The sequence below is a fragment of the Pagrus pagrus genome (assembly GCF_965226575.1).
Source record: "Pagrus pagrus genome assembly, chromosome: 13".
Taxonomy (NCBI): domain Eukaryota; kingdom Metazoa; phylum Chordata; class Actinopteri; order Spariformes; family Sparidae; genus Pagrus; species Pagrus pagrus.
The window spans coordinates 14,338,187-14,482,365 of NC_140197.1; the positions used below are offsets into that span (position 1 = coordinate 14,338,187).

General features: G+C 41.6%; 4 protein-coding genes across 5 annotated transcripts; 2 read left to right on the plus strand and 2 right to left on the minus strand.

Moving 5' to 3' along the window:
- Window positions 1–2,178: 2,178 nt before the first annotated feature.
- Window positions 2,179–3,828, minus strand: LOC311267505 (ras-related protein Rap-1b-like). The gene has a single exon (XM_084370598.1). It carries the CDS (start codon window positions 3,602–3,604, stop codon window positions 2,978–2,980), a length of 627 nt encoding a protein of 208 aa, XP_084226724.1. The 5' UTR covers window positions 3,605–3,828; the 3' UTR covers window positions 2,179–2,977.
- A 20,909-nt stretch (window positions 3,829–24,737) lies between these two features.
- Window positions 24,738–28,882, minus strand: LOC311268170 (uncharacterized protein). Its single transcript, XM_084371639.1, has 6 exons — window positions 28,828–28,882; window positions 28,597–28,739; window positions 27,390–27,465; window positions 27,208–27,301; window positions 25,748–26,065; window positions 24,738–25,666 (listed from the first exon to the last, which is right to left on the minus strand). The coding sequence occupies exons 3-6, from the start codon at window positions 27,390–27,392 to the stop codon at window positions 25,308–25,310; spliced, it is 774 nt and encodes a 257-aa protein (XP_084227765.1). The 5' UTR covers window positions 27,393–27,465; window positions 28,597–28,739; window positions 28,828–28,882; the 3' UTR covers window positions 24,738–25,307.
- Window positions 28,883–31,094: 2,212 nt separating this feature from the next.
- mgat5b (alpha-1,6-mannosylglycoprotein 6-beta-N-acetylglucosaminyltransferase B) lies at window positions 31,095–99,153 on the plus strand. 2 transcript variants are annotated; one of them, XM_084371637.1, is made up of 18 exons: window positions 31,095–31,180; window positions 36,912–37,163; window positions 38,212–38,324; window positions 51,403–51,547; window positions 55,793–55,902; window positions 58,248–58,321; window positions 59,585–59,752; window positions 61,939–62,103; window positions 68,611–68,780; window positions 78,574–78,705; window positions 80,533–80,666; window positions 82,458–82,588; window positions 87,140–87,295; window positions 87,455–87,601; window positions 88,692–88,808; window positions 91,856–91,930; window positions 97,175–97,446; window positions 98,438–99,153. In XM_084371637.1, the coding sequence occupies exons 2-18, from the start codon at window positions 37,096–37,098 to the stop codon at window positions 98,634–98,636; spliced, it is 2,376 nt and encodes a 791-aa protein (XP_084227763.1). In that variant the 5' UTR covers window positions 31,095–31,180; window positions 36,912–37,095; the 3' UTR covers window positions 98,637–99,153. The 2 variants fall into 2 exon arrangements, with proteins under 2 accessions (XP_084227763.1, XP_084227764.1); XM_084371638.1 differs by lacking the exon at window positions 31,095–31,180 and having other exon boundaries at window positions 36,787–37,163.
- Window positions 99,154–121,449: 22,296 nt separating this feature from the next.
- Window positions 121,450–134,136, plus strand: sec14l1 (SEC14-like lipid binding 1). The gene is made up of 16 exons (XM_084372494.1): window positions 121,450–121,590; window positions 121,951–122,039; window positions 125,861–126,010; window positions 126,162–126,293; window positions 126,400–126,528; window positions 126,634–126,805; window positions 127,242–127,351; window positions 127,515–127,704; window positions 129,108–129,196; window positions 129,285–129,355; window positions 129,440–129,611; window positions 130,159–130,293; window positions 130,445–130,579; window positions 132,325–132,576; window positions 132,668–132,846; window positions 133,056–134,136. The coding sequence occupies exons 2-16, from the start codon at window positions 121,977–121,979 to the stop codon at window positions 133,159–133,161; spliced, it is 2,085 nt and encodes a 694-aa protein (XP_084228620.1). The 5' UTR covers window positions 121,450–121,590; window positions 121,951–121,976; the 3' UTR covers window positions 133,162–134,136.
- The last annotated feature ends 10,043 nt before the right edge of the window (window positions 134,137–144,179 follow it).

The following is a 144,179-nucleotide window of genomic DNA, read 5'->3' on the forward strand; positions in this document are numbered from 1 at the left end:
TTTATTATTGAAAAATCTGATTTTATTAGGTTTTGGTTTGGAATAGGGATCTCTTTCTTCTAACTGTATTGTAACACAGTATCCCTTTTTAAAGAGCCTCTCGTCGATGAGTAGATGCCACTTCCTTCTGCGTGGTCGTACGTTTGGCAGGTGTAGTTCGGTTGAAAGAAAATAGTTCCCGCATGAAACCGCTCACAACAAGGTTTGTGGATTGTCTTGAGTAGCCGGGTTACGCTTTCTTAAAATAAACATTGGCGGTTGAGCTTTCAAATGTAAGCCGATTGTCATCTAGTTCAACATTGGAGAGAAGGCAGACGTCTCCAGCTCACATGAAAACTATCTAGTTGGATAAATAGCACTACACCTAAAAAAACATGGAGTTTTGAGTGAACTGTCCCTTTTAAATCTTAACCTACCCAATTCATATTTGTATTGATGGTTAAGATGCTAATTTTTATATATATTTTCCTCTTCACGGTGGCTGCACTGAATCAAAAAGGTCAATCTTTAGCAGTGGTTTTGTTGACTAATGCCTGCAGATATTTGATGAATGTAGCTGAATAGTTAGTAAGTAGCAAAGTAAAAGGATATGCAAACATTAAAATATTGTGTGGGTGTCTGAGAAGGCTTACCTTTAGAACAGTAAACTTTGTTTTTAAGTTCTTTGGTAATTGACCTGATGCAGTGACAGTCAGAGATCCTATACTTGTTCACAACTTCTCAGGTATCTGTGCAACACTGAGGAGCTTTGACCAAGTCTAGGAGCAGAGACAAACACACACAGACACACAAGAATCGAACGACTACGTTTCTTACTTGCACAGCCTGAATGGAAAGTTCAGTGAGCACTCGAGCGTTTTAAAAAGGTTGGCCCGGCTCTCCGTGTCCGTCCATGTGCTGAAAAAGACGGCTTTGCGTGCAGCTGTGAGTTTAAACACGACACAAAGAGGAACCAGAGGTTTGAAAATCATAGTTCACTTCCTTGTCTGATTCTGGGGAAACAATGCACCTTGTCTCTGAACTTTGTTTTGGAAAGAGGAAGCATACCTTTTTCTCTGTCAGAGCATGTGTGGCCTTTATAACAGTCAGGGGAGTGTGCTTACTGTATTAAACTGTATGTCAGGCTATTAATGTCCAGAACAAATAGTCTGATCCATTTAACCAGTCATCGTGTTTCAAAACACATTTTCGAATCGCTAATCTGCCAAAGTGATTGTTCAGAGTTGAACATGTCTTTTATATGCTTTTTGTTTCCTTTATAATCTTTCTCTTGAGGATATCCTGACATAGTTTGAACAAAACCTTTCCTCTCACACTGACCTACAGAAAGAAAATAAGGTGCATGATGACCACCAGAGGGCAGTACAAGACAGAACAGAGCACATTGATTTTGTGTGTGCAAGAAGTCCATAATTAACTTTATTTCAATCAACAGGGAGTTTTTTTGCACATACTGTACATGAACACCAGTCACTTCAAATACAGACAGGAGTTTTTTAGTTTCTTAGACTATTTGTCAACACAATTCAACTTGGTCATTTAAAGGGGCACTATGTAGTTTTGGAGAAGAGATTCAAACTCAATTTTAATATTTTCAATATTAATGAGGTAATAATACAAACTTAGAAATATTTATCTTTTCCATAAGTGAATAAACAAGTTGTTCTCAGGGGAAAATAAGGTCCCCAGAACACTGTTTGAAACTAGAAAGGTGGCAGGGTCCGCCAAATACAAACAAAGTAAAACAAACTGTGTTGTCCTTTAAGTTCGGTTTGTTTATTCAGTATATTCAGTCATGAAAACAAAGAGAGTTTGTTTATTTAATTTGTTTCGGCATAAAAAAAAATCAGTCAGTGAAGATTTCTCTTCCCCAAAACTACACACTGCACCTTTAAAACGCCATTTAGATCCATGTACTCAGACAGAAGTGTTTGCAATTTAAAGAGCATTACATTGTATACAGTATTATATTCACATGTTATATGCTCATATTTTATTAAGAGGCTTTTAGAGACATTGAGAGACTTCAGAATGTGTTTTCCTCTGTCAGACCGTGCAAGCTTTGTTTTACCTTCACTGTAATTCAGTGGGACGTCATAATTCACATGATCTATATACCATATCCTCACACACACTTCCTGTCCGTCTGCTCTGTCAAGTCAAGAAAAGTGTCATCAGTACTAAAAAAATCCCGTTTTATTCATCTTAAATAAGCACTGAACAAGAACAAAAACTCATCAAACATCTTTTAATTGTTACGGTGGAAAGAAAATACAAAATTTAAATTCTCAAAGCCGCGGTGCACACACGTACAGACACATCAGTCAGCTATGTAAGAAGGCAAACTCCCATTACAAAAACAATCTATTAGTCAAACAGAGTATATGTGACATCATGGTTTACATGAGGTTTGGGAGTTCAGTGCCGGACAGGCTGCAAAAGAATTCACAACATAATGTTGGGTGTGTTGATATTAAACTGTATATACATCATTTTCAGGTTAAGTTCTCCTTCTGTCGTTCACTTGATTCATAAAACAACTTTATTTATATTGCACTTTTTCAACACCAGCGACACAAAAACCAACAAACATCACATATACATGTGGGCAGAAGCCGAGTTCATGGCTTCTGCACTGTCACGATCCGTTGCATCATTTCTTTGTGTTTCTTTTGTGGACATTCAAAGTAAAGTAAGTGTCTGTGCAGTTTCTTGTCTGTCGCCGTTCGGGCTGTTGTCCGACTGCATTCTTCAAGTCATTAAGTTGGGATCTGTTTTCATCGTGGCAGCATCTCTGTGCTTCCTGTTCTGCTCTGGGGTTCTATGCGATGCTTTCACGCAAGACTTCAATGTCTGCCTCAGTGTCTGATTAGAGTTTTTACACATGTTACACTGTCTCTCGGTTGTCTCTCCCCACTGACAAAGCCCTTTCAGGCTGCAGTTTTCTCTCAGTGTCTTTTGGTGCTGCTCCACATCATTATGAGATGAGGCAGCTGTTGGTTTTGTTCATAGGTGGACGTTTGCTGCCCTCCTTGGGGAAGGTTTCCCGTCGCCGGCTCAGCGCTGGACTGAGCCAACTGGGCAGGTTTGCCTGCTGGAGCAGCTCCCTGAAAGCCTCCAGCACGTTGACGTTGTCTTTGGCCGAGGACTCCAGGAAGCTGTGGTTCCAGTCCAGCTCCACCGTGGACAGCACGTCCTTGCTTGACACCTGACGCTCGTCCTGGCGGTCTATCTTGTTGCCTATCACCACGATAGGCGTGTACTTGTCTTCTTTGACCTCCAAGATCTCCTCCCGCAGACTCTTCACCGCCTCGAGAGACTCGGGGTCATCCACGGCGTAGACCAGGGCGAAGGCGTCGCTGTTCTGGATGGAGAGCTTCCGCATGGCGGGGAAGGAGTAGCTGCCGCTGGTGTCCATGATGCTGATGGTGACTTTGACGCCCCCCACCTCGTACTCCTTCCTGTGGAGCTCCTCCACCGTGCGCCGGTGCTTGGGCTCAAAAGTGTCTTTGAGGAAGCGTTGGATGAGGGCTGTCTTCCCCACTCCAGCTGCTCCCAAAAACACCAGACGCACGTCTGTCTTCTGCTTCACTTCAAAAGACATGATGAGTTTCCGCTGCTCCTTTTCTCCAGAACACTGCACAGAAGAATCTCCCTTCTTTGCTTTGCCTTTATTCTCTTCTTCTTTGCCTCGTCTGATAACCGGCTTTGATGTCAGTGATGGAGCTGGTGGATGCCGTTGTGTTCGAGAGGATGATAGCAGATGAATGTTGCTGTCAGGCTGCACTCTCTATTTATGTTCACACACAGCACCTGCCCCCTCCTGCACCCAGCCAATAAGGAGTGAGCAGTGTCTCCCTCTCTCCCAGAAGCCAATCACAGACACTCGTATACATAGAGTAGAGTAAAAGAACAAAAGAAAAAGGTGAAAGAAGAAACTTCACTTGAAATTCTTTTGTTGCGAACCGAAAACATTTCCATCCAGGGAGGACGCTCAATCGGATCTCGCTGCACGTGTTCTGCATAATCAATCAATTCTCCATGAATCTTTCATCTCACACTCTCTTATTGACGATGTGTGTTGCTTGTTAATTACCGCTGAGAGTTACAGCAGCTGATTAAATGTTGCAGATTTTTCAACATGTGCATGAGCAACGATTTTCAGATCATTAGAGCGGCTACAGCGAAGGCACAGAAAAGCCACAAGCGTTATACTGTCATGCTTTTTTAATGCCAGCTCTCCATGAAACACTGGTCTCTCCTGACTGCAGCTGAAAAACAGATTGGATCTGAATCACCAAAACAACAAGAAGAAAGAGTTGGTTTCTAATTGTTTGCATTCAATATCATTTAAAGGTGCAATATGTAAGATTTTCAGTCAAAAACATTAAAAAAATTGCTAAAATGATCAACAGAGTGTGAATAAGTAACAGTTCTTGACGTTATGATGTCTATGTTGTGTTGCAGAGAAATCTATTGAAGTTAGCATGTCGTGGTCCAAAGCTCCTGTGTAAACATTGAGTATGACTTCAACAGCTGGTCAGTTGTTACATATTTCACCTTTAAGCTTTAGTTTACATCAGAATAATTCAACAGAGGAAAACAAACAAATTCATTTAATAAAGAAATCCTCCTTACAATCAAAAGTGTTGAAATATTTCTGATTAAACATACTAATGAATAATCAATAGCTCATTTGTTTCTGTTGAAAATACAAAATAAATTTTTTTTTTGCCAAAATTCCACTTAAATGAAGTGAATATTAACTTAGTATGAAGGAAATTCATGGTCTGATCTTGAAGAAAGCAAGCGACAAAGTTTGGAGTTCGCTTAGCGGACGCTGATGATCTTCATCTGTCTGCTGATGAAGATCTGGGGATATGATCGAAAGCTCCAGCATTTTTTGGCTCATATTTATGAAAATAAGTATAGTAAACAAACTAAATAGAACAATTACTTGACCACGTCTAAGTAGAATAACATTGAATATAATCTAACTTTCCCTAGACTCAGTGTGGTCACTTTTAACGCACAGTATGTAATTTCTGCCACTAGTAGTCCACCAATAAAAAAAAAGTGTTGCTGTTTTCATTGTTCAACAACCACCATTGCCGATAAGAATCTTTCTGGCACAGTTCAGGCGGAAATGTTCACAGACGAAGTAATGTTGAGTTAAAATTTACATTTATTTGGGTTTGAACATTGTGGGAAACATTTGGGATCATGTAAGCACACAACTCAACAAAATACACACCAAAGAGCGACATGTTGACAGACATTTTAATGCAGAAGTGTTACACATTATATCTTTAAAACAGGATTGTAAATGCCCTTTTATTTGATACATTTGTCATTTCATTCCACGTGCAAATATGTCACTTGCAACATGCTGTTTGGTCTTGTGTTTTGAAACGGATGTTATTCCAGTGGACAATTCTTGCATATTTTCACAACCCCTCACAAAGGGACACGTTTCATTTCACCTTCTGAGACTCACATGTCAGAGGCTGAGGAGGCAGGCGCACATGTTCTCTCTTGACAAACATGATAGTTTTTGAGCATGTTTAACACAACTGTTATTTATCATAATGCCTCGACCTCTACAAAAGATGCAATTTCATTGTCTTCGCTGCGCTTCTTTGGATTCAAATGTCAGCTGTGTGGGAGGCTGTGTGGCCTGCATTCAATTCGGGCAATGTAAGAAAAATAATACATGACAGTATTCATTATCATACTCGGATCTCTCACATGCTCTCGGCCCAGACGGACACTTGTTGCTATGATACCACCGAATCAATTACCTGAGCTAAAATGGATATATGAGTAGAAATGTGCAGCTTTTTAGTGCTATCATACATTAGCTAGTCCAACTGCTCACACTGGAGACTGGTTATGGCTTGTGTGGTGTGTATGAGCTAATTAGACGTATTAAAATTAGTCTAAGACCCTGGGTATGTGAATTAGAATAAAATCAATATTTTATAGTAGCTTTCTCTTTCTCTGCTGTTCTTATACCTCAGGCACACTATTTGAAGATTTCTCAAAGATTTTCTTTGCCTGTCCACTGAGATTTGACCATGTCAGTGTCGAGATTATACATTTAAAGTGATTACAGGAGTGTGGACCTGTGTTCGTAATTCTGTTATAATTGTGTAAATCTAGTTTTCTGCTGTGGACACAAACCTTGTTCTTCTGCAGTAATGCAGCAGGTCTGTTTCATTTGGAAATAAATGTCTTCTTCAATCACGATTGAAGTTCATCTCCTGATGTCACTGTTGTGTGCTGTGTTTTTCTCCAGCGAGGGACTCGGGGATATTAATTTCTGGACCTTCTGACCTTTACTTCCTCCCCTCTCAGGGGCCCTGAGCTGCAGTCTGTAACTGCAGCTCAGGGCCCCCAAGCAATTCAACTCCATCTTTCAGGTTCTTCACTTCATTAAAAACAGGAGCAAGACAGCGCCAGCGTCGGAGCCTATGTGTTATATATTTGTCAAACTATTGATTCTTTTTGGTACCGTTTCGGGTCAGGAGAATCCACCAGAATGTTGTCAAAACTGATTAAAAGAGCAAAAAAGAGTAAACTTTGAGGAATAGAGGGATGAATACAGCATTATGTTTTCAAAAAACAAAACAAGGTTGAATTGTGGGCAATAAAAAACTAAACAAACAGCTAAAAAACACTAAAATGCTGAGGGGACCTGAGATGGGATGATTATTAGTGGATTCTTCACTGTGAGCGTCTCCTTTCACATTACACATTGTCATATGAGCCATCGTTGACGTGAAATACTGATGAGAGCAGCTTCAAGTTCAATGAAAAACGTGGAAAACAATGTGGAAAAGAAAAGAAAATAACTGGTGACAGCACAACGTTTGACAGGTTAAATGCATTTTTAGCCACATTCAGCTCGCTCACAGTCATTTTAATCAGACAATATTAACATTTTTTGTATTGACTTGTTGTTAAATTATTTAGCTACGCTAGCAACACTGACCCAACCTGACACGCAAGGTGGTCCAACCCTTACCCTGTACCATTTGGGACCTCATTCTTGGAAGCTGTTTAGAAAAGGGCAGGCTTTTTTTAAAAAAACTACTTGGCTTTTTCACTATCTATAATGGGCTTACTTCAACAAGATCAACAGTAGGAAACCGCTACAACGGTGTAAATCAAACTCTTGATGAAGCTGGACAGGACAGGAGCACACACAAAGAAAGAAAAGTTTACCATCGACAAAGTCTTTAGTACTGTTCTGTGCTCTTCTTTCAATGAAGAAATACTCTCCAGTCCCATAAAAAACTGATGCTACAGAAGCACCTATGCTAACTTCCATCTGCTCACAGCAACATTATGTAAAAAATGTTGTAAATACTGTTGTAAAGACAGATCCCAGGTCTGTGATTTGTCAGACGCAATGTAAAAACCTCTTTACATCATATCCTACCCTCTCACTGAAGTTACAGTGCAGAAACAATTGATGGGGGGCAGAGACACCATTCAAGACACTGTACCAACAAAATGATTTTGAAGCTGTTTTAAGGTTAAAGTGCGTCACAGGGATGCAAGCATGGCTAGTCTTATCTATCTCTTAAGCCTTACTATATCATGACCGTCAAGCCACCATTCCAGCCGCTGAGAGTTTTCTGTGTTGCAGTATTGAGCTGCTGGTCGACCTGACTGGCTCAGAGGTGTCAGGGTGGGATTATGACCGGCGGTGGTAATGGGAGGGACAGTTGTTCGCAGAGGACGAGGCGTTTTGTACAGTGCGCTCCAGTTTCATACTCAAGACGACTTAGAAAGAGTGGGAGGGATGTTTAATCTGTACGACTAGTTTGTCCAGTTCATAAGAAGAACACCAAGAAAAGAGAGGGATCCAGTTTCAGGAGATGAAACCTGATGGCAGTTACACAACAGTGTTTGATAAGCCAATACAGGAGCATGAAGTAGTTGGGTAAATGTGTATTTATTTTATCTAACAGTGGTTTGTTTCTGTGTGTGTTTATTCAGCAGGGTGTGTTGACTTGAGATGCGGACCCGGCCCGTCAGTCAAACAGTCATGGCCGTGTCTCATTATGTGCAGCCTACATTTATGCATGATATGCACTCAGGTGAAAAGGTCACGAGTCTATACTTGGAGTTTGGAGTGCAATACAAACAGCTAATGCTAATATTGTATAATATGGGAGTGTCCCAAAGTATAAATATTCTCTTGTGGCATGATTTAACACAGATGTGATATTGGCTGTTATGGAGGCTGACCCAGAAACACTGCACCATGCTGTAAAGTCATTTGCTCTTTACAGCTGAGCTAAGTGGGCAATTTAAGGACTCTGCACTCCAGTGGAGGGTATGATGAAGTCAGAACAGACACAGGATCTGCCCGATCTGTTTGCTCATGGAGTAATGGCGAGGCCAATAGGCTATTAATCTCATTTAACTACAGTACAGTTTGTTCTCACTTATTTGCACAAGAAACAATATAATGTCTCTGGCTAATTTGGACACCGCACGTCTAACATTTTTAAGCCAGAACTGGCTTTGGCAGGCCTGACTTTAGAGGACTGTCTAATTATTTTGCTGGTACAAACAGTTACAGTAACACTACCTGACAGAGATGTTACTCTGATGTCTGATTCTGCAGACTGCTCCATCATCCGTCTCACAGCGGAAGCAATGTGACACAAACATAATGGCCTGGACGCGGGAGCGTTCAGACGGTTGATTTTTGGATGGATGCTTCCCCCGTGGAGACTGTGGCTCTGTGACTTTTTTAAAATGAAAGGCGACAAATGATTGATTTTGGCGGGGTTTAGCCAAGCGCTGATACAAATTAGGTTTGTGTTATTTCAGGATTTTGGCATCAAGACACAGCTGCACAGCACGTATGTCACCAGGGAGACAGCTTGATATCGCTTGATCTGCTGGTGCATATGCTTGGAAATGGAGACAATAAATCCAGAACTTTCTTGTATGTTGCATGTTTTCTTCTTATTAATATTATTCCAGACTTCTGTTCAAGGTGTTATTGATAACACTAAATGAGGCGTTCCATCTCCCCCTTTCATTACGTCTGCGTTACTACACCGCTGTTGTTCGGATCATCTGCCCCCTCCAGTGGTTTGTCGTAGCTCACCTTGCTAATGCCAATGTTGCGACCTATGTCCTCCTTACCGTGTGGCAACCTCAATTAGACAGCAAGCCAAACTTTCACAAGCACCGGTCTTTCACAAAAAACATGAGTCAGGATGTAGCCTTCAAGCTCCAAATATTTATTGCGCACTCAAGGTGCACGAAGATGTAAAATTGGAGTGAAACTGAAAAGACACAATGCAGCATTATCACTGTGATGTTGATATACAGAGGAAAGTGTCAAAGTACACAAGCATGCTCAGCTCTGTGCTAAACTCAGTGTAATAATGACCAATGCAATGGATACTAAAAACAGCTAACAGCTACACATACACACTAATGAAGGTGAAGGCTAAATATGCTAAATATCAGTAGCTAAAAAGTGAAGAAACCAACATTTCTGATTTGAATGCTAGCATAGAAACAACACCTTCAAGTTACTAAAATGCTTGTTCCCTGAATTGAGTTCAGATCGATCAGAGCTATGCTGTGCTGAGACAAATTTCCACAACTTACCAGGTAGTCTTACTTTCTCGCTCACTTCCCTCCACGGCAGCTCCTTATTTGTCCTGTCTTGGTACGAGTAGATGTGTTATTGTACAGCTCTGGGTGTCCGCAAACGGATTAATATCCATTGTCGTTCATGTTCAATGTCCAGACATCAGTGATGTGAAGGTCATGACATCAGTGTGAACGTCAAATTATTACTTCACAGTCATAAAATTGTTCTTATTCTAAACCTTTCTACAAGCTCTGTAGATGTATTAATTTTTCAAACTGGTTTGTCTACATAAAAATGTTATCAATATGACCTTTAACATGCATGTCAACAAGTAGTACAGGCCAGAAAGCTCCCAAAAGCAAACACCACTCCAATAATATCTTAACCTGTCTCTTAATCCGTCCTTTTCATTCAGTGGCTTTGTGACTTCAGACGGAGTGCACATGCAGGTCACTCTCACAGGTGTGAATTCAAACCTCCTCCCTGCTAAGTTTTTTGGCTACAGGTCCTCTGACATTGTCCTTTGGCTCTGGAACATCATGTCCTGGATAGTACGAGGAGTGGTGGCGATGGCGGGGGCAGGAACAACAGCAGTTTGCCAGAGGAGGCTGGTCTCATTACACCTCGCTGCAGCAGAGGGTGTTATCTCTGTTTGTGGAAGCATTAAAAAGGCTTTACCTGTCTGCACAATTTATTATAAATGCATACTGAGAATAAATTGTGTCAGGTTTATTTTTTTCCTTTTGCATTCATGTTCTAAGACTTGAATCGATAGCAATCAGTGGAGCCCTGTCTCCTCTTTCATCTTTCTTTTTCTGGGTCAACAAATGTGTGACGAAACAACACTGGCAGCTTCTTTTCTGTGTCAAGACTCAGGATGATTGAAGGAAAGTCTTTGTTGGCATCAAAGGTCTGCAGAGCTGTCAGGCCATTAGAGGAGCACAGCGAGGTGAGAAGAACGGATGAAAACACACAGTGAATCAGAACATCCCATGATTAAGCTGAACACATTTTGGACTGGGTGTTCGAGGACGCCGTTATGCAACATGTGGCTTCGAAATTGAAGGGCAGCTGGGTAATGTCATCGAAAAGCAGCATTTATATTAGGTTTGAAATGGCAGGGAGGTATGACTTACAGTCTCCTTTATCATACAGTCAGTGAACTTACAGTCACACATTTATTCTGTGTAATATAAAGTGGAAAAACAGACATTTTTATGCAAGTCCATGAAGAAATGTTTTACTTTAGTAAAAGCAGATACCTGTATTCTTTGCATTGGTTGTTATCTAATCACTTTGTCTGGGATATTCAGTTCCCTGATCTAGAAAAAGATCATGCTTTGGCTAAAAATACCTGTTTTGGTCAACACGAACACGACTGGAGCTGTCACGACATCTTGTCAAAAATATATTTGCAGTTTGTCGTCACAAATTTTCACAAGGTCTCCCTTAAAAATACCCAGGGCAGTCACATAAACATTTTGAAAACCAGTCTGGTTACAAATCTTTTATCATGGGCGCTGATTTCAGGCTGTGACGATACATTTTCAGATAATCCGATGGGTTTCTAAATAGTTTGTTTTGCCTAAGAGGTGGGATAATTCTCTAATTAGATTCAGGAACACTTAATCCTAAAAGCTGCCTCCGATGCCCCCGATGCACCGAGCAGGCCAAACATGACTGCGATCCGTGCCGCGCAGCCACGGTTCACAGAAATAAAAGCCCTCGGAGAGCTTCTCCATCACTGCAGTTACTTGCGAGGTGCAGCCTGCCTTCGGTTCTCGTCTAAAGCATCAGGGAGCGGTCTGCAGAAAGCATCTCTTTAATTTGAACAGTTGTTTGCTGTCTGCCTGGAGACTCGATGATTCAGTGCTCGGTTTTCAGTTTCCTTGGTGAAAGGTGTTATGTATCATGAGGCTGCTATACTAAACTTAAAAACTTAAGACGAGCGCTACTTTCTCTGCATCTCACTGACACCTGCAGCATCATTATCTTTTTGAATAAATGTTTTTCGTCATGAGAGCACTGCTGTCCCTCTCGCAGTGACATTGCTACGCTGCTGAGACCCAGAGAGCTGCAGATATAACTGGATAGCTTTATTTTCAGAGTGTTGTATCAGAGTGTCTCTGAGGTGAAGATGTGAAAATTACATTTGTTGGAGCAAAGTCAGACTTGTTGCTACTCATATGTATTGCTGTCTTTTTTTCTTACTTGACCCATTTTCGTCAACAGTTACACAACATTTTCCACACAGAAGTCCACAAAGAAACTTTTTGCCCTTCAGTATTTCATGTTCCTTACCAGTGTTGTCGGTTTAGTATGTGTGTCCTCACTACAGGCTGCTGCAGGGTTACGTAAGGTGAAGTTTATTCGTGGCGGAGCTGTCACTCCTTTGCGGTTTCTGGGTACTGCTCACGTTGAACTTTGACAGATTAAGATGTGATGAAACAAGGCAAACATCCTTATGAAAGCTCCTCCTCTGCACATTTAGTAATGATGGCATGAATAAATTGACCGTGCATGAAAGCTGCTGCTGCTGCTGCTGCTACGTCTTATCAAGCACTCCATGCAGCACATGGTAACAGTGGCAGATTGAGCGTTGTTAACTTGCAGTAATTTCTGAAACGATATGTCTTTGATTTTAATGCGCAATTCAAAAGAAAGCGAAGCGTTCTAGCCGACAGCTGTGGATTTGGTTTTCTGAAAGGATGGCTGTCGCTAGCAGGTTTTTCTGTGCTGTAGCTAGCTAGCACTCTGTAAACTGGTTGAAAACTCTGCCTCAAGCTGACTTGTTAATGTTTCCAGATATGGCAACAAGGCGTCCCAAATGATTTGAGATATCACAAAGTGTCCTGGAATTTGTGGCCACAATATCAACATTGAATGCCGCATTTTGGTTAGTAAAAGAGTTTTTTCTCGTTTTCTTTTTTATACTCAAAGGCACAGAATTAACCTGTCTGCAGTTTTCTGGACTGGTTTTGGACGGGCCATCGGGCGGGTTTTGACATACGGACCTGGCAACCTTCTGTGCTCTGCTTGCACACTGAATCAAAACATGACCGTGCTCAGGATAGATTTAAGTTAATGTCAGAGTAAAGCTAATTTGTTGAGATTAGCATCCTGTATATAGCTCCCAGTCATAGCTGCTTGTGTGAGTGGATGTTTGAACAGTCTGGCCAGAGGTATTAGCAAAGCAGGGTACTTAATGAAAAACAAAAAGACGCGAGGAAGCTGAACAGTCCGACCACTGTGATTAAGCATCCAATAAATTCCTTTTGAATATTTCCAGGCTTCATCCACCGACGCAACAAGTTAAGGTCAGGTCAGGTTGTGATAAGGAAGCACATGGCATACCAAGCAGGCTACCTCTTTCTCCCAAACAATAATGTCCATTTCAATTATTACAATAACGTTTAATAGAAGTAGAAACTTAATTTTCACTCTACACCACACTGAAATTAAATTATGTCTTCTTTATGCTTGTTAAAGAAAATTAGCCTTGCATGTAGTTCACGATGAAGGCTTTTAACCTTTTGTTTTACGGGTCAGCTCTGCTAACAGACGCATACAAAACAGTGTGAACAGTGCATGCAAATGAAACTAGCACATCAATTGCATTGAAGAAATCGCTCGGAGGGAAGCTGGATGTGGGGGAGATCAGCCTGTGCTTCTGATGACCCGCTGGTTTGTGTTGGGGGCTTATCAGGAAAAATAATGAAGAGTAGGCCTACTTAAAATGTGAAACGTTACCTGTCACCTATTACATCTGATGTTGGATTTATATTACTGCTGCATTAATGTGTATGTGTCTTTTACTGCTGTAGATGTTTATGATTGAGTTCATCTTACCTCCTTTATACACTGCTGGGTACTTTAATCTACAGTATTACATCATGTTCTATAAAATCATCATATGTTTGTGGTGTGGCTGTCCTGTGAGAACCACGGATCTGTAAAATGTCATAAGAACAGCCTGATGGATTTTCCAGCTAATCCAACAGGGTTTTACAGAGTTTATTTAGCTGAAGAAGGAGGAGAATCTTCTCAACACATAAAGGCACACTTCATCCTTCACTCCAACACCGACAGTCTGGTTATCGGGTTCACGATTGCCTCACTGCTGTGGAGATGTCTGACTGTATGACTGCGATCGTTACCTTCCTATGCAGCTCTGCATCCGTCCTCCTCTGTGAGCTCCACTATCTCAAACAATGAATTAGGGAAACATGGAGCTGAACACAGACTTGATATTATCTGTGGGATCAGTCATAAATGTGTGCTTGATAAGACCTGTGTCACCGTAATCCTTGTAAACCTGACACATTAATGACCCACTTAATGTATTTTGTTGATTTACTGGTTGCTGCGTAGACCTGGGAGAATCCCTTATCTAAGGTGACGTGATTTCTGAAATGCAAACACGGGATTCCCAGTTCAGGAGTCAGTGTATCATAAAGATATCCAATGTTATTATCCCTGTAGGGCTGCTTTAACGCATGTGTTATTCTTGTCATGACCGAGGCTGTCAGTCTGCTCCTTACAGATGATCCGACTTTGTTTCCACCTGACCTTCGGCTCTGTCAGGAAAATAATAAGACAGCTGAATTTCAAGGTCGGTTAAAGAAAGGACTGCAATACTTGCCGTGCGACATGCTTGAGAAAGTTCTTTAAGTCTTTATGAGGTCAGGGCGAGCTCTGTTAAAGTCAGCGTCGACATGTGAGTCTTGATATTCACATCATTTTCTCACAAAGGTGTTGTTTTCACACTGTTTTCATCTGCTTTGTATTCAGTGAGATTTGAACAGGTATCCTTCTTTTGTAAGAGGGCAGGTGCAGGTTTGGTACATCATGCTGCAAACAGGCACCACAAACACTTTCTATTGTGGTCACGGAAGTCGTAACGCTGACAGCTTGACAGTCCGAGTGGACAGATGAGGATATATACACTTTATGTAGAATGAAAAATGGTGCTTTTAAAAAAAAAAAAAAATGTTATTATGCCTTCCTCACAGCTGTTAATCATTGCCATGGAGACTAGTAACTTATACCACTTTTACACCAAAATCAGCCCTTACACGCAGGATTTTAAAACACAGGTAAACCCAGGCTTTCTTTTTTCCCCTTGTGTGTCTCGGTCATCATCACAAATGTAGTCATCATGATGGTATACCTCATCAGACTACATCCAGAAAATGTTAAACATGTTTTCAAAAGTCTTAATCAATAAAATTCTGAATACAACACCTATGAATTAGACAGGAGCTGAAAGCAACAGAAGTTGCGATGAAGTGAGATATTCTCATCTCTGTTGAGAGGTGCACATGCTCAGTACTGATCAGGCTGGCACAACTCAGTTATGAGTAACACGGAAACGACTAACAACAGTTACTTCTTAAAACTTTAACTACAGTCTGTCTCTCAATCTCAGTGGCGACTAAACCATGTTCGAGTGCTGCTTGAACAGTAGCGTATTGGAAAAGTCAACACAAACTCACAGACACAGAAAAGGGCGGGAAACTCACACAAAGGGAGGACCTGAAAAGCAACACACGACACATGAGGGCAAAACCTCACAGAAACACACACTAAAACATGACACAATTGTTTTTATCACATACGTCTTGTGCCATAACTCACCTATACGGCAATATCAGGTTGTTTTATATTTTTGATGGTATTTCTGAGGTTGTTAATTCCTGGAAACTAAAAATGTTGATGACTCATCCAGCACTCGGAGGCGTATATTAGTTATTTGTCCAATAAACACTTTCTTTTTTTTGTGAGAGTCAATCGATGTGGGAGTGAATGCTGATTGTACACGTTTACATTAAAGACAAAAGCCAGATGTTAAGTTTTAGTTTGTTTTTCTCTGTGCGAAAGGAGTATCAGTCCGTCTCTCCTCCAGATTATCCTGTAAAGACTGGGTTATAGGGTGTTTAACAAAACCCCGTGCTTTCAAATTTGAATTTAAAAGTTATGCAACATGCTACCTGAGGGGATGTTGAGTAATAAACCCGATGTGTACTTTCCGAGACTGATGACATTGATATTTCTCTGTTTTCTATCTCGAGGCAAATTCTGCCCGGTGCAAGATTAACATATCGTCTCATCTATTGTTCAGAGGGCTCCAGGTTTGTGTCGTGCCGCTCAAGACCTTTGTGAAGGTGAACTCATTCTTCAAGCGCTGCCGATAACTGCAGGCGTTTAACAACCTTGGTGAAATTTGCATCAATGCGACTGAAATGGAGGAAAAGGCACTGCCATTATTCATGATTCTCTCTATAGGGCATTCAATAATTTCATATTGTTTTTATATATTTGACACAATATATTTATATGGTTATTTATTTCATGATTTCTTCTTTATGTGTTCCATACAATGAGACTTTCATAGCACACTGATGAAGCAGAGGTCTCACTGTTTGTACACAGAGCTCATTGTGTCGAATCAGCAATGTCTCGTTCCTCCTCTGAAGTCATTGAGTTCAACTATGCTGAGCTCTCGCCTGGTTTCCAGCGTAGGTCCTAATGTTAGTGGCTGCCAGCTGTAGACTGCAAACACTGGGACACACACACACACACACACACACACACACACACACTACACTCTGTCGTGGAGGCGGAAGTGTGAAAAAGTGTCATGAACCTCACTGGAAAGGCGTGGTGGTTAGTTTCTGTGTTTGGGTTCTGAGGCACATGACCCGAGGCTTTGTTTGACTGTGTAATGCGGCGAGATAATGGATAGTAATGTGGCCGGCCATGTCGACCAATGTGGTGACTGTAGACTCCAGTGGACCCAGCGCACCTGGTTTTTATCTGGTGGTGGTACTCAGGATGAAGCGATAGCTTTATCTTTACTCATAGAAATATTTTGTATTTAAAAAAGGTTCAAATAAAACAGCTGCTGATGTTCTCAGCTGTTATCTTACACCTGAGCAATGGACCAAGTGAAGCAAAGTTATGGTGTTGTGACTCTAATTTAGTCTTTGTCATGTGTTTATATTTAAGCAGCCTACACATTGATACGTACTACTTTCAGCAACTGACATAAACTAGTGATGAAAAAAAACCATACATTTTTGGACCACATTAGTTCAGTCAAACCCATCGCTGATCGTTTGCCACAGCATGCTTTTCCAGTCAATCAGAGGCAGTTTATTAAAGAGTGCAACATGCCTTTTTAGCTTAACAGCAATCCTGGACTGAAAATGGTCGAATGACCCTGCTTTAAATGAGCTAAAAGTACGACTGTACTGCCACTGAAATGATGAACCAATCTGTGAGTCAGTGTTAGGTAACTTTGCCAGCCTGCCCACCTAACGTCAGCTTGATGATCGGACAGCTATGGAGATGGGACATTAGCAAACGAGCTGAATCAAAGACTTGTGTAACGTGACCAATAATAGTGTTTGCATTAGCTCTGTTGATGTTATTATTTAGGATGGAGTGGGGTAGCCTGGCATCACCAGAACAATTTGCATTCATTTTCCATTTCAAGTCGGTTTAATCAACGGGCCCAGAACAAAATCCCTCGAAACATACGATGTAGCAGCGAGGGATGGGAAAATCTAAACAGACCACAGAACATACCGCAGTGTGCAGATATCAGCTGTGATGTCATTGCGTCAATCTGTCGGTGAACAAACATACTTGCATATTTTGGTGTGACTAAGAGGTGCAAACTGTGTTGGAGTTGGTCAAGTAGATTGCGTCAGCTGGCAGCCGTGAAATGGGCTGCAATGTCTGCAGGGTAATCCTTTGGGGGAGCTGCGCCCGTCAAATTACGTCCACGAAAATTAATTGATTTTGCAAGTGACAGACTCAAAGTGTTATTCTGAGGGTCTGACAACTTTATGGAAAGGATCCCTACAGAAATAGACCTTTTGTAACCAGATACAGCTGCTTGATCACTCTCCTCAAAGACTCCTTTGACAAAAACAGTAATTTTACTTCAGAGATCATTGTGAAAACACACATCAGTCAAACAAACTAAATAAAAGCCTTCCCACTGTTCCAACAATCACCAAGTTAGGTGTTTTTTACCAGGTACCTCTGTGTTATCTTAATTGTCCTATCATTGTCACTAATCTGCAGCTGACGTCATCTCTGTGTAGGAGGCAAATGTATTAAATTGTCCGTCAGCCCACTTTCATTTAGAAACAGCGGAGCTCTGGCCTACACTTCACTGTGACTGTGGTCATTGAGTTGATAGACCACTCAGTGTAGTCAACGGAAAACGAAGGTGTAGCAGATGTAGGTCTGTTCTGCTCGAACTCAGTGTTACTCAACAACAACACGGAGACTGAAATGCACGACTACAGCTGCACTAGATCTTACAGTAGTTGTTTTCAAACAGATATTCATACAAATACCTTCTTTCTCAACAACTTGGATAATAATGCACGCCTCCACTGAATGTTCATAACGTGCCCATGAAGCCGTTTGATTAAAGTTTGAGCTTAAGTAGCATCACAATGGTTTTATCCCTGATATGTTTAATGATGTATTTTTGTATTTCAACCCAGTGGACCGGGAGATGAATTATATATTAAAATCATTTTCACGGACAAATAATTTTTTTTTGGCTTTTATTTGGATACTCATTAGTTGTTACCTTGGCAACAGCTAAGTTTTCTTGGGCACAAGACATTAAAAAACAATCTCAATCGTGCAAAGAAAGTACAAGAACAAACAGCAATATTTAATACAAGTAATTATCCATGTTTTTGGAATGAATGGAAATAAACAGCTCTCTGATTGCTAAGTTTGGTGTCACACTGCAGATGTTGAAAAGTAATACTGCGACGTGGAGCTTCAAGATGAACAGAAGCCTTTTGTTCACACAGCAATTACACAATGCTGCCATAGGAAGCCAACCGCATTGATCGATTACACTTCCCTGTAGAGCTTGTGAGTCTGTATACAGTAAGTGTAGTTGTGGATGTGCTATATGTGGTGACAGCGCTCAGTATCCACAGACGGAAGAAGACAAGAGGAGGAGCCTGAACAACAGCAGTTACATAAAATAATTGGATGGTTATGTAACTGTTCGATGTTTGATGTCAGATTTTTTTTTGATGGCTCTCCTGCGGCAGCGCTCCACTTTCTCTGTCAATTAAAAACATTTAACATTTATTACCTTTTAGTCTTTCCACCCACACCTATAAATTGTCACCGTGACTCATAAAACGCCGCCTTTAATCACCGTTGAATTTATTTTAGGTAGCAGGTGGCGTTGCATAATGGATATCTGTAGTTGAATGGGGAAACAGTAAAAGAGCAGACGCATTAACCATAATGAGTTTGATTCAGAAGTTTTGCCCTGTTATATATGTGCATTACTGAAACATAGATCTTCACAGCAGACACAGTGGAGCGTAAAAGAGGTGATATGGAAACTGGAAACTTGAAAAAAATTGCTTTTCAGGTCCGTGTACGCTGGCTGAGCACTGCTCCTCACAGGCTAAATGTAGAGGAAGTTTCACTACATTGTACACTGTATGCGATAAATACAGACTCTAAAAAGATTTATCTTTTGCACCCATAAAGATGTTTTGGAAATTATGCTGGCAAAAATGTTCAAAACAAGCTGCTGCAGTGACTTCATGTCACATTCTGGGAGTGTAGTAGTATAAAGAGCCAGAAAAGTCAGAGTCAGGAGGTGGTTGAGTGGGTCGTATGCAGGACTCTTCACCTCGACACTGGGGTTAACGTCCTGTGTGAGAAACATTGACTTGTTTTGTTATGTTGAACACGTTCGCTAATGTGAATTACGTAACTTAAGTTATATAGGTGTTGTTCCTGAATGTTATTTTAACACAAAGCAGGATGTTTTTCTAAACCTAACCAAGTAGTTTTCCTTTTGCTCGGGTATTATTTAGCCTAGATCCTGGTGACAGTGTAGTTACTTTCTACTGTGTCCCTGTTGATAATTAAACACACATTTACCCAAAATGACAGTTTAGATACCAATCTTTTATTTTGAAAATCGAACCTAGAACAGAAAAGTTTGGGATTCGAAGTATCGACATCGGATCGATCTGCACACATGCCCTTCAAGTGCAAAACTGACACTAAAGGGGTATAAACTGCTGTATTTGACAAGCTGGGAGTGAGAAGGTGTTGGTCTGAACTTACCTTTAGCATTTCAAGAGTGGCTCTTTATATATTGGATGCCAAGTTAATGAGAACCATTCATTTTGTTAAATAGCAACAACAGGTGTAGCCACAAAGTTTCTAGCTCTTAGAATTGACAACGCACATGTTTCTTCATTAATGCCACAATGCACATGTCAGGAGGAGGTTTTTGAAACTTCACGTTGAAGAAATAGAAGATCATTGCCCACAGCTGTTACAAGAGCTGCAGGAAAGATGCAGAACTTTTAAAAATAGACGTCGCTCTCAACAATATGGGCACGTGTCGCTGCCTGTGTGTCATCTCTTTATTAGTCTGTTAGTGATTACTTTTTGAATGTCAAAGAGATGCTTGTGTGTGGCGTTGATATTTTCACTTAAAGCCATTTAACTTTCCTAGAACGTGCGTATACATGTGCGACAGCAAATGGAGGGATGGGTAAAACCTCAGTGGGAGGACGTACAGAAGTATGCTATTCTGCGAATCCACTTTGCACTCATGTGGGAATAATGTTAAGACGGAGCTGTGAACTCTGGTCAGGGTTCATCCAATCTTGTGACCATTACCATGTCATCAAATCTTGCCACTTAAGCAGCTGGGGACAAGTGCAGTCAGGCACACCTGAGCTGCCTGTGTTGAGCAGATAAATACAAAATTGAAAGCAGTTTTTTTAGAAATGCATTTCCTACAGAGAATGGAAGACCCAAGGACACAATGTAGACAAGACCGGAGGTGGAGCTGAAATTTCTTGCTAGACTTGATTGTCTCATTAATGTCTTGAAAGACCATTTCTATTGAGGCGAGCTCATGAATTGACAGCACAGCGTGTCGCTCGCTCTCTTCTTAAATGTCATTCTAGCTCACCCAGCAGTCGGTCTCTAACTTCCTGCAGTCACCTTGGACAAATGGTTATCCTCATTCCAACAAGATCCTCTAGTATAATTTAAACGTCTGTGTTTTAAATGATTTGATTTATTTATCTGCACCATCAAAAGCAAATAATTTAAATCATAGGATGTTCCATTTTTGCACGATTTGAGCAATGTGCATGTTCGGCATGTTATTAAAAGCTTTTAAACCGTCGTAAGTAAATACTAAGTTTTTTCGGCATTTGAATGGTGTGTTAGTATAAACAGAGATTATTTTTGAAAATTTGCAAAATGCTTTTTCGGATGGCGATCGTTTTTGTTCCAAAAATACCTGCATGGGTGTAAACGGCACACCTGTGCAGTAATCGTGCTATTTGTTCAGCGTCTTGATTCGGCACACCTGTCAGGTGGATGGATTATCTTGAAATGCTCACTAATATGGATTTTAACAAATTTGTGCTCAAAATTTAGGAGAATTAATCCTTTTTCTGGAACAGAAACCTCAGACCTTGTCACCTCAGGATTCAAAACAGGCCAGGACTTGTACCAGGACTGTTCAGTTAACCATGAAGCTAGCAGTCAACATCAGCTGACTCGGACCTGGCTGGGGGGCCCAGAGTGTGTTGGTGATGGATCCTATCGGACTGTCACCCCCTGAGGAACAAAGTGGCTAGGGGCTAGCTGGTTAGCATGCTAACTTCAATAGATACCCCTGCAACATTATACATACGTCTTTGACTTAACGTCAAAACTGTTACTTTTTCACACTCTATTGATAATCTTAGTTATAGATATTATTATTATTATTATTTTTATTATTATTATTATTTCTGCATATTCTGAACTTTGAACGGGAGCAGCTGTAACATAAACAATTTCCCCTCGGGATAATAAAGTATTTCCGATTCATATTCAAATCTTACATATTGCACCTTTAATGCCAAATATCCTGCTTATGTCAGCTAATGTTAATGATTTACTGCTATTTTTTTGATCTACCTTGTTTGTGTTAAAGTTATATATGCTTGCATTTTGCTAATCTTGCTAAATATAACTGTTAACTGGAGGTTTGTGGAAGACTTGTGATGTATTTGGTTGGATGGTTGGGAGTCCTCTTAATCTGCTGCTTGATGGAGTTCCTTGGAGAGCCTGCAGAGGAGCTGATCAAAGACTACCAGCTCAATTATGACACTTTCTAATGAATGTTGTGTCCATAAATGAAACATATCTCTTCTTCAATTTAATACTCCTAACCTTGAATAGACAAATATTTCCATTTCTCCAGGAGGAGATCTGTGTCCTCTGTGGAAGTGCAGCACATAAAGACCCGGCCACTGCCGACGTGTCAATCATCAACGAGGGAACTGAGGTTCTCAGATGTAGATGTGACCAAGGCTTTGCCTTCTGCCTCCAGACTTGTTGCTGCACCTGTACATTCCCTGAAGCCACTACGGTATTGCTTTACCTGATGTGTTATCAGGGTTAGGGGTGGGGCATTTATATTTTTGTTGAGTGTATATGTAAGTTTAATCGTAGCACACATTTACTCTTTCTTATCTCTTTTCCTTTTGTTCTGCTACTCAGTACAGGACGTGATCTGCCACGTCTGTAATAATATACAGGATTTGTGTCACTGTGTCAGTCGAGCTCTGCCTGGTTCCTATAAACATGAGTTGTTTGAAAACTGATTGCTCCTCCAATTATGCTCCATTCAATGCCAAGCACATGTAATTGCTGGCCTTTGAGAGGGCTTATTTTCTGCACCGCAAGAAGTAAAACAACAAACAGAAAAGATAATATATTGTCTGTATGTGTCCTTATATAAAGCTTTAGCAGCTTCATTTCACCATGGCAACAGTGCTTTATCGAGATGGGAGAGCATCAACTCAATCTTGTTGTCTCTACAGAGGTTGAGGTACAGCAAACCTTGGAAACATCTTGGATTACAGGATGTCCGTAATGATATTTTTTTTTTTTCTGCAAGACTAAATGAGTTGTTATGTTTCATCAATAATCAGATTGTGGTTCATAGTGTTAGTAATGCAGTGCACACACCTAGAGTACAAGTGGCTCTTGTAATAAACACATATTTCATTTTATCTGATGCACGGCAAAGCAGCATACTGATGAACATTCCCCACTTGAAAGGAGACAAACAGTTATTTGCATATAAATATCATTGACTAGAGTTAAAAACTTTAACTGATGATTAAAGGTGTGTTATGTAAGAATTGACCACCTGTTGAATTTACACTCTGACTACCGACTGTAGCTGCCGTCTGCTGGACTTTCCAACTAAAGTTCTTAAATATTGCAACTTTAATGCTTCCAGCGAAGAGCGCCTTTGAAAAATAGGATTACTTTCAGTGCCTTTGAAAGTCATTCATAACTTCTCGCTAGTCACTAAGCTAAGCTCACCTTAGTAGCTTAGCTTAGTATAACAACAGGGATGAGGGGGAAACAGCTTGCTAACATGTCATATCTTTTATGATTTGTTGAAATTGTCCCAAAAATAAAGTGTAAAAAAACAACATGTTGTTTTCCAGTTTTTGTGCTAAGCTAAGCTAGGCTAACCAGCTCCTGGTGTTAGCTTCACGTTTATTATACAGACATGAGAACCGTATCGAGCTTCTTATCCAACTCTTGGCAAGAAAGTGCCTAAGAGTATTTTCCAAAATGTCAAACTAGGCATAAATCATTGCAGCATAAACATAACAAGCAGCTGGTAAACATCAAACACATACACTCTGCACTGAGACCCATGTTTATTGAAAACATCTACTGCCTGCTTGACCGTGCCGATCTCCAGTGAGTCTTAATCAATTTTGTTGTTGCTCTACAGGAGCAGATAAATCCAGCCTCTGCGTTCTGTCCATGGTAACTACTCTGTAGTGTGTATCTGCTCTCAGCAGGGTCACCTCAGGTCAACTTATCTTACCTCTTCACTGCCTCTCCTGCTCCAGTATCTGGGTTTGTCCAGTGAATTGTCCTTCCTGTCTTTCTTTTGTTGGAGAAGCACATTTCTCATAGGTCCACACTTTCATCCGTTTCAGCCCAGATCTTAATTTTCTTTTAATGGCTTTGTTCCTGTTTAACCGTCCCCACTGTGTTAAAAACCAGACATGTAAGAACACAATACCTGCAACAGGCTTTGACACATTACTCGACCAAACTTCAACAAAGAACTCCGAACTACAATAACAAAATACACACTGAGGAAACACTCACTGAATTTCGCCTGAAGCAACTACTTTTGCAGTGAAGCGCGGTGATGAGTGTACAGATGTCTTAACTTGCGTAACCAAATAAACTCTCCAAGACACACATCGTCCAACTGTACATGAGCAAACACATCCAGTCAGGACGGCTGGCGATCACAAAGACAGTGAAGACATTCACAGGAGCGTGTCACATGTTACATTCTCACAAAGCTTACCGACAGGAATTGTATCACATTTCACACTTTTATGTAGCACGATTACTAAAGCAGAATTAAAACGTGAACGGCACTAAGTAGAGCTCATACTTCCACCTCGTATCACCTGAAATTTTAAACCATCCATAACTGTTTAGCTATAATTTAAGATCACCAGGTGTAGGATCTGCAACATATTGTACTCACTCATAGATACCAGCCACCTAAATATGCCTGATTTTCTTTTGTTTTTCATCAAGATACATTATTCCCTGAGAAATTAACATAAATGTCGAAAAACGCCCTATACTGCAATGTTAAAGGTGCACTTTGTAGTTTTTGGGAAGAAACTTTCATCAGAAGAGGGGGGGTGGGGGATCCTGGATCTGTCCCTTCACCAGAAGTTAATGGGGTCTATTCTGGGCAGAAACCCTTCGTCCATCCAAGTTTTGTGGAATTCTGTTAAGTAGTTTATGTAAACAAAAGCCCTCGATACACAACTTTACACAGGATTTGGATGATTGATGGCTGTATGTCAGATAAGTGTCCACTAAAGCTACACATGAGCTGAATGAAAGTGAAAAAACATAATTTCCCAGGCAAAATAAATAGAAATGATAACAAAAGACACATTTTATTTCCTACATTGTAGGTTTTCTGATTTTTTTATTGCCCTTAATAATTGCTAATCTATTCACATGAAGCATGTTTACGTTAAGTATCTAAGTACTCACGGGCAAAGCGCCTCTCCCTAAGTGTTGATGTATTTTGCTATAAAATCAGAATATTGAATCTAGTAGCTCTTCTTTACAGCATTTGCAACATACAAGAGGTGTGTGAAAGCAGTATAACAATGCTATTTATTACGAGGAGACTGCCTCCTTCTGGCCATCAGCATGAAGTAAAAAGTAATTCCCTGGTTATAGTGAGCATAAATGTAGCAGTGAAACAAGACTACATGAAATTGAAAACAGAAATGTTGTGTCTACAAAGGAGTGTTGTTCTTAAGCCTATATTAAGGAAAACTGTACAATCTTTAATCAAACTCCTTTGACACATAACATTGTTTTCTCAAACAAAAACATTACGTATGAGTGACTCCAGTCATCAGTGAGCTTCTGCAAAAAAGATATTATAAAAACTGATAAATGCTGTGCTGCCATCAAGATTTATGCTCTGGCAGCCAAAAGTTTCAGCTTTTGTCTCAAAGCAAACAATACATTGGCTGACTTCCTCCTCTCCTGTTAACTTTCTCCTTTATGACATAAATTTCACCATCATGAATTCCACCAGTATACAAATCCACTGCAGTTCGACCATGCTCCCTGACGACTTCAGTTGCTTACGGATAGGTAGCTCATGACTTTGCAAATACTTCCCCTCAGAAGGTATCCACAGTTTGCATATATAAGGCTGGCTCAGGTTTCCCTTCTGTACATCTAGTGTGCTCCAGATATTGTACCGTCCAGTATGGTCCTCGACTTCCTGTGTGCTGGTAGAGTCCGTTAAGTTCACGCCTCCCTGGACCCAGTGAATGATGCCACTGGGGTAAACTCCATTGAACCGGCACTCAGCATGGGACTCGTTGATGGAGGAGCTCGGACTTCCAAAGCAGCCTGTAAAGATCAAGAACCTTTAGAAATATAAAAGAAGAAAACAACAAACAATGGTGAAAAAAATATAAAAATGTAACTCACCCTGCACTTTAACAAAAGTTGTGGCAAACTTGGGTCCCCGTATGGTGCGAAGTTTGCAGAGGTACGGTCCCTCATTGACTGGCATCACATTGAGGAGAGTCAGAGTGAGTCTGTGGGTGGGAGTTTTATCTGTGCTTTCACACAGAAACTGAGGCTCACGTTTGTCGTTGTCAAATTGGCATGTTATATTTCCAGCCTCCCAGGCAAAATATTTAATATTGAACTTATTTGGGATTGTCGTGTCACATGTCAGCGTCACATTGTCTCCACACCGAGCCGCCACCTCTGAAACTACCTGTAGCTCCTCATCTTCACTGGCTGAATGATCAGAGAGAGGGATGATGGGGTTAATCTTTAGTCAGTTATTTATTTGGTCACATTTTTTTGCTCAGTTTAATGTTAATATCAACAGAATGTGAAGAAATAACACTTTTCACATGTCTGTGTAGCTTATGGAGTTAGCATGCTAACTAGCAAGCCCTGTCCTGGTCCTAGGCCTCTGTCTGTAAACTCCAGCACTACCATAGTCCCTGAGTTACTGAGCTAACAAGCTAAGAGCAGCTAAGTTAGCAGCAGTTAGCGGTAACTCTGAGGATATGCTCCCTCCTACTTATTATGAGTTTTAATTTGAATTGGTGGCCAATTCTTACATATTGCACCTTTAAAGGAATTGTTAGAGAAATAGTGTTTCTATATTTCTGAAAGTTCAAAAGATTGATAAAACTTAATTGTCTGCACAATATGTAGCTTCAGACAGCAGCCTTTGCACAAAAACTACAATAGATGACAGTATAGGTACTAATATACAGCAGAACAATGCTAGCAGTAAGTTATGCTAAGCTTATTTAAAGGTGCCAGAATCTGCCACCTGTCAAATTGACACTTTGAAGAAATAGGAGACATTATATCACGAGAGTAACTGCTTACTGCTGTTAACTGTAGCTGCTGCTAGCTAGTTAGCTTAGTTAGCCGTGCAGCTAGCAAAGCTTTTAGCTGACTCTGCCTGGACTGGAAGCTCGTAGTTGGTAGTTGGTTGAGCTATTACAACTTTAGGTGGGGTGTTAAGCAACAGCATGGAAGGGACTAGCTGGTTAGCATGCTCACTTATCTGATCAACTCAATACACAGATGTCTCTGAAGTAACTTAATAGCTGCTATATCTTCATTCTGTTTGTAATCTTAGTTCATTTTTGAATGTTTTAAACTAAATTTTGGAAGTTTACTTTAACAAAAGTCAGGAAACTGACTACCGCACAACTACCAAGTAAAGTAGACTATTAAATTTAAGTTGTACGAGTTGTACCAGCTTAAAATTATTAGTGACTTTGTCAGATGTTACAGTGTACATATTGCACCTTCAAGGATAGGAGATTTACCATAAATATAAAAAACCCTTTACAGCAATTCAAATCAAAATGTTCTGATAAACTTGACTTTTCATGCACAAAACAAAGCCTCACCAGCAACGCTGACTGCTGAAGCGAACCACATGATGGAAACCCAGCCATAAATGCTCCGCGTCCTCCCACCAGCAGAGAAACTCATCACTTTCATCTGCGTTAAAATCAATATTTATCCCATTAGATGAACCAGATAAAAGACAAACACAGACAGCTGCATCAGGTAAAAGCCGGTTTCTCACCATGGTGCTCTAGATTTCTGTTGTTGTAAAGTTTAGGTCCGCTTCCTTTAATGTGTTGTAGCTCCAGAGGACTGTTCTTGTAAATGGAAGAAGATTCACCGAGTCAGCTTCAGCTTCAGATCATGTGGTGTCAGGTTTTAACTTGAGCGTGAGTGAACATGCCCAGGAATGAGTGACAGAGAAACATGAGGGAGAGTGAAAGTTTTGTTTCCTGCCTCCTGCACTCACTGTCCACAGATACTATTTACAAATTGGCTCTATGTGGATCTTTGCTTAAACTTATAATCAAATCAAAGCTACTTATAAGTTTATTCAACATACCAATAATACATGTATTTGCTACAGTAAATGTTCTATGACTTTTTACACTAAAAACAATAAATCAGACAGAATTAACCAGTTTTGTTTGTAAATGAGTCTGTGTGCCTCTATATTTAAAAACTTAGTGGCTATATGAATGCATTTTAAAGGTTTTCTAGGTCAGTGTTGCTGTTTCCATCCAAATATGACCATTGCCTCAGACCACGTGTTGTGTTTAAGACGCCTTAAAAGTGCGACGTGTAAGAATTTCAGTTAAAAACATGAAAAAATAAACTAAACTTATCAAAGGAATGTGAAAGATAACAGTTTTGACGTCTGTATTGTGCCGCAGAGATATCTAGGCTATTGAAATTAGCATGCTAACCAGCTAGCACCATCCACAGCTCCAGTGCTAGGGGTGTGAGCACCAACAGTCCCCAGTCCGGACCGCTAGCTGAATGGCTAACTGAGCTAATTGGCTAACAGCAGCTACAGTTAGCAGCAGTTAGAAGTTACTCATGTCATACACTGTTTGTTTTGTGTATGAACTTGACACTTGACCATTTCTTACATAGCGCTCCTTTAAGTCTGGTCACATTTGCAGATTCAGGATAGCAACAATCCATTTTCATTCATGTTTGTCCCTGAAGTTGTTTTTACGACTCTCTGATTTATCTCCAGACTTGATTGTTGATGTGCGGTTCCTTAATCTGGGCCTTAAAAATGCTTCTTTTTAATCACCCAGATATAATCAAGCTCTCTGAGCACCAATCACAGATTGCATCTTGTAGTAACATTTAAAGTGGCACGAGTTGTGTGATAGAAATCTTTGCTCTTACTGAGAACAAATGACCGCACACACACACACACACACACACATCATAGCTTTGACTGTTTATCCAGATACCTCAGGGTGAGACACATTCCCCTGTCGCACTGTAAACAGCCTGTTGTACACCAGTTTGTTTGTGGTAATATCCACTCTGACTGACTGGAACCACTTATCTCTGGAGGGAGATGCCAACAAGGCGACCTGACCTGAGGGCAGAACTGTGAAAATTGAGTTTCAGATTAACTTAATGGTAGTTTTGGCAAAGAAGCAGCATGGCATTTGAGTTTGTTCGATTGAACTCCTTACAACAATAGGTCTTATCTGTTATCTCAGGATTGGCCCTTGTCTGGTGAGGAAAAAGTTTTGCCGGGCACTGATGTTTTCTTCAGGGAGCAGGCAAGAGCACTGTCGGACTTCTGAATTATGTTGAGCTGTCAGAGCTCGGCCTGGGTTTGGCTGCAAGGCAAAAAAAACAGTGCAGGCTGTAATCAAATTTATAAAAAGGAGAGTAATAGGCTGATTTCCAAAATCATGTTGCTACAAGTCATTTTCTTGTCCTGCAAATCACTTTTTCCTTGTAAATAATTTAAACAAAACCTTTTATGCTTCTCTGTAAATCACAGTACGATTGCACTCAAGATATATTGATTTTTTATAACACTTTCTCCCTCTACATTTTAAAACCACACACACGTCCCACCCACATTCTCCGGTTTCACAATCAACAGTGAAAAAGAGCTCCGCTGTGTGTTGAGAAGCTGGGCCTAATTGTCAGTGTACACAAGCAAGTAATCTGCTTGATCAGGCAGATCTTCACACACCGCAGTGATTCTTTATCAGGAGCTAGTCATGCAAGAAATGACAAGTTACAAGACACATTATCAGCTTCTATTACTGAGGAATCAAAAGTTATATGTAAAGAACAAAGGCCTCGTTTATACCCGATGTCAACATGTGATCTGTGTACGGATAAACCAATCTTTGCATTTGCACCTGGTATAAAGCAGCCTTGTTATCTTGATGTTGACTCACACAAATGATCTCAGTATGCACACTAGTTAAGTGGGTGTGACAGATATGTCGAGGCAAGATAGGGCAAAACTTTACTACTGCCTGTAACTTTTGCCTCGAGTTCACATGAAGATGAGTAAGGTGACCTTTCAACCTGCTGGGTGACCTCCTCCAAATGTGGCCCGGCTGATCCAATCACACTCCCACTCCAATACACGCTGCATGCATCACTAAATGTTAGCATGCGTTCTTCATATCCAGATATTATAATGCTCTGATGGCATTCTGATCACAGTGCATTCAGACGTTGGCAGTAACATGTGCTTTTGGTTATCCAGATACAGATCGCAATTTATCTGCCAAGTTTGAACGGGCTCTGTATGTCCATAGAAGGACCATTATCAAATAGCAATCGCATATATCACATTAAAGGAAAAGTTCACCCAAAATCAAAAATTCCTTCATTATCTGCTCACCCCCGTGCCTATGGAAAGTTGGCCATTTCTGGAGTTTTATAGCAAAATAGCAAACGACTGAAGTAGATGGGCACTTGTTTTGTAAATAACAACAATACTTTTTATTTATTTAATCAATTTGGGATTACTTGGCTTCTGGAAACTTGGATTACGCCAGACGAGCTGTATGGAGCCATTTTACATCCTTTTTTTGGTTGTTTTTTCACGTTTTTAAAACAAGTCCCCATCAGTTGTTTAGCAGAACACTGCAACGCTGTTTTGCTGTGAAGCTCCAGAGATGTTTTGTGGAAGACGAAACTTTACGCTGGTTTCCATCTGCATGGGGGTGAGTAGATAATGACTGAATTTTCTTTTTTTGGTGAACTTTTCCTTTAATAAAGAAAACCCAGCCATGTTCTGGCCCAGAAAAGTAATATAACCCCAATTTCTATAAATTTACTGACAAACAAATCATCCAATAAACAATAGAAATCCCTCTATAGTTTGCTTTGACAAGCAGTGTTGATAATAACATGCTACATTATATTGTTAGGCACAAAATCATATGGAGCACCTTTTCATTTAAAGCATTGTGACAACCAAAAGTATGATATACAAATTACCATAGTGATTAATCAATACCTCTGGATTTCTTAGCTGCCAACTCTCACGCTTTCGCCGTGTGACACACGGTTTTGCCTGTTTTCACACACACTCAACCGTGTGTCACATGGCGAAAGCGTGAGAGTTGGCAGCTATGGGATTTAGCAATAAATACTACAGCTGTTCACAGGTAGCATTAGGCTATAAGGTTGAAATGTATTTAAACCGGTGTAATTGTATAGGTGTTTTTGGTCTTATATTAAACATTTACATGCACAAATATTTAGCCGTTCATTCTGTCCCGTAACTCTATCAATACCTAGAGGGAGAGAATATGTTTGGTTGAAGAAAGAATAGGCAGATTAACTCCCAACAGGTTGGGGCAGGCGAGCATATGTGGAAATAATACAGCCTGCAAACATTCTGGCAAACAACACCTAACAAGGAGCAGCTGGGAGATCCGGCAGCAGGTCTGGGCTGATTGTAGATCAGCCACAGGTGTGCAGGGCAGGGCAGTGTATTGAGGACTCCTGGTGGACAGGTGAGGGATGAGCGAACAAGAAAAGAAAGACAGACAGAGATTGAAAGAGGTATGTGAATCACTGTTCTCTTTTTAGTCTCAAGAAACCAATAGAGAAGTTATCAGACTGTTTTTCCGATGCGTGTGAGAGTTAAAAGCAGTGCTGCCCAGTTGTGGGGTTATTGTCAATCTGTTCCTCTGAGTTGAAGCAGAAGTAAAAGGTCTGCAGTGAAGCGGGAAGAGTGATCGACTCTGAACCTCCAGGACAAGTTGTCTTTGATGTATCAGGCTATGTCTGTGCAAAAAACAGATGAAGACAGGTTTAGTCTCCTGGAAGTGGTCTGCAAAATGAATGAAAGTGATTTGTACTTGAAGCATGACGAACAAACACATTCTTATAAAAAGTTCAAAGCCGCTTTATAGTTTTTACTTCACAAGTCATGCAAACCTGAGGAGATCAGTTCATATCCATACAAAGTTTTCTGCAGTTTTCTGCCGTCTCACTTGAATATGATAATGTTTTAATCACATTAAGACACTGCTGGCACCAAAGAGGCCTTTAATCTTCTTTTAAATTTCCTCATCTTTGATTTTAAACACCGTGTGATGGCAGAGAAACAGATCTTAAAGGAGTTTCAGGCTCATCCGGTGTGCGGTGACTTTGAAGATTTTTCTCAGGACATTAATCCTTTGAGACAGATGCTGCGCACCCTGAGGCCTAACCCTCCATCCTAAGTGCATATAAGGCTCCAGCTTCTCTCATCGCTCGCCACTTTGGACACTGTAAACAGTAAAGCAAAGGCTGCCAATGCAAAAAAGGATATCCTCAACTAAATACTTTAAATGGCTCCTTTTCACATTATGATTTCATAACAAGATGTAGCATTTGTCCTGATAGAGAATGAAGCAGACTGTAAATGAATGCAGTGTGTGGTTGAGTGTTGGATCCAGATCACAACTAATGTTACACAACCATTTAAAGGTGTCAGTACTAATTGAGTCAACCTCAAAGCTCAGATCATTAAGGAAATCTGTGTCAAGTTACTATTTTAGAAGGGGCGTATCAGTGATTACACTCAGAAGGAGGTGTTCCTGACTGCAATGCATCTTCTTAGTACAGCTGTCACGTAAAGTCAGACAAACATTCCCCTGAAAACCTAAAATCCTCTCAAGTCTTCCAAACAGTGGAGGTATTCAGGTTTTCTGGGTGGTATGCTTTTAACACAACTCGGATCTGTTTATTTACACAAACCTCTCTGAGAGCGTGAGGTTATCATCTGTATTTATAAGCCCCATACTGTATTTTGACAGGCGCAGCTCTTCACACGCAGTCTGCTGTGACAAAGAAAACTCTGAAAGTGAGCTGCTGCTCTGCACGCAGTCACTCACGCAGCAGGTGTTGTGAAAAAGTGTTGACTGAAGAATACGCTTTAAATATTAACGGATTAAAGAGTGCCAGTATATATTTTATCAAAGTGTTATTTAAAGTGTGAAGGCCTCTGCTGAGGGAGGAGGAGAGAGACTCGGCCGTAAAGATTCACAGATCCTCCCTGCTGGAGCCTGGGATTTATTAGATATCAGTTGCACACATCTTTGAGTTTCTACGACGTGCACAGCCATTAGGACTTTAATGGATCCCGAATCCTGGCGGAGCCGTATAAGTGAACATTAAGACCAAGTATTACAGCATCTCAAGTGCTGTTCATCACTCACAATTACATTAATGGCAGATGTGGACATTATGAATGTGTAAAGCTGGCCATCTATCAGTGAGCGGTCAGATATGTGCCGAGAGCTCCTCCGTGTGAAACAACTCATCATGACAGAGAGCAGAGAAATTAGGGATGTAAATAAAATCTTTAAATTGTCCTCGGTTGTGTGGTTGGGTTGGAAGTTAACTGTTGTCGTAAAAAACTTGCACAAGTTGTTTTTTTTGCCTGAAATATGTTGAAAGATGCAGTTCAGCTGCTGCTTAGAGAAGCCAGAATCAAAGCAGGGTGTGTCAATATAGGCAGGTAGCCTGATAGACTCAGTGTGTTGGCTTGTTTTGATTTCATTTCATTAATTTTCTACATTTCTTGGGATTAGATATAAAAGTACTGTAACATTTTATATCAACATTGTACGGCAGAAAAAGAAAGGTAGCTACTTGTAATGCAGAATATGTGACTTCAACAGTGGCCAGAGGATAAGTGGAAAGACTGTGGAGTAGCCTAGCTAAATTGATATAAAAAAAATAAAAACCAGATATTATCTAATTTCTTTTGCCCACCTTAATCCTTTCCTTTTATTGTCCTGCCTCAGATTTGTTCTTTGCTTCTCTGCCTAGAAGGCCAGCATCCTGGGGGCGTCTCCTCACTGCATGATGTGTATACTGGTGTTTTTGCAGGGAACCATTTAATGAAACTGCCAGCTGCAGACCTGTGAGGCGTCCCTTTCTCAAACTTAGACTCTAATGTTGTCCTCTCACTCGGTTGTGCTCCTTGCACTCCTCTTTCTGTGCTGGTTGGAGCCAGTTTGTGCTGTTCTTTGAAGGGAGTAGTACACGACATTATATGAGAACTAAAGTTTCTTGGCAGTTTCTCGCGTGGGATGGCCGTAACTTCTCAGAACATGAATAGACTGAGGAGTTTCAGAAGAAAGTTATTTTTTTCTGGCTATTTTGAGACTTTAATCAAACCCACAAACTCTGATGCTTCAGATAGTTAACCAGCCTGAGGGAGGCCAGTGTTATTGCTTCTTTAATCAGCAGTGCTCTCATCATTGTTCAAGGGTTTTTCTAATGATCAGTCAGCCTTTAAAGACAATAAACTTGGATGGGCTAACACAAGGAGCGATGTTTGCTGAAAATGGGTTCTCTTTACATCGACGTAGATAATTTCTTTCTAATGTTGTTATAATAAAAAGAAGTGTTTTGTTTCAAATATAAGAAAATATCTAAGTGACGCCAAACTTTCGAGCGACAGCGCAGTTAGTTAAAAGTAATGGATGAGTAGTTGAAACTCGTAATGTCTTCATTTCTTTTGTTGACATTTTTTGTTTTTAACTTGTTGACAACTTTTGTTTTCAATGTTTTCAACAAAAAATCGTACACATTGCACCTTTTAAACAGTATGATACAATACAACAATATATAATTTTTGTTTAATTAACGGCCTAAACCCTCATCCAGCTCAACAGAGTGAACACATTTAATTGGAGCTAACAGGGCTAATTGAGATTATCTGTGCTGGGCTGTGGGGATGTGCTCAAAAAGGTAGGAAGCCACTAAACTACAGCAGCATCTCTGATATTTTAATAAACTGCTGGTAATCTTAATCCCAATGTTTCAAGTAAAAGATCATAACTCTGCTTACATGTACAGTAAATGTTGTGGCACATACTAACATCATGACGGTCGAGTCCAGAGAAGTGAGACGGGAACTTGAGACGGGAACTTTTGTTGAAAATACTTCAGTGTTTTGTCTTTTAAGTGAAGCTTTGCAAAGAAATAAAGTTATGTGGGCTGATGTATTGTGAAGTGCCCTGATTAGGATTCAGTTCCTGCTTTTTCTCCCACATTTCTGGCAAACAAAAGCACTAAATGTAATAAAGATTCAGTGGGTCTATTTCTGCTGTGATCATTTCAGCAGCGCTCAGTGCATTTGATTTTCCTCCCATTTTGTAGCACACGAGCCTGCATCTTCCACTCCAGCTTTTCCCAGACGTGTCTTTCCCCCGTTAAATACAAATACAGTGTTTAGCATGAAGGCGATACTTTAAGGAGCTCTTTGTCCTTGGGCGTCTGCGTCTGTGAATCCTCGGCAAAGCAGAGGGAGTCCAAATCAAACAGTGGGTGGGAGAGAGAAACGGCAGTGGAAGTAAATACTCAAGAGACAAGTAGACACAGAGTGAGAAAGATAGAGACAGAAACAGCAAGGCAGTAAATCAGTGAGATAATGAATATTGTGGATAATGCGGTGGTGGAGAGGTCAGCATGGAGCAGGAGATAATTACTGAGAACAAGAAGACAAATGAGAAGATGCAGACGAGGAGGAATTACTCAAAACAATTAGATGAAAAGAATAAAGTTTGGGAGATGTATCGAGAGGCTGCAGCTGATGGATGAAAGCCTACAGGTGTTTTTAGGATTAACTGCTTTAAAGTCAGTGGAATATTTCTTTCAACAAGTTTGTTCAGCACACACACGTAATCTGCTTTCCTTCACTGATACTGTCGCTGAGCTTTTCCGTCATGTATTGAAGCCCTGCGGTCAGTCAGACGAGGACCCGTCACGTTGTCCTTTGACAGTAAGTGAATGTGAACTGACCAGCGGTGCATTTTAGATCTCAGCCCGGCCTCGTAATGTCAGAAGAGTCACTCTGTCTCGCTGGGCTGCGGGCTGAGAGGCAGCAGCAGCAACAGGGACGGGCATGGTAAGAGTGAAGACGGTTGCCACGGCAACAGAGGATGCTGGCGCTCGGTCCATTAGGCTGACACTGGATTTGATGTTGCCTTGATGGCTCACACGGGTTACACCGAGGTCAATCTTTTTCATTTTTATTCACTTTCATCTTATAAAGACACAGACGAAAAACAACAACAACAATGTGCCAGATTTCATTACACTGATAAGGAAGCCAACCACAAATAAACCTCTAATTTATTTAATCAGGGGAAGAAATTTTAATCAGAAAGATCTTAACTGATTGTTGTTTTTTGTTTTTTATGCCGAAACAAACAAACTCTCTTTGTTTTCATGACTGAATAAACAAACTGACCTGAAAGGACAACACAGTTTCATACTGTTTTACTTTGTTTATATGTGGCGGACCCTGCCACCTCTCTAGCTTCAAACAGTGTTCTGGGACCTTGTTTTCCTCTGAGAACAGATTGTTTATTCACTTATGGAAAATAGATATTTCTGAGTTTGTATTATTACCTCATTAATATTGTAAATATTAAAACTCTGAGTTTGAATTTTCTAAAACTACATTAAACTTCACAATTTCAACTTTTCAACAATGTAAAGTATCATGTAAATAGATCATAAAGTCTGACTTTTTTAAAATTTCACACTGTAGGTCGAGACAAGCCAGAAAATAGCCTAAAGACCTGACCAGAGCTGTCAGTGTATTCTGCGTTCACTCCGCGGGGTGTCGCTGCTGAGCTGCAGTCAGCCTGCTGCCTCCCAGCCGGAGCTGTCCACGGTGCTGAAATGGGAGCGATTCATGGACAACATTGCGTTTAAAAATGGATCCAGATGTTTGTTTGTTTTTTAAGACTATTGCACGTCATTAATTGATTGCGTTGATTTGATTGTGTATACGTAGTGATGCTTTTTTTAAAAAGTCGGCCACTGGATGAGGCCGCACGATCAGCCAGTGTGTCAGGATGTGTGTGTCAGTCATTAGTGCAGTGGTGAGGAGGACTAATGAAAAACTAATTAAAACGCTAATTAATTCCCCTTGTTTCCAGTATAATACAATTTTAAACTTACTTTCTTATCTAAGACACGTTAGTTGTCACTGTTTGTTTGTTTGTTTGTTTCTTGTTTGTTTTGTTCTTAATTCAACAGAAAATAGAAGTCGTTTTCCAGTCTGAGTCGATAGATGGCGCTATCAGTGAAAAAAGCGAGAGAGCCTCTCGCGCACTGAGAGAGTCAGTCAGTTTCAAGGAATTCAAGGAACTCGGCAGTCCTGCGTTATTGCGCTCGGAGCTCGCTGTGTTTCCAGGACTTTTGCACAGGGATACGATCGTAGCTGATTAAAGGACAATTACCCATTTTTTCCCTTCTTTTTGTTTTGTATTGCTCTCCGCAGAGTCTGAAGGAAGACTGCTGCAGGACGGGATCCCCCGCCGAAGTTGTTGACGCGCGGCTCCACACGGACAGCTGCTCGTCACACGCTCAGTCGAGCCTCAGACAGGACGCTGGGAGGAAGTTATGGTTGTCACACACACTCGCACCATGTTAAGGAGACCCGGCGCTTTCAACGTGTGTGGAAAATGATTGCAACCAGCAGCGAGCTTTTCATTATGGTGAGGAGATGTCTTCTCACTTTCAAACCGTTCAGGTAAGAGCAGACAGTAGATTGCTGTCATCATATTTCATACATTGTGATTTTTTATTTTTTTATCCTGCAGAGTGTGATGTCACTGTTTAGTGGTTGTTTCCCTCAGTGCTCTGCAACTTCACAGCCTTGGCATTAACTGGAGCAACTGTCGGCCCGCTGTGCCATCATTAACATTTGCCCACACAGCTAAAAGTTCCTGCACCAGCCGCTGGAGAGGAGTGAAAGCAAACCAAGCGGGTGTAAACTCATTAAAACTCCCCAAGTTTGACCAGAAAGGCTGGGACACAAGCTCAAGTACTCACTGCCATTAAGTGAGAAGTCACTGTCACTGTTTCAGCCTCCTGTGTGAATACAGTGGTCTTACTGGCAGTTTTGATATGCTTACTGTACAGTTGGCACAGAAGGAATCATAGCTACAATACTTGTGTTTCTCACCATTACTTCATATATTGCATGCGAGTGCATTGTCAAACTCTCAGGTTCTGCAGCCTCTCTGCTGTCAGTTTTCAGCCTTTGTACAAACTCAAGAAATCAAGCTGTTAAGCGTGACAGTCCGTCCTCCTCCCTCCTTTCTATAAAAGGATTGTTTCCAAACATTTTCCCAGCACGACTGTTGGAGCGAGCAGACGAGACAGTTTTGAGCTAATCGGTCAAAGCATCTGTTTTTTTTTCAGAAGCTCGAGAACTTGAGAAATGTTCACCGCTCTCTCTCTCCCAAACGCAGCCACTCGCCCCTAATTTGATGCTTTCATTTCAGATGTTGGCCCAGTGAGCACAGTGTGATGCAGAAAGCCCGTCTGTGCGACGGTTCATTTGAGCCGACACAGTCAAGCGAGTACACAATGCTTTTCTGCGGTACAATATGAACTTTGGAGAATATGTCGACGCTCCACAAAGGACTCTGAGTGATGTCAACCCAAGTGAACTCTCACACACATGCCCCGGTTCACAATTTCCTTCTTCGTCTACTGTCTTGACCCACATCTGTCCTTTTCTCGCCTTCGCCGTCCGTCTCACGAACTTTTAACTTTGTCTTTGTCTCCTGCAGGATCTTTGTGGTGGGGATCGGCTTCTTCAGCCTCTGCTTTCTAATGACGTCTCTCGGGGGCCAGTTCTCGGCCAAGAGACCCGGAGATTCCCCCTTCACCGTGCGAGCCGAAGGTAAGCCGGCGGGTCGCATGTCATTGCTGCTCGGTCTCCTGTGACTACGGTGGTTGGTAATGAACAGGCTGGGAACATGCTGAGGGCTTGGCGGGGCTTCCTTGATTGCCACCAGCCGGCTGACAGACCTGCTCACTTTGCTCATCAGGAGTACGCCGGGGGGTACTGTCACCCAGAGAAGCTCCCCGCTCCTCTCATCTACACCTCTATCTCTTTATACACCTGCTTTCATCCCTGCTCAGCGCCCACATGGCCTTTTTCTGACCCACATGAAGTCATTTTATAGTACAACTACTCATGGCTGTTTTAATGAATATTTATTGGTTATGTTGACCCTGCAGGGTTGTGTTCATGTAGGCGGATAGAGCAGACAAGAGGAAGTAGTTCACCACTGAGGTTCCTCTTGTAAGGTCAGGTCATGCACAAATAAGTTATTGCAAACATGAATTACTGTGACAGGAAGATTTAAATATAAAATCTGCATCTGATTCTCTGTGACGGCTCTGACTGCACAGTCGGTCATGATTTGCTGATTAAAAGGTCTCCCCGACAACCAGCTGATTGGATCTGATTAAAAGTAGTTGTCAATCTGATCTCCAAAAGTCCAAATGGCCGCTCTAATGAAGCAGTACTCAGTAACATTGACCTTGCCCTGGCAGAGATCAGCAAATCAAAGCCACGCCAGAAACACAATCCAAACTATCGCAGAGACTCCATCCCTGAGAGAAAGCTCTTATCTTTCTCAGCACGTCCTCTGTGTTTGCGCTCTGTGCTTCTGCATATAAACCACTACAGCACTAGCCATTTGGGAGAGTCAGTGTTAGCTCTTGGACTATTGTCTCTCACCTTTTTTATCTCTGCCTGGCACAGTGTTGACACTGCGTGTCATCCTCTGTGATGGGTACCAGCTGGCATGGGGAGAAGCAGTGTTGCCGTCTATCACAACCCGTCCAAGGACAACAGTTGTTTATAGTTTGTATTTGTGTAATGTTACACTGATCTCCATTTATTTATAATTCAAATGAAGTATGCGCTCGGTGCCATGAGAGTACTCAAAGGGACAGTTCAACCCAAAATCAAAAATGCATTTTTTGATGTGTTATATTTGCATCTAGATTGGAGAGTTTTTGAAATATCATCTGTTGAAATGTTCTCTCCAAATAATGAAACTAGATTGCACACAGCTTGTGGTCCCAAATAACAAAATGCAAAATAGTAGATGCCTGCCTTCCTTCTGCAAAGGGATGTGGTTGACGGGTGTAGTTTGCTAGAAAGAAAACAGTTCCTTTGCAACACTGCTCACAACAAGTAGGCTCGCAACGGTAGTCGGTGGTACCGGTGTTGCACAATTTTTGGGCATATACCGATTACATTACGTGCCCAACGCCCCACCGTCATTTTGCTTTTTTAAAAATCAGTACTTAGTTGGACCGACAAGACAATCGCAGAGGATCTGTGGTCAAAGTGGGGAAAAAAAGTGCCTATTTGGCAGTTTTTCTGATGTAAACACTAACAAGGAACCTGATAACATTAATGAGGGAATAGGAGTTGGTTACCTCACTGAGAAGTTGGAGGTGTGCAACCCGTCGCCGGCAGCTCTTCATCAAGTTGCTCTTCTCCTTGTTCTACTCCTCCCACAAACTGCATGTGGGAACACGTATGTGGCCCAGTGTTATTGGTAACATCGTTGTTATCATCAGCGTATTGGTCGGTGCCAACATTTCGTCACCACGGCAACCCTAAACAAGGTTTGTGGATTAGCTTGAAATCAAGTTATGAATTCTGGAAAGAGACATTGCTGTTGAGTTTCTCAAATGTAGTTATTTATTTATTTTTTTTCGGCTCTTTGAGACCTTGAGTCAAGTGCCATCTAGTTCCATTTTATCTGAGAGAAGACAGTCATCTCTACAGACAATATGGATAAATGAGATTTTTGGGTGAACTGTGCCTTTAAGGGTCCCTCTGTTTAAGCTTTACGTATGTATAGAAAATAGCAAAAACAACAAAATGATTGGCTGAGATACATGTGACATCACTTTGCTGTTGTTTCAGAACCATGGACAGCACTGGTTGTTGGGTGCAGGGACTTTGAAACAGAAGCTGTATTTTGTTGTCGTTGCGCTGAAGCCTTTCTGAGGCTATTGTATTGTTAAATCAATGAATAAAGAAATTGCCCCCTTCCAACTTTGAACAGCCCCATCAGTCACTTCATCCTGTTGCCGGGCCTGCAACAGTCATCATTACATCCACTTGAATTATGCAGTCAATCTTCAGGCCAGTAAGTGAGCAGCATGTCCCCTTGTGGTTGTTTGCTGTGCGAGTTGTAAAGATACTCGACTGGCTCTACGCGGTTACTCAAAGCTTTAATAGCTTTAACATCACCTCGTTGTTATAGCACCTCCTCGGGAAAGTCAGTGTAATTTTGAAAGTGTAGTAACGCAGGTGTCATCTTGAGACCATTTCAAGGATTTCACGCATGTATGAAATAGTTTATGCAGAACTGGTTCGGATGTGGGAGAGAGAACGGGCAGAGGGTGGTGGGGTGGGGGTGAGGATGGGGAAGACAGGAGAGCTGTCTGATTAATTAACCACTCATAGGCTGCAGTCAAGGGAAGGCATCTGGCCTCTAGCTCATTAAACACCGCCTCGACTCTAACCAGGAAGAGTCTATGCAAATTCTCTCCGTCCGTGATGTGTACGTGTGTTCGTGCATGTTTGGGAGTGAGGATTAGCGACGCGGGGCGTTAGCGTGATATGAATGAACAGGGATGGAGTGTTCAGTGGACCTTGATGACACCAACTGTACACACCTCATCCAGCCTCTGCTACTGGATGCGCATGCACCTGCACACGTGTTGTCAGTCCGGATGCCAACATGTGTGTGACATGCAGGAAATGTCAGAGAAGCAGCAGGGGGCCACCTTCACATCCACAGTATTTTGTCTCTGAAAGGGTAAACAAAGCGTCCAGGCTGATGCTGAGAGGAGCAGCTCGTCTATTGCTCGTCTTGTGAATAGCAACAATTGCCTGAAGAGCAAGAGGTGCGAGAAAAATATGTAATTATAGTCTTGCTACCTTCTGTTACTCTCTCCGCCTCTCTGCCTCCTTCTTAAATGCTTCTCTGCAGCTCTGTCTCTTAAAGATCTTTTCTAAGATGCACCGCGACTCTTTTACCTCCCTTTCAGGTTTCCGAAGGCTGTATTTCTGCAGAATTATAGATTTATTTTTTTTTATACTGTGTATAAAATTACAGCGTATAAAAGTGTTGCACTCCCTGACACACTGAGTTGCAGTAGGATGCAAAGCTATATCCAGATTTAAAATGCATGCATTTCCTTCATTATGTCCCCTTTTTGAAGGTACAGGAAACTAATGATGTGGCAAGTAAGTGAGGGAGGTGGGGGGGACTCCCCGAGTGGGAAGCATGAAAGACGGAGGCATTTGATCCTAGATATCTTAAAGGCTCCAGCGGTGTACTGTAGCTCCATAATAAGCTCTTTGAAGACCACCTTCACAGTGTGTCCTTTCACTACTGGGGTCCTTAATGCAGCTTTGCCACAAAGGGAGAAATAGGCCTAGGACACTTTCATGTTTTAACGGGGTCGAGCACAACTAAATGGTTCAGATGTTAATGTGTTCTCCGGTACTACCTGCAAGCTCCATTACCAGAGATTTTTTTTTTTCAAACTCCATCATCGAAGTGATGGAAAATATATTTTGCTGCAGGCAAACAGAGTAGAAGGCAAATGATTGCTTCTTTACCCATTTGAGCACACACATTTGTATTTTTATTCATGTTTATCATGCTGCAACTCAATCCCCAGAATACATTTTGGCACTTTACGTCTCTTCAAGTTCAATATTCGATTTCTTTACTGTCGTCGCAGCACTGTGCTTAAGGTTTGGTTAGGTTTCGGCACAAAGACAACTTGGTTAGGGTCAGGAAAAGATGTTTTTTTTGCTAGAAATATCCAGTTTTGTCTCAACAAACACAGCCGGAAAATGTCCTGAGGTCTCGTACAAAGTATCCAGTGGTTTCAGGCTTACAAATGATGAAACGCTGTCCCGAAACACTGGTCTCTGGCTTTGCAACCTCCTTGCTTAGCTGTAATCCCACGTCCCCTCCAACTCCTGATGTGAAAGTCAGTCAAAAAACATCTAATGTGAACGTGATGATGGTTTGTTAATGGGGTATTGTAGAAATGTCAATAGGTATGACACAGAGCTGGCAGAAATATAACCCACAAACATTTTATTCTGGTGACTTGGCCACATGCTGGAAGCACATGGCTACAAAAACGTGTTAAAACTCTGGAAGAATAATAACCGCTTTCATTTTGGTGGCTGGTCTACTGAACCTGATTAAATGTAAAGGCAAACTTGCCTCTCCCAGTTTAAACCCATCACTAAGCAGAGCAGCAGGTGTGCAGGGAGCATCGTGTTCAGTATCCTGTTCACTGCCATCCTTTCACAGACTGACGGAACTTTTTTATTTCACGCTTCAGCGGCCTCGGCTATACGCGGTGCATGACAATGAGTCTTAACTGACGTCTCTCCTAGTGAGGGCGTGGCATTCGCAGGTCTATCAAAGCATTGTGTTCAGTGCTGGGTTTGAAACACGAGCTGGGGTTAGTGATCTGCTGCAGTGGAAGCGATCCCCCTCCAGCGTCTGTAGATGTTATGAATAGAATAAACTGACCTTTGCCTACAGACGGCACTTCACCGGTAGTTCAGAATATCTGAACGTCCTGATGACAAAAGAGGTGTGAATAAGAAAGTGCTGCTTGTTGTTCACTCTGTCACAAGCTCCCTGTGAGAGCAGGAGCAGCAAAAGAGCAGTGATTTTCCCTCGGATTGCGAGGCAGGTACGACAACAGGGGCTGTACTGAATCTGATTGTTGTTTCAGCCAAGACAGGTAATGACACTCGCTGGGATTCAACTGCTAACATGTTTTCTGTGTCTCAGATTGCTGTGTTGTTTACAGATTTGTGGATAAAAAGATGCTTTTGACGGGAGTTTAAGACGGAGGCTGCTCCCTTGCTCTTTTTGTTACTGATTTGCATCACAATAGACCCATTACAGACAGAGACTGTTGTCACCACTGCTCATATTAGGCCCCTGTGTTGGTTTAATTATGTGTTTAGACACACTGGCGTTAGACTCATTACTAAAAAAGTAGTATAAAGCATTTTGTGGCTCCAGTGGAAGCTGCATGTAATCTGATGAATTGCATCCAGTTGTGTCAGTCAGTGGCTAAGTTGCATTGTGGGTAATGTAGGCACCAGGTTTTGACAAGGAAAAAGAATGTGTGAAGTAAAAAGTTGATATCTCCGGTTCTGCTGCGTCACTTTTGATCATTCGTTTGTAAACTGTCCATAATGAGTGCAATGCGACCAGTGGACTGCTTTTCAAGAGCTGGTGCCAACATTACCCATAATGCAACCGAGCCACTGTGTGACATCACTGCACGATATGGTCAAAAAGTGATTAATTGTGCAGCCCTAATACGCAGCACTCCCCAAGACCTGTAAACTGATTACGACAATTACTATAAATTAGCTGCTGCAACATTGTTACTTTTTCATCTGATTGGCCACGAGGTATGAGCATGCACATGGACGTATCGGTGTTAATTTACAAAGAAATTTAGGGTGACATATTTAAGAATTTAAGTTTAAAATATGTATTGTCTATGTATTGTTTTGCAGAGATATCAACTGAAGTTAGCATGCTAACCAGCTAGCCCTTACTTGTCCTTTTACATAATACCTCTCCGAACTCTCAGTCTGGTCCACTAGCTGCACGGCGAACTGAGCTAACTAGCTGACGGCATGTACAATTAACAGCAGTTAGTGGTGTTATTCTGGTGATCGTCCACCCCCTATTTCTTTGGAGTGTGATTTTATTGCTCCTTTAAATGCACAAGCAACGTAGCTACTAATTTTAGAAGTGACAAGATGCTGTGCTCCATTATCGTTTAATATTATCTTGGTTGATTTCAGCCTCTTTCGGAGCGTATGTACTGTTGATCACGAGCTGCAAACTGGGTCAGGAAGTTCACTTCCAGACATTGTTTAGGTAGCATTTCCTATTCTGGTTGTTTCTTTTGCATTCATGCATTCAAGATTTCTTTTCTTTTCTGTTGTTTTTGAGTGAAAACAGGAAAGATGTTTATGCAAATGCTCATCATATTTTCATGCCAAATCTGAAGAGCGAATGCATTAAATTGAATAAAACCACTAAAGTCCCGTCCTGGAAAATGATGTGTGCTGTGACACTCGTGGGTTTTCTGAGCAAACTGAGGACTTTTGAGTGGTTTTAATAAAAGGTACTACACTGAACTCTGCTCCTAAATCGCCTTCAAAGCTGCCAGGTGTGCTTTGTTATTTTCACCCAGGTATCACACATCAAATGACAGTGTGGTGAATCAATAAGGCTGCGGTATTTCCGTATAGCTCGAGGAAACATCACTGTGCTTCCAACTAAACGTGCCGGTCTACAGTACGTCTGCATACTGTCAGAAGAGATGACCGAGGAAAAATACTTTAATTGAAGCTACAGAGAGCCACGTTTTAAAAAAATAAAATAAAAAATACTGCGGGTATTTTCCTCTTTTCCAGGCTGTCAGGCACAATAAGAGGCTGGAGCTGCTGTGAGGATAAGTGACAGAGGGTTTTCGGCTGTAATAGCTCCTGGATCTGGCAGCTCCCCGCACATAGGTGCCAGGCAGAAGAGAGAAACTCAATCTCAATCAGCCTCTTCTGTAATGAATATTTGAATTAGGAGCGAGAGGGTAAGGAAAGGTCTGTCTTTGGATGTGTGTGTGTAAAGAGTGCAGAGCAGGAGGGATCGTATGAATTTATTCTGGTGACAGGTGAGATGAAGAGGTCTGACCCTCAGCTCCCTCAGTATGAATACCAGGCAGCCAGCGTTCATATGAGAGATGACAGCATTTATTTATTTGGCTCTTAATCTGGCCAATAGGGATGAGAAAGAAAAAAAAAATCTTCTCTACAAAGCAGCAGATATCCTGTGAATTCTGTCTTCAGTCTGTGGTGGGCACCAAATAAAACGTTTGATCGTCTGCGTCTAAATGAAACAACTCTCCGCATACAGTAATTATATGACGCTTTCCACATACTGCTCAACACCTGAGCCAACAACTGAAATGTGTTTCTTTGTAATGAACCTTCACAACGTTCGCCAAAACTTAATAACAGTGGTGGGAGATTCTTTCCCCCCTGGCAACGTGTACTGTTTGTTGTTTTGGGTCCCTACCTGTGTAATGAAAGTGTTGAGCAGTAGATCTGAGGCGGGCTGTGTGGTAATTGCAGTGTGGGAGCTCTTTGTTCTGGCCCAGTTGGTCATTTAGTTTTCCTGCAGAAATAAGCCGAGGCTGCTGTTATTGCAGCAACTTTTATCGCTTCTTTGTCGCGTCCATTAGCTCGTTCACTCTGCAGTTCTGCATACACGAGCGTGTGAATCTGTGTACGGGAATAATGATAGATGTGATAACTTTATTCTCTTTAAGGGATGAGACATGCTTAGCGCAGAGATTATATGCATCATCTGAATGTTGGACCTGCTGGTGGCAAAATTAGCGCAGTGACGTGAGACACGATGTTTAGAGCCTCCTCCACACTGAATCCACATTCTGCAAGAGGGCCAAGGTGGTGCCACTCTTTGTTTTCAACAGGGATTTATTTATTTGTCATTATTCAAACATCTAAACAGCCTCCAACATGAGGATTTGCAGATGCTGACGTTATCGAGGGACTGAAGAAAGATATTCAGTCTGTTCAATAATGAATTCCAAGAAAAATTTACCACTATGTACAGCACGACATAAGTAAAAGTGTTCCTGAGCCCGCGTAGAAATATCTTTCTATACATTCACATGTTTCACAGAGTGGCGATCCACAGCCAGTCCCTACACAAAGACTAGACACACACACTGCTCAGCGCGAGGTACGAAATAATAAAGGTTGCGATTGAAAATAATGAAAATGAAGGTTGAAAAGTAGTAATGGACAGTCCCCCACATGAAGTGCATCCACTAGGTGCCCGATTTGTTATACGACTGTGACCTCTACTCTTCAGAGAGAACCATGTTTTCTCAAGGTGAAGGGTTTTTAAAAAGGGAAGCAACTGAATGTTAAAGCGGGCGCACCTGGAGCAGCCGATTCTAGCGAGCCTGTGGAGGCCGTGAAAGAAAATATACTTTGTTTTAGTGGCGAGCAGTACAGCCAGAAAACAGAACAGCTTCTTTCCTCGGGCTGTTGGACTCATTCATCCTCAGGGCTCAGCCATAAAAAGTCATTTCCACCGTTTGACTTATCTGATCCACTTTTAACTTCAGACAGTTTCATGACCAGTTAAAAGTTCCCTACAGTATTTTAAGCTTGTTTTAATAGCTGTGTTAATGCATCGTCATAAAAGCAATACTTTGTTCCTTGTGCCCGTACACACACGCACAGGTTGCGATTGTTCAACAGGTTCATAATAAGCATATATATAGAATAGTCGATGAAGATGAAGAGGTTTTGTCTTCATGCTGTATTTTTCAATTGCAGATGATCAAATCCTGTTTTATATGTTTTACAGAGTCCCAACTATTTGGCATCAGGGTTGTAAAAGAACCATGGACGGACCGCTCAATAAAAGAACCTCCTCCTCTCTGTTTGACGTGGACCCGTAACACTCATCATGTGCCGGACCAGTTAATTGGTTCAGGTGAAGGGTCTCCTAAAGTGCCTGAGGGGTAATAATATGCGAGCGGGCGTTCTCTGCAGAACTTCTGAGGCCCGAACAAAATAGTAATTTGTCAAGTCATGTGAAATGAAAAGCAGCGCGAGGACTTAAAAGCGTGACTCACAGACAGAGCAGGTGAGATAAAAGCGAACGGCACTGAGCCGGACAAAAAGAGGTGAACAAAAGTCTCAAACGCCGCAACGGCACAGTAGAAAAGCTGCCGGAGAACTATCATTTTTTGACTTGTAACGCATTAGCTGACCTCTCCATGAAATCTGTCAATAGTGGTATTTTATGTGGCCAGCTTTAGTTAATGTTTAATGCAAGATAATTACTAGTTTTGTAGGTTTGTGAGCAGCAGTCGTGACAGAAATGCCCAAATCTGCCACAACCAGCAACAGGGGGTGGAAGACCACGGTCAGGGATCAGGCTGGATATGAGTGCTGGTCTGCGGGGGTGAGGTGTAACTACCCCACCCATGACCTGGTTTCAGCGCTGCTGCTGCCTGATAGCATAGTGAGCCAATGAAAAGCAGGCAGTGGAAGAATGCCCTGTATGCCTTTCCTGGCCTTTCTGCCATCTTTCTCCCCCTGTTTAAAGGTCGAACGAGTTTCTTTTTGAAGACTGCCCATTCAAGGAAAATTGTATCTACCCTCCCTCTGGACATATTATAGAACAAAGTGTTTAGCTGAACGCACTATTGAGCAAACTTTTCTCTAAAGGTTAAATATAGGGGTGGAAATCGCTGCAAGTGAGGCCAAGTAGCGTTTGTGAGTTCTGACTTGTACCTTTGCCTTGTTTTCTGTTTTGTTCTCCACAATTATTCAGCTCCAAATCAGATGTTTTCCAGTCAATGGTTGGCTTGTGCCAGGCTTAAAACTCTCTCTACACGAGGAGAAATTCACTTTAAGCACCGAGCCATTCAAAAAGTGTATAATTCTGTATTGTTGCATTACAAATATAGAGATATTTGGTCAAAAATCTTGTGATTCTTTTTCGTTTTTCATGCATTTATGAGGTGCTTTTGAAGACACTTCAAAATATCGACATGTGCACTGGTCAAAATACTTCTATTTTGCACTTGCTTTGAATGTAATAATATTTTTTTCATCACAAATGATAATATAAGCTCAACATATTGAGCAAAAAGTTGAATCTTGGAAAATATTCATGAATTTCAGAATATATTTTGGCATTTCCCCTCTTTTGCTTTAATGACAGCATGTACTCAGGCTGGCAAGGACTCCACAAGTTTGTGGCCTTGGCCACACTGAAAGGGATATTTTTACCCTCCATTTTTTAAATAAAAATCCTGTCCACACAACGTTTTAAACAACAGTTTTTTTCACACATTTCCTTCACTTTACCTTTCTGGCACACCGCCGAGGAGGCAAAAAGTGATTCATTCGTGCGGACAAACGGGAAGTGGAGCCGCTGCTTAGTGTGGTAACAACAGGCATGCGTAAATTGAGGCGTGATGTCATTGTTTCCCCCCAAATAATCTGTTTTACATGTACATACGGATACACAGAAAGTGGAGCTTTGAAACAAATGCACTACAGAACAATTTGGTGACTTAAAAACTCTGTTTTGCATGTGGACGCGAGGCAAAATTAATGTGGACAAGGCCTGTGCAAAAGCTGATGACCCATGCTATCTCAGTACGATCTGACAGCGTTTCTCAAAGCTTCCTTAGATGTTGCAGAATATGTGGCATTCTGCGTCCTCGGATCTTGTCATGATTGAATATTTGTGGGGGCACCTAAAGACTGAGAAAGCCAAGCATGCGGTGACATCACAAGAAGCTTTGCCAGAGCACTGTCAAATGATGCTGGGATAACATGAGTTGGCAGAGTCCGTGCCAGCTCGAGTGCGTGCTGTCATTAAAGGAAAAGGGGGGACTTACAAAACAAGATATTCTGAAATTCATGGACATTTCATAAAGAATCAACTTTAAACTCCCGTTTTTTAACTGATATTATTACAAGATCATTTAAAGGCTGTAACCATTCCAACATGGTTGACAGCATGGATTTGTAAAGAACTGTTGAGCTCCATTTGCCACATGACCATGTGTCGGCGAGAACAGAGCGTGTCACAGTTTTTCAACGTGCTTGGTGACAGGGAGAGGCGGGAACACAGCGGGGGAAGGGACAATTATTTGCTTGCAGACAGATTCAACAGGAAATAGACATCATTTGTCCAAGCAGTGTTGTTCACTGTTAAAATTGTGTGCATATGTCTGTATTCAACACTCATTTACATTCTTGTCTGCGAGCTTCAGCTCAGACTTTTTGGCAATGCATGTAGCCAGTGAGCCTCTCTGAGGGCAGTTGTTTATAGCTGGTTGGCCATTGTCTCGCTGCGCAGGCTACAGCACAAATGGCGATCTAATTGGAATTTGTTCATAATATCGATTGTGCTGTGGCACTTCCGAAATTGAGTCGTTAAAGGAGATTAGCTGCTACTAAATAGTCCCTTTTATTAAGCAGCAGATGAGGAAGGACGCAGAGGAGGCTCTACATTGGCACACAGATACCATCAACTCCTGCTGCCGCACCACTGTCAGCTCGCTGGACTGTGCATCGGGAAAAAACACATTAGCCAACGTTCCCCGAGAGGCTGCAGGGAGCATGAGTAAAAAGCAGCCTGATGAACAGTTGATTGCAAACATATATAAGCCTCGGTTCCAAAAATGTACCATGTTGTAAGGCTGTTCAGTCCCAGTAATGGTGATTTACGAGCGCAATGTGAGCGCTGAGCATTACTGTGAAGAAATGTGTGTTCCTTCTTCCCACACTTTAGCCCGGAGGCTTTGTTTAGATTTAGTGCAGCGAGCGCGCTGCAGCTGAAAGACGATCCTCTGAAGTTAGCAAATATCCTGAAAGTCCACAGATAAATGTACACAAGTGTGGCAAAATAATTGCTTGTTTGGAATTATTTTTGTAGATTTTGTTGCTTAGGGTTTTGCAGATACGTGCAACAGGCTTTCAGACTGTGTTTACTTGGATCATGTAAGGTCGCACTCCTCTCCTAGCCTCCGTCCTCGCCTGTGCATTGATAAACGGCTGTTTAGAGTCTGAATGGGAATTCGTTTAGTCTCCCTCTTGCTGTCTGTTGAAGGGAAAATTGTTGTCTTAACTGCTGAATTATTCAAAGGGAGACATCTCTAGGCCAGCTTGACTGAAGATATTCTGGAAATGAGTGAAACTGTGCTAAGCCAAAGCAGAATATCAGATTTAGGGGGCTCCTCCTAACACAATTTACTCTGGAGCTGAAGCCTACCTCTGCAACTTTTTCTGTATTTCTTGTTTCTGATGCTGAGTGTGTTTCCTCCTCCTATAAACTTCAACGACACAAACACACACAGACAAAGAGAAGTGTGTGATTTCTCCCTCGGTCCTTATTTTATTTACTGGTGATGTGATAGAATTTCTTTGTGGAGAAAGGTGACTTTCACCCGGGCTGGTGATAAATGAACTCTGACGGGAGAAGTGAGTGTGCCACCGTTGCAGTTACTACAGCCTAATGCAATTGATGAGGGAACAGTGAGAGGTGTGGCTTTTTTCACTCACAGTCCCCAAGAACAATAAGAGACTGCTGTTGGTTTCTGTTGTTTTTCTCAGGGATCTAAACCACATATTCACTCGAGTCCCTCGAGCGACATTATTTCTCTTGATTCTTTGTATTTTCTTCATGAAAACGCCTTTTCGCCGCAAAGAATTGTGTTTTCCTCATGAACCCTTTGGTGATTTTGAACTGTGAATGCAATTAGATGTCAGTAATTACGCTAGAGTGCCATTAATGTAAACAACACAGGGTCAGGACCCTTGTCTGAGACGTGCTTTGACCTTATTGTCTGCAGCTTTTTTAATGGACTGGGTGTTCACTAACAGCATCATTCTGGTTTACCACCGTCAGCTCGTTAATAATTTGAGGCAAGCAGGAAGAAGAAAGGAAAAAAAAACAGCAGTACCCTCAGACTTATTTGTCCCTTCCTGTGTTTTGCTGGAAAGCTGGCCTTGGATGAGCTGCAGGTTTACTAATGAAGGACGACAGAAAATGGAAACTGAAGTGTTTTAAAATAAACCAGCAGTGAAATAAATATTTTTCAAATGTGACCTTCAGTGACTGAATTTAAACTGCCTGTACAGTAAGTCAGAGTGGAAACGACTGTATTTAGATCAGAACAAGTGTGTGACCTTGTTTTTGACATCACTAAAAGCAAAATAAGACTTTCAAATTTGCTCTTCCCTCCAGAATGACACTGTACCTCCATGATTTACTAAAGTAATATTTGTCTCACAGTATCCATCTGTTTTTCAGTGCTTGGTGGCCAAGAATCTCGCGGCGTGCTGAGGAAAATCAGCGACATGCTGGAGGTCATCATGAAGAGGATGGATGCTCTGTCCAAACTGGGTAACACGACAGACACCCACAGGCTGGATGAGCTCAGCTCAGCCCTGGACAGGTACAGCATGTTGGTTTCTAAAGCCCGTCAAAGGTGTTTTAAAGTAGATTTAGCTAATGCAACCTGCTGTCATGTAGGGTTGCTGAAGAAGGCAGCATATTACCTGCACTAATGTTCGAAAATTGCAACTGACTGTTGAAGAAAGTGCTCTTTTCGACTTACTCTTTAAGAGTAATGGCACAAAATGGTTCAGCTCATTTTTGCCAAAGGAGCACTTGTCAAAAACTGTATGTCAGGCAAAGTAAGTAAAAGACTTGATGAAATTTCTATGTCGTAATGTCAGTGTGGCCCACTCAAGAGATCATGGAAGGAAACTTCACCAAAATTAGTGTCAGCATTCAAGTCCATTATTGGCTTTGGAAGCAAATCCGCACAAAATAATCCCCTCACAAGATCCACTAAGTTGCGATTCTGGAGCTTTTGATCATGTCACATGATGTTCATCAACAGCAGAATTCACCCGTTAGTACCAAGTTTTAACATCGACAGTTTCATGACAACTGTGAGAAGGATTGTATATGATGGAACGTGCCAGAACTGAATGGACCTCATGGATATGAATATGACAGGTGGCCAATTCTTACATATTGCACCTTTTTTAAAATGGCAGGGTTTTATGTTATGTCACTCTATTCAACAATCTTAAATAATCTGCTGTTAGGAGCCATAATCAATCATTCCTGAGGCATTCAGTATGCAGTACACAGTGTCTGTATGGGTGCTCTAGCCTGCACAGATGTGATCCAATTACCATGACGCACCGCCTTCTGGTGAGAGACAGCCAGCCAAAAGGACTCTATTAACTGATTCAGGACATTTATCTTTTTTAAATCAGCGAAACTAAAAAGTGTTTTTGGTCATCTCGTCACATGTGCCAAGAGAGATGCTGAAAATAAGCCAGGGAAGAGCAGCAGCTAATGGTCTGCAGAATATTCAGCTCAGCTTTCAAGTTCAACCTGTGTGCTATAGGTGAATTTCACTGGCATGGTAATGGTAAGATAAGAAATGTGGGAGGCTGAAGAGGACTGTGTGAAGAAAGGAAGCGGGCCAAGTGTAGAGCCCTGGGGCATCCCTGTAGAGCAGGTGCACGCTGTGAATAGAGGCTCGTTCTACTGAAACCTTGAGTTGAAGATGATGATACATGTAGAGAACAAAGCCCATCCTACTCTCTGGGCAGCTGGAGCAATGAAAGAGACTGTCATATATAAAAAAAAAAGAAAAAACACAGGAAGAGCAGGGGTCTTGCTGGACAAGTTGAAGCTGCCAGCCCCGAGTTATGGGTGCTCTGCTGTTGCCGTGGCAACAGACCTTTTTCTTGTGAGCCCACCTGCTCCAGGTTTGAGGAGGAGGAAGCTTGCTCTTGTTTCTGCCTTTCCCTTCTGGACATCACCTCACAGCCGGGAAATATCTGTTCTGAAATCCTACTTCAGTCGAGCCTGCACTGCCACACGCAACCTACACGACACACAGCCACCTCCGATGATACATGAGTGTTGTCGTAGCATTTGCAATTTACAATATGTCTGGCTGTGACTCCTGCTGACTGCAAATAATTAGCAGTGATAGAAGAGGTGCGACACCACACCTGACCTGACTTTCAGAAGCCTACGGGGAAACATATATTGTACTTTGACCAAAACTATGCACATAATGACTTTTATCTGCAGTTTGATATTACAGAATTTAATTCCCTCAAAACGCCCTGTGGATATCCTCTCAGTCATATTGTTCTAACAATCATTTAATTGGCCTCGCAGGGACTGAAGTGGAAATGCTACGGTGAAAAAAGGCCAAATAGTTTTGAAACCAACTCCGCGGTTAAAATATATCTCATTCTGACATTACATACACATTAAAAAAACTCTGTTTGGCTCAGGGTCAGGGTTGACCTTAACGGTTATCATGCAGGAAAAACTTTGCCCACCTGGTGCGTTGTTTAAAAGCAATTACGTTGTCCTCTAGCTCTTCAGCAGTTGATAGCCTCTCCAGGGTCAGGAGGGTCCCTGCACTGTAAATATGCGACGGCTCCTCGTGACACCACAAATTTCTGTCTGCAGTACCAGACAGTGAAAGCTTTTGTGCAGCTGCATAATAATCATTGCTCTGTGTGTGTGTACTCGACTGTGCTACTGTATGTCAGCGTGTCTGCGTAATTGCCAATTAATTTGCGCTGACCTGCTAGTCAGAAGCATACAAGCGAAGGTTTGGCTACCACTTGCCTCCTGGGCACAATGTGGAAAAATGAAATTGGGGCTTAGGATTATGTTAAGTTATGCGTTTAAGCACAGTTAGATTGCTTTCCCCTGGAACACGCACAGAAAGACACGCTGCCTCAATGAAATCAGTTTTGCTTCTTGATCTGCATCCGGCTCAGAACTGCTGTTCCATTCGTTGGTATGAGTTTACATATTCAGAGCTGTTTAATGAGAAATGTAAATCCCAGAAATAATACGACGCAACAAGAGAGTCTCATTAAAATGATTCATTTAGGTGTTTTTTCATGTAAAACAGGGCAATGTTGGTTGATTGTAACAAACAAACACATCATTAAAGTTTTGTGTTGATGTGCAAAACTTTTTTAAGTTTAGACTTTTCTCTCCAGTGTCTGCTTGTCAGAGGTTATCCAGTTTGTCTGAATCGTGCAGAGACGAGGATCACACTGCAAAGTTCTTTCCACCAGTTTAATGGGATCCACCAGTAACTGCTAACATAAAGTATTAACAAGCTTTCCTCTTGCAAACTGCTCTCCGTAAAGCTCAACCAGCACGTTTGAAAATGAGCTGATCTAAACATCTACTTAAATGGACAATATAACATGATAGAACAACATTTCTTTACAAACGTTTCCTTCCTTCACCGCTGGATTTTATCGAGCAGTGAATCAAAAGAATCCTGCAGCGTGTTTGGCTAAGAGAGCCTACAACTAACTGCGCTAATAGCTTACAGCAGAGCTAAACGCACAGCAGGACTGAGAATTTCTGTTCAGAGGAACATGAAGCGTTTAATGTGACAACACAACAAGTTCAGTTAATACATTTACTGAAGTACTCTAGCTGAGTACAGTTTGGAGGTGAAAGTACTTTGAGTTTGCAGTTTTCACTTAACTTGTGGCTACATCATTTTGCCAAACTTCTGTCTGAGATGAAAGTAACCAGATAGGAGCAGTGACCAGGTGGTGGAGGAGTAGCTTCAGGGCACAAAGACCTCAGCACAAAGACTGAGATGACCGAGACTGAGACAGAAATCTTCAGAAATGTGGTGTCCTGTTTACGTTTTCTTAACTCTGTTTACAGATCACTTCGTTGGTGAGTGATCGACCCCAAAAATCCTAATTGGTGCGCCCTAGTTGTGGCGCTACTAGCTTCAACAATGGTTGCACCAACTTCAGACAAACAAAGTCAGCAAGCAGTCAAGTCTTATAAGCATTTTTTCTTTTCTCTTTCGGACATCTTTTCTGATGCATTGCATACATCCATGAACTAGTAATGGAGGTAATTGCTGTGCATTACTGAAGCCTCTTTCCTTTGAAGGTTCATTGTTACACAGAAAGATACGTATGGTAATAAGCACCTTGTAGAGCAGTTAATGTGCCATGGGCTTGTTTCCGGTAATTCCGTCTTTGAATATATTGTGATGAAATTAGACTCTGAGGTAAGATGAAACTTCTACTAAATCTGAGGCTCTACTGAACAAAGCTTTAGATCATTTGCTGTTGGTCTGTTTCTTGCAGCCAAGCTACAGATCTCCAAAATCTTGGAAATTCAACAATGTACTATGATGTATTTTGCAAACGCTCCACTTCTCTTTACTCCCTCTGTGTTTCATTTGCTTCTCCATTGTAAATATTGGTTACTGATTGTATTGCCGACAGCTTTTAGGCCACAGAGGTCAAGAGCGGTGAGACAGATTTGCTAACAGTCTAATTGTCTTCTGTTTTTATCTCCCCCAGGGACGCTTTAATATGCCGGCTTACTTTTTTTTTTCTCAACAAATGAATTACTTGTCAGTGTTTAAAAGCTTTTTCGATTTCACGCCTCAAGTTCTTGACAATTAGCAATTTTTCCGCCACTTCATGCTCGCTGTGATGGTTGAAAAACAACAAATACTTCTGAATGGAAGGGAGCTATAAAAGAAATGTAGCGTTTTGTTTGAAAGCACCTGATTGCAACTTGAAGAGCATTACAAGATGGTTGATGCTGGCGTATTTTTAGATATTCTCCCTTCCTCTTTGTGTGTGTGTGACAGGATTCAGCCTATAGGGCTCGTGGAGCGGATTCAGGCCATAGCCCAGAACATGTCTGACATGGCGGTGAGGGTGGAGCAGATCCTACAGCGCAGCATGGCCAACAACAGAGGTACGGTTTTATAACACCCCTGGAGAATACAAACATATCTGCCTCCCTACACATGACCCCCTCCCCTCCTCTTCCCTTTCCTGTCTATGTCAAATCCAACCAATCTGGAGACACTTTTCCCCTCTGCCCACATAAGCCCGACTGTCAAGCCTGGATCCAGTTGAACACTTGAATGCACAATTTATGTCTAACGTGCGCTTGCTGGCTGATCATACAGAACATGACAGACATTATTCACGGCACATCACCCGTTCAAATAGCAAGCCACCGTTTATGCCCCGTACAGAAAGGGGCTTCTTTTTGTTCTTGCCAAATCATAACCACACAACATGCAGGATGTTTAAATCGTGATGAAAAATTACTATCTTGTTAATTGGATCCGGGCCTGTCTGCTTCCTTTATTAGCCTCCATCCTCATTTTCTTTATAGGACATCGGACAGTTTTCAATTCCTCTCTTGTATCCACTAGGTTGCACTTTATGACCGAAAACTATTCAGCTCACCGTCTCATTAAAATGCCGTCAAGTTAATTTGTCTGTTGTCATAATGTCTGATATAATTTAAATAAGGCTGATCTGAACCCGGTGAAGTTTTGACGGCGGCAGGCGGTAGCACTTTTCATTGTGAGAGGTCTGTCGTTATCATGCTAATCAGACAGAATGGCTGGCAATTATTTGTCTGTGATTGTGCTCTTCGCCGCTTGGCAGGATGCTGGCGGAGGGGCTTGCAACTGCTCCTTTAATTAGGCCGACTAGTGTCGGGCTTCAAGGAGAAGAAAGGAGGGGAGAGGAAGGAAAGAGAGCAGCAGAGAGAGGCAGGAAAGATGGGGAGAAAAGGAGAAAGAGGGAAAGAAAGAAGGAGGGGGATTATGATTTTTATGAATCACACTAATGCAATCTATCTATAGTAAATCTTTTGAGCGGGTTGAAGAGACTTGAGCCATTCAGCAGGGGAGGCCAAGCTTTTACAGGAGCTCGTTAGCTAGCTCTACTCTCTAATTTATCTCTGTTCATCCCAAAGGCAGGAGGATATACGTGTGCTGTAATATAAAAGACAAATAGGCTCAAAGCCCAGGGGAAAAGCTGTAAAGATCTGTTTGATCAGTGGTCAATTAGGAATCCCAAAGCCAGTTAATCCATCTATTTATACATATTAATTGAATGGAGCTGGGTGTCGTATCACAAATTTAATTCTTATATTAAATCTGATAAGCTAACAGAGTGGAGTGAAGGTCGATAGAATTTATGACAGGGATACAAAACAGGTTATGCTTTATAGTAAGGTCCTTGTAATAAACTACAGGTAGTCGAGGTGATTTATTTGTTGTTTTCCAAATAGGGTTGCAAATAGTGCATTTTTTTGATTTTGCGTTGGGGTGTATACAAACAACAGCAACAAGATATTGATGATAATATGGTCGGAATCTTCACAATAAATGTCCTCTTCCCGCTCCAGTCCTACACTCTGTCGGATGCAACAGCTTGATCTGAGATGTTGTGGTTGAAACAGGTCTCTGTAAAGATGTAGTAGAAACAGTTCTTTGTAAAGATGTGGTGGAGGCGGGTCTCTGTAAAGATGTGGTGGAGGCGGGTCTCTGTAAAGACGTTGGTGCAACAGTCTCCTGAGTCCCATTTCATTATCATTAGCCAGGAGCAGCCATAATTTCAAGATGGATTAGCATGGCTCTTATCCTAACTGTCTTCCTCTCCTCCTTGGGGTCGTTCGGCTGGTCAGGTTAGGTAGCTTGGGCTGCGATCCTTCTAAAACTATGTCCTTCATCCAAAACCCATGCTTTCTTGTCCAATGCTGATGAATAATTTTATGTCATAGATCATTCTTGTTTCATCAATAAAGCAAGGAAAACCACTGTTGCCATGGCCCTGATAAAACCTTAAATTAAAGGATATATTAACCTTAATAAGGCATCGTTCTCACTTTGGATCCAGAATCGGCAAAAAGCATAGTTAATTGTAAATAAGTGCATAGTGAACTGCTAGTGAATGTATAATATAGTATGTATGAATCTTAATGGAGCAAATAGCTTTAAAAATGAAAGTAAGTTAAACTCAATAAATGTGTTTGTAATGCTATTATAAAAAGCTCAAGTTTCTTATTTACATTCTGCTTATTTCATGGACCTTCATGTAACGGCCACACATGTAAAAACACTATAGATAGATCTGGATGTACTCTGCCAGCATGTTTTCCTCACCTTCCTCTTTGTGTTTGACTTTAATGTCTTTGTCCTGACTGGAAAAAGTCCAAACAATGCAGCTTTTCTGCTGATTTGTGTGGTCCGCATGTACAGGCTTTGATAAATGCCCTGCATTTTTCTTTTCCTCCAGTCAGGGATGGAGCATTAGGACAATGCGAGACTCCTAAAGATCCCCGTTATCCGGACTGTCCCAGCAAGATGGATGTAAGTCTTCATATCTCACTTAAGTCCAAACAATTTCACCCGCAGAGCAAATATCCCGATGTCCTCTCTGGGCGACTCACCTTGGCGTGACATCAATTTTGTATAATAAGATAAGAGGATGTATGAATTGTCTGAGCGACAAATTCTACTAGGCGACAGCAGAGTACAATATATACATACATTAGTAGTGTGTACAATATAAAGATAAACAATACAGCGTGTACAAAATGTGCCTCTATTTAGGGATGTGAAATTCTTAGTCAGTTCTTGAGCATATATTCAATCTTACAAATTAATGCAACAACTTTGAATGTAACCTCCTTTAACATAAGAAATATTCTTTTTTGAAAAATAACTGCTTTAAAAGCCTTTTTAGCCTGCTATACTACATACTTAAAGCAACATTATGCAGAAATTGGCATCATCTTATTTGCAGAAAATTGGCTGATACCGACGTCCAGCCGATCTATCAGTGCATCCATGCATCATTTTATCAACGTGTCTGGAAGTCATGAATAAATGCAAGAGAAGCTCATGATTAAAAAATATCCATCGTATGTTCAGTATATAGCTTTAGCCGAGAGGTGTGCATCAACGTTCTGCCATGTGTGTACACTGTACTGTAACATATGTACAGAAATGCATACATGTGCAAGGTGCACTGTTCACTATTCATAGTACCACAAACATGGTTATGCATGAAGTAGGCCTCCATACATATGGACCAATCATACACATGTAATATGTTCTCATTAAAACTATTTCTAGTCTGTGTGGGCTGCACAGGTCTCCTGCTTTAGTATAACCAGGTGTTTTTGAACAGAAGGTAATTTCAGTTCTGTCAGCAGAAAACAGAAGACGCTCTACCCTGAGGGGATGTGCCTTTAGCTCGCAAAAGAAAGAGTGGGACATCTGCGACAGAGTTTTGGGAAGTCCTGGCAAGTCGGGCTATTAACAAAAACAGCTATTTCACTACTTAATTATCCTCTCTGGCTCCTGCACTTCGAGGTCCACTACCGCAAAGAACAATGCATGTCTGAAAATAAGTTGACCTGTGAGTGGGAACCCATTAAAACTCAATTATCTGTATTACTTGACCCCAGAGAATCAAAGGTTCTTGGTTGGCTCAACCCAGATTTAAACATCTTTTTCCATCTTTAGCCAAATGTAGTGTTGTGCCCTGAAGGAGTATACTTTTGTATAATGTCTAAACATTTTATACACATTTTTGAGAGACAACCATTTGGGCCTTTGTCTTTCCAGTGGATGCGGGCTCGTTGGACCTCAGACCCTTGCTATGCCTTTTATGGCGTGGACGGCTCCGATTGCTCCTTCCTCGTCTACCTGAGCGAGGTGGAGTGGTTCTGCCCCCCTCTGGCCTGGAGGAACCAGACTGCCACACCCACCTTAAAGCCTCCGCCCAAGAGACAGGTAACACAACATTTTCATATCATCCTTTGTTAATTCCACAATAACACAGTTGGCTGAGGAGCAGAGCGCAGGGCAACAAATTGATGTAAAGGTGAAACAATTTCCCTCGACAGCACAAGCAGTCTGTTTCTCACACCTGCTCGGTGCGAGGGAAAGTCTGAAATTCTCTGGCTAGAAGAGCCAGCTGCTGACTCAACTGAGGAGGCACATAGTCGTCGACACTCATCACATGCCAACGGAGGTGTCAAAGCATTTAGCAGCAACAAGAAATCTTAAAGACAGAAAAAACACAAAGAGCAGAATGCTGAATATCAAGGTGCTGTAAAAAAAGCTGCTACTGTAGATTTAGTAGCCTGACACTGATGAGTTGCTTATATTCCAAGTTCAAGCAGAGCATTTATTACTTCAGTTTTTTGATCAACAGCTCTTGGGAAAGTCTGAATACCTAACTGTCTCTCAGAGGGAGCTGGCTGTCATCCCCGGTTTTCATTGCTGTTTGGCTTCCTGCATCATTTCATTTTTAATTTCAGCACCGTGCGCGTGATGCGTTGTGCCTACAATCGCTCCTCAAGGTCTATCCCACCGTTCGCCTCCTCCCTCTCTTTCCTCTCTCTCTCCTGAGTAAAGCACAGCCTGCACGGCGGGGCCCTGATGTGAATTCACTCCGCAGCGCTACCGCCTGCTCTAATTGCCAGCCTGTATTCACTGAGACTAAACCCACGGCTTCCCTCGGGTACTCTGCATTTTGCTGTGCGGTACACAAGTTACTCTTGAGAGCTATAACTCACCTGCATTGTGAGAGTGCAGTACAGCTCTGCATATTGATTTTGCCTTTTGACAGAATTTCTTTTATATAGCGTCTGTGTGTGTTTGAGAGACAGACAGATTGTGCGCATCGGTTTTATTTTTCATAAGTCCTCCGTGCTCCCCTATGCGGTTGCTCTATTGATTAATCCTCACACCCCGGTATCTCGCTGTGATGCAGTGATTATGGTGGGCAGAGGAGGAGATGTAAAATGAGAGCAGACTATTTATGAGGATGATCCAGGAATCCCTCAGGCGGCCTGTTTAATACTATCAGATAACAGGATATAACAGGCTCTCTGTGCCCTATACAGTCCCATCTATGCCCAATGAAAATGTAGAAAACAGCCCACCCACTTTTTCAAATGATTAGTCCCACACTAACACACTTTCACCATGCTGAAACTGTCGGTCTATTCACCCGCCCTCTTTTCGGAGCCATGTTCAAATCCATTCCGCTTTCTTCTTGGAAAATTCCCAAATCAATTAAATTCCAGACCACGTTTTCACTGCTACATTGCGCCCAGGCAGACTGACATACGAACAGATAGACGCGAGCGCTCCGCTCACGTCAACTAGTCATTGATGCCCAAATGCCAGGCAGCTTAGTTCAGGTGGGTTAAACACTGTCGCCGCAAAAGGCCTTGATCAAAGAGAGTATACGTGGTAGGAAGGAGGGAAACATGACAGGACAGAGGAAAGTGCGATGGCAAATGTGCGAGAAAGAAAGGGACGAAAAAGAGGAAAAGAAGGGACAAAATAACTAAAACAAAAAAAGGATGGAGGATATCGAGGCAGGGAGGAGCTCAAGCTGTAAACTTTGATTTTTCTCTAAGTCTTTCAGTTGTTGGTGCAGTGCCTCCATTACACTAGTTGAAACAACTGGGCACCTGATAACTGTGTCAGGTTATAGAGAACAGCAAAAGCACCAATCCCCTTAAGTCATTGTTGGTGAGTAATCGTCACATTAAGTCACATTAATTTATATATTTAATTAGATTTTCTGGTTATATTTGGTGGATATTAAAGGTGCAATATGTAGTGCTAAGTTTTTTTTTTATGCCTAAACAAACTTAATAAACTCTTTGTTTGGATAAAAGCGTCAATCCACCTTTAAAATGAACCAGAATACAGGAAATTGAATCTACTGTTAAAAATGTTCTCCCCCAGAGCCTCTCACCTACATTTGAAATGCTTCCTACGCCCATTGTATCTGTTCTATCATAGTTTTTTAATCATCCCATCCCTTCCGCTTCAGGTGCTGTTGTTTAGTATTTTCTGGTGCAGAACTTCCACATAAAGAAATAACAACACGGGCTCATGACGAGGCCACAGCAGACGTTCTCTACACTTATGATTTTTTTATCGCTTCTGTCATGCAGGCTGTTTTCCAGTCCGACATCGGGACTCTGCTGGAGCAGGTGGGCACCGGGAAGGAATCGCTGAGCTTCATGAAGAGGCGCATACGCAGGATGGCGGCTCAGTGGGCCTCCGCCGCTCGGCGGCTGGATGACAAGCTCCGCACCCACTGGAGAGAGCAGAAAAGGGTGAATACGAGGCACACACTGGAGGATGAAGGTGTAGGAGAGAGAACAAGAGAACGAGCCTGTGTTGTGGTTTCATCTTTTCAAAGTGTTGTTGCTGCAACAGACTGCAGAAGAGGCGCCTGTAAAAATTCTCAACAGATTTCTTGTTTTTTGTAAGTCTGCAAACATATTCCTCGTCCCCTAATTTGACATAAATCCATCTGTTTAGGAATTAAAGAAAGAAAAAAGGGACGTTTTGGATCAAAGAGTTGTGAGGAAGCCAGACAATCGTTTAATGCCCACATGTGAGGCTGCGAAGTTACCAGAACAGCTGTGACATTTTGTTCGACTAACAGTTTGTTCTTTTATCTCCAGTTCCTCAGATTGTTGAGTGAAAGACATAAGATGATAATGATGCGGAGGAACTCCTAGCAGGCATTGATTGGCTTTGTTGCACTTTCCCCACTGACATTTACAGGGACATTTCCACAACGTGTCAAAGAGCGCTGCCTGCTGCAGCAGAGGAATGATGAAATGTCGATGACATTAGGTCCCTCCTGGCATACATGTTAAAACCTTTGCAAACTACACCAGGGATGTGTCCTCATGGTGAGGCGTTTGGGTCGCCTATTAGCAAATATACAGTAAAGACAACCAAGATATATGTGACATAGATAATTTTGTATCGTGCAGACCGTCACGCGCTCAGTACAGCGACGTGTCGGCGTTCCAAATCGCTGCACTTTCATCCTTTGATCGTCAAGTTATTTTTGCCTTTTTGTATCCGTTTGAAGTCTTGATGACAAAAGTGATTTGTTTGGTGTTGAAGTGCTCTCCTATTGCTGCCTGTGGGGGTGCAAGCAGTCTTCTTTCCCCTCGCTCTGCTCAGATTTGCGGTGAAAATAACCAAGCGGTGGTTGACGCGATATGAAATACAGCCGCTCGGTCAGTTCACTTTGTTTCAGACTTGCAGACATTCAAAACATCCTCTTCCATAACACATGACATCATCACTATCATGCCCTCAAGATAGACTCTACACCAGAGTAGCCAGAATCCACATTGGACGTATATGTATCCTTGTCACCGCCTGACATGTGGGATCATTTACGCTGACACAATAATATCCTATAAGTGACTCACAGTACTGCTCTATATACCCGCACTATAGGTGAGCAGAAAATAGGGTTTCAGTCATTCCCTTCACATTTCTTGAACACCGTTTATGTACAATAGTAATAGACAGTAATCATATTTATTATACTGTATACTGCCCACCAGATGTTTTGAGTGGAAAATTATCATGTTTGTGCCGTTTTATTTTTTATGAGTTACAATACCATTTGAATATGAATGATCCCTAATTATTAGTTATTTCTTCATAATAAAGTCCGTCAATTGGAACCATTTTTCAGCTCTTTTAAGATGAAATCGCTAAAAGTGTTAGCGCGCATCACGTCTAAAGTATTTAATAACCTGAGAATCAGACTCAACAACAGCAACAGCTTTAAACATCAGCAGCCTTCCAGTAACAGACTCGATACTCAACAACTGTTCACAAACAGCTTTGCAGGGAGAAAATGTACAGTAGCCGAATAATTAGCATATGAGTAAAATGATTCATTATAAAAACAAGAGCTCAGCCTTACCTCAGGCATTTAGAGTTTATTTTGCCTGAAGCCTCATTCATTCTCTGACCCTTCCTCAACACATTTGCATGCATATCTGTATGGAGCATCACGCTGATAAAGCACAGCGCCATTACATGTGGGTTTACATTTCACAGTGAAGTGGCTGAGCGATGTTTTTGTAGATCTCAGCTTGGGCAAATCGTTTTATGCCCGAAAATGTGGACAGCTCTCCACAAATCTCTCTGAAGCTGGAAAGAGGCTTGATACTCCAAGAGCTTAAATGAAACATGAGGAATGAAAGAAAATTCATTTGTAGTGTTTTGCCTTCTGTAAACGAGCTGACAGTATCCTGCCGTGTGTGTGTGTGTGTGTGTGTGTGTGTGTGTGTGTGTGCTCAGTTTTTTCCTTCATCGGCCAGTTTTCAGCTGGATAAATCAAAGCCTGTTCTGTAAATAACATTACAGACCAAATGTCTGTTTCTTCCCCACTGGGGAGTGGGCTTTGTTTATTGTAATGGTGTGTTTGACAGTAATGGTTACTGTCATTAACCAGAGCCTGCAGGCTTGGCTGCTGTCACTGAAACACTGAGTGCTGTTGAGAAAACAGACATGGACAGACTTGTAGAGGAGGGAGATGTTTCGTGGACTGTCTCCGTCTCTTTTTTTCTGCTTCCTGTTCTGTATTTTCTTCTGGCATTTGAGTTACTCTTTACTTGGTATCCAAGTGATGTTTGAGTCATGATTAGTGATGTGACGTTCATACTCCATTAGGCTGTACTTTACCTGGAAGCACAGTGACTGGAACATGACGACTTGATGAGTCCAACTAAGTTATTATTATCTGCTCTGTAAATCACACGCAAATCAGACACGGAAAGGGAGACATTTATTTTGTACAGTATGTTTAACGCATGTTTTATTTTGAGTCACTACTAGAGCAGGTTTACATGCTTCATTGCTCAAAAAACATGTGTTTTCTCATACTGTCCAATGCTGCAGCACTGTATTCCCCCTCTGTCTGAAACACTCTGTTTGAGCTCTTATCTCTTTAAGGTCCCCCCTCCTGAACACCCAGTCACCTCTGATTGGTCAGCTCACACACGCCTGACCCAGCAGCGCTTACAAAACAGAGCAGCTGTGCGCCACTAGGCGTAAATTATGCAAATGTACGACTCTGTGACAGTGTGATGTGACAAAGTCACGTATTTAAAGGTGGGACTACTGACGAGGCGTTTCAGGAGCAGCGTTTTCTGTGGGAGAGAGGAGCTTCCATTTGACCTTTTTTACTTACAAGATCTTTTACATGCACATGAACATATAAAAACGCTGAAGGAAAGGAAAAAACAGAAAAACCCAATAGGTCTCCTTTAACGATGGTGCTACTATCTTAGCATCACGTTCTGTTTCAATGAAGCAAATCGAGTCATTTCATTTTAAACCATATTTTGTCACCGTTCTGTCACAGGCTGACTGTCACACCGAATAACAGCCTGCTAACGATCCTCTTGAAATAAAACACATTAGCATTCCTGCTAAATGCCTCTCCATAGCTACGTCTCGTCCTGCACCAAACAAACATTCACAGGGGAAAAGTGCGCTACTTACGGCAGTTTCCAGGCTAGATAGCTAATTAACTGTAAATGTCACTTTTGGTCCATTAAGATGCTGGTGTCATCCTCACTCATTAGTGCCAGTGTAGAAAACATACTGTATGCCCGTGGCTTGTATAAGCTACAGCCTAAGTTTGTTTACTTTGCGTTGTGTCGACTCGAAGATGTTTCCCTGTTGATTCTTGTTCTTGAACCAGTCCTCTTCTGAGATGCTTAACTTAACTCTAACCATGAAATGTGCAAGATGTAAGAATTGTAGTTGAATAAAGATGTCTATTGAAATTAGCATGCTAACCTGCTAGCGCCAGCTTGTCCTGGTCCAAAGCTCTCGTGCTAGCGGCGTAAACTCCAACACTCCTCTGGTGCACTCAAACTCCCACTCCGAACGGCTAGATGCACAGCTAACTGAGCTAACTAGGCAGCGGTATTGGCAGGAAGAAGTTACTCCTGGTACTATGTGCCCCGTTTGTTTTGAGTATATATTCAATAGGCGGCCAATTCTTACATATTGCACCTTTATGTCTGACCTCAACATAACCCAACCACTCATCTCTATTATGCCTAACCATAACCTGACCTGAACCCTAATCCCAACCATTAAGGCGCTGTGGGAAATATCATTTTAACAGGATGGAAACACTCTTCAAAGGGCAAACAGACTTCATAGCAAGACTTGTTTTCAGCCTGCCTGCTGCTGTCAATCCAAATCAGACCTCACCTCTAGCTGGCTGAGAGCAAAAAGAGCATTTCTAAAATTCCCCAAAGACAACTTTTTCTTCCTTCCAGTAATAAAAACCCACTTCTGATAAAAAAAACAAGACAACATACAAACATTATGCTTTCCACAAAAAGGGATGACTCAATTTTATTTCATTTGGACTTGAACCTTCAGTCATTGTACCACCAGTACAAAATGTGAACCCTGTGTTTGTACACTTTTTCTCCAAAGTTACTGTTCATTGATTATCATAATATTACATTTCTTTATTTTTCAGTCAAGTTTTGATGTCTAAATGCAAAGCTTTGTCCTCCCCCTCCTCAATTAGATGAAGACTTCTTCCCAACCACAGCAGTGAGCTTTAAATCTGACTTGCGGTGCTCATATATGTTCACAACGTTGCAGGCTGAGCAGCTTTGTGGCTCACACACAGGGGAAATCCATTGTGTCAGCAGTGCAGGTGATGAAACTTTGAATTGGATTGGTATGTGGTATTGAGCCTTTTCTAGTTAAAAGATCTAAGTGTGAAAAGCAGCCGTCTGAAAAGCAATATAGCATCAGACGGATAAAGACCGAACCTGCCAGTAACATATGAGGAAAGTCTAGTCTATTATAACTCGGACCCTTACATTAGCTGATTATCATCTTTTTAAACTAGACTAGTTTTGATATGGAATGAAATATGAATGTGCATCTGTACGCTTGTATTTTGAGCGATGGTTCAAGGGAAATTTCGATGATTTCAAGGGCAGTGAGACAAATGATGTCAGAAGGGTTCATGTTGATTCACCGTCACTGTCAAGCCTCTAAACAAACACGTGAATAAATATGTGGTCTCCGAGATTAACAAAATTGTCTTTGAAAGCTTTTTTCAAATCCAAAGTAATTGAGAAAATGCCATCTGTTGAAGAATCTAATTTCATTACATATTTAACAGCGTGGAAATACCATCCGTCCCCATCAGCAATTAAACCGCTCGTGTATAGTTCTGCATATCAATTAGCCCCCCAGCAGGTCAATGTTCATTTCAACTCCGCACACAGTTGATTGTATTTTTCAGGAGTTGCGTCGGCGGGAATATGCCGTCACTCCGCTTAGTCGCTTTCATTAAGACACTCAATTGCATTACAATTTGACATCAATGATCCGTGCCAAACACCTGCATTTATTTACAGTATATGAATCTTTTGAAACTCACAGAATCTCAATTATTCACCACCCAGGGCTGGAGATTGTCTTAATGTAATGTAAAATTGCTATAATGGCTTGTTTTTTTTAATTATAGTGCAGAAATGCATACATTTCATTCCAGTCAAGTACATTTAATTGATATAGCCCTGAATCACAACTCAGTGTGTCAGGGGGCTACAGTATGTGACAGTCTCTGTACTCAGACTCTTGATTTGAGTAAGGAAAACCCCTAAATGTCACGTATACAGAATTGACCAAAAACATCATCAGTATATAGATTGCAATGATAAAATATGTGAGGAATCTGGATCCAGGAGGACGACTGAGCAGCTTGTGGTGTCGCCAAGTGGCACCTGAGCCATACTGTTGTGTTTTAGCAAAAAACAACCCAAATCCAACACCCTGGGCACACAGATGGTAGTGACAAAAAGAAAGCCTTGATAACAAACTGACTCCAAAAAACAAAAGGCACTGGCAGAGGCAATAAAAGGAAGAGAACAAAAAGACTAGACCAAGTACGAACCAGGATGACACGAGGAACACAAGCAGCAAGGCAGGTGAGACACGAGGATCGAAAAACATGATGTGAAAATGCATCCAAACTGAGAGAGAGTGAGGGGAAAACACAGAATTAAACCTGTAATATGTAGGAATTCTACATTAAAATGTCTGAAAATGACTAGGTCTTCAAAATTTATTCTGTAGATTTGTGTACTTCCACTAACATTGTGTATCTTTTGTGTTTAAATTCAAGTCAACTCTCATTATTTGGCACTGACTCCGGTTCTGTCTCTTCTTTTCCCCTCTCCTCTCTGTAACATCTCCATGAAATAAAGTACATTTCCCATCCAGCTCCAGTCAGCAGTCAACATTACAGCAGCGTGACATAAACACATACAATGCGGGTCTGCCGCAGTCATGTTGATAGATGGGAGTGAAGATAAATCTAGATTTTAATCCACAAATTTAAAAAGTAATCTCTTGGCTCTCCTGCTGGTAAAAAATCCAAAACACTCTGCAAATGTCTTGTTTTGATAGAGTCCTCTAGCTGCAAGATTACATATTGTGCATTTATTACACCACGGAGGGTACACTAATAAGGCAGGTGAAACTAATAGGGCAATCAAAATGGAGGGAAAAAACACAAAGACAGGAAGTGTAAAATAGACATGCCACATGAGGATGAAACTTACAAAATAAAACAGGAAACAACTAAAATAAAACCCAAAGCCAGAACACGTACGACCTCCTCTCCACCATGCTGACCTGGAAGAGGACAGACCACACAAAGAATAATCTGAATATAAACACATTTTGATGACAAAATGAAATAAACCCCACTCATCTTTTGATTTGACTTATCTTGCCTTTCCTTTCAGATTCTAGTTCACGTTGGCTTTCTGACTGAGGAATCTGGGGACGTCTTCAGTCCCAAGGTGCTGAAGGGGGGTCCGCTGGGTGAGATGGTGCAATGGGCCGACATCCTCACAGCCCTCCATGTGCTGGGACACAACCTCAAGATCTCGGTTTCTCTCAAAGAGCTACACGGGTAAGATTAGATTTCACTTACCTCTCTCGATCCTCTTATTTTGAAGCTGTGGCCAGAGCCGCTGCAGCGGTTGTACAGTGCTCGGCTTTGCTCGACGATGTTTAGATACATCTATTGTGCAAACTATTATTCTTTGTAGCCTGTTTTGTTGAATGAAAATGCTTTCTTTAAGTGCCTTTCGAGTGACGAGGAGCCCAATCACAGCGCTCTTACCCCACACGCTGTTTTTTCGATCACCTTTGGCCACACCGAGATAAGCTATCTCTCCTTCCTGCAGAGTGCCGCCTCAGCCTGAAGGCTTGACAGCGTCTATACGCTTCCTGCCGCAGCTCACTGACTCAAGAGGGATAACGGGCTTGTCGCTCGTCATCGCAAGCATAAACACATATAGACAAGGCGGACTGTTTCTTCCAAAAATAAAGGATTATTGATTGTCACACCTTTCCACTCCTGCCTCGCACATTGTCTCCGGCTTCACGCTGGCTGGTCAGGAAAATGACCGCGCGCAAGACGAGACCCGCTGTCGATTCCAGCGGGCGGTGTGGAGCTGCGACGGACGGACTGACGCTAATGCTCGCTTGTTATTGAGCACCGTATGTATCCAGTGCTGTAGGGAGGAGGTGAGGGCATCGATGGGTTCGAGCTGCCCTTTGATCTGAAATTTCAGGCCGCGAAGAAAAGCAGCTTTGATACGCACAGACTAGGGTAGATCAGCGGAGGTGGTGAGGAGGCCCCAGTGGGAATGCTTCTGCCGCCCGTGCTATTATTTACCCGGCTAATTGGTGTCATGGTGTATTGAATCACTGCGCGCTGTCTCCGCTGGGAACGCCATCAGAGATGTTTAGAAAATTGCACAAGTTATGACAGAGACTCAGAAAGGGCCAAGGTTAGGATAATACAGCCCAACAGCTGACTGTAGCCTGTGTGTATGTATGTATGTATGTTTACGCTACAGCAGTATCTGAGGTTTTATTGGTAAATGATGTACTTTCTATGAGTGTGCATCAGGGCTGATATTGGTCTCTATTCATGAGGAAATAAAATGTTCAGCCTCGGAGATACTATAATGTAGAATGGCACCATATCCTCCCTCTATATGAACACAGCTCGGTGTACATATCCTACTTTCTTTTATGGGATTTGTAAATTGTCCGGTTAGTGGCAGATGCCGAACATCCATAAATCCTCCTCTCTGTAACTGTTAATGAATAGAAACAGGCAACATTTCTCTCCATCCCTTACTCTTCCTCTCCCACACACTATTAAATTGACAGATCGTTATGTGGGTTGTGCTCCCACGGATTGCCTCAGGCTCGCATCTATTTACATTTCCTGCTCTTCGCTTTTCCCACCCGGGCTTTGCAAGGGAGCTTAATATCAGTGGATGGGGCCCCGCTGTGGTTCTCATGTGGACAGGATCGGTGATATGTTTAGCCTCTTCCTCCGATAGACAAATTAGCCACACTGGGAGCTCAGCTGCAGTGAGAGTCGAGCTGTTGGTCTGCATCACATAATTGCCTCTAATTGGCAACATTCATGCTCTCTGGTGGCGTCAATGAGTAGTCACTTTGGCTGGTGTCCTTCCCTTTAGACAAATCGGTTCTTCTCACACGTCTCTCCCGCAGCCAACATCTTTTCTCTGCAGCGAGGTCTTTAGCTTATTTTTGCCGCAGATGCTCGACGGAGTTCTCTGAGGAAAGACGTGCTGGTCTTTTCTCTGTCCACACACTGGGAAATGCTCTCAAGGGAGGCACTGATCACACCCTGAGGAGAGAATCACGTATATGTATATATGATTTTTCTCAATACATGGCAGTGTGGAGGCACAAGAGATGCTTTCATCGTGGCAGCATCAGCTTTGCCTTTTGCTCTAGTATTATGCTGTTTTGTTGGCAAGTTTACATTTTCACATGGGAATCGCACGCGTTCATACATGATTGTTTTTTTTCACATGTGGAATAGTAAACATGACACATTTTTAGCATTACTGTAAGCCTAGTCTGTGTGCACGTTAGCATTCAGCCTCAAAGCACCACTGTGCCTATATGTTGGTGTTGAACTTCCATTTTCAACTTATGCTTTAGCGACGAAATCCACATCGGAGCAAGCTGTTGTGGATAAGCTGATTAAGTACAGGACGCTTCGGAAACCAGGGTTTCTATTCAGTTTGGAACATATCGTTATACTGTTTCTTTTCAGTTTTCTGTCCCTTCTTGCTTTGGTTCAGGCAACGAAATACTTAAATAAACTAAATAAACTTCAACATGTCGGTATCAGATCATGCCAGCTATATATACGTCCTCACAGAGTCGCGAGCACGACCACTGACTCACGTTTTCATTGCAGGTCTGACTGAACAGTTGGAACTTACGACTATATAATCATTGGTAATAATATCAATCATCAACTAGGGACAAGAGTTGAAAATTCAATAAACTCTGTGCAACACATTTTTATACTCTGTATGAGAACTATATAAAACTGAATCATTCCAGTTAAATGAAATAAAGATAATAATAATAATAATTGACAGTTTTAAAATCTTCTTGCCAAGATGGCTACATTTGACTCGATGGTAATCACTCTTTACCTCTAAATGAACTCTAACTAATTTAATTTAAATGCATCACTAACCATCAACTGCCTCCCCTACCACTCTCCTGTTGTAGTGTCGTAAAGAGAGCTAGTGATGGAAGAAACAAGAGAGGACGTACAGTCATCTTTCCTGGGTTTACTGTAATTGAGGTTGAGTGTTGTGACATCATTTCTGTCAGTAACGCCGACACTTGTCGCACACCGTGGGGAAGGAGGGCCCCCACGGCAATGCGCCGAACGTCAGAGACAGCTGTCACTTCCGCTCGGGGATCTCCCCTCATCTCCTCCCCGAGCGACACGGGTAATTGGCCGTCGACGGAGCATAGCGCCTCAACACCTGAGGAGCAGTGGATGGTGGGGGGGGAGCGGGAAAACAGGGGAGGATGGAGGTGCAGCTGCAGCCTGTCAGGTTTAGAGGTTCTGTCAGCAGAGTGGAGAAGGAGTGTACGGTGCTCACTGTAGTGTTGTGATTCAGAGGTAAACCCAAGGAACCAGTGTTTTGGTGCTCAGACCAGTCTCACATGGGATGGATGCACTCAAACTCACTCACACCATTCACTGATTTTAACGCACTATTGTATCTCTGCTGTGGATTTTGCAGATGACCGTGTAAACGCAGCTACAGTCAACAACCTGGTGATTTCATCATGTTTCTCCAGGCAAACATGCAGACTCGCCTGGACTGTGTGATCAGTAACCCTCAGAAATGACTTAACAAAATGTCAAACGGGAGATCAATCGCGTCTCTAGCCCGGCAGCCCGGCCTGAACGCTGGATCTAATGACAGGCACGCGTAGGGCAGTCTGAAGCGTGAAATAAGATGAAATCAAAGCTCCGACAAAGAGCCTTATTATGCTGCCAGTCTCAGGTTGTGCTGACGCTCTTTCAACCCGCGGCCTTCTGATTGATGTGCCTTTGTTTTCTATGCGTTGAGATGAAAAGCAAAACAGCGGCGTCGTTAAAAATAACCTGAGTGTGCCGTCAGTGAGATAACGCAAGTTAAATTGTCTTCAGTACAACGGCGCTGGAGTTTTGGCTATTAGAGGTTAACAGTGCAGTCGACTTTCGTGTGATATTCCTTGATTACTGTAGAGCGTTTAATTGCTTGAAAATACAACTGTCGGCAGTGTTTCTGGTTGTGTTGCTGTTCAGGCTCAGTGTTTTGCTCTTTTTAGAGGTTTCAAACCAATTTTCCGAGAGATTTTATTGCCCTACACACCCAAGATTGTTTCTGCAGCATAAGTACACCGCTCGCTACAGTTTAAGAAGATGAGGTCCGCTTCCTGTGATGTTGGCAGCTCAGAAAGTGCTCCCCGAGTAGAAGCTGAAAATAAAACGCAAATGAGCTGCTGATTTTGCACATCAGTGAGTAAAAGGAAACCACCACAAAACAAACTGAATTCATCCCTGATCTTCTATGTTTTTTCCCCTAATTAATGCAGATTCGTTTCCAGTTTTTCTTTTTTTTTTTTAACAAAAGCTGAGGATAATGAGCCCTGTTTACTCTTCATGCATTGAACAGCTGTAAACAACACAAAGTGAGAGTGCTGCTCGTGGGACAGCAGCTGTATCTGATCATAACCGCATCAACGTCTGAGTTTTCGGTCCTGGTGTGGTCGATTAGCATGCCGGCGGCGCAGATACTGTCCTCTCTGCCTGTGTCATGCGCCACACACTGCGAGCCCTCCCCGCAGCCACCGCGCAGCCCTCGGTGCACTCCTGTCACCCAGTCGCAGCCACTGGAAATCTCCCTCAGCCAATTCCCCTCGCTGCTGGACATGCGCGCCTCTTTTTAAAGGACTAATGCAGTGTGACTATGGAGTCTCTTACCCTTGTTTGTTTCTCTGTCTCTCTCCCTTCCCTGAAACTGGTGAGCTGCAGTGGTGCCAGTGACCAGCTGTGAACCAGATAAATGATGCCCGATGGCGGTTTTCAAGCCTTGCACCGTTTGTCCTTCTCTTCCTCTCACAACTCACTTCGCTTCTCTGAAGCCTGAGCAGGTCATTAAAGTCACTTTCATACTGTGTCCTAAAGGACGATGCTGACAAAATTGTATTTCTTCATTGAATAAAATGAGTCAGTTATCGTCTGTTATCGCCAGATAAAGCTTCTGCCTCCGCGCAAACCCTTTTAAAAACACATTTAGAAACATAAAGTCGTACACAGTGACATATATTATTCATCATGATGAACGCGTTCTGAAACAACTCCGTAACTGCCTTTTTAAATATTTGAAGAGCAGCTCTGTGTCTGGTAGACGTCTCCGAGCGTGCTCACGGATGCCTGTTCGGCGTTATCGCTGCTGAGAGGGTTAAGCTATACTGAATGTTCATCACGATATATATGGTTCTTTAATGTGTTTTTAATGGTGTTGGAAGGCAGTGGAGTTGTGAATGGTGAAGGCGGATACTTGTTAGTGGAGAAGATTCATTGTTGGTTTTGGTGTTTTCATTGGATTGAATGATAACGATAGAAAAAGATAAAATAATGGGAGCGTTATCCTTTAATCTTGTAGATAAAGACAGAAAGGGAGTTGTTTGTGCCCGCTTGTGTACCCACACTGTAGATGTCTGTGTGCCTGTGTGGTACAGTACATGTATATGTGTCTGTGTGTGCTCCCGTTTCCACACTACTGGCTCCTTAATGCACTTTAATCCCTTTACTCTTCCCCTTAAAGTTTGCCTAGATTTGCATATATCCAATTAAACCCCCTGAACAGCGGCGGCTTCAGTGGATCTGAGAGGAGCCGAGTCACGCGCAGTTCTGCTCTCAGTCACTGTAATACATCTGCTCTCACATTAATGCACGTCGGCATTTACCTCTGAGGGTCCATATAGGCCGTAAATTAAATTCAAACTCAGGGTGAAACCTCACACACAAACGCACCTATACTAGTGGAAGCACATGTATGTCAATTACACTACATGCACACACTGCTAGCAGGCAAACCCACACACTTAATTGAAAGAATATACATACACAGCACTGGCATGTATATCAAATACCTGGACGTGGTCATACCTAGCGTTAGCATCCGTCCTGATTGATTCAATCACACTTGGACAGCTTTCCTGAGCCACACTGAAGGACCGCCTACTCAACTGATGTCCTCTGTGAAGCGGGGAGAAGACGCCACAGCAACATGTCGAATGGATTACACACTGTCTGATTTCCCTGTGGTTCACTGTAGTGCAAATGACATGTTTGGACCTAACCTGCCAATATCAGCAGCATGATAGTGAACACAATGTTTCAGCTAACCACTGAACTAGTAAACTCCCATATCCCTGAATCTCTTAACAAATCACGCAATTTCAAAGATTTGTTGAGTGAGAAGAAACTTAAAAAACTTTGTAAAACACCTACAGTATGGTGAATTCATAAAAGTTGGTGACTTCTTGTAATTCCATTAAATGCAGTTCAGTAAGTCCTTTGTTTCTTTGAAAAAGTTTGTCGCAGCAACACTGTACCTGCCTGTCCGCTACATCACAGCGCTGACACTCCTCGTCTCTTACCTGCCAGCATTTGGCGTCTGTTTGAACGCACTGTTCCCCCAGGCTCTCTTCAAAGAATGCGCGATTTTGTGAGTTGTTGCTTTAGGAGGAGCTTGACAAACTTTGTGAAACACAGTCTATGAAAAATTCATAATTATCATAACAAGTATTTTCTTTTTTGATTAAAAATGTGTTTGTTTGTCCCTGCGATTGGTGGCTACATCTGTTGGTCCCCCAGTTAAAAACAACGTATTTGGTCTTAGCAAACCGACAAATCAAAAGTGGTCGCTTGGGACTCGTTCTGATTCCAGGTGTGAACTGATGTGCTAACAGCTGTCCACTTGTAATTGGATCACCCACAAAACATGTTAATGCTAGGTATGCTGGAATTGACATTCTCATCAGCTGTACATGTGTTTAGTGCTGATTAAGCAATTCAACATTCCTATTATTGCCATTCAAACTCAAGACAGGTACACAGTAGAACGACATTATGTTGCATCTGGCTCAAGACACTAAAAACACAAGCGCCTGTGTGTACATACACCCACATTGACTCATGTACATGTGCATACACAGCCCTGCATTCCCCAATGTACACGACAACACCCATGCAAACATACAGACACGCATGCATGCGGACAGTTGTGTGCAATATGTATATTAATTGTTAGCATGCTGACACTAAAATAAGATGAACATGATAAACATAAGTGCCAAATGGTTATGCTTGTAGCTTTGTCATCGTGATAAATTCATGTTTTGTGAGAAAATGTCAAATACTGTAAATGTAAAACATGGAATATCCATAAAAATGTATTTTTTCTGACCATGTAATTGAATCAATGTTGTTGTCTGTTCATATTTTTGCACACCATCTTGTCCGTCTTTTATAATTCACCACTCCTCTGTAATCTATATAGATTATATATAAATATAAATTTCTCTGTAATCTAAATGGATTATATATAAATATAAGTTTATATGCTGTCTGCTGGACTGTATTGTATCCACCTGGCTGTACACTGAACACAATGTAGAGAACAGGAACACAGCTTCAGTGAAGAGCACTTTTGTTTGTGTAGGCTCTGAATTGCCCTGGTGTGTACCTTTTTCAGTGACCACAGCATAAATCCGACACGCTCCTGCTCATTATCCCCTCTACTGTATGGGGAATTGGCAACCATGCCTGTTTCCGCAAGGCTGCACAGCTGACTAAATGTGTTCACTGTCCAAAGGAGGATCGATAGGCTCTTGTTTCGCAGGTGTTTGTGTGTGTGGATTCTGGCATGTGTTTCTGAACCAGGTAGTGAGAGAGAGAGAGAGAGTGGGAGTTTAAGGTCATGGGTGTGTGACTACCGCTGCAGAAACTTTCATGAAGTGGTCGCAGTTAACAACACTGAAAGCTTTGATGCATTCCAGCAAACCGACAGTCTTTTCTTCATGACTCCCCCGAGAGAGATGCTTTCTTTGCTGTTGGTCATTCTTTGAGATATGTGGCAGACATTTTTATATTAGAGCAGAAGCCTCGATGGAATCCAGTGGGTTTTTTTTTCTATTGTGAACAATGTGGTTGCAGTATCTGTTTTATAGACTTCTTCATGTATCAGTTACAAATTGTATAAAAAAACCCATAATGTAGTAGGTGTAGCTAGAAATTTAGCATCAAACTCAGGCTTAAAGGAGCAATATGTTAGAATTGTCCACCTCTTGACTCGTACTCCAAACAAATAGGGGGCAGCATATCACCAGAGTAACACCGCTAACTAAGAAATGTCGTGAACAACTGCATGTAGCGTCCTCACATGTATAGTATGTGTGTTTTTGTGTGCGTTTAGCGGTCTGATGAAATATATTATAAAAATATTCTAGAGTTAGTTATCCTGTTTTTCTAGCTGCTTCAAAATGTCCCATGGCCCATTACCCTGACATACATAAACTGCACTGTATTTTACCAATCTGAGCATTAACTTCTTCTGCTGCACTGTTATTTCTTTCACAAAGGCGTTGTTCTCAAGAGCTGCCGAAGTTTGACAAAGCAATTCTTTTTGTCTGGATGAAAACAGACACACTTGATTGCCTTTTTCTCAAACAAAGTGCTACCTTGATCCCCACTGAAAGCGGAGCACTCTGAAGCTGAGCTGTACTTTGTCATAGCAGACAGCAAATTTATATCTCCTGTCTTTCCTGTTTTTGGGAACGTAACACTCTTCTGTAGCTGCTTTTGTCTGGCTTTATTTATGCCTCCTTTTGTTCCGGCTGCAGAATCTTGATATCTAAACTGATCAAGCCAATCCGCTTCACTGCACAGAGCGGCAAAGTAACAAGGGCACGTTATCTCAACGCAACAGTGACTTGCAATCTCAGATATTTTAATTATATGATCAATATGCAAGAATGCTGCTGTCATTCACACCTTGTGCAGAAAGCAATATGAAAAAAGACGCTCAAACTAGATTAAAACAGACGGCAACCTTCATACTCACAGCCTAGTTAGTCTAGAGTGCACTGTATTTACTGTCTGCCATCCTCCATTATATATATATATATACAGTATATCTATAAATAGATAGTCACTGCTGATGCTAGCATGTTGATTTTAGCCCGTTGTTATATTCGTTGTTGAAAGCTTATCTTCGCAGGTGTAATTTTAACCCTGTTCACCGTGTTACTTTAGCGTGTTAGCATGCTAGCATTTGCATTAGCACTAAACATTTAATGTCCAGCCGCAGACTAAACATTTGACCTTACTGTGGGGCTAGATGAAAGGTCTGAGGATGAAGGTTATTACAGCTAATCCTCTGAGAACCATGAGTGTTTGTACCAAATTTAAAGGCACCAGAGTCAATGTGATTCAGCTTCTGGGGACCATGAATGTCCATAAAAACAAAAAAAAAAGAAAGACCGGCATTGACATACAATACATAGAGCTATGGCTCAAAAGTCTGGTAGGAGAGCTAACAATGCAAGCCGACATTTATGTAGTAAGTGATTGGATGGCATCATGAAGCAAAATAACCAGTCCCTCCGCCTCTGTAAATGATGTGTACTTAATGAACGGCTGCATTTCTCAAAAAATGTGTGTTTTGAGATCAAGTTGTGCAGATAAACTGGGTGACCCCCGAAGCGAGACATCGCTGCCTTGTAGCGCTGATTTCTTGTATCGCTCGCTTGAATGGCTCCGCCGTCATCTCGCCGAGCGCGCCGACATGCTTCACAACGCAACTGGCCCCTTTCATTCTTCCCGTCTCCAACTCTCCGTCTGACTGTGTCTCTCTCTAAGACGTACCCAATTGTATCTTCAGGGAAATGGGAGAAATTGCACTGGAGAGCTTTGAAATGAGCAGTCCCATCTGGGGTGCCTTGGTGGATTGAAAGTCTTTGAGTTAATTTGTAGTATTTTATCGCACGTTTATGGGGAATGGTCTGTCATGATCACTACGCTGTCATCACAATAATGACCATAATATTCCTCTCGTGTCTTATAAGAGCTGCATTGGAAGATTCCTCTGCAAGAATTCATCTGTGCAGGGACGGCAGTACTGGAGCAGCGATATTGACAATTTCTTTAATTAAATGAACTAACTGAATGGGAGGAAGTAATGCTGTGACTATCCATTGACAGCAGCCCGACAACAACCAGTGTTAAGGCTTTTTTCCCACATTGCAGTGAGTCGATAAAAGCACATCTGACCCGTCTGCAGGTTTTTGGGGGTCCCACCAGGAAGAGGAAGCTGCCCTCTGACGGGACCTCTGCCCTTCGACCTCATCTACACCGACTACCACGGCTTGCAGCAGATGAAGCAGCACATGGGGCTCTCGCTGAGGAAGCACAAGTCAGTCTCTCTTTCTCTTTGTGGCTTTTCTGTTTCTTAACCAAGCTCTACGTGCACTGTTTGTTTGTTGCATCCGTTTCTGTTCCCATTAATTGCCTTTCTGATGAAATACTTCGCCGTTATTGGCTTATTGGCTGGCTGGTGTTACAGGTCGGTAACTTCACCGCGCATCAGCAGAATTCTCCCTTTTGGAGGGATTCAATTTGGCCTCTTTGCACAACGATCAATCAACAAGGTGCAGGCTTCAGGGTCAATGTTTGCTCTGCTCTTATTTTGTTTTTATCACAGATGCAAAGTCTGATTAGGTTATCTGCTTAGAGTGAACGCCTCTACACAAGTGCATACTCAAATTCTGTGATCAGATACAGCTCCTGCATTTGTAAACGCTTAAAGGAGACATGTTATGATACCCAGTTTGCTCTGATTGGTGACAAGGTGATGTAGTGTGATGTCACAAAGTTCTGAAATTAAAGGCAGGGCTACTGACGAGGCATTTCAGGAGCAGTGTTTTCTGTGGGAGAGCGGAGCTTCTGCTGGTGCGGACTTTAACCTTTTAACTTTCAAGACATTTTGCATGCACCAGAACTTTTATTAAACACTGAGGGAAAGGAAAAAACAAAAAAGCATAATAGAGCTCCTATGAAGTTTGTAGCTCGGATGTCCCTGGAAAGTTAGTTGGTAAAGTTTTTGTTCTTTGGTTCCAGCTGGGCAGCACCGGAGCTGTCACAGTGTAAAAGCAAATCCCCAAAACAATTCTTTTACTGCAACTCTGGGAAGGAAAATATGATTATGAAAAAAGGAAAACTCTAAAAGGAAACAAAATCTTCAAGTAATAATTATTACTGTGTAGCTGTAGTGCAGTTTATCTCATTCCACATTTTGCTATGAATGCTACAAGGAGAGGGGTTTAACATTTCTTATGTAACTCGTCAGCAGACGCACACATTCTCTCAAACGAGGCAGGAAAAGAGTGAAAACCTCCGCCGATTCCCATCAGCCCAAGGTCAGCTGATCGACCTGCGCTCCTCAGCTGTCACGAAGTGTCGGACCGATACTTTAATTTCCTGTCCGGCCCTGACACTGATCTAGAGATGCTTGGCATTGATAAATGTGCTCAGAGTGGATTACATCAATTGATTTTTAGCTTCCCAGTGTGAATATTCACCGCTGGTATAACTTGCCTCAAGCTGTTTATTGTAAACTTAACTCATAAAGTCCGTTCCACCCTCGTTTTCTTGTGTGAGCTCGATGTGGAAGGACAGTAACACAACATACTTTTTGATATTTTATGATCTGCAGTCAAGTGAGTGTAATCTATTCCTTCATTTTAGCCGGAACAATTTTCCAGTCTTTCCAAAGAGAGTTTGGAGTCGAGTATTTCTGAGAACAGTATCGGCCCATGTTTTGTGTCAGGTTGTGTCATGATCTGTTCCAGCGGAGGCCCCTGTGGTGTCTGTGGAACAAGGCTGTGATTTAAACCTCAGACGTCTCACCTTGAGGTTAGTGTAAGTTCTGCTCAGTGAGGGGAGACCGGCGGGGGGACATGGATATCCATCACCGCTGACAGCTTTACACACCAAGACAACCAGACAGTTAGAGAGCTGAGAGGAGCTCTCATGAGTCGAAGAAAAAAAGGAAAAAGTGCTGCTTGTTGTTGTTGTTATGCTGATAGATTCTTATTATGCATATAGGAGCTGAAATAAACCAAGGTAATGAAATTGTTTTTCGCTCTCTCGTCTCTCTCATTCAGGGGAGACTGTCCTGTTTGAAAGCTAGAGACATCTTTTGTTCTAATTTTAGCTCAGCCCATTTCTTATTTCGTCCCAGGTGCCACATCCGAGTGATTGACACCTTCGGCACCGAGCCCGCTTACAACCACGAGGAGTACGCCACGCTGCACGGCTACAGAACCAACTGGGGCTACTGGAACCTCCACGGCCAGCAGTACATGACCATGTTCCGTACGTGGGATTTCATTTCTCTCTTGGCAGAACGTGGCGGGATGTGATGTGTACACCGCTCTGAGTGAAGGCAGACTGTTCGAGTTTCTACGGTCCTGCGAGGCTTTGGACGCACAAACAGAGCAGAGAACTGAACAGCTGTGCCCGGGCAGATGCCTAAAGCCACCGACTGTTACCAAATGCACAAACACACAAGCGAACACACACATTCACAGCTCATTTAGCCTCCAATTAATTCGGCGACAGTGGGCAGCCCCGCTCGTTCCTAAATACTGAGTGTTATCACCCGGCTGACACTGTGAAAAATGTCAGCCTTCATCTCAGCTTTACCTGAAAATGCCTTTTTTTTTTCATTCGCTGTCTTGGAGCCAGCTGTAAATTTGCTGCAATCCAAAACTCTCAGTGCGTTAAAACTTTAGCAAAGACGACAGAAGGAAAGTGTTGATTGGAATTTCTAACTTCGATTCAATACTTTGACACTGAGGGCATAAATATTCTATATTCATTAAAAGATAAATATAACAAGTTTTGTATGCTGTGTGTTAAGAGCAGCAGCATCTAAGTCGGCTTCAGGAGGAGGTGGGGCTGCCATAAAGAGCCCTGATGTCATACTTGAGTACAAGTAAAGATATCAGAGTAAATATTACTTTGGTAAAAGTGAAAGTCAGCCGTATGAATAGTACTTGAGTAAATGCCTTAAAGTATCTGCTATTAGCTGAACCTATCAAAAGTACAAGTAAAGTAAATTATACGTATATTTACATGTATGTATGTATGTATGTATATGCTTTATATTAGGGGTCGACTGATTATCGACCTGGCAGATTATTTGATCCGATATTTAGCATTTTTAGAGTAGAGTATGTTAAGTAAGTGTACTTAGTTACATTTCATCACTGGGGCTACAGTATGTGAGCAGTACAGCGGTGCATGTTCAAAAGATACCTGGAAAAAGACTCAGAACTGCTTATGTGGTACAGTAGTTCTTGCTACAATAGGTTTCACCAAAACCACATTTTTCCGTGATGACACACACAGACAGAAATTCAGAAGGGGGAAAACATTACTAGTCACGCTGCCGTGAGTGGGAACAAAGTAAACATATGGTAGGATTTGGTGACGGGGCTCCAGATATAACTTTTTCACACTGGTAGCACTGATGTTAATTTAATTTCTTAACACATTATGTTAATGATAACAGGAATAAAGATGCTAATACATGTTTTTACAAAATTGCATTAACCCCAAGTGCTAAATTTTAGTTCGACCATTGAAAATGTTTAGTCGCACCCTGGAGCCCTGGATGATGTCAGCTGTTGTTGATGAAAACCTAACTGACGTGACTCAAGCAGAAACTTTCACGGACGAGGTTTATTCATGTCGTGTTTAGCCTTGTTCGCTGACCTGCCCTTCCTCACTCTCTCTAGGATTTATCATGATTTGAACGTTGTTAGAAAAATGTACTGTAAGTACACAGTTCACAGGGTCGTTTTTGGGACATTTAAATGTGTAAAGGTCGTATATTGTAGCTTAAACTGATGAAGTTTGCAGTGAAAATGTAATTTCAGCACACCTTTACAAATGCACAAAATAATAATCCTCAATCATAGTGAAATTCATCTCGACATAATTCCCACAGAGCTCCTTTTGTTCTGTATTGTCTACATGTGCAGCCGGCTGGATCTCCACAGCAACTCGTTACGTTTAATCACTTTTTTTCCCTTTTTTTTTTGAGACATGAAATTGGACCTGTAATGTTGTATTGCCAATTACTTTGTTTGTCCTTGGCAGCCCACACTCCTGATAACTCCTTTATGGGTTTTGTGGCGGAGGAGCTGAATGAGACGGAGAGACTGAACATTCAGCGCAACAAGGTTAACAATATGGCTGTTGTGTACGGGAAAGAAGCCAGCATGTGGAAGGTCAGTATCCCACAGTAAACACACTGATGATTATCGCCATAGCTACATATATGCCAGTTAATTAGGTGCAGTCAGCAGCCTGTAATAAATCCCGCCTTTGTCTGCACCTCATTTGCTTTAATAAGGGTAGACCGTGTGTTAAACTGATAGTGTGTTAGTACTGTAGAGATTGTATATTAACAATTTAGTGATCTGTAGTTCTTTTTTGTAATTAAGTTCTGTTAATTCAACACTGAATGTGTCTTCGCAATGAAGATTAAAGATGAGAAGGGCTCACAGAGTCAAAGAGACAAAGAATTCAACATGATGCTGTTATATATTACACTATCTTGTGTTGAAGGCGTACAAAAGTATTGATCTGTTACATACAAAGCAATAGCACTTGCTATGTAGTATTGAAAACATACGAGTCATATGAGAGGCTTTCTTTCACAATACTCTTTTGAAGCTGTGCTCCTACCAGCTTCCATTGTGAGATGAGTTGTTGAAGGTTCTCGAGACTACAGAGTGATTCCCACTCCTCTTGCCCTGGAGCAGCACTACATGGTTTAAAATGCCTTACAAGGCCGAATTACACTTTACTCTCGTTTGAATACTGTTGAACAGTGTAGCCCCGTTGCAGTGAAGGTTGTTATTGTGAGGGGGGAAAAAAATATAACACATATATATATATATATATATATATATATATATATATATATATATATATATATATATATATATACACACATATATATATATATATATATATATATATATATACACACACACACACACATACACGTGAACAAGGCCAACAGGGCACTAAATTCCTCCACTATCTAAGAGGGGACCACCGTTTCTGGTCATTTTGAAGAAACAAAAATAGAATAGAAAAGCTTCTTTTGAGGCCTTTTACCATAATATTACTTCAAATGTGTTCTTTTAATTTTTTAAAAGAAATTGCCAAGAGGGGACCTGGATCCTTGGATCTCTACCTTTCAAAGAGGGGGTTTCTATTATGCATTGGAGCGGTCTCTACCCATTCTTTCACCTAATGATAGTTTGATGAAGTTAGTTGAAGTTGATAATTAACTTTGATGTCATCAATATTTCAACATTTCTTTGTAATACCGATATTACGAAAACAATCATAGCCACTTCAATGGAGAATACACACACATACACACACAATACACATATTTTTAGTTTCCAACAGACTAACACCTCAAGGACACCGTAATCCTAAGTCCATCAAGCATAAAAGTCTGTAAACCTCTAAACAAAAAGATGCTCCTTAAAACTCCAGAACTTGCCTGAGAATCCTCAAGTTTTAAAGTTTTCTCCAGTTTAAAACTAATTGATGACAGTTGTCTATACAAACGTGGGTACATTGCAAACAGGAGCTCCTAAAAGGGGATTCATTAGAGCGTTACACACGGCAGACGACTGAAACATAGACGGATTAAATGCATTTGTCACAACATGGTTTTTGCATGCGCGGGTTTCTTTGAATCCGATAAAAGCAGAATAAATGTTTGGAGTTTGGAGAACTTTTGAATATCACTTTCCTCAGAAAACCCTCACAAACATACACTGTGAAAACACCCACTACATGTTACATCTCCCCGCAATCGAGTTACTCCTCCAGGAATTTAGCCTGAAGTGTGACGGCAGAGGAACAATTGTTTTTGTTTAGAGTAAATTTTCCCTTCGAGCTACTGGCATGATTTCTCGCTCTTACTGTAGCGTTTGAAGTGTGCTGCAGCAGCCTCCCCCAAGGTTTGGTTCACTTGAATTTTGACTGCAGCTTTGTTCCTACACTGCCATAAAATTCCCCTGTTTTTCAGAACAACTTGAGCTGCAGCGCAACATTCGTAAGTCTGAAAGACTGCAGTGTAAAAGTTGGGTTCTCTCCAGACAATGAATCCCCCCTCATTTAGAGCAGTCTTAACTTCATCCACCTCAGTTTTGAGGTTCGCGTGAGTTTTTCGGGCCTGTAAAGGTCCTACGAGAGGAGAAATGACTAACTCTTCATGTCGTATTCTCTCTTTTCCTCTACGTCTGCCTCTCTGCTCACTTCCCTCCTACTCATGCCTCTGTTCTCACCCTGTTACTATTCCTCTATCTATCATCCCGTGATGCCTCATTGATGGATCCACACAGCTTCAAGTGAGTACACCTGCTTTTCACGGGCGTCATCGATTCTCCAAACGCCCAAACTTGCTCTTTTTTTCCCCCCACTTCGGTTGTGTTTGCATGAACTTTTAGTGATATATTTTGAGAGCCTAAAAAATATCAGACATAAATGGCTTAATAAATAAATTAATGATATTTATATAATAATAATAGACATTTCTGCTTTGAATTTTGTATTAATCCCATTTAATTGAGCATTTTATTTATAATTTATTCATTTTTAACTGTTTTTTTATGTATTTATTTCTGTATTCTTGTCCCTCCTCATCTAATTTTACTTCAGAAGAGAAAGATCTTCATCACCTGATATTTTTTATGCCTGAACAAACAAACTCTCTTTGTTTTCACGACTGAATAAACTGAATAAACAAACTGACCGTAAAGGACAAGACAATTTCATGCTGCTTTACTTTGTTTATATGTAGCGGACTCTGCCCATTCTGGGGACCTTATTTTCCTCTGAGAACAGCTTGTTTATTCGGTTGTGGAAAAGATAAATATTTCTGAGTTTTTATTATTTATTGTCCATTATTACCTCATTAATATTGTAAATATGAAAAGTTTTGATTTCTTCTCCAAAACCACATAGTGCCCCTCTATCTTATTTATTTCTGATACAGACTAATTAAAGATGAAATATCTATTAAGGTCACGTTTTACGAAACTGATATATCCCTACATTTATTTACAGTTTTATTTTTGATGCATTCAATGGCATACCAATTTATTTATTGAGCCATTTTTTATCTTGCTTTCTGATTTGGGCAGATTCAGCCGTCCATAACAGAGCGACATCATCACGTTTGCAACATTTAAACAAGATTTAAATAAATGAATCACTGAGGTTGAGGCCTGTCTTAGCGGTCACATGAATCCAGTAATGTGAGTCAGATTTGATATCACTTTCAGCAAAGAGCGTGATTTCATCTCCATGTTGCTCAAAGAAATTAAAATTGCCCGAGATGAAAAATGAGGAATAACACTCAGCTGACATTTATAAATGATTTATGCCTTGAAGAAATAGCATTAGTGAATAATTCATAACATTCCCCCAGAAACACTTTTTGAGGCAAAACATATACATTGATTCTCCTCTTACATAACCTCACAGGGTCTGGATAGTTACCCGTTGCCAATATGATGATGTTATGGCTAACAAGAGCAGACTCTGCTCATTAGACCCCATCGTCTCATTTCCATTAGCCAATACTTTTGCTCGGGCAGGGGTGATAATCTTGCCCTCCCTATGCCTTTGGGCTTTTCTCCCCCGCCCTTATAATAGTGGTTGTCAGTAATACTGTGGGTCATAGCTGTGTCGGTGCTTTAGTGAGGACAGTAAAAAATAGGACAGCGTAAAGACGGGGAAATCTATGAATTATTGAAAATATCAACAGAATGTAAAGAAATAACAGCTTTGATGATATGACGTGTTGTTAAGATACTGTATATCCTAAAGATAGCATGCTAACCAGTTGGTGCCAGCCCATCACGGTCCAAAGCTCCTTGGCCCTCCCCCACTGCTCAGAGCTCCTAGTCCAGATTGCAAGCTGCATGGCTAAATGAGCTAACTAGCTAATGGCAGCCACAGTTAGCAGGCTACTCTGGTCATATGCTGCCCTCTATTGGTTTGGAGTACTAAATTATAAGGTGGCCAGTTCTTGCATATTGCATCTTTTAATGCAATCTAGTTCATAAAAACAGTCTACAGTATGTTTTGTGTTGTAGTGATATCTACCACAGTGTTACTAACATGCAAGCCCTTTGTCTAAAAACCTCAATTCAAAGCTCCTGTGCAGTTAGCAGTTACTCTGATGATATGCTGCCGCATTTTGTTGGCAGCATTAATTCAACAGGTAGCATATTCTTACATATTGCACCTTTTAAAACAATTGCTGGGAGGGCAGAGAGGGACTCATGCACACACAGGCATCCCGGCCACCAAAACAAAGAACAGAGAAGCTCAGATCACAACACACATAGAGGGAGTGAGACATCCGTCTCTGTTAGGACGCCATTACATGTCTTTGTACTGCAAATTGTTGCTAGATGCCGCATAAATGTGCAGGAAGATCTGCACATTTATATGCAATTTGAGACAACTACCAGTTTTTAAAGGATGCCAGATACTCTTTCCAAACTGCGGGAAAAACATGTACTTGACAAGTCAAGCGGAACAGTGCAAGGCAATATATGCCAAACACAGAGCGAGCCAACCAACGGGGAGATACTCTGGACTGAAAAAAATACTAATTTGAATGCAAATAAGATGACCCCCCTTTGTAGCACTGTGTGTTTGCACTGTTAAATTATTTACTTTACTCGACTATTTCTAAGTGCTTAACTCATTTTGTCTGCACCCTTTATGTCTCAAAGGGAAAGGAGAAGTTCCTGACCATTCTGCATCGCTACATGGACATCCACGGGACGGTGTACTACGAGACGCAGCGTCCCCCGGAGGTGCCTGCCTTCGTCAAGAACCACGGTCTGCTGCCTCAGCAGGAGCTGCAGCAGCTCCTCAGAAAGGCCAAGGTAGGAGGAGTCTTACAGAGGCTTTGATGCAAAGATGTTTGAATACCCAAAATCTGCATAATACTGACGTGTTTTTATACAAGTCTTACACAAGTGTTGACCTGGATATGAGCATCTCATTGTATAAACTTGAGATCTCCTCCTCTTTTTCCTGTCAAGCTCTTTATCGGGTTTGGCTTCCCCTACGAAGGTCCCGCCCCTTTGGAGGCCATAGCCAATGGCTGCATCTTCCTCCAACCCAAGTTTAATCCCCCTCACAGCTCTCTCAATCATGAGTTCTTCAGAGGAAAACCCACCTCCAGGAAGGTAGAGACCATTACTTGGAAGCCATCACTTTTATCTGTTATTTTTATCAGCACTACTTAAAACACAAGATATAGTTTTGGAGAAGAAATTCAAACTCAGAAACTTTTTTCTATTAATGATTTATTCATCTTTTAATGAACTGACTTTTTCATCACATTGAGTCAAGATTGTCTGTTTGAGTCCACATTTCTGATTCTGACCCTATTACTGTCATTTTACTTTGTACTTCCACTTTCCTGTTAGCAAATTTATATTAACCTAACTCTGAATAACCATTTTCCATAAATACATAAAACCTCTACACAGGACCATATTTGTGCTATAAACCTTTATACTTACATGCAACAGTTGAATAAGAAAAAAGGTGATAAATCCAAAAGTCTGTCTTAAATTTGGTTAACGATTATCCGGAAAGGTCTGTATGAAAAAGTATGAAAGAGTAGCATCTCCAGCTAAATGAACTTACTGTCTTACCAATGGTTCACGAAGGCTTTATTTATCATACTATGGCTCCAAAAACATGCTGTGAACACATCTTAAGAGCTGATAAGAGAAAACAACAACCTCCAATAGAGCACTTTAAAGTAGATAAGCGCATTTATCTCTTCCTCTCCTAGCTAATATCAACATAAAGCAAAGGAAAATGGCGCAAATTTGGGTGAAATACAATTTGAATCCCTCCAATCCGTCTTCCCATTCAAATACATTGCAGTAACTGCGATTGAAACATCTCAGTAACACTGCATTTCTTAATAACAAGCTTAATTTAACCAAGTAATATGAAGTGCTTATTAAGCATTACAGACTCACCATTGCATTGGGCTAATCCACTAGTAATTTTGCTGCCTCAACTCACACATGCTCTTCACACTTGGAAAAATTCTCACTATAATTTAACTCGGTATTACTCACAATGCGAAACTAAACTCTGACAAATCTTGTGCCATTAAAACTAGATGGTAACAAAACAAAACTCCCTGATACAAATAACTAGAGACCATCTTGCGGCTGCTAAATATGCATTCTGTGCAGATCTTGTCTTCAGTCGGTGTTTTATTGTGACTGTTAATCACATTTATTCCTCCCTCAGGTGTCCTCTCAGCATCCGTATGCAGAGCAGTATATTGGCAGACCACATGTCATCACCATTGACTTCAATAACTCCGAAGAGTTTGATGCAACCATCCGTGAGATCATGAGGATCAACGTATGTTCAGGTTTTTTGTGTTCGCTTCCCAAACTCACTTAAAATAATGGCTTTCTAATATTACAGTCCAGCAAATACACTTTACACTGCTGCTTAATGATGATAATAATGGTAATTCACTCCCTTTGCACTCCTTAGTCTGGTCTGACCCACTTTCGAAGCCCTCAGCTTTTAATAGAGCTCTTAATCACAGCATCTGACATTACAGCAAAATGCTTAGCTGGCTCCCTCTCCGCTATCCGCACTGCTAATTGCTTGAGATATTGAGCAGCTCAGTAGGTAAACTGTGCACACACCTGGGTTTACATGGCACTTTTCCAGAGGCCAGCCCCACAGGCAGCCCGCATTATCCGCAGCAGATCATATTAATCAATCACGCTGTGCTCAATCTGTCACCACAACAACACTGAGCCCGCAGCCAAGCCTCTCGCGGTGCCGAGACGCATGTGGGCCTCCACCTGCCAGGTGTGTTAAATAGGCCTTGTGTTTTCCTGCTGATAGAGGCAAAAAGAAGTACCAGTTGTGAATCTGGTGAATGCTTGGGGTGACAAAAAAACATTGCTAATCACACACGCTGACTGTAAAATCACCTTTAATGTACAAGATTAAATGAAAACAAAGAGCAGCTTTAGTTTCCATGATGTTGACCAACATACAGTAGCTGATAACGACTGGACATGTGCGGTAAATTTGTGGTTTGCAGTCGGAAGTGTTGAAAGTGGTTGCCAGTTTGTTGCACCAGCTAATCTTGCAAACGCTACATTGCTCACACTAGCTAACGTTAACTTTGCCAACACCACCTAATGTTAACGTCGCTAATGCTACCTAGCTGACGGTGGGCAATACAGTATGCTGGGTGCAAACTCTAGAATGCCATTTTTACAGGGTTTCTTTTCCACAAACTGGCAACTACAGTACCAAGAGTCTTGATGCTGAGGAAACAAGAAGCGTTATACCATCGGTACACAAACCTTGTCAGAAGCTGGTACCAGCTGTCAGAATTATTTCCTTTTGTGGTCCAAATAGTACTGACCAATCACGTTTGAGTAGGTTTTGCTGGCGCACAGGTAAACAGTTCATGAGGACGATGATTTAGCTTTTTATCAGCTTTCATTTATATACATTCATATGCAGATATCAGATTAGTAAACCAAGATTCACTGGAGAGGAAGTCTTAGCCCAGATTTCCGTTATCTGAACAACCCTGAAACACTCAGCTCGACCAGCGGAGAATCAATGGGTTCCGAGATTAGACAGATGATAACAAAATCTGCCTACCAGCACCTCTAGAGCTCATTTATTAACAGGTAATATCTAACTTGTTTAATCTGTACAGTGTGTATATTTAAAAACGACAAATCTCCTTTTAATGTGAGCTGATGTGTGTTTGTCGGCTGTGACCGGTAACTTCCTGGAGTCTAAGCTGGTTTCCTGGCAACTGGTCACTTTGGTTTCTGTACCAATTAATAAGATGTAACATGTTAATTAGTTAGCTTTAGAGGTGCTGGTGGGTGTATGATGTGACTTTCAGAGCCAACCTGAAAGTGCTGTCGGTTTTCTCGTCTTACTCTTGATCAGAAGAAAAAGTGCATTTGCCAAAATCAATAATAGTAGCTCTATATCTGTAATACAGTGTTTAAGTTAAGCAACATAAATCCTTCTGTAGGATAATGTGCATAATATTCAGATGGCTGCAGGCGCGACACCATTGGTAGTCTGAGTACCACACAGCGGTTCACTCGTACTGTATGTACTCACAGCCAGCTCAGCACATAAAGTTCTTTACTCAACACATTTTCGGATGAGCTTTGTTTGTGATGCTGCCGCTCATGTTGTTGACGTTCGACAGAGCTGAAGAGCTGCCTCCCCGTCTGAAACCCTGTTGCCTCACATTTTAATGGCACCATGGCAACAGTGCACGATGGAAATGAGGAAACAGGCAGCTGATAAAGAAGCACTAAAACGCCTGTGACACCTGCTTTAGTGTACAAGCCAGCTGGGTTTGTTTGCCTTATTCTGGACACGGCTGCTCCGAGTACAATCACCTAAGACGTTTTTATTTTATGTCACCCGATTGACGGCATGAAATAATGAATGTCGCTCACATATTTCTGTGGCCGAGAAATGCAATCAGTTTGGGTATATAAACTGCACAGCCGTTTTAAAAATGTTTTTCCGCTTTTCAATTCAAATCGCCCCTCTATGAAGCATTTTTCTCACTCTGCCTCTGATTCTATTATATAAAGATGCCCAAAAGGCAAATTGCACTGCAGAATAGCTGATAAAGTGCCAGATACATTTCATTAAACTCAGATGAAATAAAGTAATAAGAGAGTGCTAAAAGGAACACAACACTAAAAGGAACCATTTATCAATTTAAAAGCCTGAGTGCTTTGGAGGCCTGATGGTAAACAATGAGATCTCACTTTAGCTACCACAGGAGACATTCAGAGAGTGTGCTGCGCTGGAAATCCTCGCAGAAAACATCCTGCGTTCAGCAATCCTGCTATATTTCATGATCACTTCTCTCAGAACGCTGTAATTAATATAATCCTACTTCTTTCTGTCACTGTTGGGTTTTCTACGAGGCTGTTGCCATAAAACGCTAGAAAGAAGAGGAGAGGATATTGATCAGTGCTCTCTCAGTGAATTTGAATCCACTGCCTGCCTTCAAAAATCAGAGAATAGGACACTGATAAATGTGCCCAAAGGACCCAGAATGCACAGAACCAGGAGCCTCATCAGTACCGGGTGACCAGTGGTCCATTGTCACTTTAATCCATTGTTTGACATATTGATGCAGTCATCACTAAAAATAATGAAATCAATTTTCAAAGCTGTCACCTGTGATGTATTAGCTCATTGATTTTAATGTGAGGCTTGTGGCATGATATAAGCCTTTCACAATTACGCTAATGAATATGTCAGCTTTGATTAACTGTCAGATGCTCGGCTGCTGTGATTACAATGGCTTGATTCTGTGGACACACACACACACACACACCCCGCACTGTTTCTGCATCTGTGTGCACATCTGTGTTTTGCAGGTGGAGCCGTTCCTGCCCTACGAGTACACCTGTGAGGGGATGCTTGAAAGAGTTCACGCCTACATTCAGAACCAGGTGGGTGTCCAAACTCAGCAGGCAGCTGGTGCGGGTCATAATGATGTGATGGAAGTGATTTGTCGGTGCGTATGTTGCCTCCCAGCAGCTCGGGTCGGTCACAGTTTGGTGGTGAGCAGAGCACAAAAATAAATGTGAAATGTGAGCTGGAACCATGAGATTAATTGTTACTTGTTCTGGCTCAACTGCTGCGGCTCTTTGCAGCCGGTGACACCCCCTCGAGTGGTCATAATAGACCAGTGCAGTGTAGTGTTTTGTGACTGAAAGTATTACAGCTTAATTCAGAAATAATGTTGCCAAGGTGCCATTTTAATCATTGGAGAAGGGTTTCACAGACAGACTAACAAAAGGCTCTAATGAGTTGCATTATGGAAAATATAGGATCCAATGTTTGAGGAGTTTGATTCATATAATTCAGGACATTTAAGCCTCTACGGAGTCAATTTTGGCCTTTATTTTTAAAATAGTATCATGACTAACTTTCAGGATGTGTACAATTGAATCACCTCAGTCTTACCTGGTGATATTCTCCTGCCTTTTTATGGCATATGTTTCTAAACATGTTGCCACAACTGCTGATTAATGGATTGTCTGGAGGGTGAATCACATCACCTTCACGTAAAAACATTGCTCTGTACCCTGGGTCTTCAACAGGCGGGCTGCGACCCCGAGGTGGTCTTCAGAGTTACTGCCGGATTATTGTTTGATAATATTTAAAAGTTTTATTTATTTTCTAAAAAATGTAAAAGTGGCTGAAACACACGTAATAAACTGAATCCAACATATTAAAAATTGTCACAACACTGATGATAGTATACCCACGAATCTTCATGCAATCGTGAGCAAGCTAGCCAAACCACACGTGCTGTGCTGTGCCTATCGATTACGATTAACTCCTCAGCAGACTGCGTATTATGGAATATATTGACCAGTTATCTGTATTTTTATCCCAAATGTATGTAATGGATCGTTTTCCTAACTTATCGAGCAAGACACGCTGACTTACCCTTCACCTCAGAAACCACCGGACAGTTTGCAGAGGTCGAGGCTAACGCAGCTAACATTAGCTATGCTACAACTATTGCTTCCCACTTGTTTATACATGGCAGTACAGGTTGCCCTACATGTTATTATTGGTCCAGTTTAATGTGCAACATCTGGGTTAACAGAACTTTATACAATGTATGTAGGGGCTTTCTAAGTCTGCCTCTCTATCAGCTAAGGGGTCAAAAATGGGCCCGCGTGGCCTGCCATACTTGGGATCCTCACAGCATTTCGTGTCTTTGTGATACAGTAAAGTCAGCGTTTGCTTTTGGCCCATGGTCCACCGATAACTTTCATGTTTGGCCTCCAAGGGAAAAAGTTTGCCCACCTCTGCTATATCCTATAGTGCCTTAATAGCGGTCAACAACTCCACAGGGAACCTTTTTGAAGTATATTTTGCATTTGCAGTTCGCAGCCAATATGAGCAAACACAGTCAGCTTTTCCAAGAACTGACAGTCTACCCTTTTCAAGAATGTGTCTTGACGGTTGTAACACGACACTAGGAGAGAATATGAATGTGGAAAGGAGGCGTAATATCTCTGCATTAGAATGGACGGTGTATGAGCCTCTTCTCATTAGCTCAGTCTTTATCATCAGGCGTCTCAGCTTCTTTGTTGACAGGAGGGGGGGGGGGAATTAATTGGCTCTCTTCCGTAGCCACAACTGATTTGGAGGAACTTGCGGTGCATGTGGGATACTTGTACCAAAGCCAATTTTATTTAAGTGTTTATTGAGCATTTTTAGTCATTTATCTCTTGGAACAGATGCACACCATCTAAACCAAACAGTATCAGTCAATCATTTGTCCCTTACATTACCCTGACGTTTGCATTTTTCGGTTGAATGTGTGCTGACTTCGACTTTCAGCATGTGTTTGGAGGAATTTGAGAAAGATCTCACATGCTGAATGGACAATTACCTGATAGAGAAGAAATACAACAGCAATTGCATTTTTACAACTGCACAAGATCTTCTTCTCAGAGCGTTTATGTGTCCATGTAGATAATCTGAATTCAACTAATACGCTGAACTTCTATTTAAAAGTCTCCCATTCTGGGATTTCTCAGTTGCTTGGCCCCAATATATATGCCTCGGCTACGCTGCCAGGGTCAGCAATTAAATTCTGTGGAGACGCCAGCTGCAAACTTAATAGACTAGCACGGTGACTGTCTCACAGTGATGGTCCTCGAGGACAGTAATGAAAGAGCAAAATAACTCTCATACATAAATGGACTTATCATCCAACCTTTTACACACATCAGCATGGGAATTATCAAAAGTCAGGATCTAATGTTCATGGATATTTTTACTGTAATCCAGTTCATGAAGAAGTCTTTATGAATATTATGACTCATCATTCTGAATCATTCAGTCAATTATGTCATGATAAATGCACAGTTGACATTGACAGATGTCTTTGTTAGGTCAACTTGATATTAAACAATATAATACAGCCTGTCATAACACTATGTTACCTTACTTTACATTACCTAATGTCACACTGCATTACCTTACTTTGAAAATACCACGTAGGCACTTAATACAAGTCTTTTGGATCAACACGTTTTGTTTTTATATTGAGCCAAATTGGCTGAAAATAACATGTCAATTCCATCACTTCTATCATTTATTATGGTTCATTGACTTGCATAAAAATGAGCTTAGGTTGTACATTTGAAGATACCCCGAATGACATCACAAAAAGTACGTACCAACGTAGGCACTGGTGGACCATTTCTAATGCACAGATCAAATAAAAATGTCATTAGTAGTTATTACTGTCAAATGCTTGTCATTAACATTCATAAAGACTGACACGTGTGTGTCCTGTCAGTCTTGTGCACACTCCCGTTATCCTTTACATCTACATGCGTTGTCGTCCTCTGCTCCATCTATCATGCTGTGATGGTTGGTGTAATGTGTGGCAGTGGCAGGTTAAGGAAATGCCTCTGCTCGGCTCTGACACCATCTCTTTCCGAGCTGTCAGACACACACACACACAAACACACAGAGTCAACACTCCGTGACCGACTGTGACTGCCCGCCCGGTGTGTACGAGGCCCGACTCCCAATCAGACTCTCCTTTCTTCTCCTCCACTTTTCTTAACCTTCCTTTCCCCCCATTTTACACTTTCCCAATTTTATTTCAAACTTATCAACTTGTTTTTTTTTCAACTCTCCGACTGAATCTCTCATCCTCGTTATCTCCCACAATAACTTCCTCTCAACTCCCTCCGCTGGCAGAGCTCCAGCCCCACCATGACCCTCATACAATACACTGGCAGCTGAGTCTCTCTGCTCCTGTGAAGCTTTTCTGGATTATGTGACGGCACGTACAGCCAAGAACAAATAATGCATTTCACACTTTTCCCTGTCCTATTATTATTTGTATTGTATGCCTATAATTGAGAACGCATTCAACTGAGAAATCACTTGAATGACATTTAACTTGAGATATATACAGGTGGACACGCACATTAAGAGAGCAGCATGACAGATGTTTTTTGTACTCTGTGGTTGCTAACCATACAGAGTAGTGCAATTACAATTACCTGACATTCTCTGGATACCTAATTGTATAACACCTCCTGAAGATGTCACCATCCCCCAGTATATGACAGATCATTAATAGATGGAGGCTTCAGTCGTGTACTAGCCTACTACTAATGTAGAAGCTTAATTAATTACTTTGTTATTTTATCATGTCACATTAAGAAAAGAACGAGCCTAAAGAATAAATGAATGATGGCTGGATTCCATTTAGCCGCCTCAGTGTCGGTTACCTGGTCTTTTGCATCGTGGCTCACTGTGATGGCTGACCGGGAGCAAAGCAGAGCCGTCACTAATGCTCTTAATAACACCTGTGCTCTTCCTTAATTTAACATCGCTCAGTCTGTCGGAACATGCACTCATCTCAGAGTGTTCAGTGCCAGAACGCATGAATCAGAAAGCCAAAAATTGCCACCTATGATTCACAGGAACTGACGTAGTTTGAACATCGCGTTTTAAAAAAAACCCACATGACTCACTCCACTGGTGATATCTGGGAACGCAGCAGCTTCACTAGAACTGTACAGTAGATGATGTCGGCCTGCTACAGTTATATCGCATCGGTGTGTTTGTTTTCCAATATGCGCCAATATGAAAACTTTTCTTTTTTAGTTCACAATGCAGAATAAGATGGTTAGGGTGATTTATAATTATTAAAATCCAATTAAATTGTATAACATCCTGCCTGCATAACATTTTTGTAACAAGTGTTGGATAACCACCTTCGAAGGACAATCGCAAAACAATGTGTGTGTATCAGTTGATATCAATATAGGAAACTATTGCTTCCTAAAATTGGTGTTGGCATTGGCCCCAATAATGGAGCGTCAGTCGGGTTCAAGTTCTTTCCAACCTGTGTGGTCATCTGACATCTGGATTGACCAGAGTCACCTAAATCTACAAAAATAACACCTGGTTATGTTTTTAGATTTCCTTGATGTGCTCTATGTTTAGGATCAGAAATGCTCTGACACCATTTCAACAGTGACGATGATTACAAGATAAAAACACCCTGAAGTATTCTGTTAATCTTCTCACAAGCCGCCACAAACAAACCGAATACTGTGGATGCCCACATAATAATAATAATAATAATAATAATAATAATAATATACTTTTGTCTGTTAAGGACTTTTATTAACAAGGTCACAAAGTTCTTTTTTTAGAAAAAAAAGTAGGTAAGAAACCAAAATATGAAATGATAGCAGTGGAAGCGCAGCAGAGAGAGAGAATAGGAGCCTAGTTATTGCCTGCGGGCACTAGAAGCCTGTTTAATAAACGGGTCTGGAGGCCAGTGGGACATGTCAGAGAAATGTTATTACCTGGGTCTTATGAATAGCCCCAGCTGGAGGGGGAATCTAATCAGGGCTCTCACCAGAGCCTAATTCTGCCTCCAGACCTCATTTGTTATTGGGCAGCATAACTGCATTCATATCATTTTGCTGGAAGATTGACGAGGACTTGTCAGCTCCGATAAGCACCTTTTTGTCCTGTAACGGTTCTTTTATTATTTCCTGTATCAGCCGGATGTCTAATTTGTCACTGTTCTGTAGTGGGTATATTGTTTTTTGTAGCTGACGGGTCAAAGGTTTTGCAATATTACACAGAAAATATTACTGACCAGGGTTGTTTTATCTTTGCACGTGCAGGACTTTTGCTCCCCACAGGCTCCATTTCCTCCAGTGAACTCATCTGGGGCTTGGCTGGGCAGCCCTCCCAGTCCTTTCATCCTCCTGCCGAACTCCAGCATCCTGACCTGGGCCGCCAACGCCAGCTTCTACGCAGCCTGGCCGCCCCTCAGTGCACTGCGGCTCTTGGCTTCGTCGGTGGGCCAGTCGTGTGTGACGGCTTGCCAGACTGCAGGACTAATCTGTGAACCGGCCTTGTATCGTTTCATCAACATTAAGGAGGCCTTCAGCGGGTAAAGCCGATTGGGTTAATTTGTTAAATGACTATGCACAATTCGTTCTCAACAGAATGTGAAGAACAGTTTTGACGCTATGGCAAAGATGTCTGTGATATCTACTGAAGTTAGCATGCTGACTAGCTAGCCATGCCATTCTGTCTTGTAATACCCACTTTGTTCCTCAAGAGGCGATAGTCTGATAGGATAGCTTAGGTCTCCCTCTTGTTCCTTTCCCGCTTCGTGCCTCTCCTGCCCTTACCTGAACCCGCCATGTCTTCGTTGTCCCTAGTGTCAAAATCCTGGTTGTGGCCGCTGAAATCACCTTGGCACTGGTATTCCCTGACATCAAACTGCCTCGGTCTCAGAGGCTGTGTTTGGTCCCAGAGAGGCTAATGAGCCCAGTACCTTTGCCTGATCACCCAGCTCTGGTTAAGTGGTTGTTGTCCAACTAGCTTCTGTGCTACATTAGCAGTGTATGATTGTAGTATTTGTTATTTTCTCTTGGTTGTGAAATTAAAAGTTCATTAAATGTGCTAATAGAAGATACATGCAGAAATACAGCCCTCTGGATGCCTATGGTTGTGATATCCATCACATCGGCCCTCTTTGAATGCAAAACTTAAACTAAAATGAGATTGTGTTCTTGTCCAATGCACCATTGATTATTTTGTGAAACGCCTCATTAGGACCCTCTTGAAAACAAAGCGATGCACCTACAGGAGCTCATCCTGCAACAACAATACATTTGACGAACTATTACGCCTCATTTGCGCTTCTGTTTTCAAAATCATGCAGCTGCACGAAGCACAGAAGACACCAGCTCACCTTTTCTCTTCCCATTAGTCAGCCAGGTCCCGAAGGCGGCACTGTAACATTAATATTAAATATATTAGTGGAATAATCATTAATACCCTCTGGCACTCCTGCTACATTAATATTAAACATGTAAGTGTGTTTTATCAGCGGAGTAATAATTAATACCCTTTAAACTTGTCTTTGCTTCCAGGCTGGACATCCAGTGTGAGGGAGTGGAGTACGAGACGAACCATCTCTTCCCTGCCTTCTCAGCAGAGCATGCTGAATGTGGCCTGCAGCAGGACCCGCTGCTGTTCAGCTGCGCCGGCTCCAGTGCCAAATACCAGCGCCTTTGCCCCTGCAGGGACTACCGTACCGGCCAGGTGGCTCTGTGCAGGGACTGCCTATGACCACAGGGGGAACCTGTGGACAGAGGGCAGGGTCCTGGCTGCCTCGTGAGACTCTCTTTGCTGTAAAACGCAAACAATGACTCTGCTCCCTTACCTCTGACCAAGGGGCAGGCTGCCAAAGTAGGTATTACCTCTCAGGGAACTGCATGATTGTACTTTGAATGTGGCGGGTTTAGATGGCTGCACTAGGACCACAGTCTTTACAGAAGTCATGCTGAAATGTGTCACGTGATGGATCAGTTAGATTAGTAAAGACATCATGAGCAATCAAAAGGAAAGCATTGATAAAAAAAACATGTTTCAAATGCTTGAATTTCACAAGTGTGTTTACTCAGTGTTGTGTGAGTACGTACAGTATCATAGTGGAGTTTGGATATTTGTACTAGATGCACCCAAAGCCATTTACACCATGTTGAGATGTACTATTTTACATGTTCTGTAATTAATATATTTGTACATAAGTGTTGTTTAATAAAACACGGGAGAAAAACAAAAGATGTTCCCATTATTCATAATAGGATAAGAGTGGAAATTGTTATAATTAATTTTCTTTTAAATCAATTAAATTATAAGATAACATCAATCTTCTATGGTCAGTTTCACAAAGCGTGTGGGGAAATATCCTAATTACTTCTTTCAGCCTGTGATTTATATGCAAACTGTGCTGAGTCGGACTCATTAGTTTGAAAAGCAGTCTTTGGATACAAGATGACAATAGAGTTGGGTTTATTCCCGTTATAGTATTTCTGCCTCAATGTTATGGGTCTTCTTAGCTCCCTCTTATTGGAGCTGATATTTCTGTACAATACAATTTTCCTCAGCACCGCTTTCTTTACTCTCTCCCTCACAGAGGCCAGACATTATTAGTATTGCAGATAAAGATAAACTTTCTTTCATCGGAGGACCCAGTGTGGAAGTACAGAGACGGACGACAACAGCCTGTTCGGAGATGAGCTGCAGAATTACTGTGCGCTGAATGATGTGCGGTTGCAGCAGATAAAATCTCTGTTTTTCTCAGCTTGACAAAAATACGGCATTATTTTGGTGTGGTGAATCACTGTTGGCGGGCAGAAAGCGGCACAGTGTTTAAAGTAGTTATGGGTTTTTACAAGTGTGTGAAACAGTTTGTGGTTGCTGTTGTGTTCTTGCTCAGCCACAAATCTGATGTTTCTACTGTAAGGCTTTAGCAGTCTAAGTTGAACAAATGACGAGATATCTTCTGTTACAATAACCGTACTACCACAACAGAAAAATGTTTAATGTGTCAAATGCAGTTTGCCACAAAAACCACGACCCTGCCACATCTGGGCGTATTTTTCAGTATGAAAGCCAGGATGCTCTGTTAGCTATTCTGACCCACAATCCTTTGCCAAATCAAATCAATTTTATTTATATAGCCATAAATCACAATCACATTACCTCAGTGGGCTTTACAATCTGTACAGTGAGCAACATTCTCTGTCCTTAGACCCCCCCGCAATGGATACATGAGCAAGATGTCAAAGCTCAAGGTGCAATGTGATAATAACGGGGTAGCATGCCCCAGTTGTATGCATACTGCATGCAGCACTATGTACTTTGTAAGTGCAGCTGCAGCAGTCTCGAAAGTAAAAATGAAAATTGTTTTATGTACAAAATTCCCTCCTAAATGTTTCCCAAGACAGTGTTTTCTTGCTGAGTGGGACAATAAAACTAAGAGGGACGTCTGCACTAATAAGATGGAGGATACCAAGTTGATTAGTCTAACTCAGACTGCTGAGGCGTCATATCAGCCTGCGCTAACCCTCAGAGAGCATTTATGCACAGAACAGGACTGTGGAATCGGTTCTCCATCTCTTACAGCAGAACTGTGTCAAAGAGAAAACCAGTAGAGTAGACTTGGTAAAAGGGGAACCTCTCCTTTGAGGACTAGGCTGGCAATATAGTAAAATGACTCATGTCTCCCAAGGCTCACAGGAAACTGCAGCAGGGCTTAACAACTGAAGACTGTTCGAGCTCATGGAGCACAATAGGACTCCACCGGTTATCATGTGTCACCAAATGAAAGGCACATTAAAGAAGACGTTTGTAAAGATTTTCCACTGAAGTTTCTCTGAGGCATATTTTAACTTGCTTGAGGCAAAGAATGTATATATTATGAGACACCCATTTGTAAATCATTTTACTAGAAGATCATAGTTAAAGGCTGTAAAATATCTTGCCCTCAAGAAGCTAAAGTTTTTTTTCCCACTCAGATCTTTATTGAGAAAGAACAAAGACAGTAAGAGAAAAGATGTCGGGAGATTCATTCACATTTCTTCCCATCATTTATACAGTCCCATAGACCATTTTGAGTTTAGTATCATTTTTCTTCCTGTAGTGCTTTATGTAGTCTTCAGATATGTGTCTGTATTTCCATGAATGGTTCAAATTTTGGAAACATTTAGAAAAACACTAAAAGAAAACAATATCAATTGAATGTAAGGAAATAGTAGTTTTTACATTATGTGTATCTATTGCATTACAGAGATATCTACCTAATTTAGCATGCTAACAAGATAGCCCACTACTAGCACAGAAAGCTCCTGTGCTAGTAGTGTAAACGCCAATACCCCAGTGGCCTGAGCTCCCACTCTATACTGCTAACTGCACAGCTAACTGAGCTAAGTAGCTAATGGCAGCTACAGTTAGCAGCAGTAAGTTGATACCCTGGTGATATGCTGCCTCCTATGAATTTGACAGCTGGCCAGTTCTTACATATGGCACCTTTTAAGAAAATAAAATTAAACAATTAGCCATTGGTCTGTTAGGTGTTCCTTGCTGCGTGCCAGCTGGGAGATGATATATTAGCGGCTAGTTTGCTACGTTCAAAATGCTCTCTCTTAGCCTCTTAGACCAATAAATACATAAATAAACCACTGTTAAATGCTGAAATGTCACGATCATATAAACACAAGCAAAATAGCAGTCATGTGACAAAAACGCACATGTAAGAAAACACCTAATATCATAATTAACAGTATGTTAGTGTTAGAAAAAAAAAATGCCTGCACTCTCTCTGCCCTTCTTGTGCTACTAGCTCGCTAATACCTTTAGCAATACACCTGCCTAGCCCTGTGGCAGGTAGTCTGTCCAGTTGTTTCATACAGGCTGAACAAGACGATTGGACGGGCTCATTAGAAGCCAGAGACAGCCACAGTTACTGTGGATTTTTTTCCTTTTATTTATTAGAGCATTTGAATTATTCATTGCTGTCGGGACGTTAGAGAACAAAAATCCTTCTAAAACAACTTACCAGTCCTTGCTTTAAGCTAAAGCCAAACAAAACAACAAAAATAAAGAGTGATAGCCAGTGGAGAGAGCAACCAGAGCTCCAGTAAGGGATGAGCACACGGCCCAGGTGTTGCTTTGCTCACCTCAATCACCTCCAGCACCTGCAAAGAAGCAGCAGCTCATACCAGGCACACAGGGCACAAAAGGTCATCACAGTAATGATGAAACAGACTAGACTTTTCAAGGATATCCCCCATAGTGTATCTTCTAGATTTTTTGCCAAACTTAAGCAGGTAAATTGTAATGTTGTGGCAATCGCCCGCTCATAATGTTTGTTTGTTTAAAATGTAACTGCTTTCAGAATTTCAATTTCAACTGGAAATACTGATTCCTCAACAGAAACCATTGTAGTGACTTCACACATATAAACTGTATAGTAAGTTAAAGGTGCACTATGTAAGAATGTGCCACCTGTTGAACTGTTAGCTTGTTAGCTCAGTTAGCCATGCAGCTAGCAAGAGAGTTGGTGTTTACACTGCTGGCACAGGACCCTTGGACTACAGTGAGAAAAACATTTTAAGGCCTGGGGCTAGCTAGTTAGCATGCTAATGCTGACATTACATCAGCGCTGTTATTTCTTCACATTCTGTTACATATTTCTCTCTCTTACATATTGCTCCTTTAAACGGAGTTTGCCATCAAATGTACTTCACACACATCTTCAGAAACAAACAGAGCTCCATTTCATGACAAAACTATCCTGGTACAGTTTGACTGTAATACTCTCTCCACATTTCTTTTGTTTTTGCAGGCTTCATGAATGAAACCATTCGTGTGAAGCAGTCTCTCCCAAGCTATTTTAAATCACCTTTACAGATGGACGTTATTATATGCCCAGAAATGCTCCAATGTCACTAAACTCATTATCACAAACCCTGCTGCTCCACTGAAGCCGAAATTCCTCCACCCAAGATAAGAGGATTTTAATGAGACATCCTCAAAAGACAGAGTTGGAATTTGCCGGTTTTCATTTAATGATGGTGCTCGTGTCTCCTTGACTGATAGTAAGGACCATTTCACAATATGCCCGGGCTTCCTCTGCAATTTATAATCTCTGAACCAATATTGAACTTTCTCTTGATCCTCCGAAACTGAGAGAAAAAGAATATATGCGTGTGATGGTAACAGTCAGGAAGGCTTTGAATCTTTGAGGGCTCTTTATGGTGAGAATTTGGGTGTTGAACAGTAACCCCTGGTACTTATAGAAAGAAAAAGAGAATATAAATATACCACTTCGTATACCACCGTTTTCTGTAATTGTATTTTTTCTGAGCTTAAGTGCCGCCACAAGTACTTTGCCATTCAGCTACAGAAAGAAAAAAGCTCACCTCAATTTTGGCTTTTCAACACTTAGAAAGAAAGTTTCATTAATTTCCTGGCAAGAGAGACGTACCGCAGTTAGAAGCCAGTCGATACTGCAGAAAACACGCAATGATGGTTTTACATCGAGCAGATAAAACGTGCGTTTTGTCCTGAACAACCTGTTGACTTCGTCCTCTGACAGATGCCCCACACACCCTGCTGTGGATCAGTCTGTGCCTGAGAGACTGCCTGCAAGGTCGGCAGTGACTATATGAGGTAACACAGTGGCCTGAAGTGAGAGAGAAGTATGGAGCCCTTTGAGCTCACTCGCTGTGGGAAATCTATAAAGCCAAAACATAACAGCATCACACAGATAAAGGGTCACAGGAAGAGAGTGATTGCAAAAGTGCTAGACAGAACTCAGCCTGGAAGTGTACAGCTGGTGAAAGTCTTGTTTAACAGGTTGATAAAAAGGATTTCTGTCTGTACAGTACTTTCCATATCTCATCCAATCTAACCCTAACTACTGGATGGGTTGGCATCAACACTGGTCAATCTTAGTGACTTTAGTGACCCCTAACTTTTCCTCTATCACCACGATTAGTGTCACTTTGGTGGTTTGGAGATTTGGACATTCCTGTTCCCTTTGACCAACAGTCTGAGCTGACTTCTCATATAGCACCACCATCTGGTCAGAATGCCAATTTACTGTATAAATACATACTCGGCCAATTAATGACAATCCCATGCTGGCACTTCACTTCAACACATCACCTCACAGAGCTGCGATATGGCTGTAGACCTATAAATAAAAATCCCAAGACGAATCAGACATGTGACTCAGGTCTTTTGGTCGAAGTCTCAAGCAAGTACTAAATAATTTAGGCCTCAAGTAATAATACATATAGGCCTAATATCTTATGTTACCAATATACAAGTGTAAAGAAAGGAGGTGAGTTTCAAGACTAAATGGTCTGCAGTGCCAGGAGCCATTGTTCTACACGGAGGTTAGCCAAACTTGAACTATTCAGAAGTGAAAATGAAAGCAATCTCTTTCAAAACATCCATCGCAGATTACAAACCAACCTTCTGGTTTAACTTGGACCTAACGTCCGTTGTTTTTTTTAAAGGATTGAGAACACTTTGTCGCAGCAATTCTGCAAAAGCTCTCAGATGCAGATCACTATTGTAAGCATCATAACTGACAGACTGAAAAAGTACAAAATATGCTGCAGATTGTATCGGAGAGAAGATATTCTTTCATTACCATGTGCCTTGAATAATAACTGGCCTTGTCACATTTACACATTAATGTGTTGTGTATAAGCACAGCTCTTGACCATGAATGAAAAACTGAGCAGTGCTGCACACAGGTCTGTCAAAGAGTGTTTTCTTCGCTGGTGAATAAGACAGCGGCCATGATGCAAATGACGCAGCGTGATTCATGGCTCAGCGGGCGACCTTTTCTAAAGAGGGAGGTCACGCAGACTAGGATTAATCACTTTTCTCTGCACACAGCAGACATCTTCATCCCTCCTGCACTCACACCCACACCTCAATGCCCTCTCTGCTCCCTGCATCCAGCTTCCTCTTCCTCCTCTCTGTAAATCCTCAAGAAATGATTTCATCATTATTCTTAGACAACTTCTCCATGACAGGCTACCCACACTTGATGTTTGATACTCCTTTTCTAATCACCTCTCTCTTTTGCTGGCTCGTGTCTCTTTGTCACTTTCGTCCCACAGAGATAAATGCATCACATGAAATGACTGCGCTGCCCTGCTCTTTAAATGTGTGCGCGCACTCTACGCAGACGCCTTTCTCCATAATAACAGGTGACATCCTCATAGACTAATGGAGTGCACCTGTTATGACTAAGGAGCTGCAGAGTGGAAGACAGATTAGTCAATTTGAGAGAGCTTTTAATATAAACTGTGGTGCCTCGGGTCAGTGATGCGTATCCAGGATGGATTTTACAAATTTAAGAAGCAGTTTTACTCGTTATAATGATCGAGCCACAGCAGCAGCAGCTTACCAATAGAGATATGTAGTCATACAAAAATATCTGATAGCTCAGAAACGATGGGAATAAAATGATCGTCCGTCTCCATCTTCCACTTAAAGGTGCACTATGTAGTTTTGGGAAGAAATTTTAATCAGAAGAGAGAGATCTTCACTGACTTTATGCCTAAATAAACAAACTCTTTGATTTCATGACTGAATAAACAAAACTGACCCCGGGGAGTGGAGTGGTAAGGAAAGGGTATGCAGGTGTGAGTAGTGGGAGGCTCTGACTGGATAATCTGCCGAAGAAGAGGAGGAAGAGGAGGAGAGGTAGCTCACGGTGGCGCTGGTGGATAGTGTGGAGCTCAGGGGAACACAGGGCAAGGCTGTTGGCTGCAGAGGTGCTGAAGGCTGGGTCACTGGTAGATGAAAACAAGGTAGATCACTGCAGGCAAAAAAGCAAAGCTAGATCTCTTAGCAACATGCACAGAGAACAACATGAGAAAACTCTTAAAGAGATTAGCACCAGCAGGAGCCATGTACCGCTCAGTACTGACGAAATCATCTGGCAGCAGGTAGAGTGGAGACCAGGGCTTATCAGCAGGCGCTGATTGCCAATCTGCCGCAGGTATGTGTGTGTCAGCAGCTCCTGGTGAAGGGAAACCCCGCCCAGCCTCTCAGTGCACCTCTGCAAGCACAACGAGCACAGAAACAAAAATACCACAGCACAAACCGACCGAGAAAATGACTGACTGTGACACCCTGCTACCTTTCTAGCTTCAGACAGTGTTCAGGGGACCTTATTTTCCTCTAAGAACAGCCTGTTTATTGAGTTATGGAAATTACAATGCTAAATATTAAAATTCTGAGTTTTAATTAACCACACAGCGCCCCTTTAATTTCTCATCTCTGCCTGTTTGCAGCTTCCTCATCAGGAATACAAAAAAGAAAGTTCAACAACTTATAACCCATCACTCTTGTTTTCGCATCACTTTACTCCGTGAAAACATTTTCTTCTAATGGCATTTCGTGCTCATTATGCAGATTAATTGGCTGGTTTAAAAAATTTCTGCTTGTTTTCACTCTTCTTGTGTCGCTTTTCTCATTCCCGACGTCAATTAAAAAACCCACTCGAGGTGAGCGCGCACCCACTTGAGCTACAACAATCACTGCTGCTAATATTTCCATTGCACTTAACAAAGAGAAGAAGTATGATGGAAACTTGCTCGAGGTGTGTGTGTGTGTGTGTGCCTGTTCTTTGCAGGATTTGGATGTAGCACCTTAGGTAACAGATTGCTCACCACTTACGGAGAGCTCTGCTGCTCGATGATAAGACTCCCCTGTCTGCCGCGTAGTGAAGTCAGCTTCGTTTCAACTCAACCAGAGGCATTACAGGTAGGTGTGAGGGGGCAGCGCGAACAGAGCAGATATGGAATCACAAAGGTCCGTGTTGAGCTTCCGACTTCACGCCCTCAGAGAAGAACCGACAACACACACACACACTATAAATGATGCACCACACACTTGAATTTTATCTGCACAAGCTCCCGTAGATGCTGCTTGGAGACGGTTTTCAAAATCACATCTCTGTAGGAATAATTATTTAAAAACTTTGGGGTTTTATGCATCTGTTTGACTCAAACTGAAGTCATGCTCAGGGCAGTATCTATATTTCATATCATATTATAAATCGTTACAGAGAATAATCACAAGAATCTGCACCTCTCCTCAACTTTGACAGAGGTCTATAGAGAGCTTCAGCTCACTCACTGTTTTTGGTTCACTCTCACTGCTCACATAGTGTCATTTCTGGCAGCATCAGGCAGCTGTTTTCAAGGAAAAAGCTCTAAGAACCCATCCACGGTCTGCTCTGCACCACAGAAGCAGGTAGAGAGCCAGATATTTCCCTGAGGAGTTGGAGGAGACCAAACACAGAGCTAAAAGAGAGTGAATACTGGACTTACATCATAAATGTAATAAAAAAGCAGTTATTGCAGGTTTTAAAGAATAGTTTGACATTTTGGGAAACATGCTTTCGTAAAGTTATATGCAATGTTTGGTTAGACTTTCAAAATAAAAGCTCCACGATCAAGTTTGTAACAATACGTAATCTACAATGTCCAATCACACTTTCCAAAATAAAGCATGATGAATGCTTAGGGTGTTATTAACATTGTGAAACAGTTGTGGTTTGGTTAACAACAAAAAAAAACACAAAAAAAAAACGGTTAGGTTTAGGCAAAATAATATGTTAATGACATCTTTTACGTAATTTACGTACATTAACTTATGTTACATACATTAAAAACAAATCACTGTTTACTCTATAGGAGGAATGTCTTATCAATAACCCACCCATCCATGCCAGCAGCCTCTTGACTCTAAAATGTCTTGCTTTTTATACTCCTGCACAAGAGCGACGCTTCAACAAGTGATGCTAGAGGGGCACCTGCAGAGTCAAACTGGTAGGCCTAGGGCTGTTGACCAGGCTGCTGTATGTGACGCACTGGGAGTGAGAACAGGCTGACTCTGCAGTAGTCATAGGTACTTGTTAGCTCCAGCATGGATCAGAAGTGATTGAGGCTTAACTTTGCCCCTTTTCCAGCACGATGCTATAACACATGTTGAAGTTGAGGACATTGGTGCATAAATAGTTCACTGTTCCCTGCTTGTTGGTGCATTTGAGATGACAAATGTGACACACAGAGGAAAAAAAAACAGAAAGGAAGTTTGGCAATGGGAAAGGATTATATTGCCAATTTTCTAGCAGGTTTAGGCTGCCTGTGATGAAGAATAAAACGCATGAGGAGATTAATACCATTCTCTTATCCATGTGATAAAGATACGGTGCCAGCCAGCAGGATTGTGTTTTTGGCTGGGTTCAGCCACTTGATTAAACAATCAAGACATTGTGTGGATTTGTGAGCTGTAGAGCTGCTGGTCAGCCAATTTTATTACATTCATACATAGCGAGGATATGGCTATTCCCCCCCTGGTTCCAGTCTTTATGCTAGCTCAACTAAGCTAAGAGATTGGTATCAATCCTCTCATCAAACTCTTGGCAGACGGTGAGCAGGCATATTTCCCACATTGTTGAATTATTCCGTAAAATTGCAGCAGTAGAACAGTTTGTCCTGAAAGCAGGCGAGGGTGCCTTTTGTGTGAATATGTTCTGCGATGGCTCCACTTAAGCTCAGTTTTTTTTTCCTCAAGTGAGATGAGAGTCAAAGTTATGAGTCCTGGGAAATCTTTATTTCATATGTTCATATTTTCAGCCTCCTGCTGTCAGCGTTATAGCCTTCAGGCAGCGCTGCATTCTGCTGGTTTTTCCACCGGCTTTCAGTAACACATTTAACATTAGGCCTGTCTGTGTGCATTTCTACAGTAATGCATGCCCTAAGTGTCAGCCTCAAGCACAGCGAGAAGTCAGGAGGCTCCTCTCAGGTACTGGGCGGCCCTCGTCCACGGTCAGCTGGAGCTCTGCATCTGTCACAGCTGTCTCACGGTCAGTCTCTACATAACTGCACTCCATTACTGATTCTATAGAGCCGAGAGTGGAGCACACTAGACATATTAGAAGCAATCCTCCACAGTCTTGTGTGGCAGCTTTTGACTGAGGAGAACGGCCGGCTGTCTGCAGCACAGCTTTTAGGGAGATCCGAGAGGCTCGGTGACTGCACACCTTCAGTCCTGACAAATAAGGTAGGCTGAGCGAGTGAGGGGAGGGGGATGAGAGAGCGAGAGAGAGAGATCCTCATTCCTTATAGACAGTTCATCCGCCCTGGTGACCCTGTTGTCTGAGTGGACTGTCAAGCTGTAATAGACGTGATTGAGAAGGTGTGAGAGGAATCTGGAGGGAAGTGGAAGCTGCAGAGAAAATGAATCAGAGGACGAGACGATAGAGATGAGAGGACAAATGATTGAAAAGTAGGGAAAAAAAGGATCAAGGCAGATGGATCAGAGGCCGGGGGTTGTTTTTCAGCACAGTCAGGAAAGAGTGAGGCAGGAGAGAGATGACAGAAGAGGGAAAAAACAGCATGTGTGGATGACAATTTTTTATCGGGGCTTCTCTGGGCGACTTCAAAGTGGTCTCCAAACTCCATACCAAGGATATACAGGAAGAGGCTGCACAGAGCTCTCAAATGGGAGTGATTGAAAAACATGTCTTGGATCACTGCTGTTTGGACCTTGATGTAATGTTTTTGGAGAGATCAAAGTTATCCTGCGGTTTTACAGTCAGCGTGCTGCATGTTCTTATAAGTTATTTAGTGAAGTATGGATTGATGCAGGAGGTGAGAGGGCTGCAGGAGGGAGGAAGATAGAGACGGAGTGTGGGAGTGCGGGTTCTGTACAGTATGTTCTGAGTGATCGACTGTGTACAAAGTTAAGAAACTGCGGTATCAACATTAAAAGTTGTAGGTTGTCCCTGGAGCTAGACAAATGAGGGAATAGCCTTTGAGTTCTTGTAGTTAAAGGTCACACTGGTCAGAAGAATAACAGTAAAACACCTGAAAATGTTGGTTTAATGGGCTCTATGGGGCTTCTGTGTTGTGCAGAAGCTGCTTGTTTGTTTCTGTTAGCGGACTCCATTTCGAAACTAATGTTAGCTACTGTTGCTCTCTCCTAGCAGAGAGGCACTGAGACGAGGCATTCGAGAACGTGCGTGAAGTCACATTCTTTAGACTGTTGCGGAAAAACTGACCTGAGTCCTTCACAAAGAAATCCACAGTCTAGCAGCATTAAACAACTAAAATAAAAGGGGCAAGAAAGGTCTTACGTTTCACTTTACATTACAATCCACTTCGATTTGGCAAAAGAAAAAAGATTATTACATGTAAATTGCTTCAATTTGTCACACAGGGCCCCTTTCCCTGCCTCCTGAGTCGGCAGTGAAAGGGTTAACGATCTTCTGATATCATTAAAAGCTGTGCAAACGTATCAGACAGCTTGATTATGTACCTAATAAAGTAAAAGAAGCTTTAATTGCTCAAAAAATCCATCTTCTCAAGCTGCTTTATACCTCAACCCTCCAAATTGACTGTTCTCCTGAACCCCTGTCGCAAGCAATGATCAAATCATAGCTCTGCAGCCTTAACCGGGCGCAGCAGGCCTGTCAGGCTTCTGATTTGTCCACATGTTGAAGCGGTGTGATGTGGGAACTCAAGCAGCAAATCTACACAACGTGACACATTCCCAATTCTGGTGCAGACAGGAAGTTAAAACAAGTAATTACAGTCGGAGAGCACTACCTTGTTGTTGAAGCGCATAAAGGTCTTAATTCTGAAATATCAATGACCGCTCATACATAATTATTTAAGCCTGGAGGTGAAACACATTGGATGTGATCAAAATTTTAGCTGGGAAGTGATTGAATGCTAACATTAGCTTATCAAATATGGTGTTTTACCTTGAAATATGGCCCCATGTCACTCAAGATTGTCACTATCTGTAATATGTTCAGTTGCTGATCAATCAGGACGTGGTGAAATGATATCAGATTCCCTACGTTATACGACTCGCCGCCTGGAACATGGCAGCATAAGATCATCCTGGCATTCGAGCTTCCCAACCTTGAGCGTTACGTCAGAGGAAAATGTCCGCCCTGTGAAAGGTGATTGTAAGTATGGTAAAAACAGTGCAAGGATAATGATTACTGTCAAGAATATAGAGTAAACAATTTGTAGGTGCAGTAAACAAATGCGAGTTGAAGTTGGATAGGAGTTGAATAGCCTTGTGGCCCGGACACAGTTGTCAGCTAGAAATGAGGAGCCAGTTTCTGTTTACCTGAACTCCTGTTGTTTCATAAATTACAGCAGGTTTCCGATGTAAATCTGCTGCTGCTGTCATTGTAAACTGCATTATGTGCTGTGTGAGAACAGAAAGCTGTGCACGCGTAACAACAGAAACTATTGCACGCAGCCGACACTGAACGAAACATTTCTAGTTCACTAATAAACTACATGTATAGCCTGAGTGATGCACGTGTCCTCATTACAGTGTAAACATTCAAGCTCTCATTCATCACTGATAATGAATGTAAATCTACACGAGTGTGACTTCTACCCCGGGCTTTTCCTGCGTATAGCCTCGTGTTCATCTGGAGCATTCATGTCTGCTTAGCACGGCTCCTATGGCGCAGGCCCTGCCACAGATGACGTCCTTTAAGGGTTAATGGCCTCATGCCAAAACACACATCCAGTGTGGTAAATCATTAAGATGTTTACCAATGATTAAAGATGTTATTTCTCCCTGAAATGTTTCAGAAAGATGATGTTTGATAAATAAGTCAACGCATGGCTGATCAGTTCCCCCTCACTTCCTGTTTGTAGTCGTGGATTGATCCTTGACTCGGGTCGGGGTTGGGGTTGGATAATGTTTTTGATCTCTCGGAATGACACGACAGGAAAACTGTCTCTTCCTTGTAAATTCTCCAGAAACTATTCTGTCAGTACCAATTATTTCTTTAAGACGGACATAATCGTCTTGCCAGTTGTCGCATTATTGGTATCAGCTATTCTGAGACATCTAATAAAAGTGGCTGCGTGAGTTTTACATGCACAAACAAGTCCTAGGTTGACAATGTAATTACAGAGAATAGTTTCCTGAGCTGCTAGATCTTTATAATGGCCCGATAATAATTCTTCAACGGCGCACAGAGTGACTCCTAAAATGAAGCAGGAGTGTGCGCGTAAGTGTGTTTTTGCGTGTGCGACAACAGGCAGTGCGACGAGAGCTCGGAGCGTGCAGGGCGTCAGGGGCGACAAATAAATCAGAGTGGCATGTTGCTGTCACGTCTCCCTGCTATAATCTTCCACTTTGATCGGCCTTAATTGATCTCATTCGAGCTGGTTAGGGCTTCCCGCTGCACTGACGGACACAGTTGTTGCCTGGCTCATCGCAGCTCAGTAATTACATGTCACCACTATCACATGACACCACCTCTGACAACACAGCATGGCCTCGCAACAAAACAGAAACCTCTCCACACCTCGACAATACGTCTTTTCACCTGCGAGGCAAGATGGCAGAACACCGCATCGAATCGTCTCCCACACTCATGCAGAAGAATAAAGGACGATGCAGTATATATGTGGATGTCTTATGCAATATTCTGCACGGCGATGTCTTTCCTGGGTGTGAAAAGAGAATAAGGTTATTAACCAGCAAGCCGAAGCCGTGGGGGAGGCACCGCCACGCAGTGAATAAAACACACTTCAACCCAGAGGTGTGTGTCGCAGAGCTGAATAAGTATCAATTATAGACCGTGCAAGAAACCCAAATTCCTAGAGTCAATTTAATTCAATTCAACATCAGTCAACTGTGTATAAAGCTGTTTCAAAGGAACAACAAGTATATAATTTATGTTAAGTTGTACATGACATCAGCTTTTGAAATTCAGCTCTTAAATCTGAGCGTGACGAGCTAAAATCTGGCATCTTGGCATCCTAAAAGTCAGCGACAAGGCTCGAGGAATGTTCTGTGGACGGCCAAGAAAGAGTCTGTCAAATAATCCTCTTTAAACCCACGACGAGTTGTTTTTACACTTTGTTTTCTGCACCAATTAAAGCAGTGAGTTGTAACATGCGGCTAAGTGAACTTTATTTGATACTTTGTGCTATGCTAAACTTACTGGCTGTTCCCTCATAATAGTTGTATAAACATGAGTAGAAAATCTTCCTATTATCAACCATATGTGTAGCTACATGTTGGCAGTATGTACTTACAGTAGCTCACTGATCAAAAGATACTACACCTACTAGAAAAATCTATGCTATGTCAAACTTTTGGGGCTGCTGCATTTGAAGGATGAAGCCTAGTTGTGTCCCAGTGGTCAGACTGAACCTGTCAGTCTTTATCAGAGTGTCCTGCCCTATAAATACTAAAAGTAATGGTTAATTTAAGCTGGTCCTTGTCAGCGCAAAGCCAAAGTATTGACATTAATCTGCCACAAAGAACGAGGGCTAAATCCATGATGCCCGATTTATCTACATTACGACTTGACAACACCATGTACCTCCATATAGAGACTGTCTTCTGCAGAGCTGTGAACCATCACATCACATTAATGGTACAGCAAATTTAAACTTTGCTGGAGAAGCTTTAAAAGAGTCAGTAGCAGCAACAAAGCTAGACAGTCCACCATTGTACTTGCTGACTTCTAATTTGCACGTAGCTGTTAGGCCTTAAACAAAATACACATGCGCAAAGTGGAGCCGTGTGGTCACATGAGGTAACAGAAGCCATCACACGTTTATAGTTTTACAGCACTTTTATACATAGAAACGTATCTAAATACGCTATTTACCGGCCTAATACAAATACTGTCATCTACAAATACATCCTACTTTTTCTATGTGGGTGCTGCCATTGTTGTGAGACATCAGACAACTGCAGACTCATGAAGTCAGGATGGTAGAAGGATGTGCCCTGAGTTTACCAGTAGGAATTCTGGCTTGGAATTGTATTCAATAATACTTTTTCTTGTAGCAGGTTAGGAAATTTTTTCGAGTTCCAAGTTGTCTGGACACTGCATCAACATCAACATCGACATCACCGTGAGGCCGACTGTGGTCCTGTGACACTTCCCGGCATTAGATGAGCACCTGTCCACGAACACCTGGTAGATTCAACATGTTAACAAGGTCTTTTTCAACTCAACAAGTTGAAAATCTTCATTTAACGGCTGACGTACGCTGAACGATGGAGGCCCTGAAGTTGGAGGGAGCAGCAAAGCCGAGACAAGATGACTGATATGAGATGATGATGATCCCTCCTTTAAATTTCCTGAATGGCTTCTTCTTTCCACAGCCGCCCGGCCTCTGTGCGCTCCGACGTCTTCCTCATTTGAATATGAAAGGGCACTGGAAGCATACATCACGATGATTGATTCTGAGCAGATTGTGGGAAGAGTCATTTGTCATGTTGCGCCTCAGAGTCCAGAGCATAGCAATCTGTCTTGATATCAGAAAACCAACCGTTATAGATTTACTAATTACCAATGCTGAGCTCATCATTACACCTGAATGAGAACTGGCTGCCAACTCTATAGATACTGGATGTTTTTTGGCAACCACAGCTGTCTGCACACCCTGAGGCCAGCACCTGCACCCCACCTATTAGCATTGCTCTACTGGCCATGTGCTCACTGTCTTTATGTGGAGAAACTGGGGTGTATTTTTAACCGTGACAGTTTTGGTGTGCTCTGGGGTCTGCAGCGTTTGAAATGTCACAGGTGTTGTGGTCTAGTATACTTCCCGGGCTAATATGCCTGCTCAGCTGGAAGAAGCACAGATATAGCATCTGTTGTAGTTTAACATGACAGTGTTGCACATAGCTGGTTGCCTCCCTCGTCTTGTTTCACTGTCTATTTCCTGTTCTCCATATCCTCTTTAATCCAATGTTGGAATGTACTGCTCTCAGATGTAATTATTTTACCCACGCTCCCAGGCAATAACTTGATTTTCCTGTCTTAAAGTGATTTCAGAGGGCTAATTTTAAGTTTCCCCGCTCCGCTTGATGTTTCTTTGAACGAGTAGGCGCTACAAGAATCTCGTTTTCTCCTTTGATGAGAGGAATGGGATTTCATAAATCACACCTCATTTCTCCTCTCTGTTTCGAATTTGATCCGTGGGGGTGGACTTGAAGCCGGCACGGTTTGATGTGGGGGTTTTAAAGGGGATGTATTTCATTACCCTTTGATTGTGCGCTGGGCCGTGGTTATTGGGAAGCGTGACCGTGCTGATGTTTGGCGGGCCGCATGTCTGACACTGTGCCGAGAAAAAGCTTCAAGGTGACAACAAGAGGGGGCATTTTTCTGCAAGACTGAAAACATCGTCAAACTACCTCTGATTTCTGAAGTAGGTAGGTCAAGGTAAAAGATAACACCTTTTTGTACACATAGATATAAACTTAATCTTTTTGGTGGTACAGTCTTGTAATAGGGTGAACGGTGTCTCCGTTCAAACCCAGAGAGATCTACAAGTTTACTCAAAGTAACGCTGCGTTTCATTAGGTGGCCATTGCTGCAGTCAGGCTGATAAACAGGAGCGAAGATAAATCCACTTTCCGGTCCCAAAAGTGTAAAAGTAATCTCTGCGCTCTCCTCTCATCAGTAAATGACTCTGGATCGGGGCAGAATCCGATGTGACTGATACGATTCTTCTGGGCTTTTTGTTTTACCTGCATTTTATCGATCCCAGTTGTTGCTGCTCTTTCTATCCTTACCACGTTTGTAATTCTGGACAGTCTGTTTTTGTTCTTTGCGCTTAACTGCCCATACCACAGTTAGTCCTCTATAAATGATTGGTAGCAGTGGTGGCAGGGAGTAAATTTTGGTATTTGTTCCACGTCCGTTCCTGTTGGTCTTAGTTTTGGTTCTAGTGCTATGAGTGAATGGAGCACTACGGTTTATATGTAGCTATTTGGTCATGATTAAAGGACTACTTGTATGCTCAGGGACTTATGTCGGTGTTTTTTGTTTGGTGCCACCATGTTTGCACAATGCCCTCTTGGATGTACCTATGATGCACTTCCACTGGACAAAACATGGTGAAGTGCCCTCTAGGGTACCCTCTTAGTTTAACCCCTGCCCCTCAAAAATACTGAGACCGCCACTGAGCATATTAAAAGTTAAAAGAGTTTCAACAACTTTTCTCTATGGTCTCTTACAGTCCCTAAAATATTCTCTTAGAGATTGGATTCTTATGAATCTTATGAATCCAATCCAATCCAATCTCCTGGTTAGTTCTGTGTTTGCTGTAAAACTTCAAGAGTAATTAAAAAAGGCTCCAAATATAAACTCTTGAACTGCTTCAACGGGATTAATCGAAACAGGCGGGACATAATGACAGGCATTGTGGTGACTCACAATGTCTTAGTAAGGACAACACAATAACCTATTTTTATCAGAATCCTCGTGTTGGTTTGTTTTTCCTTGCTCGCTCTGTTTTCCCAACAGCATGCTTTAAGATTAGATTCATGAGAGTACCGAGCAAATAAGAAGCATGTCTTTTATATACAGGGTTAGAGTGTGTGGGTGTGTGGAGGAGACCATGGAGGAAATCATTTCCCTGTAAAAGAAAACACGTATAATATCTCAGCCAGTGCATTTATATTGCACCAGTTGAATTAAAGAGTTACACGACTACTCCGCACTGTAATAAGATACTGAATAACTTAAAAATCCCCGCGGTTCAGACAGTTAATACATGACACAGAGCAGATTCTGCATTCTTAACACCGCAATTAAAATCTCTCAACCAGGACCTTCAAACATGGAGTACACACACAATATTTTTTTAAAAATGATCTGTTTTGACCTTCAGTCTATGACGGGCCTTTATACCAGCTGGGAGCCTGAATAATAATAGAACAGTTGCTATTAAAACCACAGTGTCTTACACTACATGGCACTTCAGAGACATTCAGGAGCTGCTCTGACTATATTGAAGGTGCAGGCTGGGCTTAGAGAGGAAACCCAAGAGTTAATGTTGATAGGCTGCTGCTGGATCCGAGCGTCACAGCTCTGCTTCCCACCTGCAGAGAGGTAAAATCATCCCCTCCAGCACTGAAAGACATGAGGTTTAAAGATCCTTCTATAATGTCCAGCTGATTTATTTTTTCATTTTCCAGTTATTGGTAATGGACTGGGGACCTCAAGTGGACGGATAATGAACAACAGCCCCCCTTCAGAGACAAGTGAAAGAAAAAGGAAACAGATGAGTAATTACGTTGTGTTAATGGTGTTTACCCAGCCTGACAATGCTGCTGCTGTCATCTACCCTACAACCTTCTCATCCAAAGGAGAAAAAAAGTGTCTCTCAGGAACTGGCAGGGGTTGAATCACTAATAAGCCTCCCACGCTCACTCCTTGTAGTTTGACCTTTATGCTGTCGCTCTGAGTGTGTTGGTGTCTCGTCTGACTGGCTGGCAAATCTTCAGATCAACTGTTCATTAGATGAAAGAATTTTCATTGGGAATATGTAAGGGTTCTCTCTTTGTGGGTATTTTCATGGAGGATTAATTCATCTGTTGTTTATCTTTCATTTATCAGTAAATAGTAATAACAAAGTAAATAATCTAATTTAGAAAACAAAGACAGAACATCGCATTCATTAAACCTCAGTGAAAGCTAATCAAGCAATCAAAGCTTAAGTCCCAGAGTCACCTCATTGAAATTGAGTTTGATTGTGCCTGCAGCTTTTACTTGTTATGCAACATAATCTCATTATGAACTTTTGCTTTATGCAACCAGTTGGCAGAATCTTAGTTTAAATACCTTCTAAATGAAGAGAGTTTCTGTGATTTACCTTGCAATGTCAATGAATAAAACATTTGTTGACTTTATGTGTTGAATCAAAGGAAACGGTAAGATTAAATCCCTTAAAGGAACAGTTCGCCCAAAAATGAAAAGTCAGTCTTCAAATCAATTTGGGTTTGGATCACGCCAAACAAGCTGTAAACGGAGCCTTTAATGTTTTGTTCCAGTAGTTTTTTTTAACATTTTAAAACAAGTCCCCATCTACTTCAGTTGGACTGTGAAACTTCACCTGACTTTCCATTGGTATGGGGTTGAGTAGATGAGTAGATGAACTGTTCCTTTAACCTATAACTTCAAGGGATTGGGGAATAACAGCAAGTAGCAATGTGATACTGCATTAATAGGATAATTAAGCTGTTAAGCTTCTGAACCAAATTAGCCACAGTGGTTCCCAACTTTATTTGTCTGATGTTCCCCACTGTCTGTAAAGTCCCAACACTACCTGGATGTTCCAAATATGCTGAATGGATTGCTACTTCATAGCCTATTACTAACTACTTCATATACTTTTAGTGAACTGTTCCAACTATTTATTCAATACTTTTGGCTATTTCAACTGTTGCCTACACTCTCTATTGAATAAGCTATTTAATTTCAACCATATATTAATATGTTTTGCTAACATATATTTTATACATTTTGCTAACATATATTCAATATGTTTCATTAACATATATTCAAGAGCCTACTTTTAGCTAGCTAAGTGTTTTTCAATATCTTTTAGCTAACTGGCCTAAATGTTATTTTCCTTGTAGCTGAATATTTGTACGGTTCATCCATTGCTTGAAGAATTTCAACCATTTATCCACCACAGTCCACTATTTCTGTGTTCGCTTGCTAGTTTTCCCTGTCAATTGCATCATGGGCTGACTGACTCGGGTGGATTTACAGCTAGTTTAGTGTAATAAATATCAATATTCATAACCATTTGTAGGCCTAATTCTAATTGGCTGATTTCATTTTCTAGCTGTGTTAGCTGAGTTTAGTCAAGTTAATTACAGAAGTCTAATTGAGTTTTCCATGTGCTCTCTGGCAGCTGAGCTACTACCCCTGGGATGTGTCCTGGAATACCTTTACTGTTCTCAAAAAAAATGGAGAAACACACACAGACATGCAAACACACACACACACACACACACACACACACACACACAGACATGCAAACAAACACACACACACACACACACACACACACTTTATTGAATATGTTTTCATGTTGTTGAAAGTTAGGTAGGAATGGGTCAGGGGGGCTCTTTATTGAATTTAAAATGATTAAATAATAAAACAACTCTGCGTCTTTTCTGCATTCTACTGAAAATCATTTCAAGTTCCTTAAAGCTCAATTTATTCGTTTTTCCCTGAGATGGACTCAAGTCAAATTAACTTGACTCGAGGTGCATTCCTCAGAGAAACGGAGGCAGAAAAAGTCTTAAGTTTAATACTGCCTCTCACTTGAGCCATCATTAATTTCCGAGGAGTTTAAATTACATTCAAGTAGGAGGAAAAAAATGGCAATTTATCTTGATTTTGGTTAACAGGGGTATTTGTGTACTGTATATCTTCTTATAAAGACTATGATAATGTGCTTGTAATGTTGGAAATGTAGTATTTTATTCAACAGATTCTACTTTCTGTGCACATTATTCTTTTATTACTGTAGCTGAACAGCTGATGAAAAGGTTTATTTATGCTCTGGATTACCGATGCATGAATAACAAGGTGTGCGGCTATTGCTGCATAATCTCCCTGAGATTTACTGCCAGAAGTTTCAGCTCCACGGTGCCTTAGGCGTGTGGAGCCACTGCGAAGTCTGGGCAGCATTCAGGAGAGAAATACATCCAATATGCTTAGTCATTATTAGAGTTAATTAGACAGGAGAGCTAAGAGGATTCTGTAAAGGATGATGAGCTCAGAGAGGTGGTGAACCAAGCTTAAAGGAGACTAGGAGCAAACTTCAGTGATCTTTTCTCTTTCCATTTCAGAATCATCACTAACAGCTGAGAATAGGTGATCAGTTTCATCAGAAGCAAGAAGATGAGTCATTGTGTTTGTAATAAAAATTCTTATCTTGACATGTCTGCCAGGAAATTAAAAGACTTTCAAAGTACACGCTGTTGCCATAACAGTCAAGGATGCTTTTTATGGCCCTTGATCATAATTAGTGTATGAAGTGGAAATGACACCTGAACTTAGATATCCTCAGTGCACACAACAAGTCACCCACTCAGGAAATGAGGAAGTATAAGGCTCATACTCAAACCTAGTATTCTCAGAAGAGGACCACAATGATTGCGCAGGTGCACCAAGGTGGCACAGTTTTTTTTTTATCCAAAATTGTGTGCTGAGAGCAGCTTGTTTTCCACGTTTTTCTTTGTGCCTGAGGCTGATTAGGAAAAAGAGCTTATCTGAACTCCACTTCCCCCTCTCAGGATGTCCCCTGCTGGACTCCAGTACCTTTTGTAGGCTGCCAGCTCCAAAAGCTTTGAATGCAGCCCCTCCCCAGCCCCCCACCTCCAGATGCTGCTTCAGGAGTCTCAGTGTGGGACCAGCTGCATTTCGCCTGAGCAGCTAATGAGAGGCAGTAAAAAAGTCAGCGTTTTGGCTGCTACAAAATTTTGTTAAAGCTGGTATTGCAATGCTGACCTTGAGTCTAAAGGCAGTCATAGTTTGTTGTTAATGCACCTCAAACCCTGAGGTGTCACCGACGTCATAATCAATTAAAATCTTAATTTTGTTTTTCACTGGACTTAGAGACCTTGGCTCCGTGGACGGATGATGAAACGATGGGCCCCTGGGCACAGACATGTAAGAGGTCCTCCCCTTCTGCACTGCTTGTCTCATCATTATTTTGTGCCTTTTTCAGCAACATTTTGTTGGTTAAGCAGACCTCCAAAGTGCTGCTCTTGGTTTTAAAATTACATCATTCAATAAACAGTGTTCCTTAACCTTTAACGCATATAATAAGCAACAATTGTAAAGAGTTGCTAAACAAAATATTATAGAGAAACTTATAATGCGGGTTATAGCAGAGCTATTTGGTTGTTGAACATATTCAACTTGCTGTACTGATTTCTATTTAAGTAAAGCCTTTGTATGCAAGATGCTTTTGGGGAAAATAATTGAAAACATGATAACAAATAGTGGAACAGGCTTGGTATTTGCTAAAATCCAACATTAAAGGTCTTCCGGTTTCCGTCATGGGACCTGATTTCCCATAGGATATGTATGTTAGTGAACGATTTTTTTATTTTATTTGAGAAAGTAGCCATTTGTCATAAAACTAATGAAATATCACACTGTTAAAATACGTAATTATAAAGACTACACAGCCAATGGTCGTGTTAGTGACTTGGTCTTGTTGACAATCACCAAAACTTGTGACTTAAACATTGCAGAGCTGGTATTGTATATTAGCAGCTCACAAAACTGACAAACTCTCCTTTCACATATCTGCAGTTGTCAGTATGATCACATTTATTGTGTTTTTCATCTTTTTTAGTACATTTTCTGTGCCGAGTTGGCGGCCATGGCGTTGGTGTGAGACGATTGATTTTTTACTTTATTTGCGACAAACTGAGACTGTCTTAACTTGAAAAAAAAAAGTCTCTTTTTTAATTCAGAAACATCATATGTGTAACTCATGGCACAATTCAAACGGGAAACGATTCACTACCATACATTTTATTTATTTATTTATTTTTCTTTCAGAATAAAGGTCCCATGGGGTCCACCGGAAAGGGCTGTGAATGTAACAAAGTAATGTGTTGGCTTTTCACAATAAAACGCCAGATACCACCTGTAAATTTGAAAGAAAGTGTCACGCTGACTTCTTGTTTGTGTGAGAGGGGGAGGAGTTAGCGGTCCCTGCTGCGGACAGACGGTTACTACTTTTGTTTTGCTGTTTACATTGAGGGGACTTTACATTTCCCCTCCTGAGCTGACGTTATGGATGTAACGAGGACAGTTTGGCAGCTGCAGTGACGCACTTTAAATTCAGCGGCTCGGATTCAAGCGGCTGTAAGTGAAGTTCGTCTTTCTCTTCGCCGCTGTTCAGGCCGCTTGTCCCCCCACATACTTCAGCGACGGTAGCCAGGCTGTCACGGGACAGACGTGGGCTTGGTTTTTACTTGTATCCCCTCTCAGCAGCGGACATTATGTTATAATGCTAACTTGGGTAGCTCTGGACAAAGTTAAGCAGTTTAACCGTCACATGCAGTCTGGCTGGACATCAGTAAATCACGTGTGTCTGAACGTTGACCCTCCACTCAGCTGACGTGCTAGCACCATTTCATAACAGTATAATAACCCATGAAAAGCTGCTGCCCTGCTCTTTTCACCTGAACTCTGCTGTGTCATGTCTTTGTGGTTGTCTACCAGAGGCTGTTTGTGAACCAGGGTCCACCATGGTGCAGGAGTACCAGTCCCCTGTGCGGGTCTACAAGCACCCATTTGAGCTCATAATGGCGGTGAGTACTGTGTGTGTACATCTATTATCAAGATAAGTGATGATCCAAAGCACTTGAAGGATGTTACATAACTAATGGTGACTCAGCTGTGTTGTTACTCTTCTTACCCAGTGTTTCTGGGACCCCTTGCACTCTTGAAACATATTCTGCTGAGAGTGAACAACTAGAATATTAAAACAGATCAATGTTAAATAATACAAAACATGAAAACCTAGAAAATGGCTGTAGCCTTTTCTGCATCCTGGGGTCATGTGTCTCACTCTTGATTTAGACATTACTGCAATAAACGTACATAAGTGGAGGACAGAATGTTCTGTCCTCTTTTCACCTTAGTCTGCAGTAAACACAGTAGTCTACAGGTCACATACTGTGAAATAGCTGCTTAATAAACTTGATATTAATTCAGCACCTAAAGGAATAAAGATTCTTTTCATTTAACTCAATACCAGACTTTAGTTAAGTGTTTTGTTCCTTTAACCCTCAAAGATCCAGACACATGCCGGCGGCTAGAAATAGCCATCGCTCGAAAATGTTCAGTAGCTGCAGATCCATATTCTTTAAAAACTCATGGAAAGGAGAGTTTCTCAGATTTTCACTGGTACCACACATGGGCCTCACTACTTGTGCTGCTCACGTTCAAAGGATGATAAATTAAACCCATCTGAGAAAAGTCACTTTTGCCTCAGTGTCCTCTGTTATGATGTAACACCCTGTCTTTTACGCTCTGCACTTTTTTTGGACACATCCACGCTGTAACTTTTAAAAACGGACTTCACTTTAAAAAAGTCAGGACACAGACTACCTCAGAATAACTGAGTAAAGTACACTATTAGATTTAAGTGTTGTGTTGTCTATATGTGGCGGACCCTGCCACCTTTCTAGCTTGAAACAGTGTTCTAGGGACCTTATCTTCCTCTGAGAACAACTTGTTTATTCAGTGATGGAAAAGATAAATTCCAAATTTGTATTATTACCTCATTAATATTAAAATTCAGAGTTTGAATTTCTTCTAAGGTTCTCCTGAATTAAATGATGTATGGCACTTGATGCTGACTGCTAGAATAGGTTAGAAAAACAAAAATAAATACAGGCGAGTCAGAAACTGGTCAAGGTCGTTGATTGTAAACTGGGCTTCATGTTGGATATTTAAGCATAAAGTATTTGTAAAGATACACATGTGTAGCTCTTTTAAAACTCATTGTGTGTGTTGTCCTGAGAGGTCAGGAGTTTTTTAATTGTTGTATCTTTGCTCAAGTTCAAAGAAAAAACTACTGGTATTAAAACATTCCTTGAATTTCTCAGCTGACTGCTCTTCCAGTGATATTAATTTAACCGTCACAAGATTCATATTATAGTGCGGCATTATTCAACAGTCATACCGGAGAAATCCACTGAAATAGCAACAGAGATCTTGATTTCCAAACATTTATTCACCATAAGATTAACTCTCTTTCCCTTGAGTGGAAAACTTCACCTGCAAACTGCAACTCAATGATTTAAACTCCTGTAAGAACGGGAACTGTGTGTGAAGTAAAGTAGGACAAAAGTAGAATGAGAAGTAGACTGTTTTCACCCACTTTATCCGTCTGTTTCTTGTCCTTCTGAAGTTACATATTAAGCCAAAAACTTACGCAATACCCTCAGAGGAGGTAAAGCCTGTGTCGCTACAGCGGCACTGCGGGCTTAAACTCCTTCACCAAACAGTCCAAGTCAACACCTACACAAGCTTCATTTTCCATGAAACATCTCTTGCAGAAATACCTCTCACATCACTACATGTTGTTGAAAAGGATCTCCAAAATAGGCCCTTTGTGCAAAGTAAATAGCAGCCCCTGTGAAAGGATCCAGGCCTCAGCACCATAAAGGAGAGGACCCAGTGAATAGAACTGCCTCCTCCGCTCTCATTTATCTCTGGGCTTTCTCATTAGTCCCCTGGCTGATCCTGCCACCGACATACTCCAAGTTATTACCTTAGCTAACAGTCTTCATCAGTGTCCAGGATACCACTTGATGTTTAACCCGTGTCATAATTATTGTCCCTCTCATGACACCTTTATATGACATAGCTTATGTAATTGAACTGCGCTAGATTTGTTCTGCTGTAGAAAAAACTAATCTACCTGTACATGCTTTACACCAACGGAATTGCTTTTAATCAATATCGCCACAGGAAATTTTAATAAAGCATTTTTCCTGCTTCGCAGCCGTGGCCATCAGACAATTATTGGGTCGCTAATGTGAAATATGTTGTTTTCTGAAGTAAGAGGAGGTCTTCTGAGGCCGCCGACAGTTCTCCTTGAACACACTCTGCTCAGCTTTTATCTTTGTATGCTTATAGCACTGAGAGGAATAGGAAGGACAAAGATTTCAATTCGTCTGCAATCAGTGAGACGTATTGGTTTTGTTGCACAGTGTGTCTGTCATGTAACACCAGTCAATGCTGCTTATTTACCAAGGAAAGCTCTCCCATTAATTTGCTTAGTGAGTAATGCCATCTTATTGATTTAGATTCCTCATATGCTGTGCTGTATCAATACAAGCTGGATATGTGTGTTGCTGAAAGACACGCAGAGAGAAAAAAAACACAACTGAAAATGTTGTCTTGTAGTTGTTCCTTTTTACTGCACGTCAATACCTGTGGTGTGTTTTTATAATATAGTTAGTTTAGTTCTTTAAACCTTTATTGCAGACATGTGACAGATCAGGTTGTCAGTGTTTTTCATTTCAAGGGATCAAGGGCAGATTATGGTAAACACAGTTATTGTTGCAAAGGCTGGGCAATATGGCCTTAAAAAAAAAAAAAGTTCTTGGTAGTCCTTCGTTACTTCATATGGTTAAGCAGTTAATCATTATCTTACGATTACTTGCCCTTTTTGTGTCCGTTTAAGTAAACTGGTGCATCGTACTGAGCGGTTACTGAGGACTGAATCATTACTTCACGAATACCTGTCTATTAGTTAACACGTCTACTTTTCCCTTCCATTCCTGCTTCGTTCCTCACTGTTTTTTTCTTGACAATTCGATAACTAAGGATTAACTAGCGTAATGTATTAAAATTGGAATAGGAGTCACTCATTAACTAATGGTTAACTAGTAGTTTGTTTTCAGTTTGTTCCCTAAGAACTACTTAGAATTTTGTGTCCATTTTGTGAAACGTTGCCCTGTAATGGTTGGTTCCTTCCTTGCTCTTGGTTACTTGGTAGTAGGTTATCAGCAAAAAAAACACACTGCTTTTAGTTACGTATCCTGAAGGCTCATTTTTTTCAGATCCTGGAACAGCCACTCAGCATCTCAAATCAATATTGACAGGAGAGCCCTGCAGAAATTAGCCTGGACAGATGGCCATACAGTGTGCTGTGGGCAGTAAAACACCAAGTAATCACGGCTTGTAAAGCTGCACAGCTGCAGGCTGCTGCACTGCAAAAAAAACCCATCACATTTTAATATGCATTAATATGAACTGTTTAAACTGCTAACTATTAATGCATTTGAACCTGACAAAGAAATGAGGTGCTCTAAATGACATGCTTTACTATTAGTCAGCAATATTCTCAGCACAGTTTACTCTTATTGCAAATACAAGTGACCTTCTCTTAATGGGTCCATTCAAAGCTTCCCTGCCCAATTTGAGAGCTACTTCAAAGTAGACAGGACACAGGCAAAAACCTTGAGTGTGAACAGAATGAAAGGAGCCAATTGCACAAATAAAAATAGTCATACAAGGATTAGAACAATTGTCAGGACTAGAGGATCCAGATTTTTTTTTGTACTAATGGGCATCTCTACCTTTCTTTCACATGTGATTTATTTCTTCCTCTCAGGCCTATGTGAGGAGGTTCCCAAAGTGCCCCCTGATCCCAGTGTTTGTAGACAGCGAGATCATCAGTGAGAACCCCAGCAAGGACGGATCCACACTGGTGACTGAGAGGCGCTGCGTGATCGACATCGATGCCCCGCGGCTTCTTAAGCGGGTACGTCTCCTCTGACAGAGTGAAGGCCTTGAAACAGTGTCAACAGTTGCTATAATTGGTTGAAGAAATAGTAAATAGTTTGTCAAGACTACGTCAGAGAGTGGGAACTGTTGTGGCAGTGTTGCATGAATTTGTACTTTCTTCTTTTTAGATCGCCGGTGTAGATTACCTGTACTTTATCCAAAAGAACACTCTAAACCGCAGAGACAGGACGCTCCGCATCGAGGTCCACAACGAGACCTTTTCCAGCAGAGTCGTTGTCCGAGAGTGCTGCAACTACACGGTGAGCCTCGTACAGTATGTCAACAGATGGACATGGGTCACTTTAAATAAGTTAATATTTTGATACTTTTATAACAATATTTTTGATTCTTTATTCTCTTCTCCAGGTTCATCCAGAGAATGAAGACTGGACGTGCTTTGAACAGACAGCTAGTATGGATATTAAGTCCTTTTTTGGCTTCGAGAGCACAGCAGAGAAGATAGCTATGAAACAATATGCTAGCAGCATTAAGAAGGTTGGCGTCTTTGAACTAACTTTTACGTATTCATTTGTACAAATCAGCCATAAATTACCACAGTGTCACATTAACTCAAAGTCTTGTCTCCTTTCTGTGTTGTAGGGTAAAGAAATTATTGAGTACTACCTCAGAGAGCTGGAGGAAGAAGGAGTAACTTACATACCTCGTTGGACCCCCCCTGTTGTCTCTGGCACTACCAGAGCAATCCCAGTGAAGGGTGCTAGGAATGGACTGGACAGTAAAGACGCAGAGCTGGTGGTCGGCTCTCCTGATGGTCAGCATTTACTCGCCAGTCACAATTAAAGTGTGGCATAGCAGCCAACACGAACGCAGTGATAAAGTTAAAATATGAGTGGCATCGTGGTATTGTTCCTTTGTGTTGACTAGTACACAGTATGTACTCTCACCGAGGACTGAGATGCTTACAGGGAGAGAAATAACTAGCTGCTGCTCCTCTTCTTCTGTTTGAGTTATTTTTTAAGAGTAACATTTTTAAGTCTGTAAATAACTATTGATTTGATGGTGCTATAGCAGAATATATATATGATATGATTTTGTATAAAGAATAACAGCAGCAAACATGGGAGAGCTTGCAGAAGCAACTCATTTTATCATGTTGAAAATACACTGCAGTGCACAGCTTCTCGTTTCTTCATTTGTTGCACGCAGTATATGCTAACTTTACACTGTACTTTTGTTTTGGCCCCCAGACAAGCTAGATGCTGACTACATCAGACGTTACCTAGGTGATTTAACGCCTCTGCAGGAGAGCTGTCTTATTCGACTGCGCCAGTGGCTCCAAGAAAACAACAAGGGCAAGGTCACATATACACACACGCACACAATTTTGTTTGACTGCGGAGCAGTTTGCTTACACACTTAAGTCAGTTTTGCTGCTCACATGTATCGCAGATAACAAGCATCCATCGGCTAAAATGTTCAGCATTTATCAGTAATTTTGACCCCTGCTTGTTGCTGTACAGATTCCAAAGGATCAGCACGTGCTACGCTTCCTGAGGGCCAGAGATTTCAACCTTGACAAAGCCAAAGAGTTCATGTGCCAGTCACTCACCTGGAGGAAGCAGCACCAGGTAGATTTCCTGTTGGACACGTGGGAGCGCCCACAACTGCTTCAGGACTATTACGCCGGAGGCTGGCACCACCACGACAAAGGTACTTCATGATTAATGCCTGCCTACTTTATCTTAAAGTGATCTAATTTTGCTTATATTATGCTGATTACTGTTATTGTGCTTTGGTTTATCTCCAGTCAAAGTGGAAACTAATCAGTGAATGTAAACATAAAGAAGCAGAGAGGTTTACAGGGCTTTCACAACAACATGGAGTAGATCTGATGTCCTCTGGCACATTCTTATGCTACTATTCAATCACATACACTGATATTAATTAGTGCACATTTTAATACATTTGCCTACCCATTTGTAAACATGTAACAAAAGGAGAATTAGGCTTCTTGTGTGTGTTATAGCCCACACATTTATTATGAATTCGGGCACATTAGTTTGCATAATTGCTCAGTGGCAAAAAAATAAACACGTGTGTGTGGACATTTTAAACTGTATAATTCCAAAGTGAGGCTGAGGCACAGCAGATATTTTCTTCATATAACATAGGCCTGTTGCTTTGGCAACATTGCCTGTTTTAGCAATATGGTTATTCAGTGATTAACTCATAAATTAAATAAAGAAACTGCAGTGCTTTACTGGACTTTTTATTCTAATGAGCATGTCTCCTGTCTGTGCAATCAGTGCAATTCTTCGTATGTTTACTGCTAATTATTGCTAATATTTGTCAAACACTAAAGAAGACTCTCGGCTCTCGACGAGGCAGGACACAAGCACATATAGAGCATGTTTCCCTCACGGAGACTAGTGTTTGTTAAATGTGTATACATAGCCAATCAAAACTATTTAGTGTTTCAATCCAGCCTAATCCAATATCAATCTCAGTAGCCCTGTATCACTCTAAATTTTAAACCACCATTAACTGCTTAACCATAACTCAGCCTCACCACATGTAGGATCCACATCAAATTGTTCAACTCATAAATATCAGCCACCTAAACACGCCTGATTTTTTTTGTCATCGAGATCCGGGCATTCTTTCCTCGGAAATTAATGAAAATATTGAAAAACACAGTGATGATGTTCAAGAAAGTGACAACAAATTCCCAGATGTGTCCCTTTTATTCTGTAGTTTTTGTGTAATCCTGCTGACAAACCATCAAACAAAAGGACACAGGTGAAATCATAACCTCCCCGCAGAGGTAATAAAGAAATTGGCGGTTTGGCCGGCAGCCAGTGCTTATGGAAAGCTCTTGGTTTAGTCTTCTGTATTTAAGTCCACTCGGGTTCAAATCAAATGCCCTGTTAATTATTGACTGTAAAGTCTGAGCACCATCTGTTGTAGCTCCCATGTTTGAAAATGAGTCATTGCTTTTAAAAGCTCAGCTGATCCACCAGGTAAGAGTAAAAGTAATACCTGTGAAAGCCGGTTTTCTGAAGTACAGACTGTGAATTTCTGTGTGTGTGTGTGTGTGTGTGTGTGTGGTTTAGATGGCCGTCCTCTGTATGTCTTGCGTCTGGGGCAAATGGACACGAAGGGCTTGGTACGAGCTTTGGGAGAGGAGATGCTGCTGAGACAGGTGACATGAACACATACACATAAACAGTCATTTCCATTTAAAATATCTTCAGTCACATTAATGCTACAACTTGATGAATGTGACGCAGGTCCTGTCTCTCAACGAGGAGGGACTGAGGCGTTGTGAAGAAAACACCAGAGTCTTCGGTCGACCCATCAGGTACCTTAATACTAATTTATCCATTTTCTTCTTCAGTACTTGCATATATAGTCATGTGATGTCTTATGTTAACGTGTCTGTCAGCTGCTGGACTTGCCTGGTGGATCTGGAGGGTCTTAACATGCGTCACCTCTGGAGACCAGGTGTGAAGGCTCTGCTGAGAATCATCGAGGTGGTGGAGGCCAACTACCCCGAGACTCTGGGTCGCCTGCTCATACTGAGGGCGCCCAGAGTTTTCCCAGTGCTCTGGACCCTGGTGAGAATAAACGCCAGCGTTTACATTTTATGTGCAGCCATTAATGTGGCTTTAATTAATCATCTGACTGTGGTAGAATAGATGAAGTTGTACCGCACAGACACTGATATTGCAGAGAAAGTCGTAATAGCCCGGTGCAAGATTGTGAATACGAGCGTATGATAAACAAAGAAGAGAGATGGTGCATAATTACAACCATACGTTATGCAGATCCTCATAGCGGTAGATTTAATTACACCCACAGCAGTATGGAATGATATAGTTTGTAGGAAAGTAATCGCATTCAGCAAAGGAATAAATTCAAGTAGTAAAAAAAGTACACTAATATGTGAAAACAAATCAAAACAACAATAAAGGCTGTAAAAAACAGCTATTACCTGGAGAGACAGAACATTATAGATAGACTTCAGATGCTTAGTAACACCATCAGCCAGCCAACCTGCTTTTTTCTTAACAATAATCAAATAGCCATGGATCAGCATTTACAGTTCAGAACATGTGAACCTGCAGTTTTGTCCGTGTTCTCTGATGACTGTCTTGTTCCCAGGTGAGCCCTCTGATTGACGAGAACACCCGTAAGAAATTCCTTGTTTATGCTGGAAACGACTACCAGGGTCCAGGAGGACTGGTGGACTACATAGACAAAGAAATTATCCCTGACTTCTTGGGAGGGGACTGCATGGTGAGGTTTAGTTCTCAGTCATGAATATGTTGATTTTGTCCTCAAAAAACACACACAGTGAAACCTAATTTCCACATAAAAACATGTTTTCTTGTGAGTTTTCTCTTGGTGTCATTGAGCTTGAGGTTTTTTTTCTTCCTGCCCTCTCCAGTGTGACATCCCTGAGGGAGGTATGGTCCCCAAATCTTTGTACAGGACAGCAGAAGAGCTGGAGAGTGAAGAAAACCGCCTTCTAACTGACTCCATCTATAAGAGTGCCAGTATTTTCAAAGGAGCCCCATATGAGGTAGAGTTTCTGCTTTTAAATCAGCCCCCAGATCCACACGTAGGTAGGAGTGAAGCCATCTTAACTTTGCTAAAGTATCGTTTCTTAACGGGGGGCAGTAGCATCCCCAGGGGGTATTCAGAGAACGTCTGTGGGCGATGGAAGCCATATTTTTTGAAGTATTTGTAAAGGCATGTTGTCCGCAACATTACAAAAGCTGCCAGTTTACAACTCGGCAACTAGACCAGATGGTGTTTTTTTCAAAACGTGGATTTTGTTAACACTTTCTCATAACCATCATAAATTATCATACATGGTACATTTCTAGTAAATTACTTATAATAGTTTTTTCACACAATAAAAAAAAAAATGTATAAACCATTTAGTGGAGAGGTTTATAAACATCGGTTGACACTTTATAGTGGCCTTCCAAATAATGTTTATAGATGAACTACAAATGAATATTTAATAAACGTTTGTAAAGCATGTCAATGTTTATTTACAGTGAAATAATTTAACTTAAGTTTAATCATCTATAAATTAACCATTTATGAATTATTGTTATTATAAGTGTTACCGGTGTTCCTGTCAGCACAGCTCCGTGCTACCTTCAAGGGAATGGGACGTCGGAGTATCAACTAGCCTAAAATTTTACCAACATGATGTTTACTGTGTCAACTCAGGATAATGGATGCTGTCTTTATGGTCATCCCTGTTGAGGCAATTAAGAGTTCCTTGCTCTCGCTCATTTCTTCACTGGAATATCGCCATGGTTACAAATTTACACTTGTAGTTAAAGCAACTTGGCGCCCAGCATCCATCCATCCATCCATCCATCCATCCATGACAACTATGTTGTGAAATCAGACACCTCTCTCCTGACAAGCTGAGTCACAGCAATGCTACCACCTGTCAGCTGGTCATGAATCTTTCGTCAAAACTATCTTTCGTGAAAAGCAGGACTGCAAGCGACGTATCATTTCATCATATCAATATATCGATCATCAGCCTGCTATTAATTACAAATAATCTTGTTGCGTTATGTTTATAATACAGACGTATCTGAAAATATAGGCCTGTATAGTCATTACAAATGTAAAGAAACATTTATTTGTAGCCTAGGCTCATCAGCAGTAGAATAACCAGTTCAAAAGTAGTCTAAAAATCTGCACTGAGAATAATTTAAGATGGAGATAAAGTTAAGATAAGTAGGCCTACTTTTCCTTCTGCCTTTTTTCTACGTAGTATTCTCAGACCTTTTCCCTGGTTGGCTGTTGTTGTATTGTTGTAACAATTAACTAGAATGCTTTTTGTTTGGTATTTCTGCTTATTGGTGATCGATGACATGACCTAATAATTAAAGTCTGTCTGTCAAATTTCTATCCTCATAAATAGATTTTCTATTGGCATGGCTTTTTTGCTCCCTGGGAAAGTAATGATAATGATATTCCAACTGTCCAGTTAAATCAAATCTGTCATTTGGCACTCAGTGAAATTCTGAATAATAACCTACATTATTATTCAGGGAAGACAATTAGCCTTATTTTATTTGATGGGGGCTGCAAGGGACCTGGAGAATGGATAGGGGACTGCTACTGTAAAGGTTTATATTTCCAATTTATGCCCATGCTGGATTTTATACCAAGGTTTAGGCTGCCACCGGCTGGAAGAAATCTACATTGCAGGCTTGCGGAAATATGAGAAACGTGATTAATGACCTGCTGTCTGCTGTTCTGTGTTTCCAATCTCCTTACATCCTCTGGCAGATGCTGGTTGAGATCACTGAGGCCTCCTCCGTCATCACCTGGGACTTTGACGTGTCCAAAGGAGATGTGATTTTCAACATCTACCACTCCAAGAGGGCCCCACAGCCTCCTAAGAAGGACACCCTTGGAGCCCACGGCATCACGTCCCTCGGGGCTGTTAACACCCAGCTGATAGACAGGAACTGGGTGCTGGGAAAGGACTACAGCATGGTGGAGAAAGCGCTCACCTGCAGGGAGGGAGAGAGTGTACAGGTGAGAGAGAAGATGGCTGACAAAACTTTTGTTTGTCCCTGTTTTCTGTCTGTTGCATCAAAGCAGTTAAATTTATCCTCCATTCAAACAGGGCTCCCACATAACGCGCTGGCCCGGCTTCTACATCCTCCAGTGGCGCTTCCACAGCTCCCCGGCCTGCTCCGCCTCCAGCCTGCCTCGTGTGGATGATGTGCTGGCCTCGCTGCAGGTCTCCTCCCACAAGTGTAAGATCATGTACTACACCGAGGTGCTGGCATCCCATGACTTCAGGTCAGTTTATTTATTCCACTGAGCTTTTTTTTCCCTCTCGTCGTGCCATGTTGTCTTTGTCTCTGAAGCTGTGTGTGTGTGTGCTTATCACAATACCTTCTGATTTCTCTGTTTGTCAGATTTCTTCTTTTTGTACCTGTTTACCTGCCCATGTGCTTGATTTACAGTGATTGGGGACGAATTAACACTTATTTTCTGTCATTTTCCAGGGGATCCATGACCAGTCTGGAGTCGAGTCATAGTGGTTTCTCTCAGCTCAGCGCTGCCACTACGTCCTCTAGCCAATCACACGCCAGCTCCACCATCTCCAGGTAGCATCTGCTCAGCAGGTGTCAAAGGCTGCAGTGACCTAAAACCTCCTGACATATACTCCGACTGTGCCTTGTGGCTTCATAAAGAGGCTGTTTTTACTAGTACACTTAAAGGGGCACTATGTAGCTTTGGAGAATAAATATTAATGAGGTAATAATACAAACTCAGGAATATTTATTATTTCCATGACTGAATAAACAAGCTGTTCTGAGAGGAAAATAAGGTCCCAGAACACTGTATGAAGTTAGAAAGGTGGCAGGGTCCGCCACATATAAACAAAGTGAAACAGTGTGAAATTGTGTTGTTCTTTAGTGTCAGTTTGTTTATTCAGTCATGACAACAAAGAGTTTGTTTATTTATTTTGCTTAAGCATAAAAAAAAAAAAAATCAATCATGAATTTTCCTCTTCTGATTAAAATATCTCCCCAAAGCTACATAGTGCTCCTTTAAATAAGACATTAATCTGACGATTGAAGGTGAGGAGAGTGTCATGGAAATATTATTTGATGTTTTATTGATCTCTGTTTGGAGGGAATCATGTACTTAAAGTGTTCATTTACGGTGCGTATGATGACTGACTTGTTTCTTTTCTTTGTTGGACTAACAGTAATGTGTAACAAATGCAACGCACAGTGCAAATATCTGACATGTATTTATAGTAGATGTGTGTCCATAAGTGCCATTACAGAGGAGCATCTGCTGGATCAATAATGCAACAGGAGACGCCCCACAGCAGCAGCTCTTACATAAGATTAAATGTTGCAGAGAGATTGAAAAGTAAAAAGTATCTGTACAGCACACACAGCTTTCCTTTCCTCAAGTTGTGTTGTGACCACAAGGTGTCAGTGTACTCTGTGACTGGAGCCGCTCTCGTATCTGCAGTGGACCCACACTTTCACTCACACACTTTTTGTCTAGTTGTCTTCTAAGAAATCGAAAGAAGGATTGTTTTAATAAAGAATTTATCACAAGAATTCATATTGATTTAACTCCAGAGTGTCTTTATGCTGAATTTAGAGCAAACAATGACTGCAGGAGCAGAGCTACAGCAGTGGAGAAGTTATTTTGAGTAATTGTAGCGATGGGTTATTAATCTTTTTTACAGCGAAAGGTGAGATGTTAAGAGTGAGCAGATAATACCAAACCTTTTCCTAAAATATGCAGGGCGCTCTCTGGATTTCATGTAATGTTGTTTTTGGGCTTGTTAGGCATAGCTGCTGAGTTTTCTGAGGCAGCTAATTTGAATGCAATATAGTGCAGCCCCTTGTGATCTGGCACAGGGCCAGGCAGACTGCTGATTTACATAAAACTTTAATTTCCATAAACTTATCAGATGCTTCCAGCTAAAGCTTAATTGAATTTCCCTGTGTTATTTTTTTCTCCTCGGTTTGCAAACTTGTGTCACATTGCTGCTCATCCCGACGCTATCCAAACTGGTGGCCAGTGGTGGAGCTTTCTGAGGGGGTCGATTGAATGGGAGCCCGACTTCCTGTTGGCATGACAGTGTTGTTAGAAAGAGGAAATGCACCGACTTTGCCAGAAGCTTATTTACTGAATTACTCAGCTTGCTCTAATGACCTCCCAAGACACACATTGTCCACATAAATAGCAGCGTCTCTTTCTCCTGATGCGCCTAATTTGCGTTTAAATCCTCTTCCTTTTGAGCAGTTATGTGATTGTAAGGTTGAATTATTTCACTGGCATTCACAGGCCTGACAAATGAGATCGATTATACAGTTAACTATAGCTCGGTAAGTATATTTAATACTCCTAAATTATGTATCACATGAAAATGTATCTGTGGAGTAAGGGATGGTAGTTCACCTACAGCCATCAATCATTCAGATGATTAATGCTGACATTATGATAACACCTGACATGCACCGTGTCGGAGAAGTAGTGAAGTTAAACCACTTACATAGTTAAAGCCACGGCCGAAACTTGATTATAGAATTGGTCCTAAAACACACGAAACTGTGTTGATCTTCACAAAACTTATCTTTGATGCAAGGTCATAGTGTTTGGAGTCTACAGCTATGCTAGCAGCTTTCAAAGGCTGCATTCATGTCATATTGAAGTTATTAGAATTACAAGCGTCCTACTTGTGAACAGCATACACATCAAAGTCATTATTGCAACCATGAAACAGAGTTTCTGAAGGTTTTTGCTAGTATGGATGTGCCTAATAATCCACATTTAAAGATACATGCATTGGATATGCTGCTATCGTGCCAGTGCTCAGTAGTTTTAACTCAACAACATCTGTAATCACACTAGAGTCTTGAGTTGTCAGATGACGTGAATGCCAGCAGTCACTAACATTATGGAATCCAATTTACCATGAGGCACAGCGGAGCAGCATCAGCTAGGGCCTGACAATGCAGCCCAGTCTTCAGATACAAATGTACGCATTTTACGTTTCCGATACATTACATGATACGTTTCAACATTTGTCAGGACAATTTCCAGCCTAGTTTGTGGCAACAACCAGGTAAGCTAACGTGACATTTTCCTAACCAGGGGTGTAGCATAAAATTCTGATGGATTCTCTAAAGCCACAGCAGTATATATACAGTAAAGACATACATTTGCAACATGAAGCAATGTAAAGTTGCAGTATATTCATGGTTTGCTAACACACATTGCTGACATTCATTATGCTGATTGTGGTGTCGCAATGACAATTATGCCAATTTTTAGTTGGTCTAATGTTCACCATGGTAACCATCTTACATGTTAGCATGCTTACGTTAGCGCTAAATACAAATTACATCTGAGGTTAGAGGAAATTTCATTAGTTTAGAAGGAATAAAGTCATAATCCAAAGTATTGGACACATTGATATGAGGGAACTTTTAAAATTGCGACCTGCTGACGGAGCTTGATGAAAAGTGAAGGGGACACCAAAGTTATTATGATTCAGATCCATCCTGAGGGGAACATGATTGTACCAAATGTCATGGTGATCCATCCAGTAACTGTCGAGACACCTCACTCAAAACCACAAGTGTTGGCACCTGATGGCCTCGGGGGGGGGGGGGGGGGAAGTCTGTGAATGTCCTGTATGTTTTTAACCCGTCTCTTCGAACTAGATGGATCCATGTTTGGACAAAACCAAGTGTCCTTTCTCAGAAGACACATCTGGTATAATAAACCATCACATAAGAGTGGCGGTTACCAATATCTTTAGATGACTGTGCATAAATCCTGTTTGTGGGTTTTGTGACACATTCAGATTCTGGATTCTTTCTTTCTCTCTTTTCATGATATTTAATTTCTTTGACAAATCAAAAAGAAAGCTGGTGCTTTGAAGCTGGGATTTGGTGCAAAGGTCAGCTTAATGAGTGGTGTAATAGCGTGACAGGATTCAATTTTGTTGTTAATCGTGGATAACATTTCAAGTTTTATCAACCACTCTTGGTATAAAAAAAAAGGGATTTCTGTCTAGACATAACATTTGCACTGCAGTCCAGAACATGGATCAGTCATTCATTAAGAAATCTCTCAGAAGAAGAGATATCACTTTCTCCTCCTGCATTTGCAACGTTTTGACATTCCATCACTGTTATCCTTTGGCTGCACCGAACATCGCAGTCTCAAAGGAAGCAGGTCTGAAAATTCAATCCCGGCCAAATCTGAATCAAAAATTGATCTCCTCGTGTAATTTAACCAGCTCAGAAGATGCTGGTTGACCAATGATGGAGAAGCAGTCGGATTAAAATCCCATTTTCAATTCTCCAACCAGGAACACTAGATGACTTAATTCTTTTGTGAGAACAGCAGGGAACGAGGCAACGCAGGAGGATTGCATTGATAACATTGTGCTAAAAGAGTCTTCTTGTTACAGATATAAACATCTCAGCCTTCACTGGGAATATGTGCATGATAATGAATCATCTTCTCTCAGAAATAACAGAGGCAGGCACGGGGGTAGCCGACATGGGGCTGATTTTTTAGCGGCGTTTCTTTTTTTGTATTTACGTCTCATAAATGTCAAAAAGCAAGAGAGCCTGTGCTTTTCAAATTAATGGTTCATGCTCCGCTTCCCTTTGTCAACATACTCCTTTTAATCTACTTGAAAGAGCTGATTAGGGAGGACCCCGTCTCAGATGCCATGCTTGAATGATAATAGCAACTAAAAGGGTCAAAAACTAACTCTAGCATCCCGTCTATTCACTCGACCTCTTAAATCCTGCATGGAAATTGCTTTTTTCTAACTCGATTTGATCACAGTAAGAAAATCTTATCAGACATAAGGTTGTAGAGCCTCGCTGCCGTGGATATCCTCATTAAAACCTAAGCTTGTGTTTCATTTGCTTCCTCCTGACAATCCTGACCTTCCCGCTAATTGAAAAGGAGAGCTCTGGATTAGTGTGCACTAAATTATTTTTAGGAGGCCTGACACACTGGGAGAGAAACTTTTGTCCTGGATTGTTTGCGTGTACAAATGTGCAGCTTGAATCGACGCCTTGTTTTCATGTGTGCAACCTGAAACACAGTAAATGTTTAATGCCTCTTCCATCTGAGTTGTGGACCTGTCTGTTTAACTAATCTCATATCGGCTGGGTTGAAATTCATTTTCTGACTTGATGTACTACAGGGCGCGATTAATATGTCCACAAACAAATAGATACAGTCACGTCTATTTATCTCTGATGCTTCGTACATTGATTTTCTCTGCATCAAGAGACACCATCAATCTAGCTTCAATTTAGGCCAATTCCTGAGTACTGCCCTCATTTGCAATGAACTGTCAAGGCTCTGCTTAACTCATATGTCGTTTTCATCGGTTTTCCGAACATCAGACCTGGTTTTATTTCTCTAGTGTTTTCTTGGCTCACTGACTTTTACAGCTGACATTTCCATTCCTCTCACTCGTCAAGTGCACACTGAACCGTGGAGGTCAATACGGGCCTGCCCTTCATAAATGTTACGGTGGGAACGCACATTTATCCATGGGTGACCTGGAGAGAAAACCAAACTTACCCAACTTGACGAGGGTTCATGGGGTATCTCACAATATTATTAAGTGAAGAGAGGTGTAACCCATACATCTGAAATATTTTAAAATCATACAATTACTAATATGAGGAAAAGATCTATATATAACTAGATACTGCACGAAAGATGGCGCCTATTCAGTCCGATGAGAACTGCTCGCCTGGCCCAAAACGTTTTCTAGCTTCTGGGGACACATGCCTCTTAATATGCCCATAGACTTTATACTGGGAAGACGGCACAGATTTTTAAATGTCTTTAACAGGCAAGTTTTACAAAACAAAAACCTCCATAGATTCAAAATTCATTATAGAAAGAGCCAAACTTGACCTTGTTCGCAGTTCGACATGTCCTGTCAACAGTTTTTTGGATATCTCTTTTTTGGGCCACGGGGGAATTATACCCTGCAATAATATTGGCCACTGAACAAAATTGGAGGCATGGCTGAGCGGTGATCTCTTATCCAGGTCTATACTACATTCATGATATGAGCAAAAAGATATGTTAAGATTTATCAAAATTTGGTTCAAGTGGCTGCAAAGTCTCAATGTTAGGCGTTTCCTTGGAAAGGGATTAACTGCTAGCCACCGTAAAAACAAAGATTAAGAAGATTAAGATGATTTTTTTAGAACAATCATTTTGATTTGAGTAAAATCCAAGGTTGAAGGTGTGAAGGTTTTCTGTGAGAGCCTCCATTGGGATGCAAAAACCAGCTAGCGTTAACTAGACTAAATTAACTAGCTAATAGTGAGACTTGCTACGCTATAATGGCTTAAGATGATGTTAACCTTCAGTGTAACCTTTGGTCACGTCGATAAAACTCGCCAAATGCAAGTTAAAGACAATAAATAAATAATTAGGCTTCACTAATTGTAAAGTTAATGTGTTTTCCTGATGACATTAACAAGTTACTAGTTTCAGGGCCTTGTCATTGTGCTCATTGGCTCTCGTTAAAGGCTCTTGTTAATTGTATTAATTGCAATTGTGCTCTTCCTGCTATGACAGCCAAAAACGTCTGCTGTGAACATTTCAAAACGCAGTATAAAGAGCTGAAATGTCATGCTGAGTGTCTTACCTGGCGTCAACAAAGTGACAGATGACATCTTCCTCCTGCCTGTTGATCCATGCCCCTCAGTATTAGTTCAGGTTAGATGTAATCATGGCTTCAACATGGTAAGAAGTCTGTAGTGATTACACGGATGACTGTTTCCGCCAGTAGAGAGTAAAGGGCGGCATTTAAAGCATCCATCCTCTTACCTGGCAAGCTTCACCACCCTTCAACGAGCACAGGTTTGCCTTACTGTCAGGCAGAGAGGCTGGCAGGAATACCCAATACGCTTGAATGATGTGGGTGCCTGCTGAATAAAGAATAGAGTGAGTGTGAGAGAGGAAAGACAGAGATAGACAGATGGAGAGAGCGAGATAAAGGCACGGAGGTAAGATTAGGGACAAGGGGAGCAGGGCGATCAAGGCAAATGTAGATTCTGAAGAGCTCCTGGCCTTCTCATGGGACTGGCTGCCATCTTGTCTGCTAGTCCCTTTTTATCCATTCAAAGTCTAAAGAGCAGTGAGTATACTCAAGTGCAAAGGGGCTGTTTGGTTGGAGCTAAAACACAAAGGTTGAAACTAACTACTATTTTCATCAGCAGTTGAACTTATGATTATTTTCTGGGTTGATCATTCAGGCTATAACATTAAGAAAATACCAAAAAAGGTCAGCAGGTTTCATCATGCCTTCACAATTCAAGATCCAAGGCGATGTTACCAACTTGCATGCTTTTCTTAAATTGAGATGTCTGTAAACATCTAGGCCTTTGTTTTACTTGTTGAGCTGTGTACTTCCATTTTCACAAAAGTTTCAAACAATGTTCAAACCCTCTGAAACTCATCGTACTCAAAGTAACATTTCATTTGGTCGCAATAACTTCTGGGTGAACAGCAGATGATGCGTCAGAGTGAGGAAGGAAGTTGGTGAACAGGACTATACGTAACATGAATAAAACTTGAATAGGTTAAGTTGTCCACATTTACATTATACCACGTCAAGGCTCTGCTCTGCGTGGTATAATTTAATTCTACATATTTTCTAAATATATAGCTTGACACCCATTTAAATGTATTGCTTAGATTTAATATTTAGTATGGTTGTTTTCTAGACCAAACTTTATTTTAAAGCACGGAGCATCAGGATGGTTGTTTTTTGTGTCAAAATCTACTGTATATCTATATCTAAAACTGACTAATATAAAGGCAAAGTTAAGCTCCAGAAGTCTCCTGCACTTTAAACAACAGAGACACACTACCAAGAACAAGCCTGGTCTGTGCCTCGTGTTGTTTCAGATGATCCTGTACAGATGCAGTGAAGCAGAGAACAGGAACAGATGACACACAGCCAAACTGTCTTCTGTGGAAAACATCTCCTGGCACCGGTAGCTGCTCTCTCTTTCTGTCTCTCTCTAATATTATGAGGTAGTTACTGTAAGCCAGGCCCATAAGCGATCCCTTGATGCATGCTGGCACTGCACCACTCACCAGTCTGTTTGTAGCCTCGTAGTCTCTCCAACTTGTTTGAACTACCTGCTTCACTGCGCTATGAAATTAAAATAAACTACTGCCACCATAAAGGGGCACCTCTATTCTCTGGTGACAATAAGGTCATTATCATTTTGAATCTGATTGCAGGACATTAAAGCTGGTGGAGGAGATAGAACTGCTGACTGGTCCAAAACTGGCACGCTGTAACTGTGTGGCTCAACTTCTAAAGACAATCGAAAGCTTCTGTAGCGAGGGCGCAGTATGGTTGTTGAAGCAAGTAAACACCGTATACAATGTGCTTGAAATGGCGGCCCATGTTATTAAAATCTGAATCATGACTTGAAGCAGCCTAGCCTGGCTCTGTCCAAAAGTAACAAAATCCACCCACCAGCACCTTTTGAAAGATCGCTTAATAACATGTTAAATCTTGTATGTTTTTATTTATACAAAAACCAAAGGGTGGAAATGGTATTTGCCATTCCACAGGGGAAGTTATGTGCAGATTATTTTTTGGCCGGGAGCACCAACTTCCTGGACTCTCTGCTGGCTGCCTAGCCAACTGCTCAGAGCCAAATATTGTCTCTACGCTCACTGACTGTAAAACATAGATAGAGCATCCAGAACTGAAAAGTGAAGCCAATGCAGAAGTACCTTAAGCCTGCATTGTTTCTAATGGCCAGCAGGGGACAACTCCACTGGCTTCAGAAACAACAAGTTCACAGTAGATGCCATATCCACTGCCCTCCACTCAGTCTTCACACACCTGGAGAATAGCACCATCTCCATCCTGTTTTTTTTTTTTTTAGAAAAAAAGGTTGTTCATTTTCAGAAAACTTAAAAAGGATACATTTTAGAACCAAATTTTTCTCAGCTTTCACAGAGCAGCAATAGAAAGCGTCCTTACTGGAAACATCAAAAACTGGCATGGTTGATGCACGGGTCAGCACAGGAAGGCTCCACAGTGGGTGATTAAAACCGCCCAGAACATCACTGGTACCCTTCTACAAAGCATCATTAGCACCGGTAAAGTCAGATGTCTGCACAGCACCCAAAGGATACTAAAAGACAACACCCATCCCAGCCAGTGTGGTCACCTTGCTGCCATCTGACAAAAGATACAGAAGTGTATGTTGCCATAGCACCAGATTGTGGAGCAGCTTCATACCACAGGCTGTAGGACTCTATATTCTCTCTTTATTTATTACCTCAGTAACATGAGAGTGGCATCAATCTTCTTGTTTAATGCTCAGCAAGAAAATAAATAAGAAGTTTCCCAAAATGTCAAACCTTTTCTTTTTTAGTATCGTATCAAATCTTCAATGTTCGAACTTTTATTTGCTGTTTCCCAGTATACTGTGCTGCTGCAAGTGTACAGTAAGTATGTCATTTTTAGATTTCTAGGGATGGGTTTGTGCTACAGGCAGCAGCAGATGTAGAAAATACTTATGACTTTCCTGCTGGGCAGTCGGGGAAAATGGCTCAGGCTGTGGCTCAGGAGGTAGAGCGTCTCGTTCGCTAATCGGAAGATCGGTGGACCAATTCCCGGTTCCCCCAGCTCAGCGTCGAAGTATTCTTGGGCAGGATACTGAGCCCCAAATTGCTCCTTGCAGGGCAGCCTGCCATCAGCGTATGAATGTGTGTGTGAATGGGTTGTAAAATACAATTGAGTGGTCGTGCGCTGGTCCTTTGCCTTTATATGAATGTCCATTTACCATTTACAGACTGCAGAGATGAGATATGGACCTTGACAGGTCTGTCTATTGTATGTGCCGGAGGGGAACTCGTCACCTGTCAGGGTCTAAATCACTATAGGCTGGTGTGTTAGCTGTGTTTGTTGCCTTCAATTCTTTATTTGGATATTGAAATGAACAGTTTCCCCTCAGCGCAGTCACACGAGGCTGACAGTGGCAGGGAATGTGTGACAGCGATGAAGGCTTTTACTATCATTCCCACCCATGGCTCATCTTCTCTCTGTCTGTCCTCCTGTGTGGTGTGGTGTGGTGTGAAGGCATTGTGGTTATAATTGCCTTCAAGACTGGCTTAGGCTCAGGACCAAGGATCTTTCAGCTGTGATCTGTTAAGCCTATTACATACTTGTTGCGTGAAGACACACAATCCTATGTAGATGTGTGTGAGAGCCAATTTGTGACACTTGCTTTGGCATCGCCACATCCCGTCTGCGCTGCCTAAGTCTTTTGTTCTTTGGATCATTAGCACTTCAATACAGAATAGACACGCAATGAATTCAGAGGGCTTTGATTGTCAAAACCGGCTAGTGGTGGCAGTGGTCTCACTGGGCAGGATAAGGCAAACAAGGAAAACTAGCGGAAAGGAAAAGTGTCTGATGTGTCGGAGGGTGCGACTTGACTGTTACTGGCAGCATTCACTTTGATCTCACAATCCACATGAAATTGTACAAGATTAAACTGCAGACTTGTTGATGTGACTATTGTATCAAATAAAGTTTTAATATAAGTATTTCCAGCTTCAACTCTCAAGCTAGATCATATGATCGAGGGAACAGACCTTATGGGAAACGGCCCTAATGGCTGATCTGATGTGATTAGATCTGGTGCTAAATATGTTTGGACAGTTTGAAACAGTAGTCTGCTGGCAGAAACTTGGCAGAATCCCACCCGCCACAGCTTCCCCGATGACTGGCACGCTTGCGGGCTTCATTCAATGACTGAACGAGGCCCTCGTGCTATTACAAATATCCTGTTGTTAAATCTGATAAATCATAAAATCATAGCTTAATGTTCATGAAAAGAACCCATCATTAGCTCGTACACCCACAACATTTATGGCCTCTTCATGTGAAGCAATTCGCAGTTAAATGCACAGGCCACATCTAGAGCCTTGTAAAGGAACAAGGTGTGAGTATGTCAATTTAACTTCTTTTTCCAATGAAGTAATGTTACAGACAGCCAGTGGGGTTACAAGTGCTTTATTAAACCCAGTGAACTGGCTCGTAAAGATCACGTGTCAAAGAGCTGCGAGGGGTGACCTTGTAATTAAATTACAGTTCTGGCATGATACCTTTGAGTATAGTGGCAGACTCAACCATGTCTTGTTTTTCTTCACATGAATACCTTAAGGCTCTAGATCAGGGTTCTCCAACACATTAATGAATCCTACATAAATTTTTGAAAACTTGAGTAGTCAAATTTGATTAGTCACCCGGCAAACCAACTTACATGTATATCCAATCAAATTAATAGATACCCCTCCCCCATCTTATTCAAAATGATGATTTGCCAATTAGTTGTCAAGCTTGATGAGCCAGTCGTGGTGTGAGATGGGCAGCGACCATGACCGTGGCAGGTACCCGTACCAATAACAGGCTAAAAACATACTATTTTCCACAGCAACTTTTCACGGGACTTTCCTGCAGGTAGCAGTCTACGAAAAGAGGAGATAAAATCGTTTAAAGTGGCGCACATCTTAACGAAGCACAAAAAGCCCCTTCACCGATGGCGGGATTGCAA

What these genes read in the sequence shown, in the direction of transcription:
- LOC311267505 (XM_084370598.1), bottom strand. Translation starts at nt 3,604, where the DNA reads ATGTCTTTTGAAGTGAAGCAGAAGACAGACGTGCGTCTGGTGTTTTTG.
- LOC311268170 (XM_084371639.1), bottom strand. An exon ending in TTCAGCAGTCAGCGTTGCTG is followed by an intron (nt 26,066 to 27,207) that starts GTGAGGCTTTGT and finishes CTGATCATTCAG; the next exon opens with CCAGTGAAGATGAGGAGCTA. An exon ending in AACTTTTGTTAAAGTGCAGG is followed by an intron (nt 25,667 to 25,747) that starts GTGAGTTACATT and finishes TGATCTTTACAG; the next exon opens with GCTGCTTTGGAAGTCCGAGC.
- mgat5b (XM_084371637.1), top strand. Translation starts at nt 37,096, where the DNA reads ATGATTGCAACCAGCAGCGAGCTTTTCATTATGGTGAGGAGATGTCTT. An exon ending in CTCTCGCTGAGGAAGCACAA is followed by an intron (nt 78,706 to 80,532) that starts GTCAGTCTCTCT and finishes ATTTCGTCCCAG; the next exon opens with GTGCCACATCCGAGTGATTG. An exon ending in GAAAACCCACCTCCAGGAAG is followed by an intron (nt 87,602 to 88,691) that starts GTAGAGACCATT and finishes TTCCTCCCTCAG; the next exon opens with GTGTCCTCTCAGCATCCGTA.
- sec14l1 (XM_084372494.1), top strand. Translation starts at nt 121,977, where the DNA reads ATGGTGCAGGAGTACCAGTCCCCTGTGCGGGTCTACAAGCACCCATTT. An exon ending in AGGAGATGCTGCTGAGACAG is followed by an intron (nt 129,197 to 129,284) that starts GTGACATGAACA and finishes AATGTGACGCAG; the next exon opens with GTCCTGTCTCTCAACGAGGA. An exon ending in GGGAGGGAGAGAGTGTACAG is followed by an intron (nt 132,577 to 132,667) that starts GTGAGAGAGAAG and finishes CCATTCAAACAG; the next exon opens with GGCTCCCACATAACGCGCTG.